This window comes from Taudactylus pleione, unplaced genomic scaffold (genome assembly GCF_031769625.1).
Source record: "Taudactylus pleione unplaced genomic scaffold, aTauple2 ptg000518l, whole genome shotgun sequence".
In the NCBI taxonomy this organism is placed as follows: domain Eukaryota; kingdom Metazoa; phylum Chordata; class Amphibia; order Anura; family Myobatrachidae; genus Taudactylus; species Taudactylus pleione.
Window position 1 is genome coordinate 3,027,516 of NW_028284920.1, and position 144,179 is coordinate 3,171,694.

Below are 144,179 nucleotides of genomic sequence, written 5' to 3' on the forward strand. Positions count from 1 at the left end.
ATCGCCGTCTTCGTGCCCTATTAGACCAGGTTTAGTTATGTAAAATGGCTAAACCCGTCAAAAGCCCTGGTTAGGGCCCCCTAACCATGGGTTTATCGTGCATATTTGCTTACACCCTCCTGAGAGTGCAAGCAGAAATGCCGTCGTAGGCGGCTATCGCGCCAGAACGGAACAATTGAATTGGTCCGTCGGGTGCCCTAAAACAATAAAATAGCCGCCGTCTAAACCATTGAATTGCCCGATTTGATTCTACCATATTCGGCCCACTGCCAAACAAGGTAGCATGTGTACTACAATAATAGTACTTTAGTAAGGGTGCCTGCATTTAAAGCAGCAGTGCCTGATCTCATTTACTACAGAGAGAGCTGGTGGATGGCAGAGGAACCCATGCACTATTACTATTGATAAGTGAAGTTGTTTAGTAAAATGAATGATCAAAGTGAAATAGAGTGCAATTTATAAAACAGTGCACATTTGATCGTCATTCTGTTATGCAGTTTTTTTTAGTTCTATCCCTGTAGTGTGACTTATTCCCATTTTATTTCAATGGTAGAAGTGTGCAACCGATTACTCTCTAGTGATTATGGTCCTTGTCAGGATTGGGTCTGCACTACCTGTAGTGTACTATCACTATCCAGGTGTGTGTGTTAATGGCTGACTTGCATTGAGGTTTGGTGTGGTTTAAAGATCCGAGAAGGTTGAAGGTTGTCTATCTATCTCGGGTTCCAATTAGGTATGACATACTTGTATTTAGTAAAATTCAGCAAGCAGGTCATAGGCGTATAAAGAAGGTGTGTTATATAGAATGTTTAGATTTTCTTTTCACATGCTTTATTTTAGTTTAATGATGTGCATATACTGTACATTCTATAGCAAGGTCACAACCTTTTAACTGACCTCAAATTCATTTTAATACATTATACAGTTCATGGACACACAAACCACACAACAACTCTGTATTTAAACAAGTTTATTGACATTTTAATTTTTTTGCAAAATAAAAAACATAAAATAACCACAAACAAAGGCCATAGAAACCAAATGAGCCAGCCACTTGGTTAAATAAATTGACATTTAAGATTACAATTGGATATTATTGCATATACCCCAGGTGCGTTCGTATCGTTGTAACATTTGGCAAGTTTACAAACTGAGCTTTGGTTGTGTAAAACCGACTACTGTTACTTTATTCCTAAGGGTCACAGCAGACATTGTGATATGAATTTATGTTGTCAATCCCACGCATTAACAGGTATTGCAATACCTAACAGCTTAATTTTAATTGATTCACCCCCTTCCCCCCAAGTTAACCAATGCCAGCTACCTTAGTAGTCCATTATGCACTTATTTTTGCTGGCATAATTTTTTATTAGAGTTTCCCCGTTTTAATAGCACCTGTATCTACAATGCTAAATGTTATAATGGCTGTGTCAACGATGAACTCAGTTAGGAACCAGAATTTCAGAAAAAAGGTATATGGCTTTACGTAACTCAGGGGTTCAGTGATAGATTTCTAATTAAGCCTAATCTCCAAATACTCTTTCTACTCTTGTTCGTCACCTGTACCAAAATCAGGGGTCTAGAGGTTAGCATATTAAAAATGTGCCCTTAAAACCTAGAATTCTTCATTCTAATCCTGGCCGGAGTTAAAAGTCACTGGTTTCAGTCATGTCCTCACTGTTCCCTAGGTTTATACAAGTTTTAGGAACTTGAAAGGAAGAATAAATGTTACTTTTTCATTTAGAAAAATATTTTTTAAACGGGTTTAAAAAAAAAAAAAAGAGACTGGACTGATTCATTTGATCTGCCACAACTCTACATTTGTGTGTGTGCTACGATGCAGGGTCTACAGGTTTTTATCATGCCAAGTTCCGTTGTTCATCTACAACGCTACACCGCAGCTCACTAGCTCCAGGCTTCTTGGACCGCATGGCGTATGGAGGCTAGGTGCATGAGGACACATCTGTACGTATAACATTCACGAACACATATCAACGAAGATATTTATTAGGACTAGTGTGTTATGTGGAGGTACAGGATTTTTCCAATCAAAGCTAAACTTCCTGTATGTAGTCAATAGCTTGTACTGAAGTCAGGTAGATACGATATCAGGAATCATTACCTGTGGTATTGTAGGAGAGCAATTACATAGCTATATTCAGAGGCGTCACTGGGTCTGGTGAAACCCAGTGCGCACTGTGACTTCCCCAGTGTCCCTGCGTGCCCAAAAAGGGGCGTGACCTAAAGTAAAGGGGCGTGGCATCACAGGGATTCCGAAGACATCACTTCGGGGGCAGCCCGGCTTCGCCGGAGATGCTGTGCTGCCCCGGTGACTGGGCTACCGGCTCCAATTCTATGACAAGAGCCGGGTACTGCAGGAGAATGTCAGACTGCAGCACCCTGCTCCTGTCACTGCAAGGGAGCCGGCATTTTGGAGTCACTCCCCTCCGTGGGTGACACCCGGGTGCGGCCCACACCCCATACATGACGCCACTGGATATATTACCATACATGCTTTCTTAGTCCTGCTTACACTTGATACTCATGTTATATCACTCGACTACTGTGGCCTCTTATTTTAGGCTCTGTGTGGGATAAATCTTGACTATACACAACGATTCAGTAAACAAGATTTTTCATTCCTATTGTATATTATTTTGGTTTTCTTTCCTATGTTATAGTAATCATGTGACATTAAAAAGACCCAATAGGCAAATATATAGTTGTACAGACTGTACTAGGTAAATGATATCTATAATCGGATTGGTTGATATGAAAAACTTTTCCACTTGTCCTCTTTAGCTCTGATAAATCTCCCTATATATATCTTCTAAAATACGTAGTGATAGATTGGCCCAGGAACAGCTTATATCCTACTTTTAACAAAATGTAAATTATTTTTCTCTCTTTTTTTTTGTAATTAACACTGAAAACTCACACAAAAAAAACCACACATGAAGAACTAGAAGTTAAATAAATACTGATACAAGAATATTCAATACATAACAAAGAAGGTCCATATGCTCATTCTGGACAGCATATTAATGAAATGCAATACCCACTGAGCTACAGCATACAAGAGAGACTGCGATTCTGCCTGAAAAACAGTTTTAAGTTGAACATAAAAATAATAATGGAGTACGTGAAAAAAAGGACCCCAGCACTATGACCTTTTGGATATACACACACATTGGAGACAGTAATATTGCAAACTGGCCTAATATTCTGCCTACATATTCTCTAAGAATTAGTGGTATCACTGAAATGTTCCGAGTGAATTGATATACTGAATTCTTAGGAATATTGCGTCAGCTGACAAAATGGCTGCCTCCATTGCTGGGCTGAGGTGATTAAACCACTATAGCATATCTGGACAAGGCCATAATATTCTGGATAAGATAGAAGTCCTACATTCACCTGCCAGGACTGTCTAGAAAAAATAACAAGTAACAAAAAAAAACAGGGAACAGTGGACAGGAATATACACAACCAAAGAGTAGTTCAGCTGCAAAAAAACAGCACTCTCTCCAATGTTCACAGTATATATCTTATGCAGTCCTTTTGTAATCTGTACAGGTTCACATTAAACAATCACTTCACCACATTAAAGGTGGAAGACCACTGTGTAATAAATGGATAATACAACATAAATACATATTTTAGGTCATAAAGTAGTAAAAAAAAAATCTTGCAAGTAGGGTCAATTGTTTACCCTGAATATCCCTGTAAATAAAGCCCTTCTATTGTGTATATTCTAATCTAGCATAGGCATTTCACATACAAGAATCTCGATATACAGAGAGTAAGACTGAATAAAATAAGTTCCCAGTAAAGATGGGAACCAGTTCATTGCTGTACCCGTCTTACAGGTTATTATTACAGTACCCGTCTTACAGGTTAGTATTATTTTTTCTTTAGCTGGGAGAAAGTCTATTCAAAATAATGTATTAATTTTTAGTTAGGAATATTCGTTTGCTATAAATTAACGATTTCTAAAAAAAATTTGGGGAGCTATAAAGATATAACACATTTCTAATTAGATCCTTGATTTCTTTTTAGGAAGCCAGCAGAAAATGTGGAAAATGTAGCTTCCTTATACAGGCCAAACTGTGTCTTCTGCACTAAATCCTTGAGAACTATACACTGGGTAGAGTTTAAAAACGATGCATTCCAAACACAAAAAAATAAAAAAACCTTAACATAGCAGATTAATTTCCATAATGGTAAAACTGCAACGGGCAGCTGGCTCTCAAAGACTGCACTGGCTAACTCTCATTAAGAGCAGCACAAGCAAAGCCTGGCTTCTGCATTGCTTTATCTGCTGATTATAAAGAACGTGCACATTATTAATTAAAATAATAAAAAATAAATACCTGAATCTGAATATTTTCCGATTTCAAGGAGCTTGGTTTTAAGCAGTAACTTAAGAACACACAGTTTTATTTAAGCATGATTGTCGAGCTTTCTGAAAAAAAACGAGGTTAGCTTGACAAACTATCCTGGACGCTACACAACTTTGACTTGAACGTTCAAAAACACAGTACGAGTAGAAGAGACGGACTTTTGCGCTCTACGGCATAATAATATTACGTGCGAGCACTTGTCCGTGTATTGGCTTATTCTCACCCGAGAGTTTTTATCTCTAGATAGATCCCTGTATTTAGTGTCATGAATATCTAATATGTGTTATGCTGTCAATGGTGGTCATCAGAACCATTTGTTTTTGCCTATTAATGCATTAAACCTTTTCTGTGACACATGAGGGTCTACGTGGACGTTTTTTTTTTTCTTTTTTGACCTGCTTGAGAAAATTGTGCTTTGATCTTATATAAAAAACAATAACTGCACACACGTGGATTCAAATCAGTGCTTCGAAGGTAACTTACTGTACAGCTTGTTTTAACATTAAGACAATACTCATTTACAAGTGTTTTCAAGTGTGCAATTAAATCATTGCTTAAGCAAAGGCCGCTGACGAGGAACTCCAGAAGCACCACTTGCGTTTTGACCGATGTTTATTGAAAACGTGGTCCTCTTTCTCCCGCTCCTTCTTCACCCGCTGGTAGTGGTCTTCTTCTTTTAGGTACCAAACTGGTGGCCAACGGTGTCTTTCAAAGTATTCCTGGTTTTCTGATGGAAGAGAACAAGAACATATGGTCTACATGAGGGTGGAGATGCTAGAATCAGGGGTGGGCAATAAGCAGCCCTCCAGCTCTTGTTCAACTACACATCCCAGCATGCCTTGCAACAGTTTTAGCATGGACAAATAGCAAAACTGTGGCAGGGCATGCTGGCATGTGTAGTTCTATAACAGCCAGGGGGCTGTTATTGCCCACCCCTATCAGATGCTAAATAAATTGAGTGACGTTTTATCATGCGATAGGAATAACCTACTATTCACGTGGCCCTTCTTTAAAAAAAATGGAGTGTCTTACAAGACTTAAAAATGATGAATATTGTTTTCAGTTAGGACATTTTGGGTGGAGACATAGAAATAGCTCTTGATGGGCCTGATGTAGAGATAGACAAAAATTTGGCATACAGTGTTACCAAACATATTTGCAATAGTTGTATGTAATTTGCAATGTGTCCACTTCCTATATGGGTGCCTGGCTTGCAACTAGTCAATAGTGCGCACTTGCACCTACCCTATACTAAGTGCAAATGACACAACACCAAACAGGCAGATTTGCGCTTATGCCTAATTCTGCATAACCTGCATTGAAACACCCTTAATGAACTTTGGAATAGAGTAAGATAGAGCAGGTAACTGTACACCTTGGTAGAACCATGCTGCAGTGCAGGTGGGGCAGATGTAACATGCAGAGAGAGTTAGATTTGGCAGGGAGGTGTCCAAACTGACATCTAAATTGCAGTGTAAAAATAAAGCTGTGCAGTATTTGTGGGCTACATGCAAAAGCAGCCAGTATTTACCCTGCATGCAAAAATAATTTGCCCCCCCCTTGCACTGCAACATGGTTTGTCCAGGAGCACAGTTACTTGCTATATCTTACTCTATTCCCAACTCTGAATCAGGCCTTTGTTAGAATACCCCATTAAAGTATACCTGCAATTCACAGGTACGACCTATGCATTGCTCATACCTGCATGCACTCAGTTTTGGGGCATGCACAGTGCGAAAATAAGAAAGATATGCTCCGCGAACAGGTGAATGTTCAGCTCAGCATCACTCCCTATATGTGTTTTCCTTCGGACTTCACAAGCATCAGTGTAATTGGATGGACCCAGCCATGTATTTACAGACATATCAAATTTGCTATTTTGGCTCCTTTAGGCAAATAGTCTACTTTAAAACACCTCGAAGACACTTACCGACAGATTTTGCTTTGATATCTTTTCGGAATTTGGAGCATACACTGTTGTAGTTGGTGCTGATGTGATGGAGACACCAGGCAGCCAGCTGATGTGCGTTGTGAAACTGTAACACAAATACTTACCACTGTTAAAACAAACCAAATCTATACTATTTATTGACAGAAATGTTACTATGTTGTGACACAAAGCAACCAAACAGATTACAGCTATGATTTTTTTGCCAGGTCAGTTTACACAATGAAAACTAACATCTGATTGGTTGTTATAGATTACAACATAATTATGTACACTTCACCATGCTGTTAAACAAGCCCTATTGTAGTGTTGCTGTAATCAGACTTTTGTTATATAGAACTTTGGAGTCCTGAAAACGACATAAGGCGATAACCAGGTCAGATAGAAACACAATACTCTCCTATATTAAGATTGGTTAATGCCATCGGTGAGGCCCAATATCAAGATGGGCTAATCTCATCTCAGTTATCTTGTCAGAAGAAAAAAAAAAACCTGTACACTACATACTCCAGGTCAGAAAACAGCAATTTTCTATTTGCATATATAGGCCTGAGGATGGGGGCCAAGGGGACCGATATACTGGGCCCCAAGCTCCCGAGGGGCCCATTGCACCTAGCCTCCCCTGCAGTCAATGCCCAATCAACCAAAAGGCTGATCAGGTTGGGGACTCAAATTCAGTGCTGCTGCAGAACCTGCTACTGGAATCCACCAGGCAAGCAAGACTGCCCAGAAGGAGGGGGCCGATGGAGAGAGGAGTCTATGGCCAGCGGCGAGGAGCGCTCAGTGCACACCCACAAGTGAGAGAAAAGATAGGCGGAATTCAGGAGGTCACACAGCCCACCCTCCACCACAGGAGCAGCGCGGAACAGAGAGATTATGGAAGACAAGAGCTCTGTGACCATGTATGATAGCAGTATCACAGAGCTGCCACTGAGGGGGTGGGCATGTATGTACAGTTATCAATCTGTGCATATGGTTTCCCTACGTAAACAGAGCTGCCTGGTTGTATAATGGGAGTGCAGGCTGCAAAGCATATATTTCCATTTAGGCAAGGGATACTATAACTGCAATACAAACCTGAGTAAGTTCCAGGTATGTCAGCACTTCTTGATCAATATCCACCCCATTCACTGCGGCCTTGGTCAGCTCTTGCACAGCATGTTGTTCTGCAGGACAAAGCACATTTTACACTCTGTGGCAACCATTATAAATAATACAAACATTTCTCGCCTTTAAAAAAATATATGTGAAGCAGATTCTATTAATAATCTGCATTCAAACAGCACATCAAATCTAGCAGGATGCAGAACCCTCCTGCTTAGGTTTTGTAACAGTTCAAATCTGGGAGGGTAAGCTATGGCTATCTGGTTTCAGGATATGCTGGGGCTTATCAGTCAGTATAAACAAGGGGTGAATTCAATGCCCGACGTCGATGCGATGTGCTGTCCGGAATCTGGCATCACAAGTTTTCCCTCGCACCCCATAGAGGTGCGATGAAAACTTGCATTGGGTACTGCCATAAGATATGTGCACAGACGGGTATCGGCGGCATCCTGCGCCAAATTAAATTCCCCCCTACAGAAAAGAGAAGAGATTGATGATCCTTGCATACAGCAAAAGGGTTGACCTCATTTTACAATGCCCAAAATAGCAGAGGTGCAGAAAAAGTCACTCTGACAATCACACTGGTGACATCCAAGCTGATGGCAGCCTCTGTGAAAGATCAGAACCTGCACCAATCAATTAGAGGCGGTGGACAAAGCGAGGACGCCTAAGTACATATAACGCTCTCTGGGGGTGATTCAGCATCGGACAGAATTGCAAAGCTGCACGCAGGCAGCTTTGCAATTACTTCCTTGCAAATATGCAAATGCAGCAGCAGGTGTATAACACCCTCTGATGCACTTGCGATCGCAGCACTGCGACCGAGGTTGCAGGCTGGGATCACCATCGCGACCATCGTTGGTCGATAGTCACGATGATGAACGGCGCCGGGCCTCCGGCCAGCTGAGTGAGCCTCGGCTTACTCGGGCTGGCCGGCTTGTGAGGCCAGGAAACTGAGTCCATCGACACAGCCTCTGGCCTTGCCACTCTCGGAAAACGTGGTGGACGCTGGACGCCCCTGCCCCCATACCGCCCCTTAAATGCCTCTGCCCGTCAATCAGGCCCTCTATTGTGAAAATATCCAGCAATAAAAACTGTGCACAAGTGCATAGACTGAAGCAGCTCAGCAAATCATTCTAATCATCATTTTCTATACTGTAAGGAAAAATCGAATATTAAACGTAGGTCATTATGTTCTTACCAGTGAGAGCAACCAAATGTGGGAGACAAATCCTATTTGCCAGTGCAATCAGCTCCACTGGGTCTATCTCTGATGTACAAGATAACTGCTTGGTGTATAGATAGTCTAGCACAGCTTGCATTGAAGATCTGCTCACATTGGGAAGTATGACCTGTAAAACACAACATGGCAACACATTAGCTGCAAGACATATGTGAACTACCGCCCAACCATCTCTCTCCGCCAACTATACGCATAGCCTAACTGTAGCAGACTGTGCGTCTCATATGTATAGCCATAATGTAATGCATTGCATTAGGGCTGTTTGTCCTCTGTACATATACATAGATGCTGTGATACATGCAGTGCCATTAACAAAAACAAAAATAAATCCCACACTATTAAAAACAAAATGTATATACCTCATTATTTGCACTTTCCACAAATGATCCTCCAAACATTGCAGACATCCATTCGCAGCTACAGATTAGAAGTGGCTTATGCGCATGGATGTTTCCATCATCCAATTTAAATGTCACATCTGGAACCAAATATAAAATCATGATCACTAAGATTATAGGGATGCAGCTTCCTAGAATTCATGTCATGGATAGACAAGGTGGGATCACAATAGAGGAGGAGGAAAGGCAAGTATCAGCTATGTTACAGTGTTATGTGCTCTCAGGGAATGAATGAAACAGTGCCACATACTGGGCAAAAAGCGTAATCGCACGTTACGTCAGATGGCACATATGTCATCAAGTTAAATTAATATTTAGTGGAGATTTCCTCGCAGACTGACATCTTATTCTATAGTGCCAAACATCCATGAGAAAGTATTTTTCCATTACACTGTAAAGACTTTATCCTGCAAGTGAGGAAGCAATGGCAAATATGGCGTGTTAAGGTATGAGAGCCTCTGTCTAACTACATGGTGTATTACTGATTTACTGCCAGAGGAGGAAACTTGCCAAGTGCAGTAAGCCATAACATGCAATTACCGTACTCAAGTGATTGACTGTTCAAAGATAAGATACATTCTTTCAAATCTAGTTAGTCTTTAGAACAACCACTGTTTTAGGTTATTCAAAATTTGCAGATAAATATAATTGTTGAAAATATTATATATATATATATATATATATATATTTATTCCACACACATTATATATACAGTATATATATCATATAGCACACGTTATATATATATATATATATATATATATATATATTCCACACACATTATATATACAGTATATATATCATATAGCACACACATATATATATATATATATATATATATATATGTGTCACACATACATACATGCAGCGGCGGCGGCACTCAGGGTCTCAAGAGACATAAATACAAGTGTCTGTATACATTTCTCCAAGACCTTGAATGATGACACACACACACTCTGTGGGGCATATTCAATTAGTCGGCGCTGCCTGATTTAATTAGCTGAGGGAACCCCGCACACGCTAACCCCCAGAGGAAGGATTTTTTCATTAGAGTCTCAGGAGCTGCAAGGAAAAAATATCAGCATTAAAATGCAGACACTGCACTTTAACGTATAGGGGAAACCTACAGATTCCATCAATTTGCGCAAAATCTATGGGTTAGCACGCGTTAATCTATGGTTAACCGTGCTGGGAAAATGCAGTTTAATTGACCAGCTCCAGGTATGATACGCAGAACTTTACCCCGCAACTAATTGAATTCCTCCCCCCCCCCTGCAGTGTGTGTGTCAGTTTTTTGGTTTATTCCCATTAAAGTGTGAAATATTTTACAATGATGTTTTCATTCTAATTTGCAACTTCAAAGTGAACATTAAGCAGTTATGGTCAAAGCAAGAAGCCAAGGAGGTGCCAACAGAGAAGGTCATCAATGCACCAGAGCATTGTAAACAAGACCTACTAGATCCACAGTTCAAATGCAGGGAGAGGTGCTTCGTACATGGTGCTTTAGTGAATAGAGAATTTGCTCACCAGAAAACGTGGATTTGGAAAGACATTCCTTGATTCGATTTGCTTTCCTGACATGGAATGCTTTAGTAATCTCCTGGTTCATAAAGGCTTCTTTGTTTGTAATGTTTTCTACCATCATCCGCAAATCAAATACTTCCAGGATTTCTGCAATCTGCGCCACTCGCATCAAACCCTTTTCATTTTCGTCTAACTTTCCAGTATACAAAAACTGTAACACTGTTTTAAAAGGCCCATACTGTATAGAGGAATCCATTCGGACTACAGTCATCAGAGAAGTCCTGTCAGAAATTGGATTGAACATCATCTCTTGGTGCATGCTATGAAAGCCTTTGCTCCAAGACAATAGAGCAACACTACCTTCCTCATCACAGTCTGTAGTTAGTAAGGTATCGTCGCTTCTAGATATCCGAAGGCAAGCATCTGAAGGTTTCAAGGAAGCCCCATCTGTGTCCTCATCTGTGTCGAGGCTTAATGTCCTCATTAACAAGTCCTTTGTAGGCTTCTCCTTCTTGCAATGCCGAACGACAGGATTTTGAGACTCTTCGTGTTCCATTAAAAAAAGGTCATAAAATTTTGAGGAGGAGGTAGCAAGGTAAATCTTATGAGCAAAGATCTGTTTTTGATCCTGAAGGATGAACATGACATCTGCACACAAAGGATTGTCCAGTAAATCACCAGCATCGTTCATGTTAGACTTGCCGCAATCAGGTATTTTTATAACCGGCGGCGGTGATTTAGGGGGAAGGAATGGAGCTTGTAATAAAGGTCTCTGAACTTTCTTCAGATGCGACTTCCAAAACTGGAGGTGTCTCCTGGATATCAAAGCTGCCCTGATTGCATTGTCGAAAACATCCTTTATCCCAAACTGGTCAAAAACACTGGTTTCATAATAGGGGATACCAAGTTCCTTGGCGACTTCTCTTCCTCTTTCTGGAGCCAGGATGTCTCCTCTTTTTATTGGTCTGTAATTGAAATTAAACATATTTGGAATAATTAGCTTTAATCATAAAACAAAGACCAAGATAATATAATATTCCCCCTAGGAATTCAAAGCTTTCTGGCTACTTTCAGAAACCTTCACTGTATCTTTGTAACCTTTGTCAAAGAATCCTGGAACATATACACATTTCATGTTCCATATTACAATATAATAGCTTTGCATGTTCCTTTTTTTTTCCCTGTCGAATGCAGCTAAGGAAAAATTTTGGCAAATTTTGAGATCCTAAAAGTAAATCTATTTTTTTTACATCCCCAAATCAGTTAAAATTTCATAATGAAAATTTTCTAGAATTTTTTTTTTTAACATATCCCTATGGAACAAAATGATATAAAACAAGTATAAATAAAAATAAAACAAGTATAAAAAAAATAATGAACAAAAAAAAATGACTTTCGATATAGTAAATATATATATTTTCTGACATATTTGTTCTAATATACTTTTCATGACAGACGTAAAGAAAGTAGCTACCTAACATATGTATCCACGTGCTATTGCCTGCCTTTAATCACTAAGCCCCCAAATTCTCTGCCTTTGCTTTATAAATGTAAGTGATTCATAGTGGAGTCATTTACCTGGCTAATGGGCGCCTTGCCCTGTTAACGGCTTCAAGGTCGGCATAACGCAGGTCCAGCTGGCAGCCAACAAGAATGACAGGGGTGCGGGGGCAGAAATGCTTGATCTCCTGAGCCCACATGGTTTTAACATGATTTAACGAGTTGGGATTTGCAATTGAGAAACACAGGACGACTACATCAGATCTGGAAAACAAACAAAAACAAAATAATTGGACATCTAGGATTAAAAAAAAAATATATATATATATTACATTATTACTGGTGTTATCTACAGAGGTCATTACAGACAATCTGTAAAACAATACCGCTCTCTCAAATTACGTATTACTCAGACTTAAACTGGACTGCACCCCTAGTGGTCAGACGAACATGTGCCATAATCAAAGCCTTGACGACATATATCCTTAAAGCAATAAACTCTATAGATTAATAGTGTAAGGTCAGATGCATAGTCTGATGCGCAGAATCATAGGTGAAAGGATGTGACTCATTGGTGGTGATGATTTCTCAAAAGTATTGGTTAAGTTCACAATATTGATGGAAAAAATGGACCAGAATTAGGAGCAAATCAATAAAAGGAGCAATTTGCACCTTGGCTAAACCATGTAGCGTTTCAGGTGGAGACAATTTAAAATGTGCAGAAAGATTTAAATATTGGAATGGGTGTGTCCTAGTTTCATTCTATATTTCAGTGTAAAGACAAAAGCTGCCCAGTTTTTGTTCTCTACATTCAAAAGTAGGCAGTAAAAAAATAAATAGATTTGCACCCCTCGCATTGCAACATGGTTTTCTCCAGGAGCAAATTGTTCCTGGCTTGCGTCTTTTTCTTTCTCTCCAATTTTCTCATAATTGTGAACTGGCTGAATATATGCACCACTAACAGATTCACTTTGTATGTAAGCTGTCAGGAGCTGCGCACTTTTTACCCTCTGTCTCGTGTGAACGTCCACTTAGTCAACCTCGTATATACTTGTTCTCTTTTAGTCTGTGATTTTATAGGATTTGTAGTGATGACTGTCTGGCGCTGCAGTTTTTTATGGTGCCTTACAAATATACGATGATTATGACCTACGGTGAAAGGCAAAATCCAGGTACTGAACTTTCTCCAGTTATGATAAGTATCTGAAGAATATTTCCCTTGATTCAGTGTCTGTCTTGAGATCTGTAGTGATAATAGTTACTTGTCCACTGTATTGTACTGTACTGTTTTACCCTTGTGTCTTTTTTTTGTGCCCTCTGTATGGCGCTGTGGACCACTTGTAATTCCCTATAAAGTTAAATAATAATAATAATAAATAACAGGGGGACTCTCTTCACTGGGAATAAATGTCCTGTTTAGTTACTAACTATAACTGGTCATTCCATTTACTCTATTTCTTAACTATTATGCCAACTGAATATGCAAAGAGCAGTGATGTTTATAACAGCAGATAAGCAGGTAAATCTGGTGCAGGTTTTGGGGCTAGTTTTGTCCACATTTCACCAGAGACAATGTGCTCCAGCTATGGATTTCTTTTTATTCTTGCTAGCATGCTCAGCAAAGGAGAGGGATAACTGTTGTAACTATACTAATGTACAACACGAAAGAGGATATTTTATACTGCGTTGGCGATTTAATTCATAGCATTGGCCGTAAGTTGCTGGCTTTTGTGCAACCAACTTTGCAGGATCTTCATTCACAGCTGATACAGGGAGGCACTGTAATTATCTGCCGATTAACGCACATCTACAAGTATTTAATGGACCCGGATATGTTTTACATACATCGCAGTCAAGTTAACACTAACAAAATGTAATTGCGCTTTGGGCGTACAATATAAGGTCATATTTGAGGAACGGTAATATTTAAAAAACAGATCCCAAAACTAAACACCTAGCAGTCATCATACACCTCCTGCTCTTTACTCTTTATTTCTACAGAATGACTGAAAGATCACACTAGACACCCAGTCTAAAAATAACATGCTAATACAACAACACAGCAGGTTTCTCTGTGCTAGTATAAAATATTATATATTACACACTTAAAACAGTCCAAGACTACTGCCTGCATAACCCACAAACAGTTAAAAGAATACCATTTGCCTTAATTGTGTGTTTATTTAGAACAATAACTGGACTCTTTAAATTAATAAAGTAACTCATTGCCAAAGCCTGCTACAGTCAAGTAAATGGATGTAAAAAAAACAATAAATAAATAAAAAAATGAAAATAAATAAAATAAATCAATACTCAGTGTTCTCCCCAGGCTGTTTTTTGCGGGTGCACCATCGGGCACTTTGGGAGCCTGCAAGTGGGGACAGTATCTGGGAACTGTATAAAAAGGACCAGATCCTACAGACTTTGCAGCTTTTTCATAATCAGACGACTGGGCCTCTAATAAGAGGAGGAAAATTCTTGATGCCATCCGGGTGGAAAAATGTTCTGGGAAGAACACTGAATACTCCCACTGGACAGACCTCCTCAGGCTATGCAATATGCACCCAGTTTACTATTGGTGAGGTTATTAACCTGTCCATGGCCATCTAGCCTGTGCTATGGTATAAGCTTGTTACAGCCCTACACCAATCAACTCTAACCCACGTCAATTCAAGCTTTTACAATGATAATTATAGGGCCTTTAAAGAACAAAGCTTGGACCAAGAACACAATAACCATTCACTGCTGAACCGTAAGCATGTAGTTATTTAACAGCGTCCCTATCTTTCAAAGCTACATTCTGACTTGTATTTTCTATATTACTTATTATTAGGATTTTGCATACACACACTAAACAATGAATTAATAATTAAAGCAGCGCAAGAGTGCTATATTTAAACTAGAATGGAAATGCTATAAAAGAATGCAAATCACAAGGAACTAGTTTGTTCTCTTATTAGCCTGGCTTCCAAACTGTACATAGGGGTTGTAGTTAAGTGCCCGCCGCACGGGATGCCGGCAGTCGAAATCCCGACCCACGGGCAGAACACCGCTACCGGAATCCTGACGGCGGAATCCCAACTGCCGGCTTCCCGAACGTGGATATAGCGGCCTGGGTTAGCCTTACGCTGCATGCGGGTAAGGGGGGGGGGGGTGTTGGAGTTAGGTTTAGCCACCAGTGGGGGGTTAGGCTGCATGGGGGGAGGAGATTGGGGTTAGGCTGCAGACAGGGGGGGGGTTAGGTTTAGGCACCACCAGGGGGGGTGGGAGTGCGGTGGGTTAGGTACTAAGGGGGGAGGGTTAGGTTTAGACACTAAGGCGTTAGGGTTAGGATGCAGGAAGGGAGGGTTAGGGATAGGTGGTGAAGGGGGGAGGGTTAGTATACTCGGAGCCCCTGTCGGGATTCTAAGCATCGGGATGCCGCTGTGTGTTTCGATGGCCGGCATCCCATACCCAACCTGTATATAGTTGTGTTTATCATTTCAGACACAAAGTAGTTTCGGTACGGGAGGCCAACACTCACTATTTCCATAGTGAGTATGTCGACTTGACTATGCCAGTGCCAGGATCCCGACATAGGTGTAATGCTATCTGGAGCATTTTAACCATGTGGATGTAATAACTTTCAACATGCTGGTAAACAGTAACGAATTTTGGGGTCAATTCAACTAACTGCAATCAGAAGTCTCGTAATGACTGCACATCACAACCAGAACATTACTTATTTTGCCTTGTACCCATATTAACAATGCAAAGGAAAAGTAACAATGTTGCTCTATCGTAATTCAGCATGATATGCGCAACTGTGCATTGCCACCACACATCACTCTGAATTGTACTGGTCCCTAGAAGTCATGTAGGTAGTATAAGAATCCAATTAGTGGCAAGGTGCAGTCGCAATGTGCCGCTGTGCACATCACCACTAATTGCGCTAATCCAACATCACAGATTTTCCTGTGCCCTCTATCGTGTGCTAGGAAAAACTTGTGGTATTGATAATTTAAAGTTTATATATATATATATATATATATAGATATATATATATAGAGAGAGAGAGAGAGAGAGAGAGAGAGAGAGAGAGAGATATATAACACTACAACCTATAGCAAGAAAACAGCATCGTACCCTTATACCTACAGACATAGGCTAAACCATTCCAACCACAAGCTATACTCAGGCCACATGAAAGGGCACAGAAAATAAAGTGCTTTATATAACTGCTCTACATAACCTAAAACTAAGCTCAGGCGCTGCTCCAAGTATCTAGGAGATAGCCAATAACTCTTTTTTTTTCTAAATAAAAAAAAAAGTTAAGTCAAGAATCTGCCCAGGGGCTCAGTACTGATTAAGCTACAAAGTGCTCGGTAAAGTGCTTAAGAGATAGTACAATGAAGAAATCCAAACGTTTCTATTGCTTGAATGTATTCTTTACTTATAAAGATTGTTCTGAACCTTATGACATCCTGTACATTTTAGTATTGTTCCATCGTTCTACACTATTACATTACTGGGCCTGTTTTTAAACATCCTCCAAAAAATTCTACACGTTTTAGCCAACATGTTTTCTTTCCAATATGTTTTCTTATATTGTTGGGCAGAATACAAAAATAAGTCACTAATACATACTGTCATCAAAGGACGCCGAGGCGAAGCACACTTTAAATGGGTGGCAGTAAAGTGTAATCCTTAGCATCCTATTAAACACCCAGCATCATGAGTCAATGCTCGATTGAGCTTATAATATAATGAAGCAGAAAACATGGGAGGACAGGACCTGAACGGACTTGCCAGCGTTTCCCCGGGTTGAACAGACAGTCACTGTGACAAAATGCTATTATTAGGAATAACGCAAGCTACGATACCATGACTGCCACCCCCATATGTGAAGAAAAGATTTGTCTGTATGCGAGTTACAGACTGAAAGAAACTTAAATATTACAAGCCACCCTTCAAATCTCACGTCCCCACTGTAGGGAAGATCGCTACTTCATTTATCAGTACTTTGATAGGACTTCTATGGCTCAGGGTCCCTGTGTGTCTATATAAAACCAGGTGTGTGGTATGATATGTAGACATTCAGAATTGCCAAACCTCACATGCCAGAATCTCGACACGTTCTGAATGTCGACATGGGCATTATGTTAACATATCGACATACAGAACTGTTGACATGGTCATTATGTCAACAGTCAACGCAGCAACAGCATTTTCCACTATTTTAGTCTAACCCTAAATTTAGCACTAAAATGCTATTTTGACATTTTTGACTGTCGACATGCACAATGCCCACATAACAAACATGTCGACATTTCAGTATGACGACATATCAACATAATGTCCATGTTGACATTCCAACTGTCGACATTCAGCACATGTTCGCAATCTGACCGGATATCATAACCAGGACCTCTGCCACTCACCCATGACACCCTTCATGACTCTGCCTAGAGGATGGTCTATTTAGATTGTTTCCCATATCGTGTGTCTATTTAACTGAAGCCAAAAAAAAAAACAACAAAAAACAAAACGACTAAAAAAGTTGAATGTCACCTATTTACACACCGTGTACTGAAAGACGTTCCATGAGATGGCATAATCTCCTCATGCGTGTGAGAGATTATTTTATATGTCATTTACACCTGTCCTGCAAGCATTTGCATATGGTGGCATGGCAATTCATTAGTGAGAACATAAGCCTCCTATAATTATTATACTTCTGTACATACATGTACCGTACAATTAAGAATACATTGCAAAGAAGCCGTAAATGTTGAAATGTATAAACCCCTTTATTCCGTAAAAGTTTGACATCTCCAAGAATTCTGAAACATAAAAATACAACCTCACTTGCGCTTGTGAAATATGTTCCAAATGTTCATATATTTCAATACGAAAATCCACGGTACATGGAAAAATAAAAGATAAAAGAAGACACAAATGTGTCATAAAGTTCTCACATGTATGCTTACGTTCAATGACGTGGTACTGGCATATAAAGGTATCTTTAGGTTGATCACCAACCCAATATCTTCACACCAGATTGCATCACGTCCATCAATGAGCGGTGAAGAAACGTAAGCATACATGTGAGAACTTCACTATGTGCCTTCTCTTTCACGGATTGGGCGACATCTCTTCAAAGGGAGAAGGAATCTAAGCTTGGAGAGGATCTCTATACCCACTTTATTGATACTACCAACACATCTATGCGGTGGTGTGCATTTAAGAAATGACTTTATGTCACATTTGTGTCGTCTTTTATCTTTTATTTTTCCATGTACCGTGGATTTTCGTATTGAAATATATGAACATTTGGAACATATTTCACAAGCGCAAGTGAGGTTGTATTTTTATGTTTCATGATTGTTAGGAGTTGGTGACCTATTACATACCTTTTGCAGCTGTGAGGTCCAGCGCCGTTAAGTGGTATTTTTTGTATTCAAATCTCCAAGAATTCTGCAGTTCACAGAAAATGTAATAAGACTATAGTATACCGAAGTATAACCTGCTGAGATTTCTAGAAAAGCAGAAGGTGAACCTCTTTCATACAATGGCAATATGGAGTCATGCCTGATTAAATCATTACAACGGTTTTGAAACCTGTGCCAAACCTCACATGCCAAGTGGGTGCCGTTAATTTTTATCACTTCAAACAGGCCTTACTATATTATCAAGACTAGTAACATACGATGGGCGGGATGTACTAAAGGCGCAAAGTCTATAAAACCCCCGAAAATGCAGTTTTCAGGGGTTTTACCGCATTCCCCAGAGTGTACTAAGTCCTGAAGCCTATGACCTTCTTATCGAGAAGCTACCCCTCCTGTGCATGCGCAGATGGACGCCAGAGGGAATTCTGGGTGTTAAGTCCCTCTGTCTCGAGCCATCGCAAAGGAAAGCTCTTATCGGGAAGGCCGTCCTTTGCGATATTCTTGGCATATACCGCAGTAATGAACCGCGGTATGTACCCGAAGACAAGGGGGATGTACCGCATTGCGGATGCGATGCTTAGTAGAGCACACCCTATGCCTGAGTGCATTTATATACGATTTCCTTGCAGTCCACTGCACTGGGTCCTATTAATGTATTTTAAGTAGCCTCTTTTTAAAAAAAAGTATCATCCTTAAAAATCATGCAGAAAAAAAAGCAGTTTCCACATGAGTTGTGTATCACTGCAATTTACTAAAGGCAGAATGTAGTAGATATCACAAATATCTCCTGCGCTCAGCTAAATAACACAGAATACGGCAGCTTCCATTTATGGGGGCTGCAGTCTTCTTGAGATGGCATTAACCATTGTAGCTTATGGGAAAAAAATTAAGCAATTATTTTTGGGATGCAATCGGGAAGCCGGCTGACGTAAGCCCGACGGCCAGCTTCCCGACTGCATTATCCCGGCGAGGGTTAAATGACAGACGTCTAAATCTAGACGGCTGTCATTTTTCCGACGCCGGGAGACCGGCGCCCGGCATCCCGAACGAAGGGATGCCAGGCGCCGCCAGCAGACAGCCGCGGGGGGGGGGGGGGTTAGGTTTAGGGCTCCCGGGGGGGACTTAGGGTTAGGCACCCCCGGGAGGGTTAGGGTTAGGCTAGGGGGAGGGAAGGTTAGGGTTAGGCATCCCCAGGGGGGGGGGGGGGGGGTTAGGGTTACGCACTTAGAGGGGGGATTTGGGTTAGGCACAGGGGGGGAGGTTAGGGTTAGGCACCCCTAAGGAGGGTTAGGGGGGATAGGTTAGGAGATACTTACCTTAGGATGATCGGGATTTCCAGCGCTGTCGGGCTTCCGCTGCCAGGCTCTGCCGTTTTGTCGAGCTGCCGCTGCCGGGATTCAGACTCCCGGCCATGCGGCCACCGGGATATCATACAGATTCCATTATTTTTGGAGTCTATTGTACATGCATGGCCTGGTGGAAGCACATGCACATATAGCTCAAACTCCTCACTCCTAGAGCTCAATCCAATTACAGGCAATATATTTGCAAGTGCAAGTAAGTGTGGCTATATGCTGCACTAACGGGACCGTCGGATTCATGAATTTTTGTTAGCAGCCCCATAGTGTTGCATACAATAATCCATACATCTGGAGCGGGATAGGACCATGAGGGAGGCGATTCCAATGCCATTGGTGGCATTTAAAAACCATTTCAACAGAAACTTGCCCCTCTTGCGTGCTGGGGCAAGTAAACTGGATTGAGCCCCCAGCATTAGGCTGCTAGTGAAACTGAGAAAATCACCGTTTAGGAATGGGAATTTTGCTGGGAGACCCAGGTTGATAAATAAGTAACAAATATTTAAATTATCAGAACTTTAACACAAATATTATTATTATTATTATTATTATTAAATAGACACCTAATTATGTTGAATCAGTTCAGTATTATACAAAATTGTACTTACTTTACAAAAAATTTAACACTCCGAGAGGGACATATTGATCATAAATTTGGTAGTCAGATAAGATGGGTAAAAACAAACTCAAACCAACCCGAAATCTTGAAAAAGTAAAGGAAAACTAATAAGTAATAACTAGTCAAAAATTTTAGCACTCCAACAATATTCAGGAACGACAGCAGCCATGTGTAGGAAATGAGAATTCCCGTATTATTCAATGATTTAGTAAAATAGCACTGTGCTTATATGTTCCTACATCCAGTTAGAAATCAGAAATACTCTGCGCTGCTGTTATTGCTCAATTTTTTTTCTAACTCCCCATGCAATTTCCTGTTTTGAAAAGAAAGGCAGGTACTCTGACCATGGGTCAAACTCAAACCCAAGATAAAATGTTAACTTAGAGACTGCTCTAGATCATAAGCTCTGCTCTTACCTCAGATGAGATAAGGCAGAAATTTTGAAAAGGCAGAAAATATTTACGTACATCGGCTGAAGCTACACAAGACTTGTAGAAGGATTTTTTACTTTTTTCTGATTACAACACACTGTAGATATATCAGACACAAGGAACAGTGGGCCCGATTCAGAGCCGTACGCTATTTGCGGACGGTCGTTCTGAAAAAGCGGCTGGCTATTTAAATGAAGTGCTCACTCTTTGCGGTCTGTTGACGCCTCTAAGTCTGAACGAGCTAACAAAACCTGCGGCCGCTATTTTGAGAAAAACGCCCCCTGGTCGCTCGCATCATACGTCATCTCCGGTATTTATTAGATTAATCGAATACATCGAAGGGCGTATGAACTGCTCGCTATTCTTGTGGTAGCATTTTCCTACCGCAATCATGCGAGCAGTTCTGGCTAAAAGACAACCAAGTAACGTGGTCAATGACGCTGCTTTGTTAATTATGCACTCCCATTAAACGCCTGTTTTGACCGTTTGGCACGCCTGCGTTCGGATTTCCACTCCCACTTTTTCAAGCACCTTCCCCTGTTACCACCCACAAACGCCTCATCCTGTCACTCAAATTAGCAGACATTCGCTATTTTGCGAGCACATGAATTTCGACCGCACTGACTGGTTCGCGCATGCGTATTACGACCCGAACGCATGCGCAGTTGTGCGAACATCGCTCGGAGCGAACGGCTCTGAATCAGGCCCAGTGTGTGGTTTCAGGGAACGTACAAGGAAATGGCCATTAGTCAGAACAATCTGGGGAGTTTTACGTTGAATAATTGGAAGTCCCATCCAAGTATAGTCAGTGGCAGTGAAATAAAACACTTTTCAGACAAAAATTGCCCCAAGCACTGTAAACATGTAGTGCTGCAATAATTTATAGCACTATGCAGTTACATGTAACACAAGAAGTTATAAAATAAGGTTATATATCCATTACTTTGTGTCAACTGTAGGCATCTGTAATACCTATGCCTGCCATTAGTTTAAATCAGGCATGTCAAACTCAAAATACCAACTGGGCCGAATATTCAAGGTCTAAGTGTGCGGGCACCAACAAAATAAAAGTCTTATATGCAATTTTGAAAGGATTATTAATAAAAAAACAAATGCAGTTCCCCCCTGTAGTAGTGCCCCTTATGCAATTCCTCCCTGTATTAGAGCCCCTTATGCAATGCCCCCTGAAGTTGCGCCCATTATGCAATGCCCCGTATACAGTGCCCCCAGTAGTGCCCATTATACAGTGCCCCCAGTAATATCCCTAGTAGTGCCCTTTATGCAGTGCCCCAGGGTGCCGCTTATGCAGTGCCCCAGTAATGCCCCTAGTAGTGCCCCTTATGCAGTGCCCCAGTAGTGCCCCTTATGCAGTGCTCCCTCCCAGTATAGGACAGGCCCCACTCACCTGTGCAGTACTTACCGTCATCACTCCCACCGTTCCGCGAAGACGCTGCCGCTGACTGGATCTAATCCAGAGCGGCAGACGCAGGCCCCTCTCATCGCGGGGGACGCTGGCCTCTGAAGCAATCAGAGGCTTCTTTAGTCTCTGATCGCTTCAGAGACGAGGGTTGCCAGCTTTAAATAAAGTAAACACTGCCCAATCGGAGCCGAGCTCCGATGGTGGCAAGGGTGTGGGCGGCATATTACATATATTTGGCTACATAAAATGTTTAATCTGGCCACATGTTTGATATGAATGCTTTAAATAGTTATATTAACAGTGGTCTTTACAGGCCATTTGGAGAGGAGGGGGAAGTGGATGGAACTAGTGCAAAGAGATCGAATAAGAGCTGTTGCCAATAGCAGCAAGTCAGATGCATACTAGAAAACGGGGAAGCAACCTGTGGCCTTCCAGCTGCTGTGGAACTACACAACCCAGAATGCCCTGCCACAGTTTTAGCATGCTCTATCACCAAAACTGTGGCAGGGCATGTCGAGGTGTGTAGATCCACGGCAGCTGGAGGGCCAAAGATTGCCTTCCTTGCTTTAGAATAGTTGTTAGAATGTGGTTGCTATGGGCAACATTGATTATTTATTTTCTCCTTTGCATTAGATTTCATAAATATAGCCGTGTCCCTGAGGAAACTTGCAGGGATATTTAGGACAGGCCACCTATAAAACCTGCTGAAAATACAATTGGGAAAGTTAAAACCCCAGTGACACATGTTACAGCCTCGTGGTTTCTGATATTTACGTGCCCCAAGGCATGTGAAGAACCTGTTATGGGGAGCTCTACTGTATTTCTGCAAGTAGATTCCAGACTATATTTAATCCTAAGTATTCACTGTTAAGTAACTAAATCTTTGTGTGTATTCGAGGAAGCTGACCCTATACGGGGACAACTTCTGTCAACAGATTACTTGTAGATTTAGTCCAACTATGACCCTCAGCCTAAATAGACTAGGGTGACTAGGACTGGTGGCACTGGGGATTTGCGGTAGGAAGAATTAGCCTTGCCCTGACGGTGTTAATAAGCATTTGCCTGAGCCGATGATGATCAATCTGTGTTTTTTGTTTTTACAAGATTTGAAAAAAAAAAAAAACCCCAAAAGAAAAATTCTTTAAATTATTTTGAAAAAATCTGTAGTTTCTATAGAACAATAGATGTTCTCTGCCTCCGGCTGTCACTGAGGAATTTACATTTGCTATTGAGGAGATTTAGTACTATGACTTAACACCTTCATACCCAGTGGTGGGTTATGTATTAACCCCTCTGTGTTTGTAGATATTTCGCATTTCCTAACCAACCATATTTTTGAAGTATTTGTTAATAAGTGAGTAATCCAGTGAGGCAAGTGTCAGATTTGTTTTTCCAGGACTTTTGGAGGAATGCCTAATGAAGAATTTCACCTTTGTGCGCAACGATCAGATAACTAGGAACCATATGCAACAGATGAGCCCACAAGCTGCAGTAAAAAGCCAGGGTTATAAAAAATGGTTTATACACTGGGTAGGTCACATCATTGAGGATTCAGGTGAACTATCCCACAGAATAGTTACAAATACTTTCCAGTTATGGTAAAGTAGTATCTACATTCTAGGCAATTATATGTTAGGAGATTGGATTCCATGCACTAAAGCAGAAACAGGGAAAAGGAACCTACAGATTGGAGAAAAAAAATGTTCCTCATAGAGGGACATAGAGGGCCTGATTCAGGAGGTGCACGCTATTGCATCCGCAACGGCGTCTTAGCCGCAGTGTAACTTACTATTTATGCTTATACCACAGCCGATGAAATTCTTCCAGAGACATCGGCGGTGGGGCTAATCCACCGCTTTGCGGATTAAGATGCACCATCGGTAGCACCATTGGTCATTGCACCAGCGCTATGGAGACGCAGATTATATGTCTGAACATGGCCGCCTGCGTCAGTGCAACTGGGTCTTAAGAAGCAGCCGTTGACCGCGACACGCCCGCTTCTGGCTAGCCACCCCGTTACCACCCAGAATCGCCTACTGAAATTGCCTCTCTATCCAAATTTGTTCTGCGCCTCAGAGCGGTAACCATCAGGATGCAGGCACAGTGCAGCTCATATAGCTACGCAGACTGAGAACATCGGCTGCTTGCATGTGGCACTGACACAGAGTCAGGCCCAGAAGGTGTCTGCAATAGTAGATAACTATTTCATAAGTACTACATTCACTTATTCAAGTATTTTTCCCGAATAGGTTACAAGGCTAATATGATCGGTAACCCACATGTCTAAACAAGAACGGTCCAAATATATGATCAGCTGTGCAGATCTAAGCTGACAAAAATAAATAAGACGTGCACCCTGCTTTTGATTTTGGCTAGAAGATAGTAGTTTAGGTCTAAATAAAAAACAATGCACAGTTCACAGGTGAAATATCCAACACCAGAAACGCCTAAAGGGCCACATACATCTACAGATTGCCCGATCCTCCGGTCAGACCAGAAACACCGATCCGCCATCGATGTGAAAATTTATATGTTAAAAGTCACCGATTTGCAAATCACGATTATATTTTGATTGTGATCAACAAAATCGGTGAAATCCAACATGTTGGATTTCACCGATCCTCCGACCCCAGCATCTGCGGATTGGGGAATTGCGACAATCAGTCGCGGGTGTATGGGGGCCTTTAGTTATGCTAAGAGTACAAATTCCATAATCCTCAGCAAGTCAATTGCTGGCAGAATATCCCGGCCATTGGACATCCATATATCCCTTCCCTTTGTGCTACTACTTCTATAATCTTATAGCAACATACCAGTATTTATGGTTATAGATATTTTAACAACCCTGGAAAGGGCCTCATAGGAATTCTATGCACTCTTCTGCCAGGCCGTAAATGGTAAAACACGGCATAGCAAACATGCATACAATGTGAAATGGGATACCAATCTATGCTTTCAGCTCCATTAATGCTTGCAAAATACAACGTCCTCTGGATATTGTCATATCTATCTCTGTTACACTGTGCTAGCTATGTAGGGAGTAAGCTGTTTTTTTTTTTTACCTTCCATAGGCAAAACGTCTGTCCTTGTGATGGTCACCAAAGGTGTCCCACAGCCTGAGAGACACACTCACTTCATCAACAACATCCCGGGAACGCTCAAGGACCTGCATGAAAGCCATAAATACAAAAGATACAGGTTTAGTGCTGCAGCAACCTCCACACTTCCAATAATTCTGCAGCTTGTGCACTATTTAATGTGACATCACAGAATCTTTTGCTGAAATGCAGTATGCTGAGCTAATAAAGAACAGTCTGTGATTAGCAATAAACATTAGCTAGCAAAAGTTAATACAACCCCTTTATCTAAATTACAAGTCAACAGTATGCAAAGAAATCTTGTAACAAGAATTGTACGGCGGGACGCAGCCCACTTTTATCAGGGCTATGTAGATTAAGATGGGCTGCCCCCAAATAAAAATAAATTGCAGAGACTCTATGCGTTTCCGTCCTATTACTGACGACTTAACACTTTCTATATGGAATGCAGTAAGGCTACTATCTTCAGACCAGTGGCGTAAGTTCATTCCAGACGCCCGGAGGCACGTTATACTTTGGTGTCCCCCTCCGTCACAGCCGTGACACTGTAATGTAGCAATTCGCATGCAGACAGGCTATAGATAGATGAAGGCAGCAGCTGATGGTCTGACATGGAGCTCTCCACTAGTGTATGGTGGCTTCTCAGGTGCCGGGAAGGGGTGCCATGTACGGGTGGCCATCACGAGTACACTCCTGGTACATAGTTACAGCCCTAACTGGGGTTAAACGTTGTGGACAATGGAGGAGGTGCCCCTTCAGACCTGGAGCCTGACAGCAGGCACCTCCATTGTCTCCCGTAGATCTGCCCCTGCTTCAGACTAAGCACGCTGTCACCCTCTCTCTCTATCCATGTTATATAAATACACACACACAGGCATTTTGCTTGCAACCAATGGAGCGGATTCTGTCTTAGGAACAAAGCAAGAACAGCCAGTAACTGTGCGCGTTCGTAAAACCATGCTGCACTGCAGGTAGGCAGATGTAAAATGTGCAGAGAGATTTAGGGCACGCTGGGCATTACACTGTATGTGAGTGCAGCTTTACATTTTCAGCTCCAACCTGCAGCTTCGTAAATATCGCCCTTAGATTTGTAAGGGGCATGACCAAACTGAAATCTAAATTGCAGTGTAAAAATTAAGCTGTCCATCATTTGTGGGCTCCATGCAAAATCAGCCAGTAGTTACCCTGCATGCAAAGAATAAATGTATTTACACCCTTGCATTGCAGCGTGGTTTGTCAAAGTTACTTCTTTGCTTCCAAGTCAGAATCAGCCCCAATATATCAGAGATCCCATGACGATTTGCTACCTGGTAAGGTATATGCTTATATTTCCCCTGAAACGGGCAATTTTAAATGAACCCCCCCTTACCTCATAGTAGTACTGGGTGGGTTCATATAGCTATTGCTACTGCTGAAGTATAATCACTGTGATGCTCCAAAGGCCCCCATACATCAGCAATGTATTGGGCCAATTCACCGATCCCCAGATGCTGGGATATCGGTGAAAAACAACATGTTGTATTTCCCCGATTTGCTGATCACGATCAATATATAATCGTGATCAACAAATCAGGGATTTTTAACATGTTGAATTTCACCAATTCCACAATGTATCGGTGACGACCAAAGGCCGGCAGTCCACATATACGATCGGCGGATCTGCATTTCCAGTACAATAGAGGGATTGGTGAATCGCCCAGCAAATGTATGGGGCCCATAAGTCTGACATGATGAAGGATAAGGATTGGGGTGGGTTTATTTCCCTCCCACTTTGAAATACATTGAAATAGAGAATAGTAGTGAAATGTTTAGTGCAAAATAACTCAAAGCATTTAGAAAAAATATGCTTAGAACAATATTACATTTACAGTACTAGGGATGTGGACATCTCCTATATAGAGGGTTCTGATCAACACTAACACATTGCTTTGTGCATACTATCCTGCAATATTAACTAAATACAGCATATAAAAATGTTGGCATTTGCTTTTCAGCCATATCTGTATATAAGGCAGAACTGCCCAGAGAAGACAGAGCTGTGTTATAGCCCATGTCAGCAAAAATAATCAGATTATCCTAATGATATAACTACATGGCTAGGGAGCACAGGATGGACTTCATTACAGAACGGGATGCAGAAGCCACTAGATTAAATTCATCTGACAAAACACTGCAGATTTTTATTGTTCTATACATAGTGTAAAGCTGACTCTATTTGTTAAAATGAGTCTGCTTGTCCCTAATACACAACACAGCAGATTGTGTGACCTGTGAATTACTGACAACATTAGGGGTCAGACAGAGAGAATTAGGAGTTACTGACTTACCTCCTGGCACACACGATACTGATCTATTGCCCATACAGTCGGTACATGGGTGGCCAGCAGCTGGTACTGAGTTAAGGTGGTGTTACATGCCCTTGCGCAGATAAGTCGCGTCTTGCCCACAGCATTGTCTCCCACGACCACGCACTTTATGGTTTCCACATTGGGCCTCTCGTAGTCCATATCAGTGTCCATTTAGGCAGACCTGAGAAAAGCATAAATGGTCCCGAGAATCAGTATGGTACAAGCAATTCACTCCCAGATCTGTGAATAGCTGCTGTATAACTAAATATGACAGGCATGTCCCTGCTTTTATACTGTCTGAAAACGCCCTTAGCTGTGAAGTCTTCATGTGACCGAGCACACCTGGGTGAGATAAACAGAACGCCTTGTGTTTTCTCCAAACACAGACCAGTCCACTTAGGGTGTATCTAGAATATAGCCGATTTACACTATGCATCTGATAAATACACTACAGCGTGGGCTATGCAGCTTACATTACACAAACCTTTGTATCTTCATCCCAAGCAATACAGCAAAAACTGACACAGCTATTCTATACTGCATCAGTATGAGACACACACACACACACACACATTATATATATATATATATATACACAAACACACATACATTATATATATATATATATATATAATGTATGTATTTATATTGCACACAAACGTACACACACAGGTCTATGTGCTTCTTAACTTTTCTATGGTGACCCAACAAATAATAGCTGTGGATCCTACTCCTTCCTAGCCATTGATTAAATAATGTGCTACCTATACATTACTACAGTTGTTTCTAAGTATATTATGATTTTAAAAAAATTATCAATCATTGCTTTATTGTTTAGCAATAGGTTTGCAATGAGAAGGTCATGTATTGTGGACCAACCAAAAGTGGCACGGAGACTGGGACCCATGCTTTGGTGGTCTCGACCACTAGGTTTAAAGGCCTGAAGTGCAAAAGGGGAGACCAGCTGAAAAGCAATTCATGCTATGTAAACTCTCTCAACATTAACAATTATTCTGAGGTTTTACTGCAGTGCAGTAATTATACGTGTTAATTTTGTACATGTAATCCCCTAGGAAGCCAGTTATTACACCACTTCAGCATCTCTGCTTTCTAGACCAGGCATCTATTCTCAGAGCTTGTTAAGTGGCACCAAGAGATATTATGCTAAATATTACAATGGCTTATGAGAGGCAGCTGTATCATGCTTTCTAGAAATCATGAACTAGACTTCATTTTCTAGAAATCGTCTATACAACTGCTTCTCAAGTCTAAAGAAAGAGTACAAAAACCAAGATTGACTTTTCATCAGACCTAAACCAAACAAGGGTGATCAACATGCAGTAGTGCAGTAACTGAACTACATCGCCCAGCTACAACATAAACTGGAGAGAGCAACCTATTTCTGAACCAGAAAATTTCCTAAGCAGACATTTCTGGAAAGATAACCAATACACCATACATCTAAATTCAATGTCTAAAAAGGTTTGCTGTACTTATTATATATTTGTTTTTAAATGATTAAAAAATAAGTGGTTTAATTTAAAATAGTAGGGGTGACCCCAGTACTACAATCTTATGTTTTGCAGACAGGGTGCTTCCAGGTGTGCATCCGGGGCCCTTACGCCAAGTATTGTTTTGCAGTTTGGCGGCACCGTGATGAAACCCCCATTGAGGAACGTGGATGCCCATGACATTGCCCCAGGATATCTTGTGAGGCACACTCTCTGGACCCCATTACCCATCCAGTGACCACCTCCTATTTTGTGCAAGGTAACTATATAATTATATGTACTATGGTGCCTCTCCTATCATTTTGTTCTAGATCCACCACTGGGATCTACCATCTCTCAAACTTCTATAAATTTTAAATTATTATTTTTTTTTAAATGTGATATTTGAACAGTCAAATCTTTTATATTTGTTAAAAAGATATCATTGCTGCTTACATGACACAATATTTATTGATCACCTCACTGACATGGGATGTGAGACAGACTTTCACTAAAATATGGCAGAATGTAACCGACAACTTCTAAATAATTTTTTGAGAAAATATAGCAGTTATGACATTTCTAGAAAAACAATATTTTACAGATTACCCCCAAGTACAACAAACATAATTATTGACATACAGTTTATATGTATAACCAGGGGTTAAAGTGGGCAGGAACGAGGTGGAACTGGGTTCCGTCACCTCTAATGGTAAGTGGGACTAGTTCCACTCCACCACGTCCCTGCACAGAAGTCCCACAGACAGAGAGCCACACTGTCTGGCTGCGGTCGCCTCCCCCTCCTCGGTTTCCAGCTCCATGTTCCTCCTCTGACCGCGGCCCGCCCCTTCTGTCACTCACTGTGTGGGCCGGCGCCCCGGTGGCTCCTTTTGCAGGATAGTGTATGTGATCGCCGCTGCATAGTGCACGGAGGAGCCGCAAAGAGGAGCAGGGGCCAGGGCAGGTACGAGGAGAGCTGCTGCTAGAGGGACATGGGAGGGAGAGAGGGGCATAAGCTGCTTGTGGGAGAGGTGACACAGGGGCAAGGAGCTGCTGCTAGAAGGACACGGGGGGGATAAGCTGCTGGCAGGAGAGGAAACACAGGTGCAGAGCTGCTGCTAGAACGACATGGGGGGGATAAGTTGCTGACGGGAGAGGAGACACAGGGGCTCGGAGCTGCTGCAAGAGGGACCTGGGAGGGGGGAGGGGGAGTATAAGCCGCTGGTGGGAGAATAGATACAGGGGAAGGGAGCAGCAGGGGCAGGGAGCTGATGGTGAAGGACGCAGGGGCAGGGAGCTGCTGGAAGGACACAAGGGGGTAAACTGAAGAGACACAGGGATGGTATGGGAGTGAAGACACAAGAATGGCACTGATGAGATGCAGGGGGGAGGCCTGATGCTTGTGATAGACAGGACGATGGTGCTGAAGAGACGGTGGGTGGATAGTGTTGGAGAGACGTGGGGGATGAAGCTGGTGAGACGCAAGGGGGAGAAGCTGTTTAGAGACAAGGGGATGAAGCTTATGAGATTCAGGGGGGTGGTACTGATGAGTAGCAAGGGGGGTGGCACTGTAGAGATGCAGAGGGATGAAGGTGGAGAGACGTAGGACGTAGTCTCTCCAGGATGTTTGTTCAGGGAAGTTCATATTTTGCCTTACCCCAAAACGTACATTACTATGTATTATCTTGTATGAAGATTAAATATTATTCCTACCCAAACCGGTGGCTACCGTACCACGTGTTCTTTTATATGCATACTGAATACTGGCTCAAGGCACTGTCTGCCTTGGGAGGCTCAATTACTTCAGAAGACCTTCATTGAAAAGAAAGCACAGGCGATACATAGTGGTTGCAAAAAAACATGGGGCACCCAAGTGACAGACTTGTTTATGGGGACCCCGTAAAAAAAAAAACAAAAAAAAAAAAAACTTACACTGATGGTATAGAACTTTTTTTTTTTTTTTTAAAGTGACCTAACACTGTAGACTCAGCTGATGGCAGGAGTACTAAAAAAAAGCATCTAAAATGTATTTCACACTGTCAAAGCCCCCATAGATGCTGGCCCCCGGCCATTCACTTTAAAAGTTTCCTATACACAACAGTGTGTGTGTGTAAAGAACAGGTTTCACAGCTGTTCTGGCCTCTCTGCCTAGCATTGGGGGAATAGGCAGCAGGAGAGATGAGTTCCACCACCTCTCCAGGACCACTTTAGGCCCTGTGTATAACTATAAAAAAATAAATAAATCACTGTAGCACTGCAAATGACAAACACCATAGCAAATATGCCACAGTGTAACACAATTAATACGTTTATATACTGCTTGGTGCCTTAGGGGGGTTAAGTGGAAGTTGAAGCCTGTCACTTACGAGAATATTTTCCCAAGCATAATGTCGATTGACCCCTAGACATTACCTTGTAATTCAATAGCTGTGTTTGAAGCTGACAGTACTCTGGGTATGAGAACAGTTATTTACAGTTCTGGGTGCGAGATATTAACTGGGGTAATTACCAATGTCTCCATATGGCATGCCAAGGGCTGAATAAAAATAGCAGCAGGCAACACACAGGACTTGTGAAAAAGGCCCAATACCCAGAGGACTACAGGGCTGTAAATAATTCTACTCTGTGATGGAAAGCATAAGATTGCATTGCTGTGCCATCCACCCAAAATATAGGTTGATATTCTGACATGACTAAGAACTGTTCTCTGCAAAGCTCAAATACTTTTTGATCGGCTGTGAAGGGAGGCGCTACCATGCTGAGACTTGTAGTGCCATACAGAAATAAAACAAATGCTGGTTAACACTGTAAGCACCAATAACACTGACCAACAAAATAATTATAATACATTCTACATTCAATAATAAGGTTTTCAGAAAGTTTGCCCAAAGATGCATGCCCATTTACTCCTCCTGCTTCGACTAGCAGCCCTCCAACATGCCCTTAAGGGTTTTTAATTCGTATGGGTGCTTGCATTGTGGTATTGAAATGGGCATTATTATAGGTAAAGCTGGCCACACACGGCCAGATAAAATGCCTGTCAGACCGACAGACATTTTATCTGGCCGGCTGCCAGCCGCAGATGTCCCCAGCATACACTATGAGATTTCTCAGTGTATTCGGCCGACATCTGACCTCCACCCCCGAGAGAGGAGACATTTCCCTGTTCCTTCCATGGGTAGGAACACAGGAAATGTCTGTCTGTCGGCCGCGGCTGGGCATACACTGCCCGATGCTGCCGACAGTTAACCGGTAAATATCGCATTGGACGGGCATGCTGGACAATCCGGCATACCTGACCGAGCAACATTTAACCCTCGGTCGCCCTCCCACACGCTACAATTATCGGGGCGATCCGTGGATATCGGGTGGATCGTCCCGATAATTGTAGCGTGTATGGCCAGCTTAAGACCTGGATTAATTTATATAATGTGTCAGTATTAGGGATGATAGGGACCCACCTGATGAGGTTCATCTTTTACCAAACATGTTCTAAGAACCATATTATTTATACTCCATGGTAAATGTAGAGTTTATTCTAATTATTTTGATTATCAGTGTTCTTAGTGCTTAGAGTGTTCATCTGCATTTTCTTTTTTCTATAGGACAGCTAGATATACAAAACCGCAGGGATCACTCTAATCTTTCGATAAGAGGTCTATTTATGAAAACCCTAAACAAAGAGAAAATGGCCAGGGAAAGGGTCATTTGTAATTTGGGACTATTTATTAAACCCTTAACTGATTTCTTTCACTTTTACATAGTTAATGGTGGATTCCGCCACCTCCATACATCTCTATTAGGACAGCGAAATTAACAGACTTCTAAAGCACCAAAGAGCTTGGCTATTCAGAGCTTGCCCCTGGTAGCTAAAGCCAACTTCACATGGCGTTAGCTACAATTTCCCATTGGTAAAACTCAGGAGATTGTGAGATTTACCATTTGCCAATGCGCAGTTATAACTAGATAAATAAATATAACAATAATACCTTAGTAAGAAGAACAAATAAAGCAGAACAGAAATAAATATAGTAATACCCTAGTAAGAAAGGAAAACAGAGAAATAAATTGAGTAATACTAGAAAGGAAAACAGTCAGGAGACATACCTATTTATATAAACAGATTTCTCCTGGGGTTTTTCAGTCTGGTTGTGGTGAAACCTATTTGGAGGAGTATACTGCATACTGTGCCGATAAGAATAGATTGCAATGACTAAGTATTTCATTTTGCAATCACAGTTGCAACATGTAACAGCAGGTTACACAGTGAAGGCTAAAAATAAGGAAGGAAACATGGATAAACATCTCTCATTAGGGCTATACATTACCAGCAGTCACCATAATAACTATATTTGTGAGCTCTAAAATGAATGGTAAAGCTCAGATTTCATATACAAGTGCCCAGAAGGGGCAGGAGTATAAATTATAGTGTCTAGAAAGCCATTTAACATACAATGAAATAGGATAATAACTCATGGCCACATCTAGTGTAATACATTTATCTACACACACATTCTGTATGTGAGCAATTTCTTTCTATATTAAATAACTTGGCTAATTATATATTAAATAACTTGGCTAATTATATATTAAATAACTTGGCTAATATAGAGAAAATACAGCCAACTGCCTTCTATATAATACAAGCAATTGTACATCGCTGCCTTCTTATAAAGAATGACATCAAATTATGTGGTTTTTTTCACACTCCCAACAGGTTTAATGCACTAAAATAAAACGGTTCCATGTAACGTACAAAACAAGCCACGTAGATGCAAGGTGACGTCAGATTAGTTATTTTAAAAAGTCCCACCCAATAAACAGCTGCTGAAGATCTCATTGCAAGCCAGCATTTCATCATCCAAAGGGAGATGTCCTTGCTTCCACCTATACTAGCACTACACTCTAGGAATATCCTGGAAAGCAGGAAGATTGTTAGAGAAAGACTTAAAGGCAGCAGTCCTTTATTTTTATAGCACACGGTTCATTAAATTAGAGATTGTTTTAAAGTTGACTTACTAACCTCATTACATACAGAGTAGTGACTGACACTATAATCTTCCAGCACAAAGTTCCAAAGGAGCTGCAGGTCAATATTCACAGAGTTGGAAACGGTCCTTAATTTACAAGTACAGTGACAGGTTTCAGCATTTGTACCTGCACCATATAACTCTTTGTGATAGAGAACATTGTTGCCGTTTATCCCCTGGACCTCAAACATTAATATTTATTGAAGAGGAGTATTTAAAATAATAGATATAAAAAAAACCCTTATAAACAAATACAGTAAAAATGCCATAAACAAGAGCGAGGCAGTTCTGAGACAGCCAGGAAAACAGTTACATGTTGGAAACTACTGTATGTAGTCTGTGCCGCTACAATGTACATGCTGGGACTGGCTACAGTACCTACCACTAAGTGCATGCGTTACACAAGCAGAAATACTTCAGCGCAACGGAATATGCTGCGCTATATAAGAAACTTAATAAATAAATACTCTGTGGCGCAAAAGCTGCAAGTCTCTGGTTGGCTACAGGCTGTTCTAACCCTGCAGGGCCATCGGAACGATTTTATGTTGGGGAGGCGACATAAAACCGTTCCGGCACCCGCCCCCCCGCTGTCAGGGGCTGTGCTTTATAGTAATAGGCTGCTCAGCCCCTGCACCGCATGGAGGAGGAAGTGTAATGTACGGTGTTTTAATTTAAAGGGCGGTATTCAAATGTTTTCGCAGTCTTGCTCTCCCATCTAAAATTACGGGAGCTCGTGGGGCGCTTTTCAATCGTTACTGCTTTTCGCGCAGATCGTGCCCATAGAGGTCAGGTTTAGCCACGTAAATCTGCTTCCCCCGACCAAAGTGCTGGGCGCAAAAAGTGCTGTTTGAGCACCCAAACAGGTCACTTTTTGCCGATTTCAGCTCGCACCCCCTGGAGCTGCGAGCTGAAATGGAGCGCTGGCAGCTGATCGCGCCCGACAGGAGTAAAAATTGAATAGCTCCGTCGGGCGAGAAGGGGGCTGGAAACAATTGAATTCCGCCCAAAGACCGTGGTGCAGAAGCTGTGCAGCCTATTACTTGACAGTTCACGGCCATTGCTCCTTTTAAATATTTTGGGGGGGTGGGAGAGGAGAGTCAAAATACAAATCAGACATATCGCTCAGTGTGTATGCTCAATTTGCGTACAGCCAACCAGATGATGTCGCATGTGGCGCCGTGCAATTAGTGAAGGACGGAAGGAGTAATCATTTTTATTACATTGCTATAAGGCAGGGGTCTTCAACCTTGGCCCTACAGCTGCTGTGGAACTACACATCCCAGCATGCACAGCCACCTTTTTGATATAACAGTATGCTAAAACTATGGCCGTGCATGCTGGGATGTGTAGTTCCACAGCAGCTGGAGGGCAAAGGTTGAAGACCCCTGCTGTAAGGTGTACCAGCAATCATGCGATGTCCAGGGTGTCCTTGGGCATCGGCACGATTGCCGAACGCTCAAATGTGCAGCCTGCATTTCTCTAAACAACACACACCTAACTATGCTGAAAACCGCAAAAACACATTAAGATAATGTCACAAAAAGCTATAAAATAAATTAGTAATAATGACCTGGACCTTGACAAGAGTCTTTTTTGCTGTTGTTAAACAAAGATATTAGTTTTTATTGGTCTTTACACGCTTAATTCCATTTAATCATGTATTATATGCAACCATAAGTATCAAAAGTTTATTACATGTAATATTCAATTACAAAAATGCACCACACACTTTCCAGTCAGTAAAAAAGGTACTAGGTTATTTGCAGGTAGGAAACAGTGTCATGTCTTACCAAATTGTGACTCACTATTACTAAAGAGGAAATGAATGTACAAAGATAAACAGCATCCTTGAATAGCATTTTGCATAAAAAAACCCCAACAACACGTGTAAATACTTTAAGAATTAGACATGTGCGGTCCAAGTACAAGTGATGCTGGGCAAATGTTTAAAGCTGGGTACACACTGGCCCGACGGGCATTCGTTCCAACAACGAATGTCCGTGAACAGTGACAGTGATTGTGCGTCCACACTGGACAACTTTAATCAACGACGGAACGATTACCGTTACATCATTCATTAACAATGCCTGGCCGCTAGCGATATCGATAGGTTTGATATGCAGCACATCAATCCAGGCCACCGTTGAATATCGGCCCGACATCGTTCAGTGTGTACCCGGCTTACTTCTGGGTATACAGCAAAAGTTATTCAGCCAGAATGCAATACCTTAAATTATTATATGTGTAAAAAAGTGCTGGGTATGCAAACAGCATTACAAGAAAGCTATGAACACAGCAGAACCCATAGAATAAAATGAAATGCTACACTTTATTGTAGTCTCCATAGGCAAAGACACATGCATACTAGGACCAAACTTATGATGAAATAAAAAGTTATCTTAATGTACTCACTGAGAGTTGGGTATTCGTAGAATGAGGTCTAACTGCAATAAAGTTTTGCTTATATAGCTGAACTATACATTCAACCTACAAAACCTTAATCTGTTTATAGAATGGATTAACACAATTAAGTAATACGACAATTACAATTTACTGTATAGCAGAGGTAGGCAACCTCTGGATCTCCAATTACTGTGGGACTACAAGTCACAGTATGCCCTTACAATTACCAGTTGCCACCTGTCAGTATATTCTGGAATTTTTAATTCCACAACATTTGGCGTCTATTCTGTGGCTACACTTCTTAACAGCACAGTTGTTAAAGAAATACAATGAAAGTATGAAATGAGCCTTATGACCTTTCCAGATATACATTTAAATGACCTAAAAATGCAGTTATTCACCTGTCATCCAATCTGCAGAAATACCAGCCTGTACTGCGAGTACACAAAAGGATTTCAGATTTCCTTGATTGAATTGTCAGTGTAGACAGACCTCTGAACCTGGCATTTGCAATAATTGGATGTTGTTTAAGGACTCACTGGACAGAGGCTGCTCCCAGAACAGGAGGCAGACGGGGAGCTGTTCGGATGTTGAACTTTACAAGACAACAAGACATATATGTGAGCTTGAATCCAGTCACAGGGAAGGACAGCCAGTCTCAGTGACTCATGTCTCTGGATGGCAAAAACAGCCAGCTTACAGGTGTGCACACTACCTAGTCACCTATTGGAATCACGAGAACAAAAAGGTGCAGCTCCCAGGGCATTGCGTACTAGAATGAAGTATGCCCAGGATAGACTTCAGAAACACGTGACTATACATTCCTGCTCATATCAACATATTTAAAACAGTGAAACGTGTGTATGTGTACATACACACACACACATATATGTATGTATATATTATATACACACAAACATATGGGTGGCAACTTTTTTTTTACATGACTAAGGAGACATTACACTTCATGACAGAAAAGATGCCATGCATGGACATGATTAGTGGTTAAAGGGGCACGAGTATGGGGTTGCTCTAGCATGCTGGCTCCCATGTGAGTGTGTGTGTATGTATATATATTTATTATGGCACTAAATTAAAATAAAATCTCTAAGAGAAAAACAAGAAGTTTTCTTTACTATAATGTGCACTACATTAAGTCCAATATAAATGGTGATAGTGATCGCTTGTTAAATTTCTCCTTCCAGGATGGCAGCCAATCTTGTATGAACCACACCAATACTGATACATATGGTATCTCTATTTATAAGTAATCCTATGGCAGCTTTCTGTGCCTCCAGCCCCCTCACTCCTGCCCACAGAACTGTTGTCACAGCAACACACAACACACTCCATAGACACAACACAGTCCAGTCCCCGGGTACACGGTGGCAGCTCTTGCTATGTGCACAGGGGAGCCAGCACCATCAGAGAGGGGACACAAAGCCTCATTACATCCGCCCTGATCTGCTGTATTCCTGGCCTCTCTCTGCTGCCCTCACTGTTACAGTAACTTGCACCGTTATTACTGTGTGTCAGGAGCAGATGACACACATATACACACACACATACCTGCGTCTGTGCAGCGATCATACATACATGCATGTACACAGCGCAGGATATCACACACATATGCATAGAAAGCTGCATGCCACCCCTAGGCACTCTGCAGGCCAGCAATATATTTCACCTGCTATACTATGTATGGTCGATTGCATATTAAATAAGAATACCGACCTGGTGTGTTCTCCTCCCGAGATCACCGTTATCCCTGAGCACCAGCTCAGCTATTGTTCTCCTGCAGGAATGGAGGTGCAGCAGGGATAATAAGACTAGGCACAAGTTTGCAGAACACCATAGCGCGATCTCATTGTCTCCTCTCCTTGCGGTGACAGTCTCTACCCCTAACCATCTTAAGGGGCGATCTGTACCCTTCTCGGCATCTCCACCCTCTTTTTTTTTTTTTTTTTTTTAATCCCCGCCCTCCCGCATACGCTTTTAGAGAGAGAAAAAAAAATGTGAATTGGGAAATTGAGAAGCGCAGGGCTGACTGACTGAAGCAACCTGATCTCCAGCTGCTGCAGCAGCAGCTCCTCTCTCCTTGTGACGTCAGCGCCCCTGATCTATTTATATCCGCCCGATTGGATTTCATTCATGAAAAACAACGAGCGTTCCGCAAGGCGGCGGGAGCGCGCCCCGTGCCTAGAGCGCGTCCCCTGCGCGCTCCCGTCCTGTCTGTCTGTCATAGATGCTGCTGCGTAACATGTTACTTTTACAGTACGTGAGGAGGAGGCTCACTCACTGCTCATAAGCCTCCCGGGCACAGGAACAGCATAGTGCACAATAGGGGCCTGGCCTCAGGCGCAGACTGTCACTTGTATAGAGTGACGTCAATCAAGTGACAGCTTGCAATCATTCTCTAACTCCCTCTGCCCTGAGGAGGGGAAGAAGTGAATAACAAATGATCAAGTTACTCAAAAGTCTAAAGTAAACAAGTTATTTATTGGACTGTTGTCAATTATTACTACTAGGCTGGCACATCTGGGCTGCGATCTGGTAATGCTGGCATGTGCCAGAAGCATAGCTGCCAGCTCTGTGGTGCTTGGTAACCCCCAGCGTTCGTGCGGTCACAAGTCAGATTTATACATGCCATTTTTCAGTCATGGGTGAACAAGAGCACCTGCAATCAATTTAAAAAGTTTACTCCCATGACCAGGTGGACTGGTGTATTGATCAGTGAACTGGTTTGCAGTTTCAGTCCTCTTGGTTGCGGTTCTTTTAATAATAAGTTGTAGCCTGAGATTGCAGGTCACAGTACACTCTGCACTGCTGTACTTGTAGAGTGATGGCATGGTCTGTGTAAACCAGTGTAAGCTGATTTACTTGTTGTACAAGGGCTGTCCCATATGGGAAGCAGTCACCGTCGGCTTCCCGACTGTCTAATCCCGGCAAGGTTCAAATGACAGGCGTCGAAATCCCGACGCCTGTCTTTAGACTTACACCTGGAGCCAGACACCCAGCTTACCGATCGAAGGTAAGCCGGGCGCAGACAGCCGCATTAGGTTAGGGGCTCCCGGGGGGGGGGGGTTGACTTATGTTTAGGCACCCCCCCGGGAGGTTAGGATAAGGCTAGGGGAAGGGGGGTTAGGGTTAGGCACCCTACCGGGAGACTTAGGGTTCGGCTGCAGGGAAGGGGGGAGGTTAGGTTTAGGCACTTATAGGGGCGTTAGGCACCCATAAGGGAGGGCTGGGGGGGAAAATTAGATTAGCTATACTTACCTCAATGGACGAGCGGGATTCCCACCTCTGCCGGGCTGCTGCTGTCGGGTTTGGTAAATCATACTGATTCCATCTCATACAGGTCCCCCGGGACCGCTATTCTACCCAATACAAAAAAAAGAGGCATCGCAAAACTGGGGGGCATGGCTAGGCTAGGGGAACGGGGGGAGGTTAACCTTCAGTCCCCCTGGGTTGTCCCTAAACCTAACCCCCCCATCCCCGCACCCTAAACCTAACCCTCCCAGGGGAGTGCCTAACCCTAACCTCCACCCTTAGTGCCTAAACCTAGCCTCCCCCTACCCCTATCCTAACCCTCCCGGGGGGGGCGGGGCTGCCTAACCTCAAGTCCCCCCAGGATGTCCCTAAACCTAACCCCTCCCATCCCCGGCTTCATGGATACTTACCCCCGGCGTTGGACGATCGGTCCGGCATCCTGTCGGAGTTCCGGCATCGGGATTAACATAGACGTCGATATTTCGACGCCTATGTTAGATCCCTTGCCGGGATTACACTGCCGGTATTGAGACTGGCGGCCATGCGTCTGCCGGTCTCATAACTACATACCCTACTAACCACAGATATGTTATTGGCTCAGTCCAAGAATGCACAAAGGTATTCCTAACAATGACTGAAAACATCAGTAGGACTGGGTACATGTATTCTGTACAGTACATAAGTCAATACTAGCTACAGGAAGAAATATGTACAATGTACATTTTTTTCTGCAAAACACAATGTTCTTGATGGTTTCTAGTTTAAATTATATCAAATTCTTAGTAGAATATTTGCGTCGTCATCTTATATTCATTTTGTGTATCTGATTACTTTTAACTTTTATTAAGAATAAAAGGCCTGATTCAGAGTTGTGAGATTTTACCATCGCTGCTGCATCTTCGTTTGCTTTCTGCCAGGTTCTGCTGCGGCTTCCGAGGACGCAGCATCAGATCACTCTGCGTGACCATCAGTCATCTGAGTCACCCTCAGGCTTCTCAGGATGGCCGGTATTTTCACTCAGCTGAAGCCAGTGAAGCTGCGTACAAGGACGCAGCCAATGGCCTCAGCACTCCTCGAGATAACGGGGCCAACACTCCACCATTTTCTGGGTCGCTGCCGGACGCCTCCTCCAAATGGTTGCAGCCTGTCAATCAGGCTGCGGCATCCAGGCACTGCGAGCGGGCACTGATCGGCACTGCGCAGTACAGGTCCTGCTCATGCACTGATCGGCCACCATCAGAGTTGTGCCATCAGAGTTGTACGCAAACCATTGGGTTTATGTACTATTCTGAATCAGGCCCAAAATTGAACATAGATTGATATTTCCCTTTTGTAAGTTTCCTGACTTGCTAGAAATGCCCAGGGTGTTTATTTCTAAGAATGAAATGTACAAAGATATTAAAAGTGATAGAGACATCCTGTCTAAGAACACAGGAAACCAATTATATACAGTGAACAACTGAACCTCTATTCAGCAACTGAAAAAGAGCAAACAGGAAGGACTGAATGTGATCAGTACAGCAATTCCCAGAATCACACAGCACTTTCTACTTAATCAACTTTGTAGGTATTTGATTAATATGTCCCACAATGTCTTAAGTTATATATACCCAGAAAACCTCCATTTATTTATTTATTTATTTATAATAATATGGACCTAGGCTTGTTATGAACAGGTTATCAAATAATATGTTTGTATTAAATCATACGTGCCAACCTTCTGGCTGCGGCCAGGTCGTCACTAGAGGGGGCGTGAGGCGGCAATAGTGGGCAGTGAGGGGGAAGGTGGCAGCACAATCGAATCTTCGCGCCCCCGCTATACAATGCCGGGATTTTCGGCATTGACCAGATTCAGAGCGAATCGCGTCATTGGCGCCCCCCGGACCGCCCACATTCGCCAGGTAAGTGTGGGGGGTGCGGAGGTTGGCGGCTGGGAATGCCACCTGATTTTCGGGAGCCTCCTGGCCATTGCCGTAGAGTCGCCAAGTATGTATTAAATGAGATATTCTAATCATTGGCTGTTTTATAAATTCTAAATTGATATTTTGCTAACACTAAAAATATTATTTTTTATTTTGCAGTACTGGTGGGCCTGGGAAAGGGAGAGTATACACTAGAACGGTACAGGTTTAGTATGGGATCCAGACTATCAGAATGTAGACGGTCAGAATCATGACAGCGGCATCCCAACGGAGTTTGGTAAGTATTTTAACTCTTACCCTAACCGTCCCCCTAAGCAACCTAACCCTCCCCTCCCGCAGCCTAATCCTAACCATGACTGGGACATAGCTATACTGGGATATACTTTATTTGGGAAGAACAGGAGGAGTAGTAGCAATGTATGTCAAGGAAAGCATAAATACTACGTTAATACATAGTATTGAAGAAAAAACCGAGTCCCTTTGGGTGACTATAGAAACAGGGGAGAAAGTGATTCTTCATCTTGGGTTGACCACCAGGTCAGGAAGAGGAACTGTACAATAAACTATTGCAGGACATCACTAAAATGGCATTAAAAGGAGAGGTTATAATCATGGGAGATTTTAATCTACCCGATATAAACTGGGAGGTGTCTGTGGCAAGTTCCACTAGAAGTAGGGACATCCTGAATTCATTGCAGGGAGCCTCCCTCCAGCAACTGGTGAGGGAGCCCACTCGGAATGACGCAATATTAGACTTAATACTTACTAAAGGAGACAGAATATCTGATGTAACATCGGGTGAAAACCTGGGATCCAGTGATCATCAAGCAGTATGGTTCAGAATAAAGACAGATACTGACTCACCCATACAAAAACAAAGGTGTTAGATATTAGGAAGGCTGATTTTGCAGGGATGGGAAGATGTGTAAGCGAATCTTTGGCAGAGTGGAGGAACTTGAAAGAAGTGCAGGAGAGGTTGAAAAATTTAAAAAGTGCAGTATTAAAGGCAACAGACCTTTGTATCAAAAGGGTTAGGAAAACCACAAGGAAAAGGAAGTCAGTGTGGTTTGGGAAAGAGGTAGCAAGTATTGTGAATGCAAAAAAGATGGCCTTTAGGAAATACAAGCAGACGCATAATAATGAGTACAAAGAAGTGTATCTTGTAAAACAGAAGGAGGCCAAGAAAGTAATCAGATGTGCAAAGGCAAAAGCTGGGGAGAAAATGGCACAGTCAGTGGGTAAAGGGGGCAAAACTTTTTTTTTTAGTATTTAAAAACAAAAAGGAGAAAAACAAAAAGGTGGAATAAAAAGACTAAAGACAGAAAGAGGGAGTCTTGCTGAGGGAGACAATGTAATAGCTGATCAACTTAATTTTTTTTATTCAGTATTCACTACTGAAGAGAGACAAGGGGCCACAGTTAAGTTGCAGGTGTAATCAGAAAAAGAAGGTCGGAACAAGCACATTTACAGAGGATCCTAACAGAACTTTCAAAACTGAAAGTGGATAAATCAATGGGGTGAGATAGGATACATCCAAGGATACTAAAAGAGCTTAAAGGGGTGCTGGTAACACCATTAACAGAATTATTCAACCAGTCACTAGCTACTGGAGTAAATCCAGAGGACTGGAAAAGAGCAAACGTCCCACTACACAAAAGTGGAAGCAAGGAAGAGGCAAGCAACTACCGACCAGTGAGGCTTACACCAGTAGTAGGGAAATTGATGGAAACACTCTTAAAAGGAAGAGTCGTAGATTATCTCAAATCCAACAATTTGCAGGATCCCAGACAGCATGGATTTACTGGGGGGAGATCATGTCAAACAAATCTTATTGACTTTTTTGACTGGATGACTAAGGAAATAGATGAAGGGGGGCCATAGATATAGCTTATCTAGACTTTAGTAAGGCTTTTGACACTGTTCCACATCGCAGACTGTTAAATAAACTGGAAAGCATGGGATTGGATGCAAAGATAGTTGAATGGATAAGATCATGGCTGCAGGATAGGAAACAGAGAGTTGTAGTAAACGGAAGGCAGTCTCAAGAGGGAAATGTTACCAGTATAGTACCTCAGAGATCTGTACTTGGACCAGTGCTTTTTAATATCTTTATTTGTGACATTGCAAGTGGTATTGAAGGGAAACTATGCCTTTTTGCAGATGACACAAAGGTACGCAACAGGCTAGACACACCAGGAGGGGTAAAACAAATGATTGATGATCTAGGTAGACTAGAAGAATGGTCAAAAACGTGGCAACTACAGTTTAATGCCAAAAAATGCAAGATCATGCACTTGGATCTCAAAAATCCAAAGGCAAAATATAGTATTAATGGCACTATACTGGAAACTACTGAAGAGGAAAGGGATCTAGGAGTCACTATTTCAGGTGACTTAAAGGCAAGCAAACATTGTAACAAAGCAATGAGGAAGGCAAGTTAGATGCTTGCTTGCATAGGGAGAGGAATCAGTAGCAGAAACAAAGAAGTGATAATACCACTGTATAGATCATTGATACATCCTTATCTCGAATACTGTGCTCAGTTCTGGAGGCCATATCTCCAGAAGGATATTAATACATTAGAGACTGTACAAAGAAGGGCAACTAAAATGGTGCAAGGTCTACACCACAAAACGTACCAGGACAGACTAAAAGATCTTAATATGTATAGTTTGGAGCAGAGAAGGGAAAGGGGGGACATGATAGAAACTTTCAAATATATAAAGGGTTTTAACAAGGTAAAGGAAGGAGACAGTCTTCAAAGAAGGAGAAGTATTAGAACAAGAGGACATGTTCTGAAACTGAAGGGTGGTAGGCTCAGGTGAAATTTGAGGAAAAATTACTTCACAGAAAGGGTAGTGGACAAGTAGAATAGCCTCCCATCAGAGGTGGTAGAGGCTAATACAGTAGAGCAATTTAAACATGCATGGGATAGACATAAGGATATCCTTCAGAAGAATTAAGGATCAATAAGGGTTGAGGTAACAATAGGTTTAAAAATGGGGCAGACTAGATGGACCAAGTGGTTCTTATCTGCCGTCAAATTCTATGTTTCTATGTTTAACCCTCCCCCTACTGCCTAACTCGAACGCTAAACCTAACCCTAATAATTACCGTTGGGATATGTCGGTATTGTGATCGTCGGGATGCCGCTGTCAGTATTGTGACAGTCGGCATCCTGACCGTCTGGATGCTGACTACATCCCAACAGTACATCTGGAGCATAGGACTTGTTCTACAGAGCCTATTCCCAGGCAATGCTCCCTCTGCACAAGTAAACATGAGAAAATTCTAACTTAAAAGCTGTTGTCCAGCCATGAAAATTACATTTTCCTTATAATTCTGGCAAGAGAATCTGGCTTTCAAATGAGGCCACAGAATGATCATGCTGAGAAAATGATCTCAGTCTGATTACGGTGCCTTATCGCTCTGACATGGTTCTAGAGAAAAGCACCATTCTCTCAACTGTTCTGCAAAATATTCCCCACTTTCCCCACTGGAGAAATTTAGCCTTAAGTGTTCCCAGTCCTACCCTTCACATCAGAACGGACAGTTCATTCTCAGAAAGGCCAACTTGCAAATATGGCGCAGCATTGGTGAACAAAAATAGTCCAGTGCGCATGGAGCGGTCACTGTGTATATCAGTAAAATTTGGAAATAAATATAAATGACATTAAAACATGTAGAGAAGGAAATAAACGAGAGCATGTGTGTAGATTTGCGTATATCTTAGCGGTTTCCTTTTGGCCATATATGAAAATGAGATATACGTTACTGGATTAGAGAGAGCATTTGCAGCTATCAGGGAGTCATGGGCTCTCACAGGTTTGTTGCACTGGCTAACGTTGAATTAGGCACGTCTTCATTTTCTGTTCACATTCAGCTGTGAGCTTGTCACAGGTCACAAGAACGGGGTGAAAACAACAATAGATAGGTGTTTACTTCCAAAAACCTGACAAGTCAGCATCCCAGTCTGTCTATTGCTCTTCTTTTACAGGTTTTTTATATCTGAAAACAAATATTTAGCCAAGTACAGAGGTGAAGAAAATTCCATCCAGACCTACAGTACATACACCTGGTCAACAGGATGCGTGACTTATGGAAAGATTCTGCAAAATAGAAATAGAGAAAACAAGTTCCTAATGTATATTTATCATCATGTCTGATGTGCCAATAAAACATATGTCAACTAAGTCTTGCATATGCATGTTAGCATATTTCCACAGCTGTCTCCCTCTAGCCCATCACACGTCCTTTTATCTTTCCCTTATATTTAGTAAATGAAGCCAGAACAAGCGAGGTCTGAAAGGCCCCTATACCCGTGTTATATTCTTTCATCTAGAACAGTGGTTCCCAAACTTTTCTGAACCACGGCGCCCTAGTGTATCAGTATTATTTACACGGCACCCCTAAGCCAAAAGTTTGTTATTGAGAAATTCTGAAAATAATGTAATGCAGTAGTAAAGTGAAGTAAATTGTGCTCATCCTTAGGTTCAGTTATGTGATGGTGGACAGGTTTGCACTTCTGTTTGTCCACATATTTACATTACATTGATCATAAATAAGTTAATTTGGTGCTGGACCACCAACCTCAGGCACCCCTGCAGGTGTCCCAAGGCACCCCAAGGTGTCACGGCGCACAGTTTGGGAACCACTGATCTAGAACAATCATAGATCTGATAGAAAAGAGTCTTACAACTACACAAGGCAATAAAACATTAAAATTACCATAACACAAAAGATAACAACTATGATGTAAATTATATATCAAACTTGGATTTACTGTTTTTGTGCCTGGTCAGCTTATTGGTGCTTCCCAGTCTTCTCCTTCCTCACCACCACTGTAGCTCACAACATTATACTACATCTGCATAAAATAAACTATTGGGAAACCTATTTCAGCACATGCCTTAATATATCTATTATGGAAAAATGTCAAAAGAAGAAAGAGTGCCAATCTCAAGTACTTGCCACCTCGGTGAGGTCCTTCGCAAACATTTAACAAATACAACACCCGATAAATGTCTGACAATTATATCTGCATAGCAGTTTAACAGTTAATATTATGCTCTGAAAAAAAATCATATTGTATTTTTAAAACTCTAAATAAAATATGGTAAGCTAAAATGATGCCTAGCTTCAGTATTGGAAATTATTGTAATGATGGTATCTGTACTATCCACATTGTATGATCTGATTAAAATTGTATCTAATGAAAACAAATGCTAAAATAGGTTTTTGCTCAAAAATCAATAAGACCGATCATAACCAACAACTTTGTTTTTGATTTTAATTCACATCCCACTTTTTACTGTAACAGGAAGTGTGGAAATAACCTATCATTGGAAAGTAATGGTGCATACACACGGTCAGATTTTTCTTCAGATCGTTCATATCTGAAGGAAAATCTGACATGTGTGCAACGATGAACGATGTGCAGATTGTCAGATAACGATAGCTGACATCTGATGTGTTTGCAGTCAGTTTTGGACGACTTCCATTCATTTTAATACAGTAAAAAATTGTTCGATCGTTTACCAATCGTTCAGTCGTTTGCCAATCGTTTGCCAATCTTTCAATCGTTCATCTGACATATCTTACCGTGTGTATGCACCATTAGACATGATGTCATATTATGGAGGTGTTATTATAATATTATTATCCTTTATTTATAGAATGCACATCCCAGTGCAATTTACAATCTACAAACACACGCGGCCCGTCTCCCTTGCATTGGGAGCCATTGGACGGATGGCGCGCCCGGCTGCCACTGCGCATGCATGTTGGAGACGGGACAAACCATAACAAATTATTATATAAATAATAAAATAAAAATCCAACTAAAGATTGTGAACCCAATCAATACCTATTCAATAACTTTTAAATGCTTAACTACAACTAACCTAAATAGTGTCAGAATATTCACTGTCCCGATAACGATGCTTAAAGTAAATTTAGATTGTTTTTTAAGTCACCTATGTTGTGATGTGCACAGGCCAATGATATGTCAGTCAGGGCACACTTGGATTGCTATGCCAAGGCTAATTAAGCATAGTCTTCAGACAAAGACTCATCTCTGCCATTGACAGACTAAAGAGATTAAGACTGTCTAGAACATCTTAACATGACAGGGCTATGCGAGTAGATCAAAGAAGTTATCAGTTAATACTGTCAGGCGAATGAGCTATAAAAATAGCTGAATCACAATATATCCTTCTTGCGGGATTTAAACATCACTGAATAAGGGATATGGATTTAAAGGGAATGAACAACTATTTTTTTTTTTCATTTTATATATCAGAAACACCCAACTGCAGTGGTCTTAAAAGAAACATCCCTTTTATGTAGTATTACTTTAATAGCAATATCAATATGAAGTGTTTTTGACATCCATATGTGTGAATTTCTTAGACTTGCCCAAGCGCAATAGGTGTGACAACCTCTGTAGAAGCCGAATCATATGGACGTGAAGACTGGTGGGAAAGTGGTGCGGATTTCTTTTGTTGATGCCATTTAATGGCGTCTGTATGGATAGGATACCTGGCATGACGCTTTTCCCTAGCGGCATCTTGCATTGCGTTGGAACGTAACAAGAGAAAACAATTGGATTGGACTACTGAAGAGGACAACATGGAGTTAAATCTTAGCCAGCATCATACAGTTTATTTCTTAGTGATAATACCAACCAGGCAGTTTTCATGGTTATATGGTCTTTATGTTATAATGTTAAATTAATATAACCTATTTAGATTGCTATGTATGGATTATACTTCACTAAGCAACATGGAAGTTTCAACTCATATAATGTATATAAACAGTGTTCTTATACATAGGTTAAATCCCACTAAAGGTGTAGTCATGTGTAATATAAAACATCTACACTTTGTATGGGTCGCGTTGTAATATTCAGTGGCCTTACAGTAGCAGTTCCTGTTTAAGCCTTATAATAAAAGTTTGTATTATTGAGTCAGTATGTCCACTATTGGGGAGATGGAATACGCCACCTACACAGAAGTGTAAGAAAAACACTAACCTTACAAAGCATCTACTTATTTGCGCCTAGAACAGAGGTCATCTATCTGCACAGGTCATGAACAAGAATAGAAAGTTGTCACTGCTTCCTCTTTGGGTCATGGCCAAGTCCAAAAGTATGGCTGGGGCTAGTCAATGATACCATACCTTGTCTAATGAGGGCACATATATCCCTAGCCATTAAACCATGCTCTTGTGTTATCTAGTAGATTGGCAGGAGAGTCCAGACAAAATGTAGGGTTTTTATTTACATGCTTTTGCTGCTATGGCCGATAGCCATACTGTTCTATTTTTGTGAATTGACCATTTGCTCCCAAATCCAAAAACATATAATCAATTTGTCCTAACAACAGGTTTTGTATCAAACGGAGTTAACCAATTTGTCTCAACGACCATTTTTGTCTGTTGTTTTTGCCAGTGTTTGAGAACAAATGGTTGATTGTCATTTGCTCACATACATTACCAGATTTTCATTCCAACCAGCCAGACTGGACAGATAATCTTAGTGTGTACCTAGCTTTACAGTAGGTGTTAACATGCACTAATATAGAGGGTTTTTCCAGGCATGCAAAGTAACACATGCTATAGTAAACTAACAAAGTCTTTTGTCCTCTATAGCAGATAAAGAAACATAACAAAATATATACAAAAAACACACAGAGCACAGATAAGCTAGGTGCTTTAGGGATCTATTTACTAAGCCTTGGATGGAGATAAAATAAACATAGATAAAGTACCAGCCAATCAGCTCCTAACTGCCATGTCACAGGCTGTGTTTGAAAAATGACCTTTAGGAGCTGGTTGGTTGGTACTTTACCTCCATCCAAGGCTTAGTAAATAGACAACTGGTTCGCAAACTTGTTCCTCAGGACTCCAAACAGTGCATGTTTACCTGGTCTCCACACAGAACCACAAGTGACATAATTAGCTCCACCTGCGGATCTTTTAAAATGTGTCAGTGAGTAATGAATACACCTGTACATCGGCTGGGTGACCTTGGCAATGTGACCTGTGTAAAGTCTTGGGGACAGAGTTTGAGAGCCACTGAAATAGACCCCTTAATATATAAGCACACAACATACTACCTGTAATTTAAGAATGGGAATGTATTGTACTACATTCCACATCATCAAATCGAAACATGAATTCAATTAGAATCTTAACGTTACTGCTACGCTTTCTGCAAATAGTTTGAGTCTTATTTGTAAACACATTTTCAAGGTAAACATTCTCCAGACAATAGCAGCATTATAGGACAAGTTTATCATCATACAATTTGATTGGATTCATGTTAGCTTCAGTAAAGGGGCTATCGTATAGGCGGGAAGGATTTCACCACGAGTTGGCTATATAAACTTATACAACATATGGAACTAACATTCCCTTGGGGGAATTCATTTCAACGCGAATTGAATAGTGTAGGAGCGACCTCAAGGAGCCATTCAATTCAGTGCACTGTGTGGTCGGAGAATCCCGGTTATTGCACCTTAACAAGCATGTTAAGGCGCGGAAACCGGCATTCTCTGACCAAAGTGCCAGGTGCCTGACTTAGAGGTAAATATAGGCAAACGCAGGGGGTTGCCTGGCAACCCCCCTCCCCAGTCCACACTATGACCACATTAGAAATAGTAATATAATAGAAATTTACTAGTGCTACATATTCTGCTCCTTATCACAAATGAAATAATTAGCACCACCTGTGGATTGTTTAACATGTGTCAGGCAGTAATACAACTGTGCACCAACTAGGAGATCTGGAAAACATGCACTGTTAGGAGTGCACTGCTATAGACAATCAATAGGGTTAATCATACTACTTTCACGCAGGAAAAAAACCAAAAACCTAGCTTTTGCCTGGCATTTGATGCAGAGGTTTTTTCCCGGTCACAGCCTGTACCCCTCTTCACACAGAAAAGCAAATTCCCGGGGTCAAGCATTTGGACCCGGTAATTTGCGGATCAACCAAGGTTTTCTTCTGTGTAAAACAGTCAACCTGGATTGCAATTCCTGGGACTTTGACCCTGATATTACAGCCGCGACTGTTTTATTTGCGTGGATACAAATTTATGCTGATTCTACAGCCAATGGGATTCCTACTGAGACGCTCGCTCACCAACTGCATCTTTAATCCACTGCGGTGATTGAAATGTTGCACCATGGAAAACGCGCATTGGTTGCACCATCGGACATTAGAGCAGCCCTGTGGTTGCTTAGAATGTCCGTCAGACTATCCACCCCAGTTACCTCCCAGGAAGGCTCACCGAAATTGTCTCGCTCTGTGCCCAAATTCGTTGTGTGACCACCGCTGACTCAGATGCATACACAGTACAAAAAACATTGGACAACTGAGCAAACAAGCGTCCACCTATGAATTAGACGCAGTGTTCTTTAATATGTTGCCAAAGCTGAGTGCTGAGGATTACATTTTTATATCTCAATTTATATATTAAACATACGCTCTTTTTGTATATAGTACTCCCCAAAATATCAAGAAAAACTTGTTAATGCTTCCTACAAGTAGGTAACTAGTTGTTTAGTATGAATCATATACTTCTACCTGGTGACACCATGAAGAAAAAAAGGTCATCCACTCTGTAGTACATACTGTACAATGAGCAATGGCGGAACTACCACTGCGGCCGGAATGTATGGAGGCAATATGGCTCCGCTCTGCTCTTTTGAGCAGGCATGGGGGCTAGTGCATGTGCAGTGAAGCACAGTTTCTATGAATATAATTAAACTACTGTTTTAGGAGATAATTAATCTCTTTTTGCGGAAAATCCTCTGAAAACGGCGGTTTTCATAAGATTTCTGCATTAAGTATCCCCATAATGTATCTCCAATATCTGTGGTCCCTCTATTTTGTTTGAGACAGCAGTCCCCATAGTAGAAGTCTTGTCAAATTCAACCAGCTCCAAAAGCTTCGCTTTTCAGATCTTGCCTACATATCGCGAACGTCATCTTGTGATGACCTTGGCCTTTGCAGGCTATAGGCCACAACATCACCATTTTTTCTTTGCATACCTCTGCAAGCAGCCGTGAATGTGCAGTAACTCTGCTGGGTCTGGACTTTTTTGACCCTGCAGAGAGGAGCTCCTATCGGCTCACTTGTTCATGAAAGTAATTCTTGATTTGCCCCAATACATAACTTCTTACTGCCATGATATAAAATTATGTTTACCAGGGCTAAAATATGTCCCCTGAAAGAACTAAGGACCTCATTCAGAGTCAGTCATTGCGGCCGCTCGGTCGTAAGGTAAAAGGGGCCGGATATGCAAATGAAGCGCTCGCAAGTTGCATCGTTAAGATGGGATCGTTAGCTGGACGAGCGAGGGGAGGATGCGGCCATAAGACTAAAAATACGCCCCCTTCTCGTTCGCATTACACATCATCTCCGGGCATAAGGATTAATCGAGACCATCGGGAACCATCGGAGCTGTTCGTAGAGCTTAAGGTTGACCATACCCTCTCTTAAGCACTACGATCAAGTCAGTGTAAAAAGCTCCCATGTGACATGTGCCATGACACTACTTAGTTAATTATGCACTCCCATAAAACGCCTTTTGCATAGTCAGGCACGCCTGCGTTCGGATCTCCACTCCCCCGTTCACAAGCACCTTCCCCTGTTACCACCCACAAACGCATCATCCTGTCATTCAAACTAACGACCTGGCTGTGTTCAAGGAGAGAGCAATTTCAGATCATAACAGCTAGTTTGCGCACGCGCATTGCGAATTTTACGCATGCGCAGTTTAGCGAACATTGGTGGCGTACGACCGAGCGGCCGCAACGACCGACTCTGAATGAGGTCCTAAATCTGGTTGTTCAATGAGAAACTTGTATATGGTACATATTGCGAAGTGCCATCACTTCACACAGCTTTGACCAAAGTTAATAAATAATTGATGTGGTACATTGTTCCGTATTATTGCATGCAAGAATTGTAATCTAATGTGGTTACCTCTTGTTTTGCACAGGCGATAACAGATTACCTAGAAGCAGCTATGCAAAATTACTCTCGGGTTTCCTGATCATTTCTTAGAAGAGAACTTTTTCTCAAAATATCAGTGCAAATATAATAATAAAAAAAGCATCTGCAAGCAGAATTTGCAGAATAGTATTTATAACAGAAAAAAAAATGAATATTGTTTTTGGGCAAGTTTACACCTTTCAGCCACTAACTAGCTGGTAATAACATCAATAAAGAAAAATGGTTTCCTATAGGCTCATTCCCACCATTGTGTTATAAAATTATATTATATTACCATTAAGAACCAGTACTTAAGATTGTTTTGTTAAAAAAAAAAACACATTAAAAACCATGTTTAGAAATCACTCACTGAAAGTGTGTAAAGCAACATGCTCATTTTACATACATTTCACCCATTTTCCAAAATGCACGTTAAGGTGATTGGGTCATTCCTAATCAGTAATTATTATTTATTTTTTGTAAAATCCTTTTTAAAAATAAATAAATATATAAATAATTAAAAATATATTTGAGCATACTTTTTTTTATTAGACTTATTTGTGCATAGTACAATCTGGTATTTTCTATTTTCTATTGTTTTCTGATGTCTGCAACAATAGAGGAATGGACACTATTTTCGGTGTGCAGGCTCCCTCCTCAATTGTCATAGGATGCGTTGCTGTGGCACTGTGTCATTTCCTCAGTGAGTTTTCTGACCTTTGAGAAAAAGGCACTTGGAAAGGTAAGCAGGGCTGCAGCTAGGGTAGTGCTACCAGTGCCATGGCACAGGGCACTGCAGGGCTGGGGGCGCTGTTTGGGCCTGTCACTTTTCCTGTTTATTATCATTCTCACTTGTAGCTTCTCTTCTTTTATCCCCAGCATCTCCTGGCCTCCTCTATCTCTTCTCTGGCCCTTCCCCATGAGGTCCACTATCTTATGTTCCTTTTAAAAAATGGGGGGGAGGGGCACCAATGCTCTCTCTGGCACAGGGCACCAAAAAGTCTAGTTACACCTCTGCATCTTGTAAATGGGTGGTCCGGGGGAGCCGATTATGCGATTCGTGCTGAATTGAGTCATTGTGGCCCCGCTCCCGGCTGCACTATGCCTGTAATCTCAGCATTTTGTAGTGAGGGTATGACTTTTTGGATAATTATAATTTTTGGGGTTCCGAGTAGAACAAAGTCTCGGCTCGGGTCTGCTGTAAATTCTGAACTCTGATTTAAAGACGTAATCTCGGGTTTTGGATTGCATGTAAACAGGTCCAAATGACATAATTTTAGCTGTTTTTAACAATTTTAAAGAAATCCAAAACCAAAATGGGAACAAAAATAAAAAAACAGGGGGGTCTGCACAGTTCTCTAGTATGTGTGTGACTGTATATATATATGTATAAGGTATGTGTATGACTATGTATGCATATTCCCGCAGCCATCACGATTTTAGTGTGACAGTCCTGTTATTTGGGTACTGTCCCACCTGTGTGGTGAAGGACAGGTAGGGTGGGAATGCTCTCACCTGCTGTGCTCCTGAGGCATAACGTGTTGCCACGCCCCCTGCTCATGTGCACGCCGAAGGAATCCGCACTATGACCCGATCCCATATCCCACATTATGCTCTTTAGGGCCATCCACTCTTAAGTGCCTTAGGCCCCCCCAAAGCCTTAATCCACCTCTAAGCCACTATATGTCTACGCATGCCACTCAGGGCTGTAACAGGACGATAATGCGCACGTGACGTCCTCGAACATGCAACATGATGTCACAACAATGGGGCAGGGCTATCGGGAGCAAAGAGAAGCTGAACACCATTCCATTCAAGGCACCCTACAAGCCAAATATAGGTGCCATGGTCAGTAATGGTGCCACCTCCTAAACCCTGGGCTGTGGCACCATTCCCCACTCTTTATTACACCCCTGATGCCACTTTTTGGGACATATTAACTAAATGGTATTTGTGGGGGGTGCCCGCAAATGCTAAAGATCCCCAGCATTTAATATGGAGTGACCGCAGCAAATTTCTCTGATCTCTCCGATATCTGCTATTGTTCCTCCATTTAGGACTGGAAAGCAGCAACCATAGGTTTCTATGGGGGCTGCTAAGGTGTCAGATTTACCCAGAGCTTCACCCTGGCCACGAACTCTATCTGAATATGGCGCTAGCCTCTGTAATGCATCAGTACTGTATCAGCAATTCTTTAGGAGAAGGATCCGGAGGGACCTCACCATCTGCCCCCGATGACGCGTAGCTCCTAACTATCATTTTTCAAACACTGCCTGTAAACTGACAGTTAGGACCTCATTGGTTGGTACTTTATCACTCTCTAACAATTAGTGCATCTCTGAGAAGCTAACTTTTCAGCACCAAGTTGGCATGATATCAAAGGAGCTGTCCTCGCAAGTGACTGATGCATGCAGGTGGTATGCTAAGCTGCAGGGTTCCAGGGTCGATTGACTGTGATATGCTAAGCTGCAGGGTCCCGATTGACTGCGAAAGACTTAAATTATCACCTTTTTTAGCGATCTATGATACATCTCGTCCTTGCTGGATTTAGAAAGCTTGAGCTACCGCAAAATGTCCTAGTACCAGGCCAGGAGACCACCACTGGGAAAAGCTGCCAGGACTTGCAATTTCTTCCTTGATAGATAGCATGGGATGATAAAAACCCAGTGAATGCTATTTATATTGCAAATTAAACAAATGTGGTGTGAAATTTGCTTGATTTGGAGAAACAATTACATGTACAACTGTTGATCATAGAGTCATACCAGCTTTATACTCTGCACTGCTTGGCAGATACATCCACCTAATAAAAGGTCCAACCGGGGGTAGTAAATTATCAATAGATACTAGACTAAAATACTCAGAGTCTCTACTAGGTTAGGTGTTTAGGAGGACTTGCATACAGTGTAATTGTAGCATTATACCCACTGTATACATACAACCTTAAAATGGAATACATACGAACTACCGCCAGACACAAGTCAAATCCCGGCAGCGGCAGGCCGACACGGCTGAAAATCCTGATCGTCCGCAGGTAAGTATGTTCTAACCTAACCTAACCCCCCTAACCTTAACCCTCCTTAGGGGTGCCTAACCCTAACCTTCCTCCCAGTGCCTAACCCTAATCCCCCCCTTCCCCGCCGCAAAACCTAAGTCCCCCGGGGGTGCCTAACCCTAACCCTCCATCCCCCTAGCCTAACCCTAACCTCCTGGGGGGATGCCTACCCTAAGTCCCCCGCGGGAGCCCTAAACCTAACCCTCCCCCCAGCAGCGCCCGGCATCGCTTAGATCGGGATGCCGGCGCCGGACTCCCCACACTGGTAAAATGACAGGCATCTAGAATTAGACACCTGTCATTTAGCCCTCGTCAGAATAAAGCAGTCGGGAAGCCGGCTATTGGGCTTACGTGTGCCCGATTGCATACCCTTAAAACTGGGTCAATTGCTGGTCCTTGAAAACTTGAAGCATTCAGCATTGTACCAAATGTTCTCTAACCATTTTTATTCCTGTGTTTCATATGATATATTGGCTGAGAGTGCATATTCTACCTCCTGCTGCTTTACTCTACGTCTGTAGCAATGCACACATCTGAAGTTATAAAAAGATTATTCATAGTATTTTATTCTGTTGCGAGGTAATTGCCTTGATACTGTGTATACTGTATACATTATCTAAAATTTTCAGATCACAGTGAAGTGACGGGTTCTTCGCTTAAAAGACAAATATGTACTATTTATAATAAGTAAGCATAAGTTCTCACAAAAGAATCATTTAATGTTTCTACTGAATATGTAGATTCAGTGTATTTGTAGAATACATACATTAGATAGGGATTGTGGAAAACAAAAATCCCAATTGCAACAGCACAACATTTAAAATAAATGTATATTTGGGTTTTCCCATTTCTTATGGCCTGCAGCCTACTGCCATGTGTGTGAAATGTCTTTATCATGTTACTAATCACTCTCATACAGTTCAGTCTAGAATCTGTAGACTGCAGGAAGCTCCAAATTGTGGAATAGTCACATTCTTGCCAGTTCTCATCCTAAGGGACCTATTTATTAATGTCTATGGTTACTACACAATAATTAACATCAATTATTGCCCCTATTCATAGCAAATATAGATTATGGAGCCTATAGACAAAATCATAAAACGGCTATTTTGGCATGGTTAAGACTCCTTTTTACTATCAGGTCTAATTAATAAGGACATCATAGACGTCCCCTACGTTCAGCTAAATACCGCAGTCCCCATAATTACACTTCTTCGCCAATTTATCAAGCTCCAAAAAGAAGCTTTACAGAGTTGGAAGCAAACTCCGTCTTTCGATGGCGCTAATCACTGTAACAGATAGGGTGGGATGTTCAGATTCATCCCCAGCAGCCTGGAGGGTGCTTAATACACGGTTTGTAAGATTTATCTCTCTCCAAATAGAAAATTTGCCTGTTTAACAACACGGGACAATTGTAGTGCTACATTTCAGGACGAGATGTTAAGAATTATTAGTTAATTATATTTGTGGTATTAGGAATACCTGAAGATTATAACGTTTTAAAGAAGGATACATTTTTTTTTCTTGTGATACTTCCTTAAGCCGCCTGATGCAATAAATATAGGGGCACCTTTTTATCCCTAAAAGAAACATTTTTATAGAAATAGTGTAAAAGAAATGTATTGATACTTTAATTATTATTATCATATCTGCCAACACACAGTGAGCACAGATTTACACTGTAACTTGAATAAAATTATACATTTTATTTTGAATTATATTTTCAATATACGTTTAAAATGACCCCTTACGGTTTGCTGTCCCACAAAACCTGCTCTCAGATTGGAACTTCAGGTTGCCTTACCGTAGGCGCACTCTGGGCCTGATTCAGCAAGGATCGCCATGGCGATTGCAATAGTGATTACGCACACATTCTCACTACGATCATCTGCTAATCCTCTGTGATCGCTATGCCATCGCAGGACAACATAAGGACGCCCACCTTACCTTACACACATTCGTAATACTTAGTAAGATTACGAAACCATCGGTAACATCGTGTACAATCGGAGCCTCACGCACACTTGCACAAGCTCCGACCTTACTCAGGAATTGCTAACCTTCCTGTACGCAGTGAGCTCAGGCTGCGTAAGGCATCGCAGTGGATAATTTATGCACGCCCCTGTAACGACGTTCAAATGAACTTTCACGCCTGCGGTTTGCCGACCACCCCCCCGTCACCACCCCCAAAGCGTATTTCCTGTCAATCACTCTGCAATGGGTCTGCGTAGCCAGTGCGATCCTGAACACAGTGGAGTGTTCGCGCACTGCAGTGCGTGCGCAGAACGCAACAATCGGCCGATTGCATGTGTAATCGCAGTTGCAAGCCTTGCTGAATCAGGCCCTCTGTCTTACAGCTTCCAAAGCTAATTCACTGTGTCCCTGATCATCTATCTAGTTTCTCTTTCTGGTACGAACGCTGCCAGGAATTGTATAAACACGGGTCATACACTCATGTGCTCAGTAGCTATGAATCAGCTATCTGTGGAAGTAGAGTTAAATGTTGAATTAGAATGCATGTACAAATAGAATTATGCTAATTTGTTTTTAACAGTGCAAGTAACAAATTAATGAAGCAGTAATTTGCTTAATTACCCGCACTTAACTTTAACACTGCTGTATTATTACATTTCTTACTATTTTAAAGTCACATGAATTATTTGTATACTGTGGGCATTTTTATATGGTGTTGACCTGTACTTAGTTTAGAACATAATTTACTGGAACGAGTTTTAGATCAAGGGGGAGTTCCATTAACCACGTTAATTTTTTTATTTTGCCGCTGGTCGACTTAACGCGCATGTCGTGACCTATTTGCAGCATATGCTCCCGCGACCCTTGCAATTCAATTAGAAAATGCTTATCGCGGCACCCGCATGGTAGTTCTGCGGTGCACGACTTGGGGGACATGCATGATAAATTGGCAAAATTTCTCTGAACACCAGAAAAGTGGCAAAAATACATTGTATATGAGTACAGGAGGTTATTAGTGGCCATAAGCAAAGTATTTCAGGTTCTTAAAAGATGTCAAATAGATGATTTTTATTTTTTCTATTAACAGTGGCAAAATTATGTAAAGTTTTTTTTTTTTTTTTTACTAAATTAAAGCCTCTAGACTATTTTGGGGTTCAGAAAAATGTTTCTAATGTGATTTTTTTTTAATGGTTTCTAAGCAAGTAAAAAATAAAAAATATTGGGAAAAAGCACTTGTAAAATACGCCTGTCTGCAAATTCAAAAACTAGGTTTAGCCGTGTTAAACAATTATCGCCCAACTCGCGGCTAATTGAATATGCCCCCAAGTATCAAACTGCTGTTGAGAGGACATATATGCCACAATCGCTTTATCATAGGAGATCGATTACTGATTGGAGATCCAATTAAACTAATAAAATCACCAGTGAAGCCGTAAATGTGTTCGACACACGCTTAATAACTTCAGTTTTACTCCCACAGGCAAGTTCAATCTATGAATAGATGACTTATGTGCTAAAATGCATCTACAAATAGATTACCCACATCCTGAACTGTATCTAGGAATAGAGAGCCCATGTCCTGAGACAGGAATGCCACATACAGTTCACTGTACTATTACAGTAACAATAACATTACTCTGTTACATAACACTGCAACTGCAATGCATCTATTTTGCTTTGATTACTTGATTTTATAGAATGATATATTAAACATCTGCAATTATATATATTTTGTAATAAGAAAACATTGACTTATTAAAGTTTGATCCTGAACAATGCTGAAAACATTTTCTACAACAGCATTACATAGTGTATTCAGAAAGAGCTTTAGTTGCCTCCCAAACTAGAGGAACACGGTATGGCTCCATGGTTTCCAATTTCAGATCCTTATTTATGCTCTTTATAACAAGGTACAAATTTGGCACCAGGGTATTTGAAGCCTAACGAGTACTTTCTGCTTTTCATAGACATACTTATGGCATTGCGTTTGGAGAGGAAATTCATTTACGAAATTAGATCGGAAGTGATTTAATATCTTGGAGATACTGTATCATATGGAATTGTAAAAGAGGCATTACATTGTACATAATGGGAGTGATACTGAGTTGGACGTAGACGCGGCCTTCCTTGCGTTTTTTGCCATCTGTGACTTTATGCTAATGCCACAGCAAGGTACTTCCCTGGTGTACATCCGTGCTTTCCAATGTGCAAAGACTGAGATGCCTTCTAGCAGAGTCTACAGATGCCACATTACCGTCTGGTGTGTCTTTAGTTGCACCATCAGTTGCACCATCAAAACTTGCACCAGACCTATGGCAGGTGCCGCATTTCTATCTGAGTATGGCTTCCTATGCGAGTGGCTGTGCTTATTTACATGCAACCACTTTCAGCAACACGCCCGTGACACGGCTGCAACACTCCTGTAAGATACAACATCTCCGTGCGTCTTTTTAGCCACATCCCTGTTACTTCCCATTCACTGTCCAGGAATGCCCCTTACATTTCTACTACCATGCGTCTAAGTTTGATCTGCCGATCTGTACGCCCAAAATCAGGGCACATGCGCAGTGCCAATGTGTGTGCATTATGGGGTCTCAAGAGTTGTATGCAAGTCAGCCACAATTACACTTGCCTAGCGTGCAAGAAACTATATATGGATATTCATCCATATGTTGAGTTGCACACATCTATGTGACTGCATTTCCCCTAACCATATACGCTTGGTTTCATAGCCATCATCATCAGCAGCTGTACTTGCACCAGCCCCATCCTTGGTGCATGAGGTCAATCTTAAAAGAGACAGATTTCTGCATGTGCACAACTCAGCATAGCTTCAATTCAATTTACACAGCCACTACATGTCCTCAGTCAGTTTATCCTGCTACATGTCCTCAGTCAGCTTAGGATGCTACATGTCCTCAGTCAGCTTAGGCTGCTACATGTCCTCAGTCAGCTTAGGCTGCTACATGTCCTCAGTCAGCTTAGGCTGCTACATGTCCTCAGTCAGCTTAGGCTGCTACATGTCCTCAGTCAGCCTAGGCTGCTACATGTCCTCAGTCAGCCTAGGCTGCTACATGTCCTCAGTCAGCCTAGGCTGCTACATGTCCTCAGTCAGTTTATCCTGCTACATGTCCTCAGTCAGTTTATCCTGCTACATGTCCTCAGTCAGCCTAGGCTGCTACATGTCCTCAGTCAGCCTAGGCTGCTACATGTCCTCAGTCAGCCTAGGCTGCTACATGTCCTCAGTCAGCCTAGGCTGCTACATGTCCTCAGTCAGCCTAGGCTGCTACATGTCCTCAGTCAGCCTAGGCTGCTACATGTCCTCAGTCAGCCTAGGCTGCTACATGTCCTCAGTCAGCTTAGGCTGCTACATGTCCTCAGTCAGCCTAGGCTGCTACATGTCCTCAGTCAGCTTAGGCTGCTACATGTCCTCAGTCAGCTTAGGCTGCTACATGTCCTCAGTCAGCCTAGGCTGCTACATGTTCTCAGTCAGCATAGGCTGCTACATGTCCTCAGTCAGCATAGGCTGCTACATGTCCTCAGTCAACTTAGGCTGCTACATGTCCTCAGTCAACTTAGGCTGCTACATGTCCTCAGTCAACTTAGGCTGCTACATGTCCTCAGTCAACTTAGGCTGCTACATGTCCTCAGTCAACTTAGGCTGCTACATGTCCTCAGTCAACTTAGGCTGCTACATGTCCTCAGTCAACTTAGGCTGCTACATGTCCTCAGTCAACTTAGGCTGCTACATGTCCTCAGGCAGCTTAGGCTGCTACATGTTCTCAGTCAGCTTAGGCTGCTACATGTCCTCAGAGTACTTAGCCTGCTACATGTCCTCAGAGTACTTAGGAGCTCATTCAGACCTGATCGCAAGATGCAGCCGCTTGCTAGCAATAAGGGGCCGGATATTTAAATGAAGCTCACGCACTGCGTCGCGTAAGGATGCCCTCTATGTCTTGGCGAGCTACGGCCAAGTGCGCTCGCAAGTGTATAAAGATGCCCCCTTGCCACTTGCAACACGTCATCTCTGGGAACTGTAGGATTAATCGTTAACATTGATAGCCGTCGGAGCTGCTCGCTTTTGAGGTTGCCTTTCCCAGCCGCAAGCACTGCGATTAATGCGGGCTGAAATACATGCAGGTGACCTGTACAATGAAAAAAAAAAAAAAAATGGCAGCTGCTCTGGCTGGGCCTCATCAGGGCATCACCACTTAATACACATAGTTACTTTTCACATCACCTTTTATGTTTGATTTTTATTCATGTAATTTTTTCACATATTTTAACCTCTTTTTCAACACTTATTAACTACTCACACACATCTATACTTTACACTGCACTGTCACTCTTTTTCCATTTTCGTGTGATGCCCTGGGGGGGTACTTGGCAGGACGTTTTTTGGGGTGCCCCGGATGTGAACCCCTTAGTGTTAAGGACTGCTAGTGACAGAAGCCGTGACGTGGTCTAGCAGTTTCCCATGTATTTGCAAATGCATGCAACTAATATCTCTGAAGTTTATTACCATATAGTGTTCATATATTGTTGCAAGTATAATTCAGTGTGATGAGGAACAATAGGGGGTTAAACCTCCCTCCCTTTTCTAATGTGTACAATGACGCTACTTTGCTAATTATGCAAGCTCTTTAAACGCGTTTTGGCTGCCTCACATGACTGCGTCCGCAACACCACTCCCCCATTTACAAGCACCTTCCCCTGCTACCACCCAAAAATGGCACTATCTGTCACTAAAAGTGACCTGATAGTGGCTTACGAGCAACCAAAATCAGATCGCATAGATTGGCTTGCGCCTGCGCACTGCAAATGATACGCATGCGCAGACGGGCTCACAGCAAGTGAGCGCACCTTAGCGACCGAGTCTGAATCAGGTCCTTAGCCTGCTACATGTTCTCAATCAGCTTAGCCTACTACATGTCCTCAGTCAGCTTAGCCTACTTGCAAAGGCAACGTTACCACCCAATCACGCCGATTCATCCAACTCTGTTTACACATATAGGCGCTGATGCAGATTGGTGTCTGTCTCTTCATTCATTTTTTAATATGGGACTGAAATATTTCAAGATAATATGGTCATAAAGTGCAAGCTAATTTGCTGGACAGTCCTTGCAGCAGATGTAAGGAGTAAGGAACAAAAACTCTGAGGGCAGGAGGAAAGAGAGCTTGGTGTAAATATGATCACTGATATGCACCTATGACTAGATGACATGTCCTAAAATGCATCAGCAAATAGATCATTCACGTTCTGAAATGTATCTAGGAATACAGAACCTATGTCCTGTAACAGGAATCCCACATACTTTGCACGGTACTAGTACAGTATGAGTAACAGTACACTGATGGTATATAACATTGTAACCACAATCGCAATGTGTCTATTTTGCATCATTCATATAGTATGTTATTTTATAGATTTAGGTTTTAATCATCTGCAAGTATATATTTATTCAGAAAACATTGATTTACTAAACTTTGATGCAAAATAATACTGAACACTGCAACAGTCTCTACGATAGCATTCAACAGCATGTTCAGGTAGAACAGCCTCCAATAACTTGTTTCTGGTCATTGCTATTTATATAATAAGTCTGTACTCTCTATACTTGTAATCTGCAGCTTCTCTAGTCAGAGTGTCCAACACTGACTACAACCATGCTCTGTGTAAATATTCTCTGTGGCCAAGCAGTGATAAATGTGTAATGGTGGACTGGTGGTGGCATTATCTGCAGAATGGCAAGCTTCCCTCCTTTAAATATTGTATCATAGATACTATTTTAACAGTCCTTAATTAATGTACCCAGAATTTTTTTTTTTTTATATGTATAACCAAGGATTTCTTCAAGTATATAAAGAGTTAGTAGGCTACACACTGTTATAATCGAGCTGATTCTCAGCCTGCCAGTCTGATTATCTCACAATGTGTATACAGCATCAAGGGCCAATTATCATATGCAAAGCAGTCGGACTAGATGGCTGGATCTGACATACTGCACAACATTTTGAGACAATTTCCTGTAATCATACAGATCCGAACAATAATTGAGTAGTGTGTACACTGTTCTAAGTGATTTTCTAAATGGCCAGATAATGGAACAGTCTGTCTGATAGTTGCTTACATTATTATCCTTCATTTATATAAACAGAAAGAGAAGGAACAAGTGACTTAGGGGTAAATTTACTAAAGCTTTTAAAACAGACAGGTGGTGATGTTGCCCAGTACGGGACATAGCTTATGAACATTGCTGCATCAGCTGTCATAATACTAAAATAGCAGCGGGGTGGCAGAAACCAAGGGTTAGGTGCCGTTGTAGGATGTATGGAGGAGAAGATGGCATAAGTAATGCAAGGAAAATCACATAAGGGAAGAGGGACTTGCTTGTGAATGCTTACATTCTAAAGGGGAGGGGCAGACAGACAGGAGTGACACAGATGGGGGAGACAGTGGGCTAGGAGCACGAGGCAGGGGGTTATTATGAGAGCAGGAAAGATTTGATGAAGAAGTGGGTCTTGAGAGCCAGTTTGAACTATTATAGAGAGGAGGAAAGTCTGATAAGGGAAGGGAAAGCGTTACAGAGGTAGGGACTGGAGCTGCACGGGAAAAATCTTGGAGGCGGGAGGGGGGGGGGTAATCAGTTGGCAGGAGAGGCAGCGTGCATATGTGGAGCGAAGTGTGAAGGAAGATAAGATCAGAGATGTAAATAGGAGAGGAATAAGGCGAGGGCTTTGTAAGTGAGTGTGAGAAGCTTGAATTGGGGTCTGAAGGTGAGCCAGTGTACGGCTTGTAGGAGAGGAGAGGCAGATTACATCATTAAGGTGTGTATATAAACTTCTTAAGCAGTGCTGGATTAACAGGGCAGTCCACCTGCCCATAGCTACATAATCAGTGTGGGGGTGTGGGGGCACTTTAGCATAATGTGAACTGGGTTTTCTATGTGGCATAATGTGAAATGGGGGCACTACAGTGTGTTCAACATATTTGCGGTACTGGAAGTATTTACACATTATGTTTTGTAATAACATTGCCAGTATATAGTTTCAGCAATTTGATTGGTAGGGGCTCCCCAGAAAATAGGTACCCTGAGGGCCCTACAAATCTTAATACAGCCCTGTTCATAAGGGTAGAAATGAAATTAGTGCCTATGCAGTCTGCATACTCATACCATGCTGCATAATTCCACATTTTAGGGTAGATGTATCATAGCGGCAAGGATCGTACCGCTATAACTCTTACTGCTTCGCCTCATTACTAAGGTGAAGCAGGAAGCATTATCGATGAGATGTATGAACATGTCATCTGCCAGAGTAGAGGAGTGAAGACTTCCCCCTCCGTTGATCCATGCCTGAGAACACAGTGCATCAGCCTTGTGCTGATGTGCTGTGTCTCCCTTCCTGGTGGTCTCCAATATGCATGCACGGGACCACGCAAGCTTCGCAAGATCTCGCGTGCAGCCCCTGGAGAGGGCAGCTGCCACAGCACAGACAGTGCTGTTTCTGCTGTGGTGGTAGGGCAACGACGGCTGCATCGGTCGATATTGATAGCTGCAGCTGTCGGAACGTTCAGTGCCACTGACCATTCACACATAGTCCAGCACATCATTAGCCCATAGCACAGTTCACACATAGTCCAGCACATCATTAGCCCATAGCCCAGTTCACACATAGTCCAGCACATCATTAGCCCATAGCCCAGCTCACACATAGTCCAGCACATCATTAGCCCATAGCCCAGCTCACATAGTCCAGCACATCATTAGCCCAAAGCCCAGTTCACACATAGTCCAGCACATCATTAGCCCATAGCCCAGTTCATACATAGTCCAGCACATAATTAGTCCACAGCCCAGTTCATACATAGACCAGTACATAATTAGCCCATAGCCCAGTTCATACATAGACCAGTACATAATTAGCCCATAGCCCAGTTCATACATAGTCCAGCACATAATTAGCCCATAGCCCAGTTCACACATAGTCCAGTACATCATTAGCCCATATTCCAGTTCATACATAGTCCAGCACATAATTAGCCCATAGCCCAGTTCATACATAGTCCAGTACATCATTAGCCCATAGCCCAGTTCATACATAGTCCAGTAGATCATTAGCCCATAGCAAAGTTCACACATAGTCCAGCATATAGCACCCCTGTCTTTTAACACCGAACCCCACTTTAATACATGGGGTAGAAGTGGTATCGGCACACATAGCGTGCACTGATACCACTCCCCATATCAGCAGTTCATACATCTACCCCATTGTCCTTTAGTTTGTGCCTGTTAAACAATTTGCTATATAACCACAGGTCATTATTGCTGTTGATTTGTAAGGCTCCATATACAATAATTAACTTCCTGACAGATGTAAACAGTTTTTTTCTAGCAACCCTTTGTAATTTGATGTGTTGACCAGATTGAAAGTGTCCTCCACTCACCCCTACTCTTTCAAGGTGGTCAACATCTTGATTTACAAATGGGTAAATGCAGAATTAATATAAATTGCTCTAAAACTCCTCAAATTAATTTGAACACATGTATCCATTTTACAGGCAATCAGAATTAGAGCAAATCTTAAGCACTGCATCATAAACTATGAATTTTATTGTGCAAAATAGTGACAATTCTTCAAGGCACAAATATATCCAGGGACCAAGCCATACTTGCCTACTATTGGTTTCTCCTCTCCCTCAGAGGATGTGCACCTGACCACTTTAGGGGGTGGGTGCGTACTCTAACATCACAGGTCCATGTGGAGGAGGCGGAGCTAAAATGCAGCAAATCGATGCATTTTAGCTCTGCCCCCTCCCTACTGACCAGCGATTGCCAGCCATTATCTCCCGATAATGTCCACTTCACTAGGAAGTAGGCGGGATGCGGGAGATCCGGCCACTCTTCTGGAGGTGCAGGGGGGACTACCTGAAAAATTGGGAGACTGCCACACCTTCTGAGAGAGTAGGCAAGTGTGGACCAAGTTTTAAAACCTGGCCCTGTCTCTGAAAATGAGAGCTGGTTGGCAATTATGAGCCATGCAATGGGATTTGGGAATTAGGACTTCAATAATCCATATAGATATAGACACTACCTTTTCTTTTTTTTACAGGTAGTTTTACCAAAGTGTCACTACAAATGTCTGCTGGGGTAATGTTTACTTACCACAACACAAAAAGAAACAAAAGCCATCTTGAAGGAATGCAGAAGTGTAAACTTGGAAATAAAGTGTTCTCATGCAGTCTTCTTCCTTGTCGCTGTTAGTAGCTGTAATACAAAAGCAGTGGTATGTGAGAAGATAATATATTCTGTAAGACAAATACATGAAACAAAATGACAAACAAGTAGAGCAACATTCAACATGCGGCCCTCCAGCAGACTTGCCAACAATCTGGGAGAAGGCAGCCAGCTCGGCACAGCAGGACGCTATATTTAGTGCGGGGGGCCGGGAGCGACACTCGATTTTCGAGAGGCTCCCGGCCATTTCGGGAGAGTAGGTAAGTATGCCATACAGTTGCTGTCGAACTACACATCCCAACATACCCTGCAACAATTTTGTTATCAACACATGCTAAAACTGTGGCAGGGCATGCTGGGATGTGCAGTTCAACAGCAGCTGGGAGGTCCGCATGATAAATACCACTGAAGTAGAGACATACTGATGTAATGTACCTTATAATCTATGGAACATGAGCAACAACATATATCAGCAAATCTAGGAGTGGAAAACTTCCTAGAAATTTAGTGTATATAAGTTTTTTTTTGTATTATTTTCTTGTGGTTTTCAATGTAATGTTTTATTTCTACAGCTTCATATAACATTGACAGCGTAGGCAATTCAATACAAGCAGAGCTTTCATTGAAATCTTATAAAAGGAACCACTGTATTGCCCAGAACTACTATTATTAATTAACCAAGCTAAAACTGATCAGACCGGTCGAACAGTGACTCCCAATAAGAGAAAATGGGTCAGTGAAAATTCCAAAAATCTAGATTGCTTATGTGCCGCCAACTTAAGTGGTCACGTACACCATGGGCTTTATTGCATCCTCATACTTCCTGACAAATGGTAACCCACTAAGAGAACTAGGTGTAATCTGCCTATAAAAACATAATGAAACTTATTACCATAAAATGTCACCCTCTAGGGAAGTATTTAATTTTTTGTTTTGTTTTTTATGGATAACTATGGATTTCTACTGGAGAAGAGGACCTATCACTGGGGATAAGGTAGGTATTTATGTTTGTGTTTAATGTGCAATAAAATGATACCTTCTAAGGTGTGTGTGTACTGTAATTTTTTCTACTATTATTTTAACAGGGGGAATACCAGTGCCGGCGCCAGCTGGCACTTGTAGTTCCACAACTGCCAAAGGGCAGGCACGCTGGCACCTGTAGTCCCACTGTAAAAAAATCAATAGTAGCCATTTATTAAAATCACTATTACCCCTGCATCCACTGGCCAGGAGTGTAGGGAAGAGCCCCAGCTTCAGCCCAGGCCTGGGGTACTCAGGAGAGGGGGTGACCCCTTTATTGGGAGGGTTCCCAGCTCCTCTAGGATCCCCGGCCTGGGCTGACTAGTTTAAGGTGTTAATGCTTTGGCCAGGGTGAACCGGTGAAAGGGTCCCCTGGCTGTGACATTACACTCCGGCTAGTTTGAGTCTGGTGCTGGTTTTAAAAAAACGGGGAACACCACGTAAATTTCCCCCCTGTATTTTTAAAACCAAGACTGAAGCCTGGGGCTGGTTATGCTTTTGAGGGGGAACCCCACAACATGTTTTTTTTTTAGTTTTTTAAATCAACACTTTCTTAAACATTAATACACACAAGCAGCCTGCACGTATCTCACCAATTTTTTGACTTGAGGAGAGCTGCTGCTGCTGCATGGTGATGTCACTCAGGCGGATGTTGGATTTTGGAAGCCGCCAGCATGCCCATCAAGTTCCACACATACGCAGTCAGACTAAAGCAGCTTCTAGATACTCAGTGCTGTCACTATGGGGGTGCGGGCAGAGCTGCTCTGCTATTTTGGTGTTCCCCACTTGAATGGTGTCACCAAGCAGCGGCGATAGCTGCGATAGATGACATGCGCATGCTCGCTACATCCACACTGTACCCGGAGCGGCTACCCAGCTTGTGCCCTGTGTTTTAATTCCATACAACTTTGGGACTTGTGCACCTGTAGGCACAACTGTTCTTGTGCACCTCGGCCACACTGAGCCTCTTTATTCACATAATGAAAACATATAGAAGTGACAGAACTGCATTATTAGCTTACACCAGAGATGGGGAACTTCAGGCCCTGGGGCCATATAAGGCCCTCGGAGTCATTTGGTCTGGCCCTCTGAGCTATTTTCTGCTAGCCTCATCTGGCTAGCAGGGTGCCTAGAATTGCATCCTGCAGCCGAATCTATGCAGCAGTGCCGTCTGGATGCTTCAGATGGTCACACCGCTGCCCTTACAGCTCCCTGGAGCATCCTCATCCTGGCTTACACTGATCAATGGGGTCTGCGAGATTTGTACATCTGTGTGCGATTGAGTCTTCATCTGTGTAACAAGGGCTCCGATGCAAGCAGCCATGGCTTTCCTTCACGCCAAGTTCTGTCGAGTTTAATCTGCGACTTTGTATGCATGTAAAACAAATGTCTGTGTATTTAATGACGCAGCCTAGCATCTCTCACTGTGAGCAGCATTTTTCTCCATCTCTGATGTAAATGAAAGAATAATACGGTACGCTACTCCTCTCAGCGTGCCTCAGTCGTGCCGGGCTTCTCGTGCTGTATGATGTATGATGTATGGATGTCCAGTAAGTGAGGACACATCTGCACATCACTTTTATGTATGTATGTTTACTTCCACCTGTTTTTATACGGGATCGGTATGAAATACCGCCGGATGCAACAGAAGACCCCGACAGGTGAGTATTTTACTATTACTAACCCTACCCCCCCTAACCCTCTCTTAGGGGTGCCTAATCCTAACCCCCCCCAAGTACCTAAACCTAACCCCCCCTTCCCTGCAGCCTAAACCTAACCCTCCAGGTGGGGTGCCTAACCCTAACCTCCCACGGGGTGCCTAATCCTAACCCTCCCTTACCCTATCTTACCCCTAACCCTCCTGGGGGGTGCCTAACCTTAAGTCCCCCCCTGGAACCCCTATCCTAACCCTCCCCCCCCCGCAGCTGTCCGCGCCTGCCGCATGGCTTAACTTCATTTGGTATGCTGGGCGTCGGGCTCCCGGCGTAGGGATAATGATAGGCGTCAGGATTTCGATGCCTCTCATTAGACCCGTGCTGGGATTAGATCAGCAAAACAGAAGTAATACATATTCTCCAGTTAGTAATGTAATCATATTTCCTTAAAGGGATTGTTCCCCCTAAAGCACACTCACAAGTGCACTATATTGTCTATGTATTAGTACAAGTTGGGTACAGGATGCATCCTATTAGGGGTGGCTACAGTCTTTGATTTTTTTTTTTACTTTTATGTAGTTATAGTTATAACTCAACATATAATGCAATTCATACCTTCATGATCATCACAGTGATGTGGTCTCATCTTTTTATTTTGAAATATATTGGTGTTTGTAATATGATAATGTAATAAATACCTACAGTGTTTCTTAATCTACAGCAGGAGTGGCCAAACTCAGTCCTCAAAGGCCCATAATAGATCATGTTTTCTAGCTACACTAGTTGGTGCTTCATAGGTGATCTTGAAAACATGAGCTGTTAGCAGTCCTTGTGAACTCAGCTTGGCCACCACTGACCTATAGGAGCAATTAGAAAACAAAATCAAGTCTAAGGGATGTAAATGGAACTCGGAGAAACCCAAATGGTACTGTATTTAGAATGCAAGGGTCATGCTATATACAAAATGCAGCTGCGGTGACTTGTGATCACAAGCGACAACCCATGCAGGCTTGCTGCAAAGAGGACATGCGAAACATTACAAAGGGCATTGAGACAATTCCAAATTTGAATACGATAGGAATTTTTTAAATCTTCTAATGGTATTAACCATAAAAAAAGCAAAAAGAACCCCTCCAACAAACAAATACAAAACAAAAACAAAACATGCAATCTGCAGCTCATCTCCATTGCTTTAATGGGTAAGGGGCCTATTCTTTAGTGTCCCCTTTATAGCCCCCAGCCCCCCTAAATGGGGGCTGGGGGCTGTAAAGGGGGCACTAAGGGGGCTATAAAGGGGGCTCTAATGGTGGCTCTAATGGTGGCCCTAATGGCGGCACTGCAGGGGCATTGTGGGCTCAACAAGGGGGCACTAAATGGACTCAACAGGGGCACTAAAGGGGATATAAAGGGGGCACAACACGGACACTGTGGGCTCTAAAGGGGGTACTACAGGGGGCACTAAAGGGGCTATAAAGGGGGCACTACAGGGGCTATAAAGGGGGCTCTATAAGGGGCACTATGGGGGCTCTACCAGGGGGCACTATGGGGGCTCTAAAGTGGCTCTACCAGGAGGGCACTACAGGGGCATTACCGGGGGATGTGAAGGGGCATAAAAGGGGAACTGAAGGGGCACTAAAGGGGATGTGAAGGGGCAATAAAGGGATGAAAATGGGCACAAATGGGAGCACAGCAAAGAGGATCTAATGGGAGCACAGGGGTACTACTGTTTGGAAATGTCTATTAATTTTTTTTTTTTTTATATTATTTTGCAGATGTCAATAGCCAATGCAAGACGATTTTGGATGGGATTCATCGAATTGTACCAGGCCAATGAGTGCCTGTGGAAGTTATCCAGCAAAGACTACTCAAACAGAGATAAAAAGAATCGGGCATTTAATAAGCTTGTAATCTACAGCCGACGCCGAGAAAAAGATACTGACGTCGACTGGGAACTTCAGAACAGTGGGCCTGATTCAGACCCGCTCGCGAGCGCTATGCGCTCGCAAGCAGGTCGATGGTGGCCCAGTGTGCATGCGCACGACGGAGCCGGCTCCGTCGTGCGCATGCGCGAGACCCGGATAGCGACGGGCAAACCGTCGCTCCGGGTCTCGCACCAAAGGGGGCGTGCTGTCGATGTTGAGTGACAGCATGCCCCCTTTGGTGGGCTGTTAGAGTCGAAAGCTCTCTTGGGCTTGCGGCAACGAGACCCTACCACAAGGGTCTTGTCGCAAGCCCGATGATCTTGACCATAGCGACCATCATCATGGCCGCTCGCTATAGCTGTGGGTGGTCACCCACAGCTATGCTAGCGGCCAGGAGGGCCAGCCCTGATTCAGATCACTTATTGTTTTAGTAAATGTATAATAATTATTATTATTTTTTTTGTTTCAAGGTCAAAGTTATCGACGTTCATCCTGAACCTCCCTCCAGCGAGCCCACAGAGGTTTTGGAGTCGGATGTGGAGAGGCCGGCCGAGTCTGCATCTTCCTCTGCAAATCCTCCCGGGAGGAAGAGACGAAGGCCGGCTATGAAGACTCCAGCCTCTGGACTGTTAAGGACTGCCCAATTTCTAGAACACGTGGAGGAGGTTTTGAGGAATCACCCGAGTGCAAATCAGTCTTTTGGTAATAATGTGAGCCACGAAATGGATAAGATGACTCAGAGTCAGCAAATCCATTTCAAGAGGATAATGTATCACACTATTATCCTTGCTCACCAAGAAAAATTGGATGAGCATACGGATGTAGGGTCATACATTAGACCTCCGCCCACCCCATCGGCCTCTGGGAATCTCCCCATCCCACCTTATAGACCGGCGTACCCAACAAATCCAATGTCTCCTCCGTCACATCCCCTCTCGTATGCTGCGTCGCGTAGCCCAACGCCACCATCTCCCTATCCCAGTACATCGATGAGTAGTGTGCACTCATCTTGGATGAGTGCACAAGCTACCCTCCAGGCTGACGAGGAATTTTTTAATTAGTATTTTTTTTTAGATTCGGTTTTTAAAGTGTTGTGATAACTTGGGCAAATGGACTTCATCAAACTTGCTGCCCGAACGTTGTGTCATCTATCTACTTATTGTGCTCAAAGAACACTGTTTTGGAGTTTTGTTTATTCCCCTTTACCCTATGGACGTCAGTATTTTTTTCTAAGGCCTCGACTGTATTTCACAACATTGTTATGTGCCTGATCCTTTTTCTGTTTGAGTAGTCCGGCACTCATTGGCCGTTTAACAAGGGATGAATCCCATCCATACTTCATGTGAAGTAAAAAAAATTAAATGCAAAACAGTTGTGTTTTTATTTTATTTTTTTAAATATTGGTAAATTTTGTTTCTTAATATGTTTAGTATTGGTAAATTGTGTTGTGTTAATCAAAGTTTTTTTTTTTTAGACACTATTTGACAATATTTGGCTATCTGGATCACAACTGGAGAAGGGCCTCGTTGAATCAACATAGGTGTCTTTACTTGGACACCTATGTTAACTACAATGGCAGAACTAAGAAGGTCATTATTAACAACAAGGTAAGTACTTATACCCCTTTTACACCGTGTCAAAAATCCAGGGTTGATTCGCATCAACCTGGGATTTGTGGCAGTGTAATTGATCCAGCCAGGTCCATGGACCCGGTGATCCATCCCGTGTAAACTGCACGGTTGGCCACGGGTTGTTCACGTGCCACCCTGCAGTGTAAACGGCGCAATGCGGGTCTAGAAGACCTGCATAGCACCGCAGGCCGGAAAATTGGCTGGCTTAAGTAGCGCTTGGAGTTGACGTCATATCCAAGCGTCCACTTTCATGACGGTAGATACCCAGCTCTGGTGTAAACGGTGCCGACTCAGGATAATGCTGGACCGGTGCAGGGTCTGATCCGGCCGGAACACTGTTCCACCTCCCGGATCAGACCCGGCATTTAGGTCTAAAAGCGGTATTGGTTTTTAACCGTTAATGGAAGGGGTTCAGTTAAATTTTAGCAATTGTACTGGGCTGTATTTTTGAAACGACGCTCAGAAAGGTATACACCCAACTGAACTAGCAACAAAGAAAAAATGCTGACTTTTAAATAGGTAATCAGGAATTTAGAGGGCTGCAGAGAGCACCACCCATCCCTTAAAAAAAATCCTAATGTAAACTCCTTCTTTAATGAATATTCAAACAATCATTAAAAAAAAATCCACTCGCAGAATGATGTCATGCAATATCCTTCATCTTTCGTCTTTTGCCAAAATCTGTAATTTACATGACAGATATCTGTCACAGCAGCCCCAGGAATTTTCAAAAGATAAATCTTTTGTCTTTCATCTTTTGAAAAGATCTGCTCTTGGATAGGCCAATTACTCTTCCTCTCCAATTTCCTTCATATGTAACAAAATAACAGAAATTCATACAGGATAGCTGTAGCTGATGTGACCAGAGATGGTGTATAAAGGAAAACTCAGAACATTATTGTTTTTTCATCTGTATGTATTTTGAACGTGATGTAGTTCTCAATCCCGACAGCAGAATCCCGGCAAGGGAGCCACCGCCATTCAATCCCATTCCATTCTGAACACACTGACAAACTGCTATACTTATGTATACACAACTAGAAGGAAATGCATTCCTGGTGCTTTAGACCTGATGTATGCTATTGTATCATATACTACAAATGAAAACGTCCTTTTAGCTATGACAGGTCACAGCCGTTGCTAAGGTTCTGTTGCAGTGTGTAACGCACACAGAATAGATTATAAAGCACATCTCTGCTGTGTAAAGCCAATACTAGTTTGCCGACTCTTCATTTTCTTATCAGCACTTAACTTTCTTTCCTCTGTCTGCCCTACTGCATCAATATCACTGAGGATATTCTGAGCATCACATAAAGCTTCTAGGTAGGGCTGGATGTGTTCATTAGCAATCACAGATATATGTACTGGCACAAAGTCAAAGCATTACAGACAGTGGCGTAACTAGGGTATTTGGAGCCCAGGGCAAATTTGAAAAGGGAGCCCCTCCACCCCCATTTGCGTGCGCCAAAATGGGCATGGTCACTTAAAAATGGGGCGTGTCAACATGACACACCCCTTTATTTTCAAACTGAACATTCCTATCCATATGCACCTTAACTCCAGTAGTACCCCTTATACAGTACCCCCAGTATGCAGTTGTGGTCCCTCTCATGCAGGCCCATAGTAGTGCCCCTTATACAGTATCCCCAGTAGTGGTCCCTCTTATACAGCCCCCAATTAGTTCCCCTTACTCAGTACCCCCAGTAGTGGCCCCCCAAATGCAGTGCCCCACGTAGTGTTCCCCCTTGTGCAGTGCCCCCAGTAGCAGTCCCCACAATGCAGTGCGCCCAGTAGCGGTATCCCCTTATGCAGTGCCCTTTTATATAGTGCCCCCAGCAGTAGTCCCCCCCATGCAGTTTTACCAGTAGTGGTCCCCTTATGCAGGCACCCTGTAGTGATCCCCCCTATCTAGTGCCCCCTGTAGTGGTCCCTGCAGTGCCCCTAGCAGTAAGCCCCTTATATAGTGCCCCCAGCAGTAGTGTCCCCCCCTCCCATGCAGTGCCCCCAGTAGTGGTCCCCCTGATGCAGGCTCCCAGTAGTGACCCCCCCTATCCAGTGGACCCTGTAGTGGCCCTTCCTATTATTGCCCCCAGTAGTGGTCCCCAGAGTGCAGTGCCTCTAGTAATAGGCCCCTTTTAGAATGCCCCCAGTGGTAGTCCCCCCCCCCCAAGTAGTAGTCCCCAGTAGAGTAGCCCCCCCCCAGTAGAGGTCCTCCCAATGGCACCCCCAGTAGTAGCACACCTCCCCCAGTAGAGGTCCCCACAGTAGTAGCCAACCCCTCCCCCGTTGTGCAGATAGGTTTAAAAATAAATAAATATATATAAAAATATACTTACCTGATTCCACACTGCTCCTGCTCCTGACCGCGATGGCGCTCCCGCCCGCCAGTCCGCCCGGGCTGGCGCGCTCAGCATTATGGGACTGACGTCATGACGTCAGTCCCATTACCCACTGCAGGAGCCGGACGGAAGTCCGGCTCTTGCAGTGGGTGCTGCAGCAGTCAATGAGAGTCTATCTGACTCTCATTGGCTGCTGTTTAACACACACATCGCCGCCAGCGCTGGCGGCGATGCGTGTGTTATGCACAGCCTGAGCCCGCCTCCTGGCGCTATTGGGCAAGCACTCAGGGGGAGGGAACGGGCTCAGGCGTGCAGCACAGGACCGGCGCTGGAAGCCTAGCGCCGGTCCTGTGCAAATGTGTAGCGCTGACCGCACTCATTGCAGTCGGCGCTACACTGGCTATCTAGGGCGGGCGGGCCGGTACCGTGGCCGGCGGCGCCCCCCCGCGCCGCCGGTCCAACGGCGCCCAGGGCACGAACCCCGCTCGCCCTGCCCTAGTTACGCCACTGATTACAGAGAGATACAAGAGATCTAGGGATACCAGAGATCTAGAGATACCAGAGATCTAGAGATACCAGAGATCTAGAGATACCAGAGATCGAGAGAGAGAGAGAACATTACTCATGGTCATAAATCACAATAACAGGCCTGCTGCCTCTTTCCCCTAGCTATTTTGCAGGCCTGAAGAGTCATTTGAATTTGTGCCCAGCGAGCCCCGCAATTGGCTGGCCACCAGTGCATGCTGCAGTGTTTACTTTACAGTGCAGCTGGGACCTGATGCTCTGTCCCGGCTACATACATGCCAGCGCCTCCGCCGACTGAGATGTGTCCCCTGCGGGACACATCTCTACACACTGCCACCGCTGGGATCCCAGCACTGGTACATTCTCTTCTACGGCCAAAGTGAAGTGGGGCCGGAAAGTGGCGGTATGTCATACCGCCCCACTTTGACCACTGTGTGTTCGTGTATACACACACATATATATATATATATATATATATTTATTATACATTATACACACACACACGCGCACACATATACTTAGTTAGAGCCCTTCTGGGCTCTAACTAAACAGTGATTCCTTCTCTCATCAGTGGTAGGACATAATGCCTCTAGCACAAACATAGGCATATGCACATTACTCATGGTCATAAATAGTGTCTCTTAAGAGGCCTGCTGCCTCCTTACCCTAGCTATTTTGCAGGCCTGAAGAGTCATTTCAATTTGTGCCCTATAATTCTATATTTATAAATCCCTTAAGGAGACTCCCATAAACATTACCTTAGTAGTTGTGCGCACTAAAAATAACACGTATTATAATTATTACACATCATTAGCAATAAAAAGATTGGCATTTCTGAAATTAATACTCTTCATTCTGTTTTCTTTCATAACACGCTTTCTAAGACATCTGGCTCAGGTTGCCTCGGGTCATTATAGGCACACACCTGTTTTCTTTATTGAACAATCCTACGGAAATCAGGCCCGGTTTTGGCTTTTGTCCATTCCCAGTACTATAGTGGCATCAATTATGAGCCTTGCTTACTAGACACTGCAGCAGAGGAAGACAGCCTGTACCTGTTTAGTACAGACAAAGGCTTCATTGCATACAACTGAACTAAACTTATGTTAGTGCTATAATAACACTGCATGCACTCATAAATGCCTACTCTTCCGGGAGGCTCCCGATTATTCGGGTAACCACCCCCAGAAGAGTAGGGATATCTCCCGCATCCTGCCCACTTCCTAGTAAAGTGGGCAGGATGGAGAGATTTTAAGTGGAATTTTTGGGTTCATAGGAAAGGGGTGGGGCTAAATGGCACAAATCGCATCATTTAGCCCCGCCTCCTCCTTACTGACCCGCAAATCGCGGGGGTTTTCTGTAAAGGGGGTGGGGCCTAATGACGTCTATAGGCTGCTCCCGGAAAGGTACCCAAGAATGTCGGTAAGTATGACTTTGGTAGAACAGATTTGGGTCTTATCAGGAGTTCTTATCCAGTAATAGGAGGAACTGAATCTACGGGTCTATAGCCCTGGAGAGAGATAATGTGGAGGGAGATAAAGGTCTATTTACTAAGCAGTGTTAGGAGACAGAGTGAAAAGTGATAAGGTGACAGCCAATCCGCTCCTAACTGCCATCTCACAGGCTGTGTTTGAAAAATGACAGTTGTGAGCTGATTGGCTGGCACCTTATAACTTTTCACTCTGTATCCTAACACTGCTTAGTAAATAGACCCCAAAGTACCAACCAATAATCTGCTAACTGTCACTTTACTGGCTGTGTTTGAAAAATGACAGTTAGGAGCTGATTGGTTGGATAATCTGCTAACTGTCACTTTACTGGCTGTGTTTGAAAAATGACAGTTAGGAGCTGACTCGTTCCACTTTATCTCTCTCCAAGGCTTAAGATGGGTACACAGACGATTTTTGGCCTGATCCAATGGATCGGGCTGACATATTGTCCAAATAGTCTAATGTGTACCCACTACAGTATGTCGGCCGATGCGCTCTTCTGTTTGGTCGTCAGCCGCATAGTCAGGTTGTCCCTACATGTAGCTCGATCTGACAATGCGACTGACGACCCCATACAGCGGTATGGGGCTGAGGCCAACATGTTGGGCAGTGGGACACTGGATCATCTAATGTGTACCGGCCATCAGATACAGTATGTCGGTCCGTTGGCGGGGGTCGTCCTTCGCATCACTGTGTACTAGGGGTGAGCGGGTTCGGATTTCTCAAATCCGAACCCCCCCCCGAGCTCCCCCGATCCGAGGCCGATCCGAGTCAGGTTCGACTTTTCCCGCCTGACTCGGATCTGAAATCGAGGCAAAACATCATCATCCCGCCTTCCGGGTCTCGCAGGTTTTGAAGCCTATATAAGGTACCCGCGTCGGCGCCATTTTCTCACTCGGATGTGGACAGTGAAGAGGGAGGGTGGGAGTTAGGGCTGGCTGGGCTGTGTAGTGTAGTGTAGTGCAGTGTAGTGTTGTGCTGTGCTGCGCTGCTGTTGTCCATAGGTGCTGTGTCCACTCCTTCAAAGTCCATAGGGGCTGGCTGGACTGTGTTGTCCATAGGGGCTGTGTCCACTCCAAAGTCCTGTGCAGTGTCCCAGTCCTAAAGGGGTGCTGTAGTGTTGTCCAGGGGGTGCTCTGTCCATCAGGGGTGCTCCCCCCAAGTGCAAAAAAAATAAATATTTTTTCTGTGTTTGTGAATTGCGTGCACTGTGGCTGCTCGTGCATCAACAAAGGAGCAGCGCCAAGCGTGCGCCTGTGTCCCATTAGTAAAGGGCCGGCTGGCTTGTCCGTTAAAGGGTGCTGTAACCCCCAAAGGGGATCCAAACAAAATAAAAAAATATTTTCTGTGTTTGTGAATTGTGTGCGCAGTAGCCGCACTTGCATCAACAAAGTAGTGCCAAGCGTGCGCCTGTGTCATAAGTAAAGGGCCGGCTGACTTGACCATTAAAGGGTGCTGTAACCCCCAAAGTACACTCCAAACAAAATAAAAAAATATTTTCTGTGTTTGTGAATTGTGTGCGCAGTAGCCGCACGTGCATCAACAAAGGAGCAGCGCCAAGCGTGCGCCTGTGTCCCATAAGTAAAGGGCCGGCTGGCTCATTTCTTAAAGGGTGGTGTAACCCACAAAGTGCACTAGTCTCCAACAAAAATGAAAAATTATTTTCTGTGTTTGTGTTTGTGTGCGCCTTAGCCGCACGTATATATCATAAATGGAGGACCAAACTTTCTCCGATAAAAATAAAATAGGGAAAGATCAAGAACCACTTCCTCCTAGTGCTGAAGCTGCTGCCAGTAGTCATGACAGATGATAACATGCCATCAACGTCGTCTGCCAAGGCCGATGCCCAATGTTATAGTAGAGGGCACATACAATCCCAAATGACAAAGTTCAGGAAAATGACCTTGAAAAAAACATTTAAATCATCTGAAGAGAAACGTAAACTTGCCAATATGCCATTTACGACACGGAGTGGCAAGGAACGGCTAAGGTCTTTCCCTATGTTCATGACTAGTGGTTCAGCTTCACATGACGATGGAAGCCCTCCTCCCGCTAAAAAAATAAAACGAGTTAAGCTGGCAAAAGCACAGCGAAGAACTGTGCATTCTAAGAATATATCACAAATCCCCAAGGAGAGTCCAAGTGTGGTGGCGGTTGCGATGCCTGACCTTCCCAGCACTGGACGGGAAGAGGTGGCTCTTTCCACCATTTGCACGCCCCCTGCAAGTGCTGAAAGGAGCACCCACAGTCCACTTGCTGATTTGCAAATTGAAGATGTCACTGTTGAAGTACAACAGGATGAGGATAGTGGTGTAGCTTGCACTGAGGAGGAAGTTGGCGAGGAGGATTCTGATGGTGATGTGGTTTGTTTAAATCAGGCTCCGGGGGAGACAGTTGTTGTCCGTGGGATGAAAAAGCCCATCACGGTCATGCCTGGGCAGAAGACCAAACATTCCACCTCTTTGGTCTGGCAATATTTCTATCCAAATCCGGACAACAACTGTCTTGCCATATGTAAAGGTGAAATAAGTAGGGGTAGGGACGTTAACCACCTAGGAACATCCTCCCTTATACGGCACCTGCAGCGCGTTCATAAAAAGTTACTGTCAAGTTCAGAAACTTTGGCTAAGACCGTAAGCAGTCCAGGGACACCTAAATCCCTTTTTCCTGTTTTATCCAAGGAATCGGTGGATGAGGAGGATGAGGACGACATCTTGCCTCCGTAGAGCCAGTTTGTGCAGGGACACATTAATTGCCAGCTTGTTTTGTGGGGGACCAAACGAACCAATCATTTCAGCCACAGTCATGTGGCAGACCCTGGCGCTGAAATGATTGGTTTGTTAAAGTGTGCATGTCCTATTTATACAACATAAGGGTGGGTGGAAGGGCCCAAGGACAAATCCATCTTGCACCTCTTTTTTTCTTTGCATTATGTACTGTTTGGGGCCTAGTTTTTCAAACTGCCAGCATCAAGTTGTTGGTGCAATAACAAAAAGTAAACTGCAGTGTCACTCCTAGATGGGCCACGTGTTTGTGCCGCCCACTCGTGTCGCTTAGCATAGTCATCCAGCTACCTCGGTGCAATCTTTTGGCCATAAAAACAATATTGTGAGGTGTGAGGTGTTCAGAATAGACTGGAAATGAGTGAAAATGAAGGTTATTGAGGTTAATAATTGCATAGGAGCAGAAAAACCCACAAATTCTGTGATTTAAGCTGTTTTTATGCTTTTTTTCAAAAAAATACAGATCCAAAACACAAAACCCAGAACCCAAAACATGGAAGGGTGGTTTTGGCAAAACCAATCCAGATCCAAAACACGAAGAAATATCCAGATCCAAAACCAAAACACAAAACACGAAAAGTGGCCGGTGCACACCCCTACTGTGTACACATACTGCTTAATGTGTACCCAGCTTAAGTACATAGATCCCCTTGTTCTTAAATGAGCTTTCTATATTACATTAAAGTGCTGATGTTGTGGCTGTGAGCCAACAGATACAGTTCCTCTATCTCACAATTCAACCAGGGCGTCGTTCCTGACTATTGGATGAAGCAGGCTGTGTGCCAACCACAGAAGTTGTTGGTCTATGTCATTCTGTGCAAGGACGGAAGATCTTCATATAGTGAAAGTGAGTATGTTATCAAGCTACAGGTTAGACAGGGATGCACAGTCATTTCAGGGTGTGTTTTTTTCCACTAAAGGCAGTTTTATTAGAAAATTTAGTGAAACATTTCTGTTTATTTTACTGTGTCTTTAAATGTTAGGCGCAGTAATGTGTTGGCAGGTTTATCATCATTATACATTGTGGCAATCTGAATTTCTAGACAATACCTCTGGCCTCGTAAGAGAGAAAGTATGAATTATTCACCATACTATATGTAAACCTATTGTGACACCACGGTCATACTGCTCCAAAATACTATAACAACAGCAGCAGATGGGAGAAGCCTGGCTAAAGGGTGTATGCCAAAGCACAACTGAGATATGCTGAGGAAGGCTCATATTTTAAAGCAAGATTAAGGACACACCTGTGTGATTATTGGGCGTAAGTGACAGAATTAAATCTATATTTATATACCCGTGCTATAAGGAGCATATGACAAATAAGTAATCATATTAATGATGGAATACTTTATTACATGGAGAGAATTGCTTATACACAGTCAAACTACACTTATGGAAGGGAGTCACCAAATAGTGCCACAGGGATAGTGGAAAACCCACGGGATTTAAAAAACAATATTTCTATAGCAGTCCAGATAAATATTACACCATGCCCAGGCGTTGGGGCAGATCCGTCTAACTGGGTGGATTAATGGAACACAGTTTTGCATTCAAACTTAACATACTGAATTGAGAATAGCCTTTAACGAAAACAGGTTATCATGTGCACAGTTTGGTTACAATGTGTAGTGCTGAATTACATTGCGGGCGATCGGATATTAACTTTATCCTTGGAAACTGTACATTGCCGTTTTACAGCACATTTGGGAAAATGTTGCCATATTATTAAAAAAGGTCCCTTAAAGGATAAAAAAAAAAGACACAGGACAACTGTGTGTATATAAAGATGCACATTGGCAGCATATGTGCCTGATTTACTACAAGTCATCAGTATCGGGGTATATGCACCTGCTCTATAACATGTGCAAAAGATGCATTTCCTAACAAATTATATATACAGTCAGGTCCATAAATATTGGGACATTGACAGAATTTTCAGATTTTGGCCTATATTCACCACCACAATGGTTTTGAAATGAAACAAACAAGATGTGCTTTAACTGCAGACTTTCAGATTTAATTTGAGGGTAATTACATCCAAATCGGGTGAACGGTGTAGGAATTACAACGGTTTCTATATGTGCCTCACACTTTTTAAGGGGCCAAAAGTAATGGGACTATCAACTCAAAAGCTATTTCATGGACAGGTGTGGGCTATTCCCTCGTTATTTCATTATCAAGTAAGCAGGTAAAAGGTCTGGAGTTGATTCTAGGTGTGACATTTGCATTTGGAATCAGTTGCTGTCAACTCTCAATATGAGATCCAAAGAGCTGTCACTATCAGTGAAGCAAGCCATCATTACGCTGAAAAATCAAAACAAACCCATCAGAGAGATAGCAAAAACATTAGGTGTGGCCAAATCAACTGTTTGGCACATTCTTAAAAAGAAAGACCGCACCGGAGAGCTCAGCAACACCAAAAGACCCGGAAGACCACGGAAAACAACTGTGGTGAATGACAAAAGAATTATTTCCCTGGTGAAGAAAAACCCCTTCACAACAGTTGGCCAAATCAAGAACACTCTCCAGGAGGTAGATGTATATGTGTCAAAGTCAACAATCAAGAGAAGACTTCACAAGAGTGAATATAGAGGGTTCACCACAAGATGCAAACCATTGGTGAGCCACAAAAACAGGAAGACCAGATTAGAGTTTGCCAAACAACATCTAAAAAAGCCATTACAGTTCTGGAACAACATCCTATTGACAGATGAGACAAAGATCAACTTGTACCAGAGTGATGGGAAGAGAAGAGAAGGAAAGGAACTGCTCATGATCCAAAACATACCACCTCATCAGTGAAGCATGGTGGTGGTAGTGTCATGGCGTGGGCATGTATGGCTGCCAATGGAACTTGTTCTCTTGTATTTATTGATGATGTGACTGCTGCCAAAAGCAGCAGAATGAATTCTGAAGTGTTTCGGGCAATATTATATGCTCATATTCAGTCAAATGCTTCAGAAGTCATTGGACAGCGCTTCACAGTGCAGATGGACAATGACCCGAAGCATACTGCAAAAGCAACCAAAGAGTTTTTTAAGGCTAAAAAGTGGAATGTTATGCAATGGCCAAGTCAATCCCCTGATCTGAATCCGATTGAGCAAGCATTTCACTTGATGAAGACAAAACTGAAGGGAAAATGCCCCAAGAACAAGCAGGAACTGAAGACATTTGCAGTAGAGGCCTGGCAGAGCATCACCATGGTGATGTCTATGCGTTCCAGACTTCAGACTGTAATTGCCTGCAAAGGATTTGCAACAAAGTATTAAAAAGTGAAAGTTAGATTTAGGATTGTTTAGTTTGTCCCATTACTTTTGGCCCCATAAAAAGTGGGAGGCACATATAGAAACCGTTGTAATTCCTACACCGTTCACCTGATTTGGATGTAATTACCCTCAAATTAAACCTGAAAGTCTGCAGTTAAATCACATCTTGTTTGTTTAATTTCAAAGCCATTGTGGTGGTGAATAGAGGACAAAATCTGAAAATTATGTCAATGTCCCAATATTTATGGACCTGACTGTATGTGTATATATATATATATATATATATATATATATATATATACACATACACATACACACACATATACACACACGTTTCTGTTGGTCTACATGAGCATATGTTACTACACCCATACTCCCTTTCCCTCCCCGTTCTGCCTTTCCAGGCACATGACAACATAAGAGGTAGGTGCTTGCAGGTCCCTAATCCCACATATGCCTACGTTCTCTTACTCAGAATGGGCAGAGCAAAACTGTGCAAGATATGCCATTCAAACTGGTGTAGTACTCACTCTAAGGGGGGCATTTATCAATAATCACTTTTCCAGTGCGATCTGGACACAATGTTATCACCCAAGATTGTATCGCAGGATATGATTTTATGGGTGGCATGTATTAATCGGCACCCACAGGGACAGGGGCTGCGTTGTACTCTGAGTGCTGGCGTGGTTACCGCACATGAGCAGTCCTGCAGGCAGGACAAACACGGAACCCTCCATCTGCTAAACCTGCGATGTGTAGCCCATGGTGGCCTGCTGCAGGGGCCAATCTCCGGAATGCAACGCATTCTGGAAGTTGGTAAATATGGCAACGTTGCATAGAAACCTATGGGTGTTGCGGCTGCTGGTGGGAATGGAGGGATCGCAGCAGGTATCGGAGATATCTGCTGCAGGCCTACTGTCATACATTCAGGGGATACTCTATATTTACAGTTATTAAAAATAAACTGCAAATATTTATTGATAAATGGGCCTCTATATTAGTCCCTAAAAGTCTACTTTGTAAGTATAATCCCTACCCTACTTTATATTCTTAGCCAGGTATCTAATGGTGCATACTCACGGTCAGACTTGCTAGATCGACGATGAACGATTTGAACAATTTTACCAACGATTTCATGAACGATGTCTGACAGAATTTAAATGAAGGAAATCGTCCAAATCTGATTGCAAACACAGTCTATTTCAGATATCGTTATCTGACATGTGGGCACGCACATCGTTCGCCGATGCATGTCAATGATATGAACTAAGTAACCTTTTTTACAATAGTTATCGTTCATATCTTCCAGAAAACCTGACTGTGTGTACCCTCCATTACATGTGTCTGTTATTGCAGTTTCAGCATCTTCAATAGAATATTTTTATATCTGCTAATGGTAGGTATAAGACTAATTTGTTTGTTTTTTGTGTAGTATCAGAATACGGTATATGTGACAACAACCGACAGTTAGAAAAACAATATTCTATGATGTTGCCCTGGATTATTTTAAATTAGCTACTGCCATGCCAAATATTATGACTAATATATTAATAGTTGAAGTTATTTTCTTTATTTTTTTTGCTACATTTGTGCAACAATTGCCAAAAACAGTAATTTTGACAAACCGCAGTCCGTTAAATAAACCACTGAGAGCTCTGTAAGAGCAATGAGCATTAAAAGTGCATCGCTCTTTCAGTGATTCTTGGATATGATGTTAATATAAATTAGCCAGGGATGCAAGTACCACAACAAGCATAGCTTTCTAGAGACCTGATCTATTTATAAGCAAGGAACGGTGTATAATGTTTCCTGGCCTAATCATGTACACCCAGTTCCAGGGTCACACACAGGAGCATAAATCTGCCATGTTAAGCAGATGCACAGAAGTGGCTGAGGATAGATAGATAGATAGATAGATAGATAGATAGATAGATAGATAGATAGATAGATAGAAATCACAGGGGCTCTGCACTCACCATAATAACTAACAATAATAATAATAATATAATAATTAGTTATCTAACGTGTGTCAGCTGTTTTCCTAGGTGCTTTGCAACAGGTGTGCTTGGTAACTGTCTCACATTTAAAAGCAAAGTTGCTGTGAGCTTTAAACCTTGATAGCATACCCTGAGTTTAACACTAATGTGATGGCTATGTCCATGTTATAATTCTGAGCAATAGAGTAGGGACTTGCAGTAAAGTGGGGTCCCGTGACGCGGGCTGCAAGCTTAAATGCATTGATCTCAATTCATGAACCAAAACCCCACTGTTTATTATTATTATTATTATTGTTAGTTATTATGGTGAGTGCAGAGCCCCTGTGATTTCTATTTAAACAATGTGGTCACATACCATGTTGCACCCCAAAACTAGGAATGGTGAGTGCCGTGGATTAGTGCATTTTTTTAGATAGATATATACATATATATTTTAATAAAATAATAACCCGTGCTCAGTGTCCCGGGTCCGAGCCATGTTGAAGCTGGGATTTTATATCTGAAAGGGGTATAACAATATCTTCTGTGCTTGTAACTAATGTCCTACTCTTGTGTGTTACAGTTATATTACAAGTCACAGTTTTAACTTCTGCCAAAATTTTTGCAAGACTACAATGTAATCACAATACATGTGGGCAGATTCAACTATCCACTGTGTTTACCACGCTGATAAAGCTCCTGTTTTAAAGCCCATAGCTTTTGAATTATTATGCATTTTCCCTGCGCTGTAAACCGGTGGTTAATGCGCATTAACCCATAGATTCCAAGTTAAGTGCCCAAAATCTATGGGTTACCCAGCCCAATAGGTCCCAGGGGATGAATTTAATGCACATTCTTCCTCGGCGTTCCCGAGGCTGTGAGGAAAGATCTGCGTTGCGTGCACCCCCTGAGGATCAATGTGCAGGGTTTCGACACTCAACTGAATAGCTCAGGACAGAGCAATTAGCTTTGGGAAAACATCGTGGCTACGGTCATCTATAGGGTATTTATTACATAAATTATTATTGTAAACTGGCATAATAGTCTCACCTCCTGTCTTCTGGCCCATTCCCACCTAGTCCAACTGTGCCTTATCGTATTATGCCGCATGCATGTCCTGTACTGCGCTCTGTGCTTGTTATGTACCTGCCCATTACAGTTTTATAGTATTATGTTACTTCTTTGGTATTATAGAATTTATATTTCTTGAATGTCCTTCATTTTGCCATAACTTGTTTGTTGGACCTTTACATTTAATTGAACTATGCTTTATTTCCCCACTATATGCTGCTCAATTTTCTATAACCTTATTAAAAAAAAACAAAAAACAATAGTTGTTGTTATAACAACAACAACAACAACAACAACAACAACAACAACAACCTTATAGCTATATATAACCAATGCAACAGTTTTATAAAGAATGGAAACATTGACACCCCCACACACTGCTGAGGACCTAAAAGCCGCAACATACATTAGTAGCAAATTAATGCTGGGACTTGTAGTGCCACAACACCTGGAAAGACACAATAAAGTATAAACAAACTGACTGGAGTTGAATTGAAATTAGAAACATTTTTACACACGTTCCCAGGTGAAATGAACACTGTACTGAATCAATCTGTAGACGTCTATTCCCTTTTCATCCGATAGTAACACCTGCCCTGCAGACAGGTCTGGCTTCTAAAAGCTGGTTTATGGTTGGAAAAAATAACCCTGATTGTAATATTGCTGTGCTGTTACCACCAACAATGTCCCTGAGTGAGAATATACAGTAGTTTATTCTATTTACAGAGAACACACTTCTAGCAGGAAACACAGGAGTATGTCCCTACCTGGAGAGAGCAGTCACAGTAATCAGTACAGCAGTAACAGCTGGTTGCTGGATCATCTGGGTCATGTGTTTACAGTGTCTCACCTGTACCAGCTTTTTACCTTGACCAGGCCACGCCCTCTCCTCAGTGCCACGCCCACAGCACACCTACCACATATATTTTTATTGCAACACAGTTTGTAAACACAACTGTTATCTGGATTGTTGACACAGTAGACTTTATTCTCTGAAGTGTTATTTTGAATCTGCTCAAACTGAGCACTAAACAAGCAGCCTGTCACCTTATCTACAGTCACTAGCAGGGATTCCAGTGTGTCACTGTTAAGTGGCCCAAACACCTACGCGATCAGCATCCGATACGATTCACATCGGATTACCCTGCAGTCCCGTCGCCACCATTTCTTTTTTTCTTAGCACAGGATCTGTCGTAAGATCGATCCTGCGCCTCACGCGCTCATTAGGGAATAGGGACAAACAGTCATTGAAATGACTTGAATTACCACTCGATGTATCGCATGGACCAAAAAAAACTGCACAATCTGCATACGATAAGATGGATCATATGTGCTGCACATATGATCATAAGATCCAATTGAAGGACCCACTGGAGCGCGCGTTGGCTAAAAAAATGCACGATTTCTACAAGACTGAACGTACGGCGAGTCGAAAATCGTGTAATCGTCCAGAAATCGTGTAGGTTACTGCACAATCCTGGCGAGAGAATCCTGTAAAATAAATAATACATAAATCTAGTGGTTAATGCTATAATGTGCTAATTGTGGATGAAAAAAATTATCACAAAAAGCTGGGTTCTTCTTATAAATGTGTATGGATGCAACAGGCTGTTCCTGAGCTCTCAAACACAAACTGATGTGTGTGTGTATAATATCTATCTATCTATCTATCTATCTATCTATCTATCTATCTATCTATCTATCTATCTATCTATCTGTCTGTCTGTCTGTCTGTCTGTCTGTCTGTCTGTCTGTCTATCTACACATGCACATTAATACAATACATAAATATGTATATATTAAAGTTCATGTTATTATTTGTTGTACAGCAAATAACTTTGTAGTTCTTTTTGTTAAAATGGATTTTTGTCCATACCCTTATTGTTCCTCCCCTCCATAGCCAATTGTCGAGTTTATGTCAGGTGCCTGCTGCTGTGTCTGGGGATGTACTTATGCTGGCCATACACTGAGACAAAACTCTCTATCAGACAGACAGACCAATTATCTGACGTTGCCATACACTGTAAGATAACTGTACTCATCTGTCTGATGGTGAATATATCCACTGTCAGATACGCACACCAATCATCGCATCTGCTGGACGCCGGGGACATCCGCCTGTGCTGGAGACCGCCGCTGGAGACCTCCGTCTGGTCTCAGCCATAGCGGGCCACTTGCACTCCCGCTGGACCACCAGGGCAAATTAATAATAAAAAAAAATACTGCATTTTGATTGGCCGGCCGCCTGCTGCACTTTGATGACATCATCAGCGGCAGCCGGAGAGGGGATAGGCTAGGAGGGGCAGACGGCCGAGGAGAGGAAGGTAATATGAAAAACCCGGCTTATGTCTGAAAGGGGTCTACATGGGCATTTCCCGGGTAGACGCTGTACTGTGAAAGGGGTTCTCGAGCAAATACCTGGGATTTTGCAGAGGAGAAATTCCTGGGTCTGAGCAGGAAATTTCCCGGGTCGTATGTCTGAAAGGGGTATTAGCTGAAATAAAAAGCATAGCAATAATCATGTGAATATTTATTGCATAGAAGTGCATGTTTGTCCACGAGTTGGTCAACCTAACATGTATTACGTCTCAGTACATTTCCAGGTGGATGCATGCATTACCATATTTTTGCACAGCATTGGCATAAGGGATCGCAGCTACGATTGCATAATGGTGCATACACACGGTCAGATATGTCAGATGAACGATTGAACAATTTGAGCGATTTTACAATTTGAACGATTGACCGATCTTTGACAGTATTAAAATGAATGAAAATCAACCAAATCTGACTGCAAACACATCAGATGTCAGATGTCGTTATCTGACAAACGGGAACGCGCATTGTTCATCGTTGCAGGGACACATGTCAGATTTTCTTTCAGGTAAAAACGACTGAACGATTTTTCAAATAGTTATTGTTCAAATCTGAAGGAAAATCTGACCGTGTGTATGCACCATTAGTGTCCACATCTAAATTAGGCCAAGTGTCATGATGTGAGTAAGGAAAGGGAGGCAAACAGGAAGCTTCAGACAGATAATGAAATACTGTAAGGAGCAGGTTCCTCCAACAGCACAGAATGAAACCGCTTTTCCACCAAAACCAGGGTCCGACCTGGGTTTTCAGACATGGTTCCAACCCAGGTCAGACACCGTTTACACAGCACCATCGATCTGGGTTATTCTCAGGTCAGCCCCGTTCACACTGAACCTGGGTCTGCCCTGCTAAACTTGTGAGGTCATAAAAAGTGGGAGGTGACTGCTCTACAACCACCAATCAGCTCATTTTAGGCATGACCCAGGTCGGATAACCTGGGTTGCGCCGTTTAAACTGCACCATTACCCAGGTCCATCCTGGGTCCGACCCTGGTAACTACATAGGTTAGATTGCTGGGTAACTTGACCAGGGTCATTTTTCAGGGACCCTTTTACACTGAGCTGCAACCCGGGTAGACCCAGCAAAAACCCAGGCTTTTGCTCTGGTGTAAAAGGGGTTTAAGTAATTTGAGTCTCCTATTAAATTAATGCTGAACATATGATGTCAAATGCATCTTTCTATGAATTCATATATCCAACCTGTTAAAGTTCATAGTCTACAAAATTATAATACATTATTTTCTGACCCATGTTGTAACCTTGGCTTTAAACCTGTAATAATAAAATATAATACCCAGCTTTATGATAGTGATAATTTAATCTAGCATTAAGTTTTTTTTAGTTAGCTTGAACTCTTAAACTGGGGCAAATATCACGAAATGACATATTGCAAAAATGCCTTATATTTACACTGCATGCAACCTTATCAGAGCTAAGCTAAAATATATATACACAGATTACATGCCACAGCCCAGTCACTTCAATATTTACTGTACAACACATTAATCCTTAATGCATTTTTCATTCTCAGCACGTCACTGCATACATTTTAATCCTAAAGACAGAGATGCAAAATTAATGTTCACCTATTATAGCATATAATAACATGCAGCAACTTTTGTACTTTGATGAATCTCAATGTAGCCGCCAGGGGTTATCTGCTAATTTAAGGGCCAAGCCCAAGAGATTGACATTGAGGAAAGTATTTCGCTTCTATGGCTATTTCCCCCAATCCATAGACCCCACCTAATGCATTAAAAATAAGACTCTCCCCCCAAAAAACAGGACTGGTAAATGTAATGTGTATGTGTGCACAGCGACAATGAGACAATGAGCTGGCAGATAACCACAACAGTGCAAATGTAGCACAAAAGAATAGGCCTTGCCCATAACCAAAGCAGGAGGAAGGTTTGGTTATTATACATGGTGGGGGGAGCTCCAAAGAAAGAAATCTGCGACCGCACATGCGCCAAATTAGACCTAAGAACACGGATGGAGTTTCTCTAGTGCGCACAAATTGATCCTTCGACGGTCCAAACAATCCGTGAAATGGGCCTTCTGTTTCAGAGGGATCTTTTGCACCTTGCATGGGGCTGGTGTACGTCCCAATACTAATGATGACTGCTGTGGACATAAGAACAGTGGGTGGCACAGAATTCCACATGCAGTCGCAGATTTGTAGTATACACAGGCACATTGATGCATTACCATAATGTAGTAAGCAAGCAGCAGCAGCCAGATGGAAAACTCAGCACGGATGCATCCCACTCAGAATCACCCCCATTGTATGCCTGTCCCCTGGAAAATCACCATGAATCATGCTATAATGTCCCCAGACTGCCCAGTTTACTGGGGAAGTGGGCGGAACCCGGGAATCTGGTCTACGCTCCTGGAGAACTTGCTGAAATTCACGGCCTCCCGGACTTTCCAGGAGAGCAGCCAAATTTCCATTAGCTGTACACACTTTCCCTACCACCAGCTACTATTGATATTCCGGTAAAAGATTTGACTTACCACCCAGACAACATTATCACTCATCACCCCATTCTATTATGCTCATCCATTTGAATACCAACTTGATAGCATACCTGCATTGTGTTTAGGAGCACTCTGACTCCATGATATACCACAATAAAGGTCCATGTCATTAACTTAACACTGCCTAAGTGATATTTTTCGGCAAAGTCACACCAATATTATTCATTCTCGATCTCACATCCTAGATTCAGAAACTGAGACACACAGACATAACCACACACTCAGGTGTAGCTCTATTACAAACTTCTCTCTTTATATATTACCATTTATGGAGTGGACACCTCAGGTAATTAGCTGCTCCCGATACCCCAGCTCTTTCAATTTTCAGAGCATATCGTACGACCCCACAATTAGAAACATTAAGTACACATGTGGTTAGTACTAAAATGATGGGAACAATTACTTTCTGAACTGGACATACCATTTATAAAACCAATAATCAATGATACATGCTGTCTACGGTAAGATTTGTAATAGCAAAATAACAGTTAGGAGCTAATTGGTTGGTACTTTATCTCCATCCACTTTATCTCTATCCAAGGCTTAGTACATAGACCCTAAAGTGACAGAGTGTATTGGCTCTCAACTTAGTGGGAAAACTAGGGTGCGCTGATATCCTACATATACAGACAGCCTCATATGCTTTGATAACTGTCTTTGCCCTGGAGATCCAGAGAACACACTGAGCAAAGGAGGTGCTAGGGGAACCCCTGCAATTCAATCTGTTGTGGCATTTTCTTCTAATGGCCTGTGTCAGGGATGATCCCACATGTACAGGATGCCCAATGTATACCCAAGGCCATTCTCTTTACAGTTCACAAATATGTTCTTGTTTTTAGAGGAGATGTCCACCATAGCTTCTTTCAGGTCACTCACTCTAGTCTTCCAGGCATCAAAACTAGGATCATAAAGGTGGTGGGACGATATTACCGTATTGCAACGCTTTATTAAATGGCCATTGCAATAATGTAATAAGTGTCCGTTGCCCAATGGTGCAGGCTGCTATCTTAGGGAACTCTCCAGGCAGTGATACAATTATATAACTTTGGTGGTCTACATCTTGGTAACAGTTGGAGTTCAATGGAATAAGCAAAGGCATATATATTATATTTTAGGAATATTAAAAATGTAGATGATATCCTCTACCATAACACTCTGATAATAAACAGGTAGTTTGACATATAAATGAACTTCTAAGCCAATCCTGCATTGGTTCCATAACTGCTAAAAAAAAATAATTGGCAGTGCAGCAAAAAGTTCCTAAACGGAACGGGTTAAGAGGATATTGTTATGCTTTGATACTTCCTCTAGGCTCTTGGCAGTCTATAGCTGTGATTTGTGTCTCCAAACAGAAACTCGGTGCCAAAATGTAGTATTTCATCAATACTGAATTAAATATAAATAATTTCTTCCTATTACTACAAAGGTCAAAAGGTGTAGTAATGGGCACGTGTATGTCTTTTGTAATCACAAAATAGAATGTTGTGTTTTCAGGTTTATTATGGAGAAAGTACACCGTACAAAGGATAAATGTGTTATTACCATGTTGTGAACTAGCAATAGAACATATAAATGCAGTACCTGATGTTTTTCTCATCTGGCCTTATTGCTTGGTGAATACCAGGGCAAAGAAAGATGTATGTACTCATAATCAGGGGTAACCTGAGGCTGAAAGGCAGCACACTTATAACTTTATAACTCAACCTTTCTTGTAATGTATGTGATCTGGTTGTTGCCCAGTGTGAAACAGAACTGTAATAATAACTGTTTGAAAATGAACTGATTGTTATAGTATGGCACTGTATATTGGAATGGCATATGTGATTATAGGCCACTGATGTCCCTGAAAGTATTGGTGGTTGTATCATACTTGCCTACCTTTTCTATCTCCTCCACGGGAGAACCCGGGGAGGAGAAGCAGGTGGGTCGCGACGGGGGCGGGGCCTGATGAATCACGTAATTAAGCCCTGCTCCCTCCGCTGCAAATTGCAGCACATTTAAATAAGGGGCGGGACTAAATTACGCGATTCATGTAGAATCGCATCATTAAGCCCCGCCCCCTACACGGGGACCCGCGATCGCCGGCGGAAGTTCTCCCCATTCTGCCCACTTAATTAGAAAGTGGGAAGAATGCGGGAGAAGTGCCTTCCCTTACGGGGGTGCAGGAGATTACCTGAAAAATTGGGAGCCTCCCGCGAAAACCAGGAGGGTAGGTACGTATGGGCTGTTTAGGCAAACGCAGAGGGGGTTTCCCATTGCCTAAAATCCTCTGTTCAGTGCCTTCTATCATGACCACAATAGCAATAGTATATAATACGACTTTACTGGAGTTGTGGCCACATCATGCAGTATAAGGGATGGAACGTAGCTGCTGCGCATGCCCAGCAGGTCAGAAACAGTCTGTGTGTGTGTGTGATCAGGGTGACGCCCCCTCCCCAGTAACAATTCTCTCCTGCCCACTAACGTTGGCTGCTATATAGCAGCTCAGTGGCACAACAGGTAGGGAGAGAGCAGAGACTACTGGTGGTCAGCGGAAGCAGTCTCCCTGCCCAGCTCAGCACACACTGCTATGTTCTAGGCTGGGGAGAGTCTGCATCATTTTCAGATGTGAACCATGGTGGTAAAACACAGTGGGCCTGATTCAGACCCGCTCGCTAAGATGCATACTCTCGCCTCTGCCGATGGTATGCAGTGTGTATACATTGTGCGTATGCATCGCAGTGTGCATGTGCATACCTTAGCGAAAGTTCACAATGCATTCGCTCGCTGCGCATAGACAGCCCAGTAGAGTGAGTGACAGGGGAAGCCGTTTGTAGGTGGTAACAGGGGCTGGTCATTAAACATGGGGGAGTGGAGGTGCAAACGGTGTTTTAGAGGTGTGCATAATTATAAGACAGCATCATAGTACACGTCACCTGGATTGTTTTTAGTTAAAATGTTCTTGAGCACTACAGGGAGGTAAATAGATAAGGGATTAAAGGGATAGGAAGGGTTAAATAAATACATTAAAAAAGCATAAAAAGAAAGAAAATAAAAAGAAAATAGAATGTTTAAAATGAATAAAACAGTTAAAGCATATACTATGCAAACGTCACTGTATTTTATTCGTTTTTACGTTTATAGGCCCTCATTCAGAGCCGTACGCTCTGAGCAGAGCGCACGCTCTGAATGAGGGCCGCCCTCCATAATTCTGGAGCGTCCTCCTGGACGCTCGTATAGCTGTGGGTCACCACCCACAGCCTATACGAGCGTGCAGTTTGATGGCCGCGATGGTCACGACCATCGCGACCATCGCCACTGCGAGCCGGAGCCTGCGGTTGAGGTTTTCAACCGCAAGGCCCGGAGTGATTTTGGCTCTATCAGAGCCTAAAATCACTCCCACTGACATCACTAGTGATGTCAGTGGGCCGGCTTCTGATGGTAGGCGTTCCCTTGGGAACGCCCCCGTCAGGGAGGCACGCCCCCGGCATGCCCACCAAAGGGGGCGTGCTGTCAATCAACATCGACAGCACTCCCCCTTTGATCAGACACAACAAGCGAAGGACTTTCCTTCGCTCGTCGCGTCTGGCGCATGCGCACGACGGAGCTCCCGCCGTCGTGCGCATGCTCAGTGCAGAACATCGACCCACTTGCGAGCGGACAGCCGCTCGCGAGTGGGTCTGAATCAGGCCCATAGTCTTTTTAGGAAAAAGTGGGGAGCAGAGCTCGGGGCTCGGGAAAAGGTGTGGGCAGTCCGCTTGGTAGGGGTCCGCAGTGTGCGGCAACAGCTATCCCTAATCTTACCCTACTTGGGGCTGTGTTCACCTTCTCCTATTGCGGTGGCTGCTGGCAGTCTGTGGAAGCGTGTTTTGGATAAGTCGCCTCCCGATGATGTCAGACGCCCGCCGATAGATGGTGCTCATATCCCGCTAGCTCCAGCTAGTGCTCTCACGTCTGGTCCCGCTCCAAACCAACGCGTTTCACACCGCATAGTGGGCCTAATTCAGAGCTGGACGCTCTGACCAGAGCGCTTGCTCTGAATCAGGGCCCTCCTCCCTGAAAATGGAGCGGCCTCATGGACGCTCGCATAGCTGTGGGTTACCACCCACAGCTATAGCGAGCGTCCATGATGATGGTCGCGATGGTCAAGACGATCGCGACCATCGGGCTTGCGACGAGACCCTGCTGTAGGGTCTCAGTGACCGCAAGCCCTGGAGTGATTTTGGCTCTATCAGAGCCAAAATCATTCCCACTGACATCACTACTGATGTCAGTGGGGCCGGACTCAGAGGGTAGGCATTCCCATGGGAACGCCTCCGTCTGGCAGCCACGCCCCGGCATGCCCACCAAAGGGGGCATGCTGTCACTCACCATCGAGACCCATAATGACCATTGGTGCGAGACCCATAACGACGGCTTGGCCGTCGTTATTTGGGTCTCACGCATGCACACGACGGAGCTCCCTCCGTCGTGCGCATGCGCAATTCGGCACCATCGACCCGCTTGCGAGCGTCCTGTGCTCGTGAGCGGGTCTGAATCAGCCCCAGAGTGCTTTGTCAAGGATGTCTGTTGGGTTTATTTTTGCTCTTTAAATAGGGTAAAAACTTTATTGAAAAAAAACGGAAGTGCATTTCCGGAAGTTGTCAGGAAGAAGTGGTAAGCACATGTTCCTGAGATCTGAATAAATATATATATACAGTCAGGTCCATAAATATTGGGACATTAACAGAATTTTCATATTTTGTCCTCTATTCACAACCACAATGGCTTTGAAATGAAACAAACAAGATGTGATTTAACTGCAGACTTTCAGATTTAATTTGAGGGTAATTACGTCCAAATCAGGTGAACGGTGTAGGAATTACAATGGTTTCTATATGTGCCTCCCACTTTTTAAGGGGCCAAAAGTAATGGAACAAACTAAACAATCCTAAATCTAACTTTCACTTTTTAATACTTTGTTGCAAATCCTTTGCAGGCAATTACAGCCTGAAGTCTGGAACGCATAGACATTACCAGACGCTGGGTTTCATCCCTGGTGATGCTCTCCCATCCCTCTATTGCAAATGTCTTCAGTTCCTGCTTGTTCTTGGGGCATTTTCCCTTCAGTTTTGTCTTCATCAAGTGAAATGCATGCTCAATCGGATTCAGGTCAGGGGATTGACTTGGCCATTGCATAACATTCCACTTTTTAGCCTTAAAAAACTCTTTGGTTGCTTTTGCAGTATGCTTCGGGTCATTGTCCATCTGCACTGTGAAGCACCGTCCAATGAGTTCTGAAGCATTTGACTGAATATGAGCATATTATATTGCCCGAAACACTTCAGAATTCATTCTGCTGCTTTTGGCAGCAGTCACATCATCAATAAATACAAGGGAACCAGTTCCATTGGCAGCCATACATGCCCACGCCATGACACTACCACCACCATGCTTCACTGATGAGGTGGTATGTTTTGGATCATGAGCAGTTCCTTTCCTTCGCTTCTCTTCCCATCACTCTGGTACAAGTTGATCTTAGTCTCATCTGTCAATAGGATGTTGTTCCAGAACTGTAATGGCTTTTTTAGATGTTGTTTGGCAAACTCTAATCTGGTCTTCCTGTTTTTGTGGCTCACCAATGGTTTGCATCTTGTGGTGAACCCTCTATATTCACTCTCGTGAAGTCTTCTCTTGATTGTTGACTTTGACACATATACACCTACCTCCTGGAGAGTGTTCTTGATTTGGCCAACTGTTGTGAAGGGGTTTTTTTTCACCAGGGAAATAATTCTTTTGTCATCCACCACAGTTGTTTTCCGTGGTCTTCCGGGTCTTTTGGTGTTGCTGAGCTCTCCGGTGCGGTCTTTCTTTTTAAGAATGTGCCAAACAGTTGATTTGGCCACACCTAATGATTTTGCTATCTCTCTGATGGGTTTGTTTTGATTTTTCAGCCTAATGATGGCTTGCTTCACTGATAGTGACAGCTCTTTGGATCAGATATTGAGAGTTGACAGCAACTGATTCCAAATGCAAATGTCACACCTAGAATCAACTCCAGTCCTTTTACCTGCTTAATTGATAATGAAATAACGAGGGAATAGCCCACACCTGTCCATAAAATAGCTTTTGAGTTGATAGTCCCATTACTTTTGGCCCCTTAAAAATTGGGAGGCACATATTGAAACTGTTGTAATTCCTACACCGTTCACCCGATTTGGATGTAATTACCCTCAAATTAAATCTGAAAGTCTGCAGTTAAAGCACATCTTGTTTGTTTCACTTCAAAACCATTGTGGTGGTGAATAGAGGCCAAATATGAAAATTCTGTCAATGTCCCAATATTTATGGACCTGACTGTATATACTTCAAAAGTGAAAGTAATAAAATGAAGAGGAAGATTTAAAATAAAAATGATGTATACTGTAGGTTAGAGAAGGAGGGTAAGATGTTCAAAATAAAATATATTAAAAAATAAAATAAATCAAAGTAAAAAAATAATAAATAATTAAAAGTTTAAATAAATGAAATGAAAGGAAGGACATGGGACTCGGAAGATTGTTTGTATAGGTATTTATGAAAATGCTTTGAGTTCAATGTCAATGTTGAGTCATAGAGGTTCTAGGGTTTGCAGTTCATAGATCCATTTAGTCTCTTTTCTTTTTAATGTGGATACTAGATTCTCCCTTCTCCAGTGAGGGATTGATTTCTGGATGCCCATAAAGCTTAGTGCTTTGGGATTTTTGTTGTTTCTCTAAAAAGTGGGCTGACAGGCTGTGTGTCCTTATCCCTTTTTATATGTTGTATAAATGTTCAGCCACTTGTGTTTTTATCTTTCTTTTTGTCTGGCCCACATATTGTGTCCCACATGGGCATTGTAATAGGTAAATAGCTCCTTCTGTGTCACAGGATATGTGTTCCTTTATTGTGTAACTTTTACCTGTTTGCTGGGATTGGAACGTTTGTATCGTTTTTTTGGTATCTTGATTTTTGCAACCGGGACAGTTGTAGCAGTAGTGGAAACCTTTTGTTTGTTCTTTTGTTGTTTGTAATGATATCGGTATGAAACTTTTTGTTAAATGCTGTTTCAGTTTTTTTGTAAATGATTTTCGGTTTTGGTGGGATTTGTTTCTTTAAATCCTCGTCATGAAGTAATATATGCCAATGTGTATTTAGAATTTTTTACATTTCTTTGTAGCTTTCGTTGTATTGAGTAATGAAAGTGGTCTTTGTTTCTTCTTTTGCTTTGTACTGAATTAGTTCGGCTCTCTTCATAGTTAATGTCTTGTCGATTTGTTTTAGTAAGAAAGGTTCTTTGTATCCCTTTTGGGGGAATTTTTGCTTCATTTCTTCACTTTGTTTTTGGAAGGTATGGTCCTCCTAACCCTACGGAACTGTCCTCCCGGGATATTGTTGAGCCATTGTTTGTGATAGTTGCTGTTATATGCCAGCATTGTATTTCCATTGACTTCCTTATTGTGTGTTCTTGATTGTAGGCTGTTGTTTTTGACATATATCTCTAAGTCTAAAAAGATTGCCATTTCTTAATTGTATGTCGAGGTAAATTCCAGGTTGAGCGTATTATTATTCATGTATCCAAAAAATTCTTCTAGTTCTGTGATTGGGCCATTCCAAATGAAGAAGAGATCATCAATATAATGATTCCAACTTATAATCCTTTCTGAGTATTGGTTGTTGTGCCAGATTTTTTCTTCCTCCCACCAAGCCACAAAGAGGTTGGCGTAGCTTGGTGCGAAGGATGTTCCCATGGCTGTCCCTCGTTCTTGTAGGAAGAACTTTCCATCATACCAGAAGTAGTTATGATGGAGGATGAAGTCTATGTTCTCCATTATGAAGTTAATTTGGGCATTTAATATGTCCGTCTGGGTGGTTAGGAAATGACATGTAGCTTTGCATCCCGCTGTATGCTCGATAACAGTATAAGGTGGATTGTTTTTACACTGAAGTGTTCGCAGTGCTTGTGGAAGGCTATGGTCAACCTCAAGCGATCGCATCCGATGTTTGCCGATGTACCGATGGTTGCATACACTTCCTACACATGATGTGCACAAGTGGGTGTCTTAAAACAGGCTGGTGGGTGTCTGCATGTACTATGTGATTGCTCTCTAAGAAATACTGGGTGTGCTAATGCATTGCTGTGAGATAGCACTGCCTTCACAATTTGCATACACATCGTGTGAGCGATTGCATCTAGCCAGCGGCTCTGAATCAGGGCCAGTGTTCAGTGTCACCCTGACATTCCACTGCAGCTCTATTATTATCTTCCCACTGCATTACAGACAGACGTAGCTCCCCTCACATATTTAGGACAGTGGGTCTCATTCAGACCCGGTTGCAAGCACCGATGTGCTCGCAACTGGATCGATAGTTAGCCCTGCGCACACGCAGTGGCTGCACTGCGCGTCTGCAAGCCCCGGAGAGAGAGAAACTCTCGCGCTCCGGAGCTCTCTACAAAAGGGGCAGCTGTCGATGTTGATCGACAGCTCGCCCCACTTTTGTAGGCGGGTTGGGGGGGTGGTTTCCAAAACGGAGGAGTTCCTTAATGAACGCCTACTGTTTTGTGGGCGGCCGCTCTGACATCATCAGTGATGTCAGTGGGGAGTTTCCTGCTCTTTCACCATTGCGACCATCAACCTGGTTGGTCGTTAAGCTGTGGGTGGTAACCCACAGCTTACCTAACGACCAGGAGGCCGCACTTCAAAAATGAACCGGCCTCCCTCATTCAGGACGAGCGCTTGCTTCTTCCGAGCGCCTCTGAATGAGGGCCAGTGTCCTAATAGGATTTACTAAAGTTTATAAAGTTTATTTTGAATTACTCTGACATCACTTACCCTGTTCCTGTGTAGGAATCAACCAATCCACAGCAAGCATTTCTGTAAAGCAAGTCTGCCTACCTGTCAGTCATTGGCAAAGCAAGTCTGCCTACCTGTCAGTCATTGGCAAAGCAAGTCTGCCTACCTGTCAGTCACTGTCTTATTTGATTAGATCATACTTGTCTACTTGTAAGCATCACTTAAGGTGGCCACACACATGGCGATCTGCACACGATCAGCCGATGTGTACGATTTGTGTACGATTTCCCTTGAAACTTTCCCCGGCAGCTCTGCACACGATCTCCACACGATTTGGTGTCCAATCTTCAAACGATCTCTCCTGCATCCAGACTTTCACAGTGCATCGCCTTCTAGATTGTCAGATCTGCCCTACAGCACGGCAGATCTGAAGATGCGATGTGCGAACAGCGGGGACGCGCATCGCATCGTGATCGTGAGTGGGGACTCACGATTTACTCAGGATCTGTCCATAATTTACATGATCTGTCGTTCCAATTGTCGGAATCGGCCAGATCGGGTAAAATATCGCTATGTGTGTGGCCAGCATAAGAGTACACATATTGCTCTGCTTAAAATTGACCTTCGCTAAATGGTGCGTTACCATCAGCTTTTTAAATTGACGGATGGTCTGACCATTTTCTGACTCAGGTTTATACAATTTGTCACACATCCATTGTAATGCAGCACACATCCTTGGTCACAGATCCCCTGTAATGCAGCACACACTCTCTTTCATAAAGCAAATACATCCTGTAATCAAACATATTTGGGCACACAACTACTGATGTAGCCACCAGTGTACTGGAGAATGGTGGCCATCTTCCTGTAGCACACAACCTCCTTACACATCTCAACAGTGTTTCTTCCATGGTGGATGGAAAGTAATGACATCATCCCTGTGTTACGCAAACCCTGCATGGCATTAGGGAGAATACTAGACTTTGCAGGGAGTCTGGGAGATAACCACTGTTTCAGAGAGTCTCCCAGACATTCAGCAGCGTATTCTAAAGCAATTAAGGACGCAGTAGAGCGATTGTTTGCCATTGCGCATGAATACAAGCCACACTGCGCATGCGCAACGATCGCATTGGGATTACGAACGCACAAAGGAATCCATCGCAGAGTGAGTGACAGGCTGTCAGCGTTTGGGGGTGGTGACAGGGGAGTGGCCAGAAAAAAACGCAGACATGCCTTTCTGTTTGAACACTATTTCATGGGCGTGCATAAATTAGCCACAGCGATTGCATACGCAGCTTGTGTACTCATTGCATGCGAGGAATCTTGCAGTGTCTGCGAATGATCAGACTTGCTGTAAATGCTGTGTGTCGGGCCGATGTGCTTCGATGGTTCCGATATTTAAACAGAAAAGCGTGGTTGAATGGATATGAGAAAGCAGCAGTGAGCATCCCTATGCCAGCTGTGCTTTGGCAAGCATTAGCATATTATCGCAGCTGCGTTCTGTACAAAATCACAGCTGGAATCGCAATTGCGTATCAGGCCCAGAGTCGGCAAGTATAGTTTATATAGTTGGAGAAGCACGTCCCGCCTAGCAACCTCCTGCAGTGGGGTGAAATAGAGGGTGGTGAACATATTTAGTTAAATAGAAACCCTTTATTTGTTTCATGCATATCATTCAGCTCAATAATCAAAATCCTTTAGTATATTATTGTCAAATTGAGGATTTACTCTCAAACCAGTGTGACAGGTGAAATACCTCATGTTGGACTGCACTGAACTGTGGGCCTGATTCAGACCCGCTCGCGAGCGCTAAGCGCTCGCAAGCGGGTCGATGGTGCCCCAGTGCGCATGCGCACGACGGAGCCGGCTCCTTCGTGCGCATGCACGAGACCCGGATAGCGATGGGCAAACCATCGCTCCGGGTCTCGTACCAAAGGGGGTGTGTGCTGCCGATGTTCAGTGACAGCACGCCCCCTTTGGTGGGCGGGCCGGGGGAGTGGCTGCCCAAACGGAAGCGTTCCCATGTGAACGTCTCCATTTGGGGGCGGCCCCACTGTCATCACGAGTGATGTCAGTGGGAGAGATTTCGGCTCTACGAGAGCCGAAATCTCTCTGGGGCTTGCGGCAACGAGACCCTACCACAAGGGTCTCGTCGCAAGCTCGGTTGTCGCGATGGTCTTGACCAGCGCGACCATCTTCCTGGCAGCTCGCTATAGCTGTGGGTGGTCACCCACAGCTATGCGAGCGGCCGGGAGGCCGCTCTAAAAAACAAGAAGGCCAGCCCTGATTCTGAGCGAGCGCTCTGTCAGAGCGTCCGGCTCTGAATTAGGCCCTGTTTGCATAAGGCAGCTATCTACAGCACAGTGCACACTCTGGGCTTTATTCAGTAAGGATCGCAGTTGCAAAGCTGCACGCAGGCTATAGATATATGGTGTATGCACGCAGGCAGCTTTGCAATTCCATCCTTGTTATTATGCAAATGCAGCGGGAGGTGTATGACACCCCCTGCTGCATGTGCGCTCCCAGTACTGTGACGGCGGTCGCAGGCTGGGATCACCATCGTGACCATCGGTGAGATCTATACAAATCCTGGCCTGGCCACTCCCAGAAAGGGGAGTGGACATGCCCCCATTTCCGGGAACAACGGCCGCCCCCCGCCCCTGCCCCTTAAATGTCTCCACCTGTTAATCAGGCAGAGGCATTGAACGGTCTCTGGCCCTGATTCAGAGCCGGACGCTCTGACAGAGCGCTCGCGCTGAATCAGGGCCGTCCCTCCTACCTTTTGGAGCGGCGTCCTGGCCACTCGCTATAGCGAGTGGCCAAAATGATGGTCGCGATGGTCTTGCGACGAGACCCTTGCGGTAGGGTCTCGCTGCCGCAAGCCCTGGAGTGCTTTTGGCTCTATCAGAGCCAAAAGCACTCCCACTGACATCACTAGTGATGTCAGTGGGGCCGGCCCCAGACGGTAGGCGTTCCCATGGAAACGCCTCCGTCTGGGCAGCCACGCCCCCGGCACGCCCACCAAAGGGGGCGTGCTGTCAATCACCATCGACAGCACGCCCCCTTTGGTGCGAGACCCATAATGACAACTTGGCCGTCGTTATTTGGGTCTCGCGCATGCGCATGACAGAGCCGGCTCCCTCGTGTGCATGTGCACTTGGGCAACATTGACCCGTTTGCGAGCGCTCAGTGCTCGCGAGCAGGTCTGAATCAGGCCCTCTGTGCGATTACGCAGGACCCATTCTGCACACTTGCAGAATAGGTCCTGCGCACGCGCAAACTCCTGATAATCGGAATCTGCGATCAGCACTGCTGAATCAGGCCCTCTGTCCCTTTCTTGCTTCAAATATGAGTTTTGAAAACACAGGAAAACAAGATTGATGCATTAATAAAACACATTGTTAGGGCAAAAAAGTAATGAAAAGCAAAAAATGCTTTACTCTGATTGTATAATGCTTGTTCTCAAAAATAACAGCACCACAATCGAAATGAATGTTTCACCAGTCTTTAGAATAACAGTATCTATTTTAATATTGAAATGTGTCTAGTATTCGGGCAAGCAATATATAATTGTGGAAAATGAGCAAACAAAATGCAAGCTGCTATTTATAAACAGACCTTAAACTGGTCTAGGATTGTTACACTAAATAGTTAATGCACCTTGAAAAAAATAACATAGGGGCTTATTCAGAGATGCACGTTACGACCATGTTATAACTTATCTCCAATGTTCTAAGCTCTGCAGATGCTCAGGAGCTGCAATGCACGTGTGTAGATTTGGGTCTGCGATGTGGCTTACAGTACCCCAAAAGCCACAGTATGATTGACATGCTGCTGGCTTTGGGGGCAGTGATGGGCAGAGTTCCAGAAAACGAGGATGTGTCGGCCCTTTTCCTGGGATTGCCGAAGCAAGTGGCTGCACCTTGGACGCAATTTCACTGGTCATGGCAGCATGATTTCACTGGACACCCTGAATAAACTGAGGGCTACTCAGCTGTCCGATGGTCACGCAGTTGATACGATGCTGCATCCTCGGATGCAGTATCTGATCATTTTCCAAAAAAGCAACATTCTCTGAAACACGTCAGGGTTTGAATTACGTATATCGCTGGCACCCGGTACTCACACAGGCCCGGATGTACTAAGGCTGCGGTGACCATTCCGTCAGTCACTGCAACCTTACTAATCACATATGTACTAACATATGCAATTAGTATTGCAAAGGGTGGCTCTTGAGATAAGAGCTGCCGTTTGCGAAGCAGCCGACGCCGGGTGACGGGGTCTCTGTGGGACCCCGCCCCCTCTGAGCCCCGGGAGCTTCCTGCTGGTCACATGTGCATGTAGCCCTGGGCTCCTCCTCCTCATCCCTGCACCCGAAAGAAGACTAGGAGGAGGAGGCGGAGGACCCAGGAGGAGCGCGGGCCGGCAACCATGGACAGCAGGTGAGTGGGGGCTAGCGCTGGGCGACGGCGGGGCGGCGAGGTGGCGGCGAACCATCGGGAGCAGGGTGTGGTAAGAAGCCCATAGGCTTCTATAGGGTAACGCCAGGTTTTTCTGGCGTTACCCTCTGCACCGATAAAAGTGCGGCCAGGCCTTAGTACATATGGAAATGCGGCAAAAACCAAGAAAACAGGGTTTTTACCACATTTTTCCTTTAGTACATCCCAGCCTTAATGTATAGGGTGTTTTGGCCCTTTCACACACAGACCCCATAGCCTATGCTACAAGTAAAATAATACTTTCATAGTTTAGATAGTATTTTATACAAGTTGATAACAAAGGGCCTGGTGTCAAGGTAACTTATTTTTAATTATACATTTCGACTTCCTTGAATTGTAGAGACACACAAACTCTGGTGCCTGATAGTAACAAAACATAATAAAAACCCATTGTTTTTGTTTGTTTTTGTTTTTTAAAGAAAGCCCCTTCTCTTTGTATATATAATCAGGAAGCTCTTCTATCTCCAATGGCCTGGGGCAGGCTGTTATTTTGTAAGGAACACTACAGTATGTTATACTCTGCCAGTGAGGTGCAGTCAAGGGAGGCAGAACCTCACTGTCATACTTCAGAGAGTTTTAACTATAAAAATGATTAGAATGATACAAAGACGATATTTATAATTAATTTTTATAGTCAAAACTCATCACATTTGCAGAGCTCTGCTGGAAATACAGGGAGAGGCGAGAGGTGAGGCAGCGACTAGCTCAGACTACACTCTGATAGCCAGAAACTGCATGGAATGTGGGGCGGTGCTGCATCCAATAATATTGCAGAGAAGAAGGCAGCTATCATAGATGCCTCACTGAGGGGGTCATGCCTTGAGCCCATGTCAAGGCACACCCCACTCAGTGAGGCAGATGTGATAGCTCTGACAGACATCTCTGATGATCAGGTGACCTATCCAGGAAATTCTGACATGGCACTGCCACTGCCATAATGCTGCTGTGCCGTGGCTGGGTATAGTTAATGATGAAGAGTGTGGAGTTGCTGCTTCATCTCCCTGCAGGCTGATGGGTGATACTACTACCTGAGAGGGGAGAGCGACACTTTCTCACACAGCTCTGCCAGTGCTCAGAGACCGGAGCTCAGCAGCATTATCTCTGTGGGCAGGGGTGGTTTAAGAAAGGAGGGACCCATGTGCAGCTTCTGTGTGGGCCCCCGTTTCTCTGACAGTGCAGTAGGCTCTGGCTTTGTGCCAGAGTCTACTGCGCAGCTCTCCCGGGAACGTGGTGTCCGCACCTGCGACACAAAAGGGTATATAGTAGGGATGTGCAGGCTCGTATAGGTTTGAATTTTCCCGCCAAGTTCGGATTTTTCCCGCCAAAAACGGGTCATCATTCATGGACAAACATCATCATTCCTGGACAAAAGTCCATGAAAGATGACATTTTGTCTCTTTCTGAGACCCGTTTTTTGGCAGGAAAAATACGAACTTGGCGGTAAAATTCGAAGCTATCCGAGCCTGCACATCCCTAGTATAGAGCACATTTTTTGCCCAGGAATAAGATATTCGCGTTTAGGCCATTGTCTGTGAGTCATACTTGCCTACCCTCCTGATTTGGTTGGGAGCCTCCCGAAAATCGGGTGCTGCTCCCGACCTCCCGGGATGGTAGGCAAGTCTCCAGGCTGCCGCGGATCCCTCCTTTCCCACCGCAATAACTTGTAAAAACCCCGGCAGTGAAGGGGGGCGGTGACGCGATTCGCGTCATTTTGGCACCGCCCCCTGCTTCACACTGCCTGTAATATCGGCAGTGTGTAGCGGGGGCGAGGCCAAAATGACGTGCTCGCATGGCTCCGCCCCCACCCCACCCGCAAAATCTTGTCATCTGCCCGGCCCTGCCCCCGTTTGCTGGCCACGCCCCCCAGTAATGCCGATCTGGCTGCTCCCTCCTGGAAGGGGCAGCCAGATAGTCGGCATATGCTGTGAGTGTGTATAAAAAAATAATATAGCCTCTACACTACATTCACTTTACTGGAGAATTTTACTCAAAATAGAGCCCACCTAAGGTAACTGCTACTTGGGCACAGGTCTGCCATCCAGGGGCCAAACATTTTCCTTTCGCCTGCCACCATTATGGGTCCTATATGCATATTTATCTACTGTTTTTCCGTCCCATCCGGGGAGAGTTTCCGGAGGGGAGATGAAGGTGGCGAATGTAAGATGTGGGGCGAACCTCAACAATATGACCCCCAGAGGGACAATGCCACAAAACAACCCCAGGCAAAAGAGACAGGAAGTGACCAAAATAGGAATCCAGTTATTAAGGCTACATCTGCCCCTATTCCCAGGGACTAGGTACACATATCAACAAAATATATTTTATTCTAAATACAAAGAGCATATGTATGTGGAAATTACACTAGTAAATACAATCTGAAAATATAGCATATACTGTACTATAATATATATTTATAGATTTTTTTTAAAAACCATAATTTTTATTTTTTATTTTTCTTAGAGCGTCTTTATAAAAGAAAACTCCAAAAAGCCAAATGCAGAAAATATTCCAAAACATTTTTTGGCATGCTTAAAACACACTACATTATAGCCGTCCAGATGGCACACAGGAAGTGATATGCTTGTTAAGACCTAGGCATTGGTTATCTAGGGCAAATGCAGGATTCAAAGATGAAGTCTTTAGGAAAATTATTTTCATACATTGTAACTGCTGGATGCACGATGCATTTTATAGGACTGACACCATACCACTTTGTAACATATACATCTGCTATGTAGAACACATCCTCCGTAGACAAATATCCCAACTGAATTTAGAAAATTTACAGAGATTTTCCTGGTTTTTATTTTTTTTTACATTTTTTTTTTAATCTGGTTGCTTGCTAATTGCATCAGTTGCCGTATATTTTGGCCATGAAAAGGAAAACCAAGAGGTAGTGGAGTGGGTACAAAGTAGCCAGGTTAGGTCCTCTCTGGGGGCCTGGCTGGCCAGTAAGGAGTAAGCATGAACCAAAGATTGCCAGCACCATATGCCACTTCAACACACCCCCTAGTACTGGGGCCTAACAATCTGTAGGCAGCCGAGGGCACATCAGTAATGTTACTTTTTTACTGCACTGAAGTATCTCAATTTGCTGAATCAATTATATAAAGTTTGCAATCAGAAAAAAGATTTAATACGGTAGAATGTGGGTCACTAACAAAATGCGTACTACTTAATAGTTATATGACAAGAAGCAGTTTGTGGCTTTTCTTGTGCCCATCATAGCAATGGCATGCTGTAACACACTCTCCCCTGTGCTTTAAGGAATAGGTGAATGTGATAATCACAATATGGACAATGAGATGGGGACAGCGCAGCGCAGTAAGGAAGCAGTAACATAACGCTTAATGGGCGAGGCTGCCGGCTCTGGCAAGTAGAACACTGACGGCTCTGCAGTAGCGCTACTGGCTGCAGGTTGCCGCCACCAGGTCCATGCGCCTTGTGCGATGGCACTGATTGCCCTGGGCCAGCGTGAAATCAAACCGGGGATGTGAACATTATGATAAAGCTTCATGTTTAATTCTGTAAAGCTGACACAGTTACAAAACTTTAGTAACATGTCGGCATCCCCGATTCGACATAACAATGCCACCCTTTTGGTTGTCAACAATCCAAGGGACTCGATTCAATTCAATGGGAATTGAATAGTGTCGGGAAGGAGTTCCCGGAGATATTCAATTCAGCGCGCTGCTAACCCCGACTAAGGATTTCTTCTCGCATCTCTCCTGGGGTGTGAGCAGAAATCCAACAAAACTACAAGCGCTATGCTGTTTTCTGCCCTTAGCGCCGCGGAAATAGCACTGCGCCAGGCAGTTTAGTCGGAAAATGGCGGCTTTCGCGACTATACTATCCGGCTCCGTCGTGCACATGCGCAAGACCAGGATAGCGACGGGCAAACCGTCGCTCCGGGTCTCATACCAAAGGGGGCGTGCTGTTGATGTTGAGTGACAGCACGCCCCCTTTGGTGGGCGGGCCGGGGGCGTGGCTGCCCATCTGGGGCCGGCCCCACTGACATCACTAGTGATATCAGTGGGAGTGCTTTCGGCTCTGTTTGAGCCGAAAGCACTCCAGGACTTGCGGCAACGAGACCCTACCACAAGGGTCTCGTCGCAAGCCCGATGGTCGCGATGGTCTTGACCATAGCGACCATCTTCCTGGCCACTCGCTATAGCTGTGGGTGGTCACCCACAGCTATACGAGCGGCCAGGAGGCCGCTCTAAAAATCAAGAAGGACAGCCCTGATTCAGAGCGTCCGGCTCTGATTCAGGGCCACTGCCCCATAGCTGAACACACACTGCCCCCATAGCCGCACTCACACACATTGCCCCCATAGCCGCACATACACACACACACTGCCCCCATAGATGCACTCACACACACTGCCCCCATAGCCGCACATACACACACACACTGCCCCCATAGACGCACTCACACACATTGCCCCCATAGCCGCACATACACACACACACTGCCCCCATAGCCGTGCACACACACATTGCCGCCATAGCCGCACACACACTGCCACCGTAGCAGCACTCACACACATTGCCGCCATAGCCGCACACACACAATGCCGCCATAGCCGCACACACACACTGCCCCAATAGCCACACTCACACACATTGTCACCATAGCCACACACACAATGCCTCCATAGCCGCACACACACGCATTGCCGCCATAGCCGCACACACACACACTGTCTCCATAGATACACACACACGGCCACCATAGCCACATACACACACTGCCTCAAAGCCGCACGCACACACTGCCCCAAAGCCGCACACACACACTGTCCCCATAGCCACATACACACACTGCCCCAAAGCCGCACACACACACTGCCCCCATAGCCACATACACACACTGCCCCAAAGCCGCACACACACACTGCCCCCATAGCCACATACACACACTGCCCCAAAGCTGCACACACGCACTGCCCTCATAGCCGCACACACACATTGCTGCCATAGCCGCACACACACACTGCCCCCATAGCCACATACACACACTGCCCCAAAGCCGCAAACACACTGCCCCCATAGCCACATACACACACTACCCCAAAGTCGCACACACACACTGCCCTCATAGCCGCACACACACATTGCTGCCATAGCCGCACACACACACTGCCCCCATAGCCACACTCACACATAATGCCCCCGTAGCCACATACACACACTGCGTCGGCTCCCAGCAGTGGCAAGTGAAAGGGAGCAGGGGAGGGAAGAATGCTCCTGGAGGAAGCAGGTGAGAGGCAGCAGGAGGGGGAGTCAATGATCCTGTCTAGGCTCCAATTGGAGGAGACAAGGGAGATGGAGCAGAGAGGAGAGAAGATGCAGTAGGGGAGGAAAGAGGACACAGAGGGGGACAGAGCCGACACAGCACCGGGGAAAGCATGAGGCGCACGGGTGACAGCAGCAGGGGAAGGAGAGAGGACATGGGGAGACAGAGCGGACACCGGGGAAAGGATGGGGGGGGTTTACACACAATAGTGGGGCTGGGGGGCGCTGGCTGCGAGAAAATCCATAGGGACATGGCAGGTGTAGGGGGGAAAAGTATCACTTTTCCGACAAGCTGACTCAGCAAAAAGAGTAGCTTTTCTAAGTAATACTTCTGTAAGGGAAGCATGGTGAATGCCTACAAAACATTTTTAAACTCGCAGCAAGTTACAAGTTACATGTGATAATTATGTAATGATGAATAGAGACCTGACTGACACACCTTACTAACTCAACCACCTACTGACACACTTATTGACACAGACACCACTTACTGACAGACACCGCTTACTGACACAGATACCGCTTACTGACACAGACACCACTTACTGACAGACACCGCTTACTGACACAGATACCGCTTACTAACACAGACACCACTTAGTGACAGACCGCTTACTGACACAGACACCGCTTACTGACACAGATACCGCTTACTGACACAGATACCGCTTACTGACACAGATACAGCTTACTGACACAGACACCACTTAGTGACAGACACCGCTTACTGACACAGATACCGCTTACTGACACAGACACCGCTTACTGACACAGATACCGCTTACTGACACAGATACCGCTTACTGACACAGACACCACTTACTGACAGACACCACTTACTGACAGAGATACTGCTTACTGACACAGACACCGCTTACTGACAGACACCGCTTACTGACACAGACACCACTTACTGACACAGACACCACTTAGTGACACAGACAAGACTTATTGACACCGATACCGCTTACTGACACAGACACCACTTACTGACACAGAAACCACTTAGTGACAGACACCGTAATGACACAGACACCACTTAGTGACAGACACCGCTTACTGACACAGACACCACTTACTGACAGACACCACTTACTGACACAGACACCACTTAGTGACAGACACCGCTTACTGACACAGACACCACTTACTGACACAGACACCACTTAGTGACACAGACACCACTTACTGACACCGACACCATTTACTGACACAGACACCACTTACTGACAGACACCGCTTACTGACACAGACACCACTTACTGACAGACACCACTTACTGACACAGACACCGCTTACTGACACAGACACCACTTACTCACACAGACACCACTTACTGACACCAACACCACTTAGTGACACAGACACCACTTACTGACACAGACACCAATTAGTGACACAGATATCACTTACTGACAGACACCGCTTACTGACACAGACATCGCTTACTGACACAGATACCGCTTACTGACACAGACACCACTTAGTGACACAGACACCACTTAGTGACAGATACCGCTTACTGACACAGATACCGCTTACTGACACAGACACCACTTAGTGACACAGATACTGCTTACTGACACAGACACCACTTACTGACACAGATACCACTTACTGACACAGATACCGCTTACTGACACAGACACCACTTACTGACACAAATACTGCTTACTGACACAGACACCACTTACTGACAGACACCGCTTACTGACACAGATACCGCTTACTGACACAGACACCACTTAGTGACAGACACCGCTTACTGACACAGATACCGCTTACTGACACAGACACCACTTAGTGACAGACACCGCTTACTGACACAGATACCGCTTACTGACACAGACACCACTTACTGACACAGACAAGACTTATTGACACCGATACCGCTTACTGACACAGACACCACTTACTGACACAGAAACCACTTAGTGACAGACACCGTAATGACACAGACACCACTTAGTGACAGACACCGCTTACTGACACAGACACCACTTACTGACAGACACCACTTACTGACACAGACACCACTTAGTGACAGACACCGCTTACTGACACAGACACCACTTACTGACACAGACACCACTTAGTGACACAGACACCACTTACTGACACAGACACCAATTAGTGACACAGATATCACTTACTGACAGACACCGCTTACTGACACAGACATCGCTTACTGACACAGATACCGCTTACTGACACAGACACCACTTAGTGACACAGACACCACTTAGTGACAGATACCGCTTACTGACACAGATACCGCTTACTGACACAGACACCTCTTACTGACATACACCGCTTACTGACACAGATACCGCTTACTGACACAGACACCACTTACTGACAGACACCGCTTACTGACACAGATACCACTTACTGACACAGACACCACTTAGTGACACAGATACCGCTTACTGACACAGACACCACTTACTGACAGACACCGCTTACTGTCATATACACCACTTACTGACACAGACACCACTTACTGACAGACACCGCTTACTGACAGACACCGCTTACTCACACAGACACCACTTATTGACACAGACACCACTTAGTGACAGACACCACTTACTGACAGACACCACTTACTGACACAGACACCACTTAGTGACACAGACACCACTTACTGACACAGATACCGCTTACTGACACAGACACCACTTACTGACACAGACACCACTTACTGACAGACACCGCTTACTGACACAGACACCACTTAGTGACAGACACCGCTTACTGACACAGACACCACTTAGTGACAGACACCACTTACTGACAGACACCACTTAGTGACACAGACACCACTTACTGACACAGACACCACTTAGTGACAGATACCACTTACTAACACAGATATCGCTTACTGACACAGACATCGCTTACTGACACAGATACCGCTTACTGACACAGACACCACTTACTGACAGACACCGCTTACTGACACAGACACCACTTAGTGACAGACACCGCTTACTGACACAGACACCACTTACTGACACAGACACCACTTAGTGACACAGACACCACTTACTGACACAGACACCACTTAGTGACAGATACCGCTTACTAACACAGACACCACTTACTGACACAGATATCGCTTACTGACAGACACCGCTTACTGACACAGACACCACTTAGTGACAGACACTGCTTACTGACACAGACACCACTTACTGACAGACACCGTTTACTGACACAGACACCACTTAGTGACAGACACCGCTTACTGACACAGACACCACTTACTGACAGACACCACTTACTGACACAGACACCACTTAGTGACAGACACCGCTTAGTGACACAGACACCACTTAGTGACACAGACACCACTTAGTGACAGATACCACTTACTAACACAGATATCGCTTACTGACAGACACCGCTTACTGACACAGACACCGTTTACTGACACAGACACCACTTAGTGACAGACACCGCTTACTGACACAGACACCACTTACTGACAGAACCACTTACTGACACAGACACCACTTAGTGACAGACACCGCTTAGTGACACAGACACCACTTAGTGACACAGACACCACTTAGTGACAGATACCGCTTACTAACACAGACACCATTTACTGACACAGATATCGCTTACTGACAGACACCGCTTACTGACACAGACATCGCTTACTGACACAGATACCGCTTACTGACACAGACACCACTTACTGACAGACACCGCTTACTGACACAGACATCGCTTACTGACACAGATACTGCTTACTGACACAGACACCACTTAGTGACGCAGACATACTTACCTACATAGACACCTCTTACTGACACAGATACCGCTTACTGACATAGACATCCCTTCCTGACACGGACAGCCCTTCCTGACAGATACCACTTACTGACAAAGACACACTTACTGACACAAACACTTATTGACTTAGATACCGCATACTGAAAGATTCCCCTTACTGACACTTATTGGCACATTATTATACATACTTACTCACAGACACCCCTTACTGACACAGATACCAATTACAGACACAACTTCCTGACACAAACACGCTTACAGATACTACTCACTGACACAGACACCACTTACTGACCAAAACCCTTACTGACACACACACTTACTGACACACACACTTACACAAACTTATTAATTTACTATGCATTCACACAGCACAAGAAGACGCACAAACTCCCCCAACCCCACCCACGGTCTACATCATTAGCAGGTGGGTGCTGGAAACATCAACCAAACCCACCCCCATTGCACCCCCCTACCTCCCCCAAGACTATAGCAGGTGGTTGCTGAGCTTGTTTACCTGCATCTCCAGAGGAAGTATTTTCAGCACTGCAGCGCAGCCACGGACCTGGCTCAGCTCTCCTCTCCCCATAGGCAGCAGTCTACTCCCGTAATCTCTTTCCCTGCACCAGCAGCATTATGTTGGCGATAAGCGGATGCAGGGCCCCCTAGTGGGGCTGGCTGGAGCCTGGAGGCCATTCACCTGCCCTCCAATGCACTGCGCAGAGCAGACTACACTACAGTGCAGACACTGTGGGAGTGCGGAGCGGGTCTGCGTGACGTCATGACATCACACAGTGTGCTCTGTGCTCCTCTGGGAAGGTTTTACAAATGCACAGCAATGGATTTCAACTGCATACCATATAGTTTTCTGGGGCCCGGCCACAGGCCCATTGGGAACTGCCGGGCCCTAGGCGGCCACTTATGTTGCCTTGTGGCAAATCCGTCCCTGCACTGCCCTAGCACCTATGCCGCATTGAATGTTTTGTCACTTATAGAAACATAGAAGCATCACTTGGCCCATTTAGTCTGTACTTTTTTACCTTTGGGTAACCTCAGCCCTATGTGTTCCTCAGTTCTTTGTAAGGATATTCTTATGCCTATCCCAAGCATGTTTACATTGCTCTGCTGTCTTATTCTCTACCACCTCTGATGGGTGGGTATTCCACTTATCTACTACCCTTTCCATGAAGTAATTTTTCCTAAAATTTCTTTTGAACCTCCCTCCCCACAGTCTCAGTGCATGTCCTCATGTTCTAATACTTTTCTTCCTTTGAAGAATGTCTCCTTCCTGAACCTTATTAAAACCCATGATGTATTTGAAAGTTTCTATCACGTCCCCCCTTTCCTTTCTGTGTTCCAAACTATACATATTAAGATCTTTTAGTCTTTCCTGGTAAGTTTTGTGATGCAGGCCATGCACGTCTCGAATGTATTTATATCCTTCTGGAGATATGGCCTCCAGAACTGAACACAGTATTCTAGATGAGGCCGTACCAATGACCTATATAGGGGCATTATTACTTCTTCCTTCCTGCTACTGATTCCTCTCCCTATGCAACCAAGCATCTGTGTGTATATATACTATTCATGCCTTGCTAGTAAGTAGTAAGTTGAGACTTTGAGAGGCTCTCTAAGGCAGGGCCTGAGCAGGGTGATTTTGCACCCTGTGCCACCCCCACCCCTTTTACAAGTGAAGTCATGACCTTAGGCTGAGGGGCTACACTGCCTGGAGCTCCGTAGGAGACTCCGAATGGCTGTAGAGGCTGTAGGGTACATGTCTGGAGTGTCAAAAGGATGTTCCACGCACTCTGCAAGCCAAATGAGGGTGCCATGGTTCAGGAGCGGTGCAACCCCCTTGGCCCTACCCCCTGGGAGACATTAATTGGTCACACACCACTAATTACTGTCCTACTTGAAGGACATGTACATATGGACATTGAAAGCAATGATAGTTAATGTGCACACAAGACTGTGGGCCTGATTCAAAGTTGCACGTAAAACCGATGGTATGCGTACAACTCGAATGTTTGAAGATCTGTCCTGTGCATGTTCAGATCTCCTGCTGAGAGCTCACTCGCAATGACAGGCTGTAACCTCTTGGGGGTGGCATCACCTCTTGGGGTGGCCCAGAAAGCGGTGGCGCGTCAGACCCATTTTGTGGGTGTTCTGAAGCCAGTGACTGCATCCTTGTACCCAGCTGCGTGAAGTCAAAGGTCATCCTGAGCAGGGCCGTGGGACCAGAGTGGGCGCACAGAGGGCCTGATTCAGAGCCGGACGCTCTGACAGAGCGCTCGCTCTGAATCAGGGCCTGCCTTCTGTTTTTTTATAGCGGCCTCCTGGCCGCTCGCATAGCTGTGGGTGACCACCCACAGCTATAGCGAGCGGCCAGGAGGATGGTCGCGATGGTCAAAACCATCGCAACCATCGGGCTTGCGATGAGACCCTTGTGGTAGGGTCTCATTGCCGCAAGCCCTAGAGTGCTTTTGGCTCTACCAGAGCCGAAAGCACTCCCACTGACATCACTTGTGTTGTCAGTGGGGCCGGCCCCAGACGGGAGGCGTTCCCATGGGAACGCCTCCGTCTGGGCAGCCACGCCCCAGGCCCGCCCACCAAAGGGGGCGTGCTGTCACTCAACATCGACAGCACGCCCCCTTTGGTACGAGACCCGGAGCGACGGTTTGCCCGTCACTATCCGGGTCTCGCGCATGCGCACTGGACCACCATCGACCCGCTTGCAAGCACATAGCGCTCGTAAGCGGGTCTGAATCAGGCCCAGAGTGCAGGGCTCTGTGGATGGCACCTTTGCTCACCCACGGCTCTTGCTTCTGGCTAGCAGGGTGCCTGGAAAGGCTCCCTGCAGCCAGTATCGCTGTGGCCGTAACTGCAGCTGCCGGGATCTTCTTCACAGTCCTTGTTAAGACTTTGATCCTGAGTAACATGAAGGTTACTCAGATGACTTATGGTCATGCAGAGCGATCCAATGCTGAGCCCTCGGATGCAGCAAGCGGATCATAGAAGCCGGCAGGAGGCGTCTACTTACACGAGACGCCTCCTTCTGCATATATAAATCATTAGTGTGGCAGGTATTAGTCCATTGATATATTTCTTTAGACCAAGCCAGGACCACAGCTTTGCACGGGAGCAATTTTGAATTTACGACGATAATCTTTTTTAACCGAGGTCTTATAAGACTGCATTGTAGATGACATTAGTTGTTTTTTCCTCCTGATGTCAACACAAAAAGATTTAGTTTTGACGTGAGACACGCAAAAGGGCCACCTAAACGTTGTCCATGAGAAAAACAGTCGCCACTTAGGTCAACTCTAGCTACATTAAGTGTCTGTCCCTATCATGCCAAAGCAGACTCTTACCGGGAATTGGATTTGTTTAAAATGAAAGAATCGTGTTTCACATAAATGGTTAAAAAAAAGGGTAAAACTGAAATTTTGTAACAGTAAACAGGTCTTACATCAATTTTTATGTCAAAACCGGATAATACAGCACAGAAAGTACAGACGGTGTAATGGGTAGTGTTACTGCCTCACAGCACTGAGGTCGTGGGTTTGATTCCCACTATGGCCCTAACTGTGTGGAGTTTGTATGTTCTCCCTGTGCTTGTGTGGGTTTGCTCCAGTTTCCTCCCACACTCCAAAATGTACTGGTAGGTTAATTGGCTCCCAACAAAAATTAACCCTAGTGTGTATGTGTGTGAGCATGTAATAGGGAATATACAGTAAATTGTAAGCTCCACTGGTGCAGGGATAGATGTGAATGGCCAAATATTCTCTGTAAAGCGCTGTGGAATATGTGTGTGCTATATAAATAACTGATAATAAATAATAATACTGTATGTATCAATCTTTACATGGTATAAAATAAATTCCATCATTGTAATATATCTTTAACGGTAAGCCAATGTTATATAAATGATGCTTCATTAAAGTACTATATTGTGTACAAATTGACTTATCTGAATGTAACATTTACTACTAATACCTCTTTTCCACCAAAAACCCAGGTCCGACCTGGGTTTTTGGACATGGTTCCAACCCTGGTCAGACCCAGGTCAGACCCATTTACACTGCACCTTTGATCTGGGTTACTCCCAGGTCAGCCCTGTTCACACTGAACTCAGGTCTGCCCTGCTAAACCTGTGAGGTCATAAAAAGTGGGAGGTGACTGCTCCACAACCACCAATCCGCTCATTTTAGGCATGACCCAGGTCAGATAACCCGGGTTGCACCGTTTACACTGCACCATTACCTGGGTCCATCCTGGGTCCAACCCTGGTAGCTACCTGGGTTGGATTGCAGGGTCACTTGACCCAGGTTATTTTTCAGGGACCCTTTTACACTGAGCTGCGACCCGGGTAGACCCAGCTAAAACCCAGGTTTTTGCTCTGGTGTAAAAGGGGTATTACATTGTCATGTCACTCCTCTCTGCTTTTGTTTCACCTTGTGTAAACCTGGCTCATATACCATAAGTAAATGCAGGTGGGGGGGTTCTGGTTGCCTGGAAACCCCCCTCCCAAGCCCACACCTTGATGACCACAATAGAAATAGCACATAATACTAAAGTTGCATGTTTTTAAGATCCTCTCAGTGTCACAAATGAAATAATTAGAACCACCTGTTGATCTTACACAGAGCCTGATTAATGTCTGCATGGGCCTGGAGCTGAAATTTACAAAGGGCCTATTGTGTGCTGCTGTGGCGGTGTGACTAGTGATGTGGAGGCATGACCAGTGTTTTGTGGGTGTGGTCTACATAGGACATGTGGCCTGTGCCGTGAGTGTGATAATCTCCATGGAGAGCATAGCTGGCACATAACAAGAAAAAGTTTTTTTTTTTTTGTGAAAAGGTGTAAATTGTATTGTCTGCCTTTCCTGGATTGCTAGCATAGTTTAGCTAAAGAAAAAAAATACAAAATTGTTCACTGATTATTAGGGATGTGCAGGCTCGGATTAGTTTGGATTTTCCCACCAAGTTCGGATTTGTCCCGCCAAAAAATCGGGACTCAGAAAGAGGCAATACATCATCTTTCATGGACAAACATCATCTTTCATGGACTTTTGTCCAGGAATGATGATGTTTGTGCATGAAAGATGACGTTTTGCCTCTTTCTGAGACCCGATTTTTGGCAGGAAAAATCTGAATATGGTGGCTAAATTAGAAACAAATCCGAGCCTGCTCGTCAGTACTGATTATTGCCATATTTCCATAAGTGTACATCCCCCATCCCTAGCCACTGCAGTAAATGAATACATTAATTGCCTTCTTAGCTGTTGTTTTAAAAAAAATATTGGCCCTCATTCAGAGCCGCACGTTAACAACAGTACGCTCGTTGCGTTCCGATGTTGACTAACCGCGCATGCGTCGGTGTTACACCGCGCATGTGCGTACGGCAGATTGCGAGCTTTTTTTCTCTCGTTCCTAAAATAGCGTACAGGAAGTGACATGTCAAATGTGATTGACAGAACAGGGCGTTTTTGGGTGTTGACGGGGGTGGAGATGAAAAAACGCAGGCGTGGCGAGGCGTTTTTGGGGCGTACATACATTAGCAGATGCGAACGTCAAATGTGTTCGGACCGTCTCATACGTCACTGAAACATCCGCTTTCCCTTCAAAATGCTCGCACAGCTTAGGGTCAGGATTACTCGACCACATTGGCGATGACCTTCTCCTCCGTCCCGGGACTCCACGATGGTGCAGCGATTAATCGTGGCTGGTCAGTAAAGTAATTAGTGTTGGATTGAAATCCGGCTTGGTATGTGTTTGGAAAGCAGTTTATTGGGATAGCACAAAAGCGTACGCAGGTGGAAATCAGAGCTGCTAATGTCATGATTACATAATCAATTAGCGTACATTTTTGGGCTTTTATTTTGGCCACAATTTGGTGGTTATGGCCTATTTTAACAATAATGTCATCATCTTTTAATTAGCTCCCCTTTTTTTTTGTTTACTGTGGAATTTGCATCGCTATGTGTTTTTTTAAACGTTCCTTAAAGAGGCCTTTTTTTTAAAAAAAGAGGGTCAGTTTTTGCGTTTAAGGCCAGGATTAAATGTAACCCATTTGTACAATAATGTCACAATACAATGTCAGTGTTTGTTTTTAATTTATTGTTTACACACAAACAAATTGGCATAATATTGTATTGCCTTTTTTTGTGGCCAAGATATTTGCTCAAAAAAAAAACAAAACATAACTACTAACATAAGCGTAAATACAAAATTTAAAAACATTTCACAAGAAAGGAGAGGGAAGTTTTGACCAGAAAGGAATATGAGCCAAGCACAGAAGGAAAGTGGGAAAAGTCGCCATTGCTGTCACCGTTTTCTCGCCCGTTTGGCTGGGTGAGGGTGGGCGCCAGACCGGGTCCGGGATGCCATCGGGCTGGCCTGTCCAGAGGCAGATGTTGTGGCCTCTGGACTAGGCACAGGGCTAGGCACATTTGGAGGATTGCCTGATGTTGTGCCAGAGGTAGAGGATCTGGATGTTCCGGCAGGAAGGGAGGTCGGCTCCACCATGTGCTGGCGAACGAGCTGCTCCAGGGCATCGGCGATGCGGATGTTGGCCCTGGTATTTTCCGCCAGGGCCTGAGCAATGGTCACGTTGGCCGCAGCATTTTGCTCCAGGGCCTCAGCCACCCGTATCAGACTGGCGTCCATCCTCTGCAGAATCTCCGTATGGCAATCCGATTTAAAATTGAGTTCTGTGAGGAGGCCCACTGCCTGCGAGGGGGCACGCCCTGGACTGGCTTCTGCAGGGTCCTCAGCCGGATGTACTGGTTCCTCCCCTGCAGAGTCAGCAGAAATTCTGCGGCCAAGGCTCCCCTCTGGAGCAGACTCATCCGCCTCTGTCTCTGTTAGGAAATTGGAGAAAAGACTCACATTAGAATCTACATATTGGCACAATAGCATTTCTGAGTTGGTGACATCACAAGACTTACCTTGGCCAACATGAGGAGCCGCAAAGTCTGGCATGTCCGTATCCATGTTGGACACGCCAAACACCTCCACAGCCTGCACACACCCCTGTGCCATCTCTTCTAAGTCTGTCAACTCCAATGACACAGGGGTGGGACCCCCACCTGTCCCCCTTGCATGCCTAGCCCTGTCGGCAAGTTTTTGTTTTAGACGATATTTGAAGTCTGCCCATCTGTGGAATGAATTTGGAACCATTATCCTTTTTTTTACAATGGGGTTTGTTTATAGGATGGGAAAGTGTTTACTTACCGCCGTTTGACATCCCGGGCTAGACGGACATAATCACCCACCCTATTGACAGCAACGGCGACCTCCTCCCACATTCTCCACTTCTGGCTTTGGCTCATATTCCTGGCTGCCTGGGGCAGGATGTCAACGCACTTCTGGATCAAAACCTCCATCTCCTTGCTTGTGAAATGTGGCTGCCTTTTTTTTTTTGCAGCTTTGGCGGGTTGACTGGGGCCAGCAGTCTCTTCCATGTCATCCTCCTCACCTATTTGGGTAAATATGCAGATTTAGCCACTTCACAACTTGCACAATATTATGTTTTAAAATACTCATTGACACAAAATGCATGAAGGCCTTACCGCCGCAATTTTGACCATTGTTTCCCTGGTTTGAAGCCATGTCTCTGCTTCCAGCATGAAATCATCCAGAAATTCTATGTGATTTCGTGACGTATTTATACATGCGTCGTTAGTTTGCGGCCGCATCATTGATTGTAAGTCCCTATGATTCATCCTTAATTTGTGCGGGAAAATAAACACTATTTATGGCTTGGTGTGTGTGGATTCGAGGTGGGGTTGTTGGAGTGTTGTCGGTTAAGTGGTTTGGATTTGGTTGGTTGGTTGCGTTTGGAGGATTTTGGAGAGTTGTTTTTTTGTTTGTTTTTGCTACATTTCTTTGGTTTTTCCGTTCGCATTTTTTTCATTTTTTCAACATCCTTTCCTGATTTGGTAAGTTTTGTGCATTCAAATTTGTGGCCAATTGGTGTATTCTTCTGTTTTGTGGTTAGTTAATTTGTTTAACACTCATTTCATCTTTTTTAGTTTTTTTTTGTTTTCGGACCCAAAGAAGTTTTTTGAGGACATCTTATATATTCGAGTTGGGTAAGTCCATTTTTTGTCTTGCATTTGCGAATGAATTACGGCATTTTTGACTGTTGGTGTAGCGCCTTGCATTTGCGAATGAATTACTGCATTTTTGACTGTTGGTGTAGTGACTTGCATTTGCGAATAATTTACCGCATTTTTGACTGTTGGTGTAGTGACTTGCATTTGCGAATAATTTACCGCATTTTTGACGGCTTATTCATCATATAATCCAGTTTTGCTTTTCCCTTTTCCATTTTTTGGGTCCATTTGAACCCTATTTGACGTACGGTGTGCAATGTAGTTTTCATCGATGGCCAAATGTGTTTTTCCGCTATTTTCTGTGTTGGCTTGCAACAATTTTTAAACAAAAAAAACACCCTCTAAATTTTTGAAGTCTCATTGTTGCCTTTTTTACAGTTTATACGTATCATGACAATACCCCGGCATGTAAGCAGCTATGGATGGTATCAGAAAGCTAAGTTGTTTTTTCTTACTTTTGGGGTGGGTCAAAAGCCTTACATTGTAAACTTTGAATTTCAGGTAGATCTGGGGCGAATTGTTCTGGCCCTGCTCCCGGAAGACGACCAACCTCAAACTCGTCCCAGGCGTAGGCATCGTAGGCATGCAAGGCCCCAGATATTTCGAACACGTGTCACCCTTTTTGGAATGCCCGATGATGAGGTTTTAAGACGCTACCGTCTACCTCCCAAAATCATCATAGACACTCTCTCATTAATAGAAAGTGATCTTGAGCGGCAAATTGACAGTCCAACAGCAATACCACCACTGACGCAATTTATGGCGGTGTTACATTTCTGTGCCTCAGGATCGTTTCAAACAACGGTGGGAATAGTGGCGGGCATCTCCCAATCCTCCTTTTCCCGGATCCTGAGGGCAGTGATGGAGGCACTTTTCAAGCACCTCCATCATTTTATTAAAATGCCTTTGGATATGGGTGCCCTTAGTGTGGCCAAGGCCAATTTTTACCAAATAGCTGGCTTCCCACACATCATAGGGGTTGTGGATGGTACTCACATACCACTTCAGCCTCCAGCACAGCTGGAGGCAATATTTAGAAACAGGAAACACTATCACTCCCTGAATGTAATGGTGGTATGTGATGCCTCCCTCCAGATCCTGTCCCTGAATGCTAAATTACCAGGAAGTGCACATGACTCCTTCGTCATCCGGCAATCAGGGATATGGCAGAAATTAACCAACCTACAAGCTGGTGATGCGTGGCTTCTGGGTAAGTGGAGACCTTTAGTACATAACAATGTTAAGCTTGATACACAGTGTTCCTGATGTGGTCTATTTTTGTTCACAGGAGACAGTGGATACCCTTGCATGTCCTGGCTGCTCACTCCTTATTTGGCTCCCACACCAGGGCCACAAAGTGCATATAATTCCGCACTTACAGCCACCAGGCAAGTGGTGGAGCGCTGTATCGGCCTTTTAAAAGGCCGATTCAGATGCCTCCACCGCTCTGGTGGCGAGCTCATGTATGTGCCGGATATGGTGTCTAAAATTGTGGTCCTGTGTGGGATATTTCACAACATTGCCATAAGGAGTGGTGTCCCAATGCAGCCAGAGGATGCCTTACCTGAGGATGGCCCCCCCGAGGTTGGTCGAAGGTCAGTATGTGGGGGGGCCATACGCGATGATGTGGTGGCCAGATTTTTTAGGTAAGTTTGTTCAAAACTCCAGTGTTTATACCTAATGTGTTTGTTTTTTTTGGCAAACATCTAATTTTTTTTTAATTTTCTCACCATCTTCTGTTTGTTCACATAATCTTTGGCACTCCAACGCTCACTACTTCCTGCTACCCTTACCAAACCTGGATCTGGTCCTTTTGGGCATATATTCTGGAACCCATATCGCAACGCCATGTTTGTGGAATCATGTTGGCATGGTCCTTCGTCAACCAGTTCTTGATTTTGTGTTTTTATTTATTTTTTTCTTGGTATGTGTTGTATTTGAATTTATCACTGTGTATTATTTTTGGGAGTGACCACTTTGTTTTCTCTGTTATGTGGTGAATAAATGTTTGAAGAGTGAAATGGTCTTCCTTTTTTGGGACGTTAACAGCAAGTGTAACCAGGTTAACACAAGTTACATTTGACTAAGGGGTAAACCAGTACTGACGCCAGTTGAGAAAAACTGAAATATGTTTTCAGCTTTCCAATCCACACCAAAAGGAAGCCTGGCCCAACCTTGGGATTTGTAAGATTGGCCTAAGCAGCTTGCGCACCAAGTAGGAACCTGGAAAATGTAGAAATCTGAAATTGACACTACACCCAAAAAGGGAAATTACATTGTTACTGTTATGTGTTTCTGGTGTCTGTTTGACATACAAAGACAAAACACAATCTAACTTTTAAAAAAGGGAAATCCTTGCAGGAACTTATGTCAGGCTAAACTATCTTGGTTTTGGTTTTTAAAAATGAGCCACAACGTATATTTGTCTTTAAAAATTTATTTGGCAAATACAACAAAAAAAAAAAAACTAATGCCGAAGGAGGCCAGACAGCCGGTCGAGGGCCACCAGAAGGCTGATTACATGGTGGCGCATCTGCCCCACAACATCCGCCACCTCTTGCCGACGCCTCTGTTCCTCTGTGGGTGAGAAAAGTGTGTGGGTTAATACAACAATAGGGACTCCACAGAAAAACATTAAAAAAAAAAGAAATCACTCCTAAACCCAAAAACAAAAATAAAAAGGGTGGGCTGGCAAAAATACAAGGCCTAGGTACAAATTCCCACAGGTATGATATGTGTATGCTTAAATCACCAGGAAGAGGTAAAGGCAAACCTTCACAATCAACAAAAGTCAAGCCACAAAAACACGAAGAAAGGCACGACACATGATTACATACAAACAGTTTGTGCTTTAAAAAAAAATAATAAAAAACATACCGGGAAACAAATCGGGAGCTCCGGCAAAACCTCCATGATCCTCCTCGGAGGATCCGTCATTCCCCAAAGAATGGGGCGGAGTTATGCTGGACTCCGGGGAGGGGGTAATTGGAAGAGGGGTGGGTGGAGGAGAGGGGGAAGTGGGACGGAGGGGAAGGAGGCCCGACATTTCCGGGAGAGGGTCTGGGAAGGATGGGGAGGAGTGGGGAATAGGCGAAAGATTTGGGGTGGAGTGTTGGCTGGGGGTTGGGGAGAGTGGGCGGGAACGCCGACGTTGACGGCGGAGTCTTGGCTGTCCCCCTAAAATATGTCAAATAAATTGCGTTTAGTTTATGGACAAATCCGGGCAAACAAACAAAAAAAAAAAAAGAAAAAAGAAATAAAACCAAAAAAAATAGCAGTAGAATTAAAAATTCATAAAAGAGGGAAAACATGCAGACGCAGATATGAGTACAAATAATAAATAGAACAGACAGGAAAACATGCACACGCAGATATGAGTACAAATAATAAATAGAACAGACAGGAAAACATGCAGACGCAGATATGAGTACAAATAATAAATAGAACAGACAGGAAAACATGCAGACGCAGATATGAGTACAAATAATAAATAGAACAGACAGGAAAACATGCACACGCAGATATGAGTACAAATAATAAATAGAACAGACAGGAAAACATGCACACGCAGATATGAGTACAAATAATAAATAGAACAGACAGGAAAACATGCAGACGCAGATATGAGTACAAATAATAAATAGAACAGACAGGAAAACATGCAGACGCAGATATGAGTACAAATAATAAATAGAACAGACAGGAAAACATGCACACGCAGATATGAGTACAAATAATAAATAGAACAGACAGGAAAACATGCAGACGCAGATATGAGTACAAATAATAAATAGAACAGACAGGAAAACATGCAGACGCAGATATGAGTACAAATAATAAATAGAACAGACAGGAAAACATGCAGACGCAGATATGAGTACAAATAATAAATAGAACAGACAGGAAAACATGCACACGCAGATATGAGTACAAATAATAAATAGAACAGACAGGAAAACATGCAGACGCAGATATGAGTACAAATAATAAATAGAACAGACAGGAAAACATGCAGACGCAGATATGAGTACAAATAATAAATAGAACAGACAGGAAAACATGCACACGCAGATATGAGTACAAATAATAAATAGAACAGACAGGAAAACATGCACACGCAGTTTGCCCCACAAACACAAACATTAAAACCACAATACATAACACTTACTTGCCAGGATCTGCATGCGAAAGCATGCCAGCAAGCGGGGCGTTCGCCGTTGCAGGTCGGACCACCTGCGCTCCAGCTGCCCGATGTTGCGGCGTGATCCGAAGGACTGCAGGCGGGACCGTACCTCCGCATACGCGGAGCGCTTCTGCCGGTTGGTCATGGGTTCTGGCTGGCTGGTGATCCGGCGATCCATGACCTCCGTAAGCACCAGCAGCTCACGCCTGGTGAATGCGGAGGCTCTCATGATGGCAATGGTGTTTTTCTTAAAAATCATTTTTGATAAAGTGTGTAAAAATTTTCTGATTGGCTAATGTATTTTGGAAATTAACAGGAGCAATTTTATTGGTTAGTGTATGAGTCATGTGTTCGACAGGGCCAGAAATCTCTGGAGAGTTAGGATAGGCTTGATGCAGTGACATGCGTAAGCAAATTTAAATAAAGAAATGAACCCAGGGAAATATGCGGGGATACACAGCAATAGTACAATTGTTTAATTGTGGTTCACATGTTTTTTAAACAATAAAAGCGAATGTTTCATCCGTACGTATTCTGCGGGTAAACACAAACACAGACAAGAGTAAAGTTTCTTGCATTGTGTTGAAAAAAAACAAACAATTAAGCTAATTGATACATTGATTGGCATGATACGATTGATGGAGGTAGGCAGAATAAAGGAGCAGGTAATCGACATCTGACAAGGCCACTTCCTGTTTATACTTGTGCGTGCGTTCCTTTCAAGCCATTTCGGGGATGTACGCTCGCTATTTCGTACGCTCGTTAGTTAGAGGAGGGGTCGTCAGAGTTTAGGGAGGAATTTTAGATGCGAACGAAAATACGAGCGAGCCATTGAATTTAAATATTTTTGTACGTACGCCTAACGTACGTGCGCCCGCTTGCGTGCGGCTCTGAATGAGGGCCATAATGCAATGGCAATATTGGACCAGGGCATTAAGGGTTAACTTACAGCTTTGCAGATGTGCATGTGTGAGCCAGGTTGTGCTTTCAGTTTTCTTTGCTAACAATAAAAAAACGACATCATTCACAGACATATCGCTGGTACACACTGGCCGACGGGCACACGATATATTGGCCGATCAATTGATAAGCCATTATATCTGTCAGTGTGTACCCAGCATTAGAGTCAATTGAATTAAATGATTAGTTTTACTAGAGCTAAAAAATAAAAATACACATGTACAAATACAATAGCAATTATTCAGTATGGAATATACGTAACTGAGTTATTGACCTAAAAAAACTGTATAAAAAAGTGGGTGGTTGCTCCACATAATGGGATCTCAAGTGGTAGAGATGACAGTCACTGTGCTTGTAAATAATGGGGGGCAATGTAAGTCTGTGGATGGTAAAGCCTCACCAGTAATACAGTTGTTCAAACAGGCTCTGAGATGGATTGGGTGCCCAATGATGAAAGGTGGGGAACTGGACATAATGCACAGTACAGATAAACGTTTATATGACACTCCGGGTTACAGTTCCTAATGGGCACAATTGCTGATAGACATCACGATTATAACAGTGCCACTTATGGATATGATAGTGATGTGGGAGTATCCTAAATAGCAATAGCTAGTGATTGTATAACAAACAAGTGCAAAATCCTGCTGATCGCTTAATCAGCAGCTTACCTCCTGCATTCTCAATGTAGGTACATGGGATGGAGCTTTGGACGGCCTGGGGGTGGAGCTTTGGATAGCCTGGGGCGGAGCTTCAGACAGCCCGAAGGGATGGAGCTTCGGATGGCCGGGGGTAGGCGGATTGCGTGGGGGGGGGCTAGTAAGTAGGCAATGCAGAGGGTGGCCCAGTGGTTAATGAGCTTCAGAAAGCTATGGGTGGTGACAGGAACATTTTTTTTCCTGTGTTTCCTGTCAATACTACTGCACTTACTGCAGGGGATCCTGTGGGCCTATTTTCAATGGGTGGCCTGGAGCTGGAGCTCCCCCCGGCCCATTGTTAATCCGGCCTGATCTTACATACACTATACTTCGTATGACGTAAATTATAGATAGTTAAGAGCCAGTGGCGGGCTGAGCCGGGGGGCAGGGTGTCATGTGTCCCCCGGGCCGCAGCACCATATACTGACCCGGGCCGCGGGCAATCTGTGTCTCTGTGACACAGCTGCACCGCGCGTGTAGTGCTGACTGGACGGAGTTCGGTCAGCACTATACAGTAAGTGACAAACGCACTGCCGCCGGCGCCGGCAGCAGTGTGTTTGTTTTAATTAGCAGCCAATGAGAGTCTGACAGACTCTCATTGACTGCTGTGCCCACTGCCGGAGCCGGGCTGGAGCTCACTCATGAGCTCCATCTTCCGGCTCCAGCAGTGGGTAATGGGAGAGATGTCATGACAGCTCTCCCATAATGCAGAGCGTGCCAGCCTGGGTGGATGGACGGAGGAGCAGATTTCGTTGGCGGGAGCAGGAGCGGGGATTCAGGTAAGTGTTTATTTTTTATTTTTATTACGTATGTCTACTGGGGGGAGGAAGGGCACTACTGGAGGCACTACAAGGGGGGGGACCACTACTGGGGGCACTACAAGGGGGGACCACTACCGGGGGACTACTACTAGGGGCACTGCATAGGGGGGGACTACCACTGGGGGCACTGCATCGGGGTACCACTACTGGGGGCTCTATATAAAGGGCAATACTGGGTGTACTGCATAGGGGGGGGACTACAACTGGGGACACTATTTAAAGGGCACTGCATACGGGGTAATACTATTGGGGGCACTGTATGGGGGGAACTACTACTGGGGGCACTATATAAGGGGCACTGCATAGGGGGTACCACTACTGGGGGCACTGCATATGGGGGACTATTACTGGGGGCACTATATAAGGGGCTTACTACTGGGGGCGCAAGGGGCACTGCACAGGGGGGACCACTACTCGGGGAACTACAGAAGGCCTGCATAAGAGTATTAGCAGAAGGCCTGATTCATAGTTGTACGCAATACTGAATGTTTACGGAGTGGAGTGATTATCGGTAAATCAGGGCCACTGTCTTGTACTTGCCCTCCAGGCTAAAGTTGCCAGCCAGCCCCTGTTAAGAGCTAATTATGCCCTCTACATGGACTGTCCACACTTGCTTTAAAACCAAGCATTTGGAAACCCCTCTCTAGAGATCCTGTGTTTGCCACTGTATACTGCTGTTTTTGCCTGGCATAACCCTGGTGCATATGCTACTGTTGCATCCACTTTAATGGTTATATGTTATGTCTGCATTTTGTTACATCTACATCTGGCCTCAAATGAGTAATGCCCTTATACTGTACCTTTATATTATGGTGAAATATACACTTGTTACAGCTACAAAAGTACTCAACTTATTTTTGTGAGTATAAAGCATACATGTGTGCCCATAGGATCAAAAACATGTTAAGCATTATGCCACACAACAAAATTACTTGTAGCTTGCACAATAAAAGCCACACCAATACCACATGTACGGACATTTCTGCATAGGACCCCCAGCAGGGTGGAGAGATCTTAATGAAGCAAATACCCCAGGGATGTTGCTGTATAGTGGTCACAAAGTTCATAAGACCACAATACATTATTATTCTTATCCTTTATTGATAAGACGCCACAAGGTGTCTGCAGCGCCTTACAGAGCACGTACACAAACAGAATGAGCAAAACAAGAAAAAAGTGAATTACTGTACAAAACTTTGCAGAAACATTGCTGCAGCAGCAGTCATAATACCCAAATGAGCAGCGGGCCAGTCAAACCAAAAGGTTTTGTGCTGTTGATGGCACTGAGGAGGAAATGGTATAAGGGAGGGAAGGAAAAACACATGAAGGAGGAGGGCCCTGCTTGTGAGAGCTTACAATCTAAAGGGGAGAGGGAGACACACAGGAATGACACAAAGGGGAGAGACTGAGCAATTGTTAACATATAGGTTAACCCAGTACCTCAGTGGGGGGGTGCAGATTGCTTGGTGAATACAACATCAGGAGTATAGTTACTAAACTGTGGTAGAAGCAAGTGGAGGAGTTTCTCAAACCAACCAAGTAGGGGGGGAATTCAAGAAGGTGCGAGTTTGGTCCTGCGAGGCGAATTCACAGCAAATTCGCATTACAAATTACATTTGCAATACAATTCCACACTTGCATTTCCTTTTCAGAGTAAATTTAGCTGTTTTTGTTTGCACCCCCCGAGCAGGTGAAAAGGTAGGGAACATTTTTAAAAGGTAAAAATGTCGAGACTCGCTTCAGAACCCCTTGGACACCCCCCTCCCCCCTTCCTATGACTAATTCAGTATTGGAAGTTTTCAATTAGCTTAATTGGGCTAAGTAATTTTTGGGGAGGGAAAAAAATGACCTTAAAATACCCCAATAAAAGCTTTTAAGCTAGATAATGTACCCCAAATTTAATTAAAGTATTTACTTAATTTTTATAAAGTCGCCTCAATTAACCTGAAAGCATTATTTTTTTGCATTTTCCATTTAAATCCTTTGTAATTAAACAAAATTCCACAACTTATTATATTATTTAACTTGAAAAAAATGCACAAATGGGCCAATTGACAACTATTAAAAGCATACAGTACTTTCCTTACGCCCACTTACAGTCTTCTATATGATTTTGCTAATGAAGTTGTCACTTTTTTTGTGGTCCAGGAAGGTCTCCTAATTTTTTATGCTATTTTCCCTGTTTACTTTTGGTCACAATTTGCACACTCTTGCTGTGAGTAATGCGAATTTACATTTCAACTGAATTGTGGGTATCTCGAATGAAAGCGAAGTGTGCGAATTTAAGGTGAAGTGTGCGAGTTTAATGCATTTGCAAAAAGGGTTATTACCGGGTCAACCAGGGTAGTGGCTCAGTGGAAAAGGCTCCTAGGAAAAAAATCACGTGATTTCTTCCCTGGTATCGAGCAGGGTTTTTAGCAGCTAAAACTCTGGTCAAGCTCAGTGGAAACGGGTTACCCGGGTCTTCCGACCCGAGACCCGTTTCCAGCATGGTGATTGGTAATGAGAAGCTGTCTGTGTGACAGCTGTCACTGGGAAGGGAGAGATTACAGCCTCCCTGTATGGTCTGAACCATTCCGATTTGTACCACATCACCGCTTCATATGTGGAGGCTGTAATCTCTCCCTACCCGTCTCTCAGGTGATAGCTGTGACATGACAGCCTCTCGAAAGGACACCCCCATCCCTGGGAAGGACTCCCGCCCCAGAAAGAACCACCTCCCCTGGTCACCGGTCTGCACCTGGAGTTTACGGTGCTTGGTAATGACATCATTTCCAAGTGCCGTCACTGCACCCGTGTGCTTTGGAAATGGGGTAAATCCCGGGTCTGACCCGGCTTGGAGCCATGTTCCAAATTCCGGGTCAGACCTGGGATTTTGGTGGAAAATGGGTTTTAGAGACTAAGGGGTAAATTTACTAAAGTGAGAGTTTTTAGAAGTGAGTTTTAAAAGTGATGTTGCCCATAGCAACAAATCAGATTCTAGCTATTATCTTCTAGAAGGTGCTAGTTAAATGTTAAGTAGAATCTGATTGGTTGCTATGGGCAACACCACTTTTAAAACTCACTCCTAAAAACTGTCACTTTAGTAAATTTACCCCCAGATATAATTTTCTAGACTGTACGAGAAAACTGTTATCTAGAATCTGATTGACTACTGATAAGTTATAACACCACTACTATCAGTTTTAGAAGCTTTAGTAAATGTAATCCTGCTCATTACTGTTATAAGTAGGGCACTAAATGTGGAAAAGCTTCCCATTTCAAGAAAAGTTTGGGAACCCAAACCAGCTCTGTAATATTTGCAGGTACAGCAGCCCTTCTAGTAAGTGCCACAGTTGTCAGATTGTCAGTGCAAGCTTATCTGGGCCAAGAGATTGCTTTTCAAAATTGCCGTATCAATGGTGGGATTTTGATTAATATCACTGCTCACTGCATACACATAAAGAGTGCGAATTCATCATGCATACCAGTAATTGCATTGTTTTGCAATACAATACTGCAGTTTTGTATAATTCCTCACAATAATTGCCAGGGAACAAAGAATATTTTCATTTATCAAGTCAACAAAGCACATCTGTAAACAGTGCATTCTGCTGCCTTTGATGGACTTATTGTGTGACTTGAGCTAAGTAAAAGAAGACAAGCCTCACATTACTAATTATTACAGTATCCATGTGTTTGCCACTGGGGAAACCGCACTGAATATGATACATTGTCTGTAACCTGGTAAACAGGCTTGTAAAGACTTGGAATGAACAACAAACATGTCTTTATGTTTGCATTTTAACAAAGTATCTTACTGTGTAAAGCTTACATAAACAGAAATAAATGAAGTCACCTACAGACAATGGTGGCAGCCATCTTGTGGCATGAGAATGCAGCAGCTCAATCAATTTATTAGGAGCTGATTTTTCATTTAAATTCCTCCACTGGCTTTCCATTGCCTCAATAATACAATTGAAGCTGCTTACCCTCACCCATAAAGCCCTCTTTAGAACTTTGCCTTCTTACATCAATGACAGTCAAGATGTACTGTACTCCACTACTGGCTCACTCCATTTTGTGAAGACCTTTGTATCATCTCACGCCTGCACCGCCTCACATTCCTGCCTTCAGGATTTTGCCTACTCTCCACTCCCTCAAGTGTTCCTTCAAACCTCATCTTTTAATGCTTGCCCACCATACCCCATTATAGACAGCTCTCTCATGCTCTACGTGTTCCTCTTCCCTACATCTTCCCCATTTTATTCCCTGACCCATATTAAATTACTCTCTGCTCTTGCTAAATATGTTCCTTCTGCTCATCTCCCTTCACCTCTATCATCTCCAATTGCTTCCCTGTCCCTCTGAAAAGTTAGCTTCATTAGCATGGACCTCCCTACATTCTGTCTCCTCGTCCTCTTGGAAATGTTTTTTTTGTTCTGGTTGTATCTTCATATGTAGTGGCTCTTCTTGTATTGATTTTACTGTGTTTTATGGTTCCTTTTGCAAATGCATACAACCGTGCTACACAGGGAGCAGAATAATAATATAAAATGTAGTTATTAGACAGTATAAAGAACAATAAAAATAGCCATGTAACACAGAGCGGGAAACAGTCGGGAAGCTGATGGACGGAATCCCGACCGCCGGCTTCCTGACTGTATAATCCCAGCAAGGGTTAAATGACAGGCGTCGACATCCCGCCACCTGTCATTTTCCCTATGCCGGGAGAACGACACCCGGCTTACCGATCAAAGGTAAGCCGGGCGATGGGCGCGGACAGCCGCAGGGGGGGCAGGGTTAGGTTTAGGGTTCACGGGGGGGACTTAGAGTTAGGCCCTCCCCCGGGAGGTTAAGTTTAGGCTAGGGGAATGGGGGAGTTAGGGTTAGGTACCCCTGGGGGGAGGTTAGGGTTAGGCCCCCCAGGGGACTTAGGTTTAGGCGGCGGGGAAGGGGGGTTAGGGTTAGGCACTTAGGGGGGAGGTTAGGGTTAGGCACCCCTAAGGTAGGGTTAAGGGGTAGAATAGGTTAGTGAATACTTACCTTGGGACGATAGGAATTTTCATCCTTGTAGGGCTGCCGCTGTCGGGAATTGAACCGTCGGCCGCATGGCCGGCAGTTCAAATCCCGACAGCGACGGCCCGACAAGGATGAAAATCATACTGAATCCCACAAAGCGACCACACTCTTATAGCCCTCCAGTTCTAATTTATAGATATATGCTTATCTTGCCTTGTGAGTAATCCAATTTCATGCTCATAGATAAGCATGGAAATTCTATAGAGACTGTGCAACAACACAAACTATAGACAAAAACCTTAATAACCTTAAACAGATTATTTTTGTGCAATACTTTATAGATAACCTATTTTTAAAGGGCCTCTGAAAGCAAACACAGATTGCCAAACAGAGATTTCAGTGTGATTAGTGTTTCCATGAAAATTAATGTTCACCTACACATTTATACCTGCAGAGTGTGCACTGCATTAACACAGTTTACTCTTACGAGATAACCGAGTAATTAATGCACTTATGCAAATATTAGGCAAAAAGCTTAGCTCACAATACTGTGAAACCATTGGCACAGCTAGATGTAGATCGAGGAGAAGAGTTCAACTCTGGGTTAAATGAAGTAGACTAATATAGATAATCACAATTGTAGGAAACAGAAAATAATTTATATGGAATATGCAAAACTTAATATTTGTTTTCAGGAAACAAACTTCCTTCATAAACCTCAGTTACGTTTTTATATCTGTGCGAAAAATGAAAGATAAGAAAATCTGACAACTTATTTTAAAGGTTATTTATGAATTGAAGTGCATCCCCCCCAGGGTTCTTATGTGCACTAGTCTTACTACTTGATTAGCGCATTTCTAGATACACTCCAATTTCACGGTCCCTGGAGCTGCCCCTGGAAAATTAATCTGTGCTTAACTTTGCAGGTTTACAGAAATACCTGGAAATGCAGATGGTGGAAACTGAAACGTCCAACTTATTAAAGTTTCAGGGAGTTTTAAGTTTTTCTCTGTGAAAGTAAGACTATTACATGCAAAGTGTGTTGTATTAAAATCATAAAAGAAGCCCAAATGGAAACCCCACTGTAATTGTGTGCTTTCCACTGTGCCTAATCCGTATACAGCAAGAAGTGCTCCCAATCAGCCCTTGCAACTCCGCAGGATACCCCACCTTGCACTAGAAATCTATGCACTGTCCCATAGTATCCTCTTTTGCACTTCTGTGTTTCCTCAATGACTCATTTGGTTCTAGTTTCCATTTCTAGTGAATGGTCTTTTTTTATGAGCCATTCTCAGAACATCCCTAGATTTATTGGGCCTCATTTATAGTTAGGAGCAAACCCGGCTGAAGGGTGCAATTATGAAACTAGATATCATGGCGCGATGCTAGAGGTGTACTGTACATGCCCTACTTGGCTTTTTTGTATGTAGGAAAAATATGTTATTGCATGTAGCAAACAAATATGCATGTAGCCTATTACATGAATGGGGAGCAGGTGAAGAGGGAGATGAGCAGAGCCGTGGGACATTCTACCTCATAGTCCCTGCTGTCAGGACTAATGCTGGGTACACACTTGAGAGACTGGCAATCGTGCAGATGTCCAGGGACACACAGGACCTTGCATGATTGCCGGCACACATTATGGCGATGTAAAGAAGGACAGAACGAGCACTCATTCTGTCCTTCATTAATATGCACCACGCAGCATGCGGTATTGTCCAGTTGGCCGTGCTGCATGATATCGCATCCGACCACGGAAGCGAGAAAATCGGCATACATACTGAGCGATATGCCTGATTTGTCGTTCCAATTTGGGCAAATCGGCGAAATCGAAACGACTTTGCTTCAGTGTATATCCAGCCTAAGGGTCTGATATAGAGATGGACGCAATGCAGATCTGAGTGATTTTTTTTATACTGCGCATTTGTATGAGTCGCACTGCGCATGTGTCATTTTTTAGAACCGACGGCAGCCATGCATGACAGGGAACGCCTCTTCAATAATTAATAAACACCAATATAAGTGCTGTAATATTTCTCATTAATAAATCAATAGTTGACCCTTGAGAGTTGCTTCATTTAAGAATTATCGCTTAGGGGTCTATTTACTAAGCTGTGTTAGGAGATAACATGAAATGAGATAAGGTACCAGCCAATCAGCTCCTAACTGCATGTGTTTGAAAAATGGCAGTTAGGAGCTGATTGGCTGGTACCTTATCAACGTTTACTTTGGGCCTGATTCAGAGCCGGACGCTATTTGCGCTCGCTCGTTCATAAAAAGGGTCTGGCTATTTAAATGAACCGTTCGCTCTTTGAGGTCTGTTCACGCCTCTATGTCTGAATGAGCGAACAAAACATGTGAACGTAATTTTGAAAAAAACGCCCCCTGGCCGCTCGCATCTTAGTCATGTCCGCTATTTATTAGATTAATCGAGTACATCGAAAGGCGTCTGAACTGCTCGCTATTCTTGTGGTTGGTTTTTCCTACCACAAACATTGCGAGCAGTTCTGACTATAAAACAACCAAGTGACGTGGTCAATGACGCTGCTTTGTTAATTATGCACACCCTTAAAACGCCCGTTTTGACCTTTAAGCACGCCTGCGTTCGGATCTCCACTCCCCGTTTTCAAGCACCTTCCCCTGTTACCACCCACAAACGCCTCATTCTGTCACTCAAAATAGCAGGCGTTCGCTATTTAGCGAGCACACGATTTTCGGCCGCACTGACTGGTTCGCACATGCGTATTAAAATCCGTACGCATGCGCAGTTGTGCGAACATCGGTAGGAACAATCGAGCGGCCGCTTACGAGCGGCTCTGAATCAGGCCCTTTATCTCCTAACACAGCTTAGTAAATAGACCCCTTAGTCACCTACCGAGTATACTCATTTTCTCTATAAATGTGACTACTACAGGCAATTCTATTGGGGTTATTTGTAGTGGGTGAAAACTGAGAATGGCATTTCCACTTCTCCTCAGTGTGCTGTATCTGTGGATTTATTATTGTTATCCTATCACCTGTGGTTTAGTAAAAACACCACAATCAGGTTTGGTCATTTAAGCACTGAAAAACAAAGTGATTTCCCTGTGCTATGTGAGTGCATACAGTGTATCATTAGATCTGGTCACATGATGAATGCGATAATACAGGCACACTCTCCTGACCTGCATAGCTGTATAATTGTATTATTTACCTATTGAAAACTCCTGTCTATTCAGCTATAATTACTGTGTGTCTGTATATATTACCTCACCTTACAAGGAGATTTCTGCTGCATTTTACCTCTTTATAAGCAGTACATAAAGACCCATTTCAATAGTATGACACATAAATCAGGAGATTAACATAAATATATAATAAATAAGTTTATACAATATTTGAGAACGAGGCAGCTAATCAACAATGGATTGTGAAAGACTGCCTTGTGCTACACAGAGGCCTACAAAAGCAACGATCATTGTTAAACAGATATGCAGAGATTTTCAGGAAGACAGAAACTGTAGTTGCTAATACTATGCTGCAGAAACTAGTTTTCATTCTTACTGGAAGTATGATGAAGCTGAAAAGCTGCTAATTGTTATGAAAGGTGCAACGTCCTCCTTGACATAAATAAAAACAAAAATAAAATATCTAAAATTCACTAAACGCAATCACAGTAACAGCATTGAGCAATATTATAGCAAATGTTCACTTGAGGCCCTTCTGAAACGGTGACAGTCTAAAGATGTGTCCTTTTATACTGTAGATCCAGTCGTGCCAAATAGTCCCTCTCGGTGCACCAATGCCGTGCACTCTGCGTCTTTTTCGCTTAAAATGTGCATAAATTAAACAACTGGAAGTGACAAAACTGGTTCAGAGATGTGCGCTAACCCGATGGCTACCCATTGCCACTTTCCTGGGTGCTGTCCTCCTGTATATATTGTCTCTATACTGTGTCGTGTAGGCTTTTCACATATGTAATGGAGTTTACCATGAAAAATGTGTGTGCTAATTACTAGGAGAAGAGGGTCATATGTGAAACATGTTGTTGGAGGCACAAGATGCTTTGGATATACAGACTGCATGTGAAAGCAGGGATCAAAGCATATCTGCATTGTCTCCATTTGCCCTCAGTTCCTATATAAATTGTACATTAGCCACTCAGTGTGGCACTGGTTTTCATGAAGCCCTGCCTCTATTCATTTAATGAACTCTGACAGGTGCAGTGGAGACTTTCAGAATTTCATTTGATACTACTGTCTAAGCTATACGAATACAATATGTTATTATTCCCCTTTTTATACTATGCTGTGTATAGGAAACACTAACCTCTTTTTTCTCTGTCTTTGATGATGGACCGGTCAGTAGACCGATCTGCTATCAGAGCAGCCGATTGGTAAGCTATACACATAAACCAATCAGCAACTCGATGTGTCTGGGCTGACATCACAACTGAGCGGGCATTTAAATTCCCCCCCCCCACCCCCAGTTGAGATGTCAGTGTCTGTGGTCAGGCCTGCCAAAAGCCGCGGCGGGCCTGGGTAACAGGGGGCGTGGCCTAATCACGGGAGGCGTGGTCATGCCCCCTTCGGGAAAAAAAAAAGATTTTCAGTGCCGCGAAGCAGCACTGCACGCTGGCGAGGGGGACGCTCTTAGCCCCCTCAGCCCGGTGCAAAGCCAGGGGGGCGCGATCAGTGTGATCACTCCCCCCCACAGGCATAGGAGACTGCTGTGGCTGCTGCTCAGCAGCCACGAGCAGTCTCCCACTGGGCTGCTGTGAGGGAGGGGGGGCGGCGGCAGACCCGGGCCCCCGCAGGGCCCCTGAGGAAGTCCGGGCCCGGGTATTTTGTACCCGCTCCCCCCCCTCGGAGTCCCTGTCTGTGGTCCCATCAGCAAGTATACGGTTGGTCGGCGGTCACCCTTCACACATCCAAAATATATTGGCATGGGCTGTTCTGCAGGTCCAACCTGATATGACTGTGAACAACGTCGTTCACAGACATTTCGTGTGTAGACCACGGCCGATGCAGTCACAAATTATCGCTCATTGATAGAACGAGCAATATATTGGTAAGTGTGCACCTAGCATGAAACAAGTTTTAGCAAAGCTGTCTGCAGGATGATAGTCCCTGTGCTGCCAAATTGGCTGATTTTCAGAAAGGGGGGGAGAGCTGAATGACAATGTGGGCATGTCTGTGATAGTGAGCTGCACTTGGTTTCTGGCTGTTGCTGGACAGGAATATTGTAGGGGGGGAGGGTAACTAATCAAAGGCGGTGGCCCTTAAAGGACTGCCAAATATAGTACCTACTTTGTTCAGTCCTGTCCCTCTTGGGTAGTCAGGTTGTTGCCTCTTCTCTGCATGTAACTTCCAGTGTATGTGTGTGGAGCTGGACTGAAAGTGATACAATGACTTGTCTCTCTGTGCACCTGTGGCAGGGGGCAATGAGAGAGAGAGAGATAGAAACAAAGGAAGAAACAAAGAATGGAAGATAGAACCAAACTACTCTGGGCTTTAAATCTCACTGCTGCTACTCTGATCGATTGTCAAAGCAAAAGGGGACCCCTTAGTTTTCCACCAGCCATAAAAACATTTCTGACAGGACAAGGCCCATTCCCTCATCCCTCCCAAGTTGGGATCGCTACTCCATCACAGAGGATGGGCAGTGTACACAGCAGGTAAAATCCTTCCCTCTATGGGAGTCCCAGCTCCATCAATTATAACAGGCTGAAATGGCCTTCCTTCTTATTTAAAGTTCCTCACAACAGGGCATTAGACTCCAAGATTCATGCCTAATGATCAGTGGTATATATAACACAGCATTTCTGAGAGAGATCCTATAACTACAACATGCTCACCAGTCAGTAAAAGTGGTCTCAGGTATTCAATAGCTAATATACAGAATGCATGTAGTTAGAATGCTACAGTAACTAGATAATGATTGGACAAAGAATGTCATTATAATTATACAGTTCCTCTGAAAGATTAACACATTTTGATAGCTACAACTTCTTAACAAGAAAAATAATTTACAGAGATATAGTAAGTTTTCATCAGAATTTACAAATAAAAAAGCATGTACTAAACATATTCTGTTTTTGACAATGAAATTAAGTTTCTTTGGGTCTGATTCAGAGCCGAATGCTCTGACCAGAGCGCTCGCTCTGAATCAGTGCCCTCCTCCATGAAAATGGAGCGGCCTCCTGGCAATATACACAAATTTGTACTGCGCATGCCTACAAAAAAGCTGTGTGCTGCAGTCTGTATTCAGATTTGTTATCTGTCCCTCTTTACACTCAAAAGCTTATTCAGAACCGGTCATTAGCTCTACCAGCTCGCAACCGGGTCGATGTTGCTCCAGTGCGCATGCGCACGACGGAGCAGGCTCCGTCGTGCGCATGCGCGAGACCCGGCTAACGATGGGTGATCCATCGTTAGGGGTCTCGTAGCAGAAGGGGTGAGCTGTCGATGTTGATTGACAGCTCGCTCCGTTTGCTGGGTGGGCCGGGGGCGTGCCTGGCCAAACGGAGGCGTTCCTGTCGGAATGCTTGCCGTTTGGGGGTGGCCCCACTGACATCATCAGTGATGTCAGTGGGTAGTTTCCTGCTCAAACAGAGCAGGAAGATCCCTGGGGCCTAAGGTTGACGAGATCCTACCTTAGGGTCTCGTCGTAAACCCCCGATGGTCGTGATGGTCTTGACCATCGCGACCATCACCCATAGCGGTCGTTAGAGCACCCACAGCCTAACGACCGACATGGAGGCGGCCGTTCAGGATGTTTCAGAACGACCGCTTGCATCCTACGACCGCCTCTGAATGAGGCCCTCAGAGAGGAGGGACATGGGAGGGAAGGGGTGTATAAATGTAGACTTTGTACAGTAAGGGCATGTTGAGGTAATTGTCCTGTGACCTCACAGAGAAGGGGCATAACAAATCTACTTTGTCCCATACAATGATGAAGGGGTACCGATCCTTTTGTAGCACTGTAATCCAGGTATCACTGCTAAATACAGTGTGAATCCAATGATTGCAGTGATGATACACAATAATTATGCAGTATAACTCACCAGCTCTAGATGTAGGAGAGCACTTGTAGCGAATAGGCCCTCCCAAAATATAATATTCTCAAAATACATAATATGTCAGTCTGTTCTGTATGATGTATGATATTCTATCATTTTATATTCTGTATAAACATGGTATGCCAATTGCTATTCGGTTTGCAGGTAAGGAAGGACTGGGAATAGCAAAAGGTAAATTGTAAATTGAGCGGATGGCTCTTAAGGTGGGTACACACCTGACAGATATATCTGCAGATGATGGTCATTCATACACACTGAACGGCCATCATCTGCTTGTGCCCTCGAGTCCCGGCGGCCAGGGGCGGGTCAGGGGCGTGTCCAGCCCCCCTCCTCGTGGCTGCAGCTGTGTGTGTACAGGTGGTCTGCAGACCGCCTGAACACACCTGCTGATGGACAGATATGTCTGCAGACATATCTGTCCATCGGCTGTGCAGCACAGCCAATGCGATATGTCGGTGAACACCGACGTTCACCGACATATCGTGGCTACACACTGCCTGATGGGCAGCAGATACATTGGCCGATCAATTGATCGGCCAATGTATCTGTCAGTGTATACCCAGCTTTAGATAGCAAAAATACTGAATATCCCTCACAGTGTGAGCTCATGTGTGAAGAACTAGCCCTTTCCCTTTTATGACTCCTGGAGTCAGAGGGCAAAATTTACTAAGCTGGGGGTTCTAAACCCCAGCGGTTTGATGGTTTGATGGCGGGCTGTAAACCCCCCACGTTTTGGTGGCGGTTTCTAAATGACACCAAAACCGCTGCCTAGTAATTTTAGCCCAAGCCCTGTACTTTTCTATTCTAAAATGTATTTTGATGGCGGTTTTGCAGCAGTTTTGAAGTGTTTTCTTGCCTTAGTAAATCTGCGGATAGTATAACCGCTGCCAAACTACCACCGCTTAGTAAGTTTTGCCCAGAGTGTCCTAGATTGTAAATCCTAAAACCAGACCTCGTTTTAAAAGCACTGTCGAGTACCTTTTAAAGGATCCTGTATGCATATGTGTTGTTCTATAGAAGCTGAGATAAGGACTGTTATGTTTACTTTGATCCAGGGAGGGGGGAGTTGAAGAGGGAGTTATGCAGTCACACATCTTTATAGCAGGGACCCTGATGGTTTGGCCAGGTAACCCTGTATTGGAAATCACAAGGGCCAACTATTGATCTCAAACCCTGCTGACCTGATAGGGAGAACCTGTTTAAGTAGGAACAAAGAATTAGAGATTTATAAAAAGAAATGCCATCTAGCATTCAATCAGGGGCATATTTATAATGGGTGCGAGGTGTGCGGGGCACACAGGCCCCTGGGTCCAGGGGGGGCCGCACCACACACCCTGCACCCATATTATACTTACCTCTGGAGTTCCACATCGCTGCCAGGGTCTGCGCTGTAAAAAATGTCTGGAAAATGGCCACCGCGGCCATTTTACAGTTGTTCGCGTATGCTCAGTACAGGGAAAATGGCCGCCGTGGCCATTTTCCTGGTGACATGCGCATGTGCTATAGACTCTGGGCACACTCTAGTGCGAAGCTGGCTGCGCACCGCTCAGTGAACTGCCGGCCGCCGGATGGAGAGGAGGGGGCCCCGTAACGGAGACTGCACACAGGCCCCATCCTCTCTAGAAACGTCCCTGCATTCAATGTCCATTTCCAGGGAGAAGTCTTTATAAGATGTCTCAATAACTTTCTGAGATGTCTCAATAACTTCCTGTGATCTCCTGCACAACAGAGACTTATGTTTGTAAATTCCTATTCTCTGATTCATCCCTTTTATTTGATTTCTGAAAATATATGCATATATAATCTGTATCATTTTTATTAATATTTTTTGTAACTAAGGGGCCTATTCATCATCGGAGGCTGTATGGCTGCTGGGGAGGTAGCGAGGAGGCGGCGGAGGTATTCGCTAGTATCTCTCTTTGCATGCCCGGAACTCCTTCCCATAGGAAGGAGCGGGAATCTGAGAACAAGTGCTTGTTCTTGGAAGCAAACTTCGAAAACTTTGCTGAATATCAGGGGGTCCTTTTTGGACCCCTGATGATGAATGGCCCGGGAACTAAAAACTAGTGTTTCCGCATGGTTACCAGGCCATTTAGTGTTGGTGAGTAGGCCCCTAAGTCTTGAAAATATTTTTTGGATTAGACACATTTAATCTAGCATATTCTCTATTATTCTTATAGAACTTGTGAGCCTGTGACACCCATGCAACATACCTGTGTGTAATGGAAGGTGATTTATTAATAATTTGTTTGGAGATCAAAAGACTCCAAAGTTAAACTTGCGTGGTGGCAGAAGAATCGTGTATTTTGGTAAGTGACCGAGGTGCGCCGGCGTCACGATCAGCTGACCCAGACCTGCAGCATGATTTCTCCATCAGAACAGCTGTGCACAAGGTATAGAAAGAGTGCTGCTTGTAGTGTATATGCAGCAAATATCAGCGGCATGGAGGTCCGTGTATGTACCCAGCTCTGGCAGCTGAATTCACCGGCAAAGGTACTCGAGGTGTGCTGGCAGGGGCTGGCTGGCAACTTTTAGCCTGGGGGGCAAACACAAGCAAGTGGCCCCCGACTTTTCTACCAGCACATTGTGGAGCTTGGCCCTGATAGGGTAACGCCATCTCCAGATGGCATTACTCTATAGTAGTCTATGGGCTACTATTCCTTCTGGAGAGGGGTACTCCGGATCCGGATCTGTTGGCCCATGAGAGCCGCACATACACACTGTGGTTGCTGAGGACCCAAGTAAGCAGTGTGATAGTGTTACGCTATCACACTGCTTCCATCCCAACCTCAGGGCAGGCTCTTAATGGAGCCCGTTTCCTGGCAAGATTTTTGTAAATGTGCATAAAAATATTAATTAACACACTGCGAATTTGGGCGTAAAATATTTATCACATCTAAATTAAAAATGCAGATTGTGATAAATAAGTCACCTAGTAACCGATCTGCCATCCTTAGGTTCAGTTTTGTGGCGCTGAACGCGAAGAGTGGATGTGTAGGGGGGAGGAGGGTAAAAGTGTAGTGGGGAGGAGGGAGCATGTGTGGGGTGGCGGATGGGGATTTGTAGGGGGGAGGTGGGAAATGTGTGAGGGATTAGGGCAGATATGTAGTGGGGGAATGGAAGCAGCTAGATCCCCTTCCGTAGATTGACCCCTGACGTCATCAGCCA

At 43.8% G+C, this 144,179-nt stretch overlaps 1 protein-coding gene and 1 long non-coding RNA gene across 5 annotated transcripts; one reads left to right on the top strand and one right to left on the bottom strand.

Annotated features, from left to right (window-relative positions):
* Nucleotides 1-955: 955 nt before the first annotated feature.
* On the bottom strand, nucleotides 956-87,713 carry RHOBTB1 (Rho related BTB domain containing 1). 4 transcript variants are annotated; one of them, XM_088450471.1, is made up of 11 exons: nucleotides 87,653-87,713; nucleotides 67,133-67,234; nucleotides 27,802-28,003; nucleotides 25,439-25,542; nucleotides 12,199-12,384; nucleotides 10,624-11,585; nucleotides 9,058-9,176; nucleotides 8,657-8,807; nucleotides 7,429-7,517; nucleotides 6,334-6,439; nucleotides 956-5,130 (listed from the first exon to the last, which is right to left on the bottom strand). In XM_088450471.1, exons 3-11 carry the CDS (start codon nucleotides 27,991-27,993, stop codon nucleotides 4,958-4,960), a joined length of 2,082 nt encoding a protein of 693 aa, XP_088306597.1. In that variant the 5' UTR covers nucleotides 27,994-28,003; nucleotides 67,133-67,234; nucleotides 87,653-87,713; the 3' UTR covers nucleotides 956-4,957. The 4 variants fall into 4 exon arrangements, with proteins under 4 accessions (XP_088306597.1, XP_088306596.1, XP_088306599.1 ...); XM_088450470.1 differs by lacking the exons at nucleotides 67,133-67,234; nucleotides 87,653-87,713 and adding an exon at nucleotides 38,480-38,682; XM_088450473.1 differs by lacking the exons at nucleotides 67,133-67,234; nucleotides 87,653-87,713 and adding an exon at nucleotides 37,147-37,239.
* On the top strand, nucleotides 37,312-46,130 carry LOC148501432 (uncharacterized). The gene is made up of 3 exons (XR_015870048.1): nucleotides 37,312-37,365; nucleotides 42,097-42,214; nucleotides 45,935-46,130. It is a non-coding gene; the product is annotated as an uncharacterized LOC148501432 (long non-coding RNA).
* Nucleotides 87,714-144,179: the final 56,466 nt, after the last annotated feature.

Bases quoted from the DNA above. Each gene is read 5' to 3' on its own strand.
- RHOBTB1 (XM_088450471.1), bottom strand. From the start codon at position 27,993: ATGGACACTGATATGGACTACGAGAGGCCCAATGTGGAAACCATAAAG. The intron at 8,808-9,057 runs GTATATACATTT...TGTGTTTTACAG, and splicing joins TGGAAAGTGCAAATAATGAG to GTCATACTTCCCAATGTGAG. The intron at 7,518-8,656 runs GTAAGAACATAA...TTTGTCCTGCAG, and splicing joins ACATTTGGTTGCTCTCACTG to AACAACATGCTGTGCAAGAG.